The sequence below is a fragment of the Ovis canadensis genome, chromosome 17, assembly GCF_042477335.2.
Source record: "Ovis canadensis isolate MfBH-ARS-UI-01 breed Bighorn chromosome 17, ARS-UI_OviCan_v2, whole genome shotgun sequence".
Classification (NCBI taxonomy): domain Eukaryota; kingdom Metazoa; phylum Chordata; class Mammalia; order Artiodactyla; family Bovidae; genus Ovis; species Ovis canadensis.
In genome coordinates, this window is record NC_091261.1 from 79,550,730 (window position 1) to 79,672,625 (window position 121,896).

Here is a 121,896-nt window from a genome sequence, read left to right on the forward strand (position 1 = left end):
AAAATGGACTCAGCGTGGTTTCTTTTAAGTGACCTGGAAAAAAAAAAAAAACAAAAAAACGTGTTGTGTCTGGAAACATAGCGTGACTCTCCCCTTCAAAGCTTTTCATGTGTGTCCACTTCGTATTGTTCCGTTTCCCCAGGGGCGGGGCGGGGGGAGTGAGTCTGGGTGCACAGAGGTATGTGGGCTAGTCAACAGGAAACCCGAAACCCCTGATGCGGCAGTGGCCTCTAATCACAGCCCGGCCCGGGCCGCTTTCTCTTTCTTTGACAGGTGTTGCAAAAATAATAATAAATGCTCGAACCATTTGCCCGGTAAACAGAGCTGTTATTAAAAACTGGCATCACATACCAAGACACTGAGGAGCAGTCTCGGAAGCCAAGACAGTAGTGGTCACGGCTATGACATGGGGACAGCGTTTGGCCGAGTCACACGCCATCCCGTCGGCAGCCAGAAGTCGACAGCACAGCAGTGGGGCCGACCTAACCCCAGAACCTCTCGGGAGCACCAGGAAGCTGGCCTGAAAAGGCCGTTTCTCTTCCCCCCCGCCTTGTTAATTGAATTTCTAGCTCTAATTACAGCAGAAAGAGAAAACAATATTCTAAAGGGAAAGTCAAACAATGACCCGCTTCTGAAAAAGACGAGTCACGGAGCTGTTCGAAACACAGCGGCACCCACCCTCACGCTTTCCTTGGGCTGTTTTGCCCACCTACAGATGAGGCCGCCGAGAGCGGGGGGGGGGCCCCGGGCCAGGCTTTTCAGAGGGCCCTCACTGGGAATTACTCTCGCATGCACATACATTTCCCCAGTAAGCACATTCTGGAGTTTGCACACGACGGAGTTAAACGCTTCAGAGCTTCCTGTCCAATGTTCTAACTTGAGTTGTGCAACCAGAAAATCAGGTAAGCATCTCGACTGCTAGGTCAGACTTGGCTTTTTCTGGAAATTAGATCTCACGAACTTGAGCCCCTAAACCCACCGCCCTGCCTTCCCTTTAAAAGACATTTCACCCATAGTCATTTGTCCTAGGTCCGCTTGGAGTTGTCTGAAATGCAAGCTGCAATACCAAGCAGCCAAAGCGAGAAAATTAAATTTTTCTTTGACCCCAAAACTCAGGTCAAATCTGTTTCCTCTTCCTTTCCATTGCGAGTGTTTTGAAAACTAGTTCTGCTTCTTTCGGTCTGAGCCTTCTCATCCCAGGGGAATGACAAGGCACTGGGACAGGAAAGTAACCAACTCTCCTAACCATCAGCCTGGTAGGGATGGAGGGTTCCCACTTCTCCCAGATTCCATAGAGCCTCCTTCAGGGAGGGGCTGATCTGCGAGAAGTGAGAGGTGAGGACCAGACTAATGACTCGTCCCCTGGAGAGGACCTGAGTAGATTAAATAACCAAACCACAACTCAGGACCACACAGAACTCACCGTCTCATAGGATGTGCAGAGTACCTCTAACATCCATTGTTTCTTTGAAGTTCTTTCCGCAACCATCTCTTGGTGGGGAACGACTGTCGCCTGCAGCCTGGAGAGGTTGTGTTGGCTGGCCTGGATCATAGCATTCACCTAGGACCTGGGTGTGGGGGCTGCGGGGCCCGCACTGGCCTTGCTCCCCCCACCCTCTGTGTGCTTCGTCCGCACCTTGTCCAGCTCAATGCAGCGCCTTCCCTACAGTTGAAGGCTGTCTTCTTAAAAATATAGAATTATTCATATTTAATAAACATAAACCCGACTGTGCTGGGTCTTAGTTGCAGCATGCAGACTCTTAGCTGCAGCAGCGTGGGAGCTAGTTCACTGACCAGGGATCGAACCCGGGCCCCCTGTGCTGGGAGTGCAGAGTGTCAGCCGCTGGACCACCAGGGAAGCCCCGAAGGCTGTCTTTCAGTAAGGCACACTGATTAATTAAATGATTCTGCTGAACAGTCAACATCTGATCTTGGTGGCTGTCTACCCCATCCTGAAGGCTCCTCTGCTAGGATCCTGCAGGCAACACCACACCAGGCCCCCGTCCTGGACAACCACTTGGGCCATCAACTTGGGCCTTTTCTCCCATGATTAAACCCACTCGCTCTGAGCCTCATCTCCCCAAGTCCCATGTAGGGGGCAATTTGTGCTAAGAGACTATAATATCCTAATACAGGATATTACCGGATATCCTAATACAGGATAATATCCTAGTACAGGAGGTTGGGGCTGACATACATACAGTACCACGTGTTAAACACGTAGTTGGCGGTAAGTTCCCATAGAGCACAGGGACGTCAGCTTGGTGCTCTGTGATGACCTAGAGGGGTGGGATGGTCCAAGAGGGAGGGGACATATGTATACGCATAGCTGATTCATTTTGTTGTACAGCAGAAACTAACACAACATTGCAAAGCAACTATATCCCAATTAAAAAAAAAAAAATTCTGATTCCCCGAACCCTTGTTGGCTGTGTGTGCTTGGACAAGCAACTCAGCGGGCAACCCCCTCCTCCCGAATGTCACCAGCAAAATGGAGATACTAGTTCTTTACAACTGAGGATCGAGTGAAGTCACAAGTCAACGGAATCCCTTCTCTTCCCCTCAACCTGTCTTTCCCTCCTAAAGCGAATCTCGGAGCACTGCCCTCTCTCACTCAGATCACTGCAGCGTCCTCTGACCCGTCTCTGCTTCCAGACAAGGGCCTACCACACATCCTCCACCCTGGCTGAGGCAATCCTGCCAGAGAATAAGTGTGAACAGATTTACTTTTCCGAAAACCCCCAGCGGCACCCCAGGGCCCCAGAGTCAAGTCCGGGCTCCCAGCTCAGCCCACGCACCCGCAGCCTCGGCCCGTGTTCGCCTCCCCAGCGTCTTGTGCTCAGAGCCCAGCGGGGACCACACGCTCCTCTGCCTCCAAGGCCCTGAGCAGGCTGTTGGCCTACGACATTCTCCCTGTGGCCTCTCTCATTCCTACCCCTTTTTTGGCATCATTTTCTCTAGGAAGTCTCCCTGAGTGGACTCTGATACTTCCCCTGCTGTCCTGTCTGTCTCCTGATCCTGGCATCCAGAACACATTGTCACTGCCTGGCTGCTCACCCTTTGCTTGCTCGTAGCTGTCTTGTGGGTCCCCAGCCCTTCTCCTGACCCAGAACAAGCAAGAGAGCAGTGAATATTCATCCTGGAAACTTTCCTGAAGCATGTGATTTCTTTTAAAAGTATTCTACTCTTTCTTGAAAATATTCGCATTTCAAAATGCCCATCCTTTCCTTTGCATCTCAGAACACCCTCAGCCTTCAATGCCTTATGCCACATAAAAGAGTAACTTGGGAATATTAATTCTAGCCAGTGAATATAGTACTTTTTATTCTAAAGGGAGAGAGGGGCCTCATATAATAACAATATAGTAAGGTAAATTAGGGTTAATACTTCTATGGCGTGAGCTTCATAAAAGTGGTGCAGTGGTAAAGAATCCGCCTGCCGACGCAGGAGATGCAGGGTCAGGAAGATCCCCTGGAGGAGGAAATGGCAGCCCTCTCCAGTATTCTTGCCTGGAAAATGCCATGGACAGAAAAGCCTGGCGGACTACAGTCCATGGGGTCTCAAAGAGTCAGATACAACTGAGTGACTGAGTACGCGCTTCTACGGTGTATTCATACAGATATCTCAATTTATTCTTTAAAAAATTCTGTGGATTGGGTTCATCTGTTACAGGATATTTCAGTTATAATTCTGCAACTGCAAGTGGCAGGAACCATCCTCAGTTTGCTTAAGCAAAAAAGAAAAAAAAAAAAGGGAAAAAAGGAGGAGAATTTGTTTTATTTGTGCAGGGGTGGAACCCCAGGCTTACAGACAGAGCTTGGGAAGGAATTCTCAGGCTCCACTCCCAGAGACCAGATGCAAGGAGTCTGAGATCTTCCCAGGAAGCCCAGCCAGTTCTGATACAGGAGCTCCTCCAACACCCTTTCGCAGGAGCCACTGGGCCCAAGTCACTAGCTGCAGAGCCAGAACAGAGACCCAGGTTCCCTGATGTCCAAGTCACGGCTTTCCCCACCACACTCCACTGCCTCTTCAACTCTCCATTTGTTAAAAATAACAAACTTCACTACTTAAAAAAAAAAACAGAATCAAATGACAATGAAGGGCTAAACAGTATATGGTCTATACATACAGTGGAGTATCATTCAGCCTTAAGAAGGAAAGAAATTCTGACATGCACTACGACAGAGGTAAACCCTAAGGACGCCATGCTAAGTGAAATAAGTTGATCACAGAAGGACGCACGCTGTATGATTCCACTCATACGAGGTACTTAGGGCTGTAAAAACCACGGAGGCAGAAAGTAGATGGTCATTGTCAGGGGCTGTGAGAGAGAGGATGGAAGTCATTGTTCACTGGGCATGGTTTCAGGTGGAGAAGAAGAGAAAGTTCTGGAGATGGGAGCTGGTGTTGGCCACATGACAGTTGTGAACTTACTGCCACAGAACTGTATACTCAAAAATGATCAAGAGAGTAAATTTTAGGTTCTGTGTAATTTTACCACAACTGAAAAAACAAAAAAGAATCAAAATTTTCTCTGCCCTGCAAGCAGATTTCACTTTTGAGTCAGCCCAAAACTTCATTTGCGTTTCTCTGTAAGACGTTACCTTTTGTGGATGGGAGACATACTGACAGGTCAGCTGGCTTCTGGGCCAACAGGAGGGAAGGCCAGACTCACAGAAGGCTATTCATTTAGAAGGAAGCAACACTGAGGATCCACACAGCTTCCGGAATTTGTGTTCTATCTCAGAAAGCCTTACCAGTTCAGTAATTCCAGTTAATCTACCAAGACAATGAAACTGCATTTCATTCTGTATGGCATACAACAGCGCACCCCTACTCTGGTATCAGTATTTCAATAAAGTTTTGATTAAGGGCAAAAAAAAAAAATCAGCTGGCTTCTGGACGTAGGTTCTGGATGTGAAGTCCACCCAACTGCTTTAACTGTGCCTTCAGCAACCCCCAGAACGGTCCTCTCTCATGCTGCTGACTCTGACTGCTGCCATGAAGCTCTGCGTTGGCACCAGCTCTCACCTCAGCCTGACACCTGCTCAGGGGGCAACAAGGGTCCTGGGGTCCTGGAGGCTCACAAGGATCTTGCGAAACAAGGGAGGGAAAAGTGGGGGCTGGAAAGAAACTCCAGAAATGGTCACAGCGGTCTTGAGCTCACATGAAGCGATAGCCAGGGAAAGCATCAAGTTGGGAAACTCTATGTGGGTCCTTTCATTGAGAACTGCAGTAGCTTTGTAGTGTCCTAGGAATACGGATGAAGGTGGTGAAGGCAGGAGTGAAGATCCCTGAAAATGGGCTTCCTCCTGATCTCGGAACGTCCAATCACAGAGAACTTATAAGAAAGGCCCGGGTCTCCTTGATGGCTCAGCGGTAAAGGAATCCACCCGGCACTGCACGAGACCCGGGTTTGATCCCTGGTCGGGGAAGATCCCGCATGCAGTGAACAACTAAGCTGTGAGTCACAACTAATGAGCCTGTACGCCTGGGGCCCGGGAGCCGCAACTCCTGAGCCCACGTGCCCCAGAGCCCACGCTCTGCAGCAAGAGAAGTCACCGCGATGAAAAGCCCATGCAGTGTTGAAGACCCAACACAGCTAAAATAAAGAAATAAAAATGTTTAAGGGAGGTGGTGGGCAAAGCCTGAAATCCACATAAGTCCTTGTTGATAGCTGGGAGCCCAAATTCCATTCTTAGTGGGAAAAAGGGATGTAAATTGCCTTGAGCAAGAAGAGAGTGAGGAAGGAGGGGGAAAGGAAGAGGGGAGAGGTCAGGGCTGACCCAGGGGTGAGTTTTCTCTCTCTGCCTGGAGTTCACATGGTGGTCGTAACCATCGGGCAATTTCCCAAATATCTGGGGAAGTTACTCATGAAGGAGAAGCCACCTCCAGACAGCCAGTTGGGAAATGTGGAGAGTCAGCCGCCTGGGTGGTTTTCATACTAATCCCAGATTTGTTAAGGTCAGAAAGCAAGCAGCAGAAAGGGTTTGATAATCAGAGCCGTCAGTGTTTCGATAGAAAGGAAAATTTCTCTCTGGTCTGAGGGAGTTGGCCGTCTCAAAGGGCTGGGACGAGGGAGGGCTCCTTTAGTGACTGGAGGGGCAGAATCGCTCCCTTCTAAGCTCCCTCCCCTGAAGGGTACAAGGCATTCCATTGCAGTTGAGAGGGAGTGGACTCGAAGATCTGAAACAGCAAACTCCCCCTCACCCCAACCTAGTCCCCAAGTATGGTGTGACCCGACATCAGCACCTTCACCAGATTCTTTTTTAAAATATCTACTTTTATCTATTTGACTGCATGGGGTCTTAGCTGCACCATGCAAACTCTTAGTTGAGGCATGTGGGCTCTAGTTCCCTGACCAGGGATCGAACCTGGGCCCCTGTGTTGGGAACTCATAGTCTTAGCCACTGGACCACCAGGGAGGCTCCCCTCTACCAGATTCTGATGCTGCTGCTGTTTGGGGGGGGGGGCAGGGGCAGTTTAAACAGGAGGATTTCATTTTATAACATTGACTTTTTATTCCAAAGTTATATGGAAATTCAATTGTTTTAGATCTATAAAGGTAGTTCAAGAAACCCGACTGGAAATCTTTTTGTAAATCTGTTTCTGAAAGGCGGAAAGTATTTTGCATGTGGCTCTGATTTTTGATTCATCTCCTTTGCCTGTGCAACATTCGGGATGTTTTAAGTGTTGTATTTGGACCATCTGTGTCATGACCTAATCTTGATTTCCCAGACTGTTACATCAACCAGGTTGGTTTCCCTTAGTTGATGATCCAGTAAGTCTATAGCTTCCTTGGGATTTTACAAGATACTGCATTTTTATTCTTAAAAAAAAGTTTTTTTCACACACTGGAAGACCACACCACCTGGCTCTAGAGCACAGCTTAGGCTGAAGTTCCAATAAAGGGCTAATCAGTAGGCATAAACGGAAGCTGGCTTTCAGTGGTCAACTCAAGCCATATACCTTGTTGGGAGAGGGCTTGGTGTGAGGCCAGGCTGAGCATCATGAGAGGAAGATCCGAAAGTCTGCCCAGGTGGCAGCAACAAGCCCCAAGGAGGAATGTGGTTAACGAATTCCACGAGGACCCAGAGCACAGAGAGACCTGGAATGCGGAGGGGCCCCCTTCCAGCTGGATCTGGAAAGGAGGTCAAGGTTTAGCTACTCAGAGCCGGACAGGAAAAACCTTTCCTACAGAGGTGTGAGGATAGTGGTGTTACATTTGAGGACAGACAATGGACACATGTGGCAGGGTTTCCAGGAAGGTTAGATCCTGGAAACGATACAAAAGAAATTAAGAATTAAAGGTTTGCAAACACTTATGAGAGAACAGTAATTGTTAGGAATCACTAAGCATGGATTCACTAAGAACTAGTCATTTCCTGTTTTTTCTAGGATCACCAGACTGGTAAACTAGAGGGTGTTGTCAAGGAGATTCTTGCCATTGGCTGGAAGTCTCTGTCGTCCTGGGCAGGAGTGGAACAGGAGGCCCTGAGTTCTAATGTGTATCTCATTTCAGCAGGGCACTTGACACAGCCAGGCTGAGTGAGATGCTTATCAAGAGTGGGGTTTGCATGAGAAAACATTCATTCCCAAAGGCAGCTGGTGCCGACTGACGGCTGGATGGAGCACAGGCTGCAGTATGGACAGGGGCTTCACATTTGACCCCTTTTCTCCGTCTCCATCAGTGTCTTCCAACAGCAATAAGGAAACACACACAGGCTGATCCATCAGGAAAAATAAATGTATTCACTGATATATCAAAGAAAGGTTTTTGGGGACTAGAGCAACGTCTAAAACAAGCAGCAGAAATACAATAGGTATTCAGCATAAAATGCTGGATCTGTGGCCCAAAAGTCAACTTCTTAAGAAGCAGATGGAGAAATATGTCTTAGGAAGAGTTGCTGCAAGAAGAGACATGGGGCTTTTAGTTCACGGCAAGTGAAACCAGTGTGATGTGCTTGGAAGACTATATTCAGGAAGCATCCAGTGTCTATATGGGGCTACCTTGATGGCACGGCTAGAAAAGAATCTGTTTGCAATGCAGGACACACATGAGATGAGGGTTCGATCCCTGGGTCGGGCAGAGACCCTGGAGGAGGAAATGGGCAACGCATTCAATATTCTTGCCTGAAAAATCCCATGGACAGAGGAGCCTGGTGGGCTACAGTCCAAAGCGTTGCAAAGAGTCAGACACCACTGAACGACTAAGCACGCAGTGTCTAGATAATCTCTGATTCAGCAAATCCTTATTTAGCCATGTAGTTTGTGTGTCAGGCACTGACTGAGTTGGGCAGTAAGCACACCAGAGGACCATTCAGGTGGGGTACCTACCCACACATGGTCTATAGTTTTCTAGGGCAAAGCAGCAAACGCACAGATTTGCTGAAACTTGTGACGGGGCCTAGGAGGACATAAACAAAGGCTGGAAAGAGTGTGATGAGGGATGTACTTTTCCTGGGGTGGCCAGGCCAGGCCTCTATGGGAAAGCGGCATTCAAGCCAAGGCCATATGAAGGGGAAGGGGAGACAGGGAGATGGAATATTCCAGGCAGGACAAGGGGTGCATTGGCCGTGACCTGGAAGGAGCTTGCTGTCTCTCCAGAACTGAAAGCCCCGTGAGGCTTGTCCATATTCGTGGCTGCCAACGTCCTTTCTCCCGTTCCTCCCTGGGGATGGTACCACCTTTCCCAGCCTCCCCTGCAGCTGAGTACCTTGGGCTGAGTTCTCAGCAGTGAGATGCTAAGAGGTGGTCTGTGTTGGGAGCTGGGGTCCTTACGAGGTGGACACACCTCCTCACTCTCTGGGTTTCCTCCTGGTTGCATCTGGGACCCGGCAGCCAGGCAGCCTGACCCCATAGAACAGCGGCGCTCCAGCTGGAAGGGGCCTGGGTTCCTGAATGACTGCAGAGGACCGGGTCACTTGCCAATACCTGGATCGCTCACCTCACCCAGGTACTCGAGACAGAGAAAAAACATCCTATATTCTCTAAGTCACTGAGTTGCTGTCGCATCTCTTACCTGACCTGTTACAGAAACACAGGAGGCGTACCCACGGGTGCACGTTTAGAACACTGCATTTGGTTCAAAGCCTCACTGTTTTTTCTTAAGGGACATTGACCATCTGAAGCACGTAAAGCACAACAACATTTAGGAATCCAAAAAGCAAGTCAACGAACATCTGTTTAAGACACCACAGTTTAGACTGGAAAAGGGGTTTCTCGGGGGTGGCACGTCTTCAAGCACTGCGAAAGAGGAATGAAGCTGAAATGGAGTGACCGCTGCAGGGGCGATGGGCGGTTCGGATTTACTCCACGAGGCAGGTTCTGAATCAACAGAGGAGAGACGTTCCTAATGATCAGGGATGATTCGGAAAAGGCCAGATGGCTCCAGGATCCGAGGTTTCTCCCTGCTGCTGTGTCCCAGCAGGGACTGGCTGCCCACCTGTGAGGAGGTGTTTGCAGGACTGATTCTGGCATCACTGGATTTCACAGCCCACACACTGGTCATTTGATGCTTGCTTGCACTAGCATCGAAGTAGCCATTTAAGGATAGCCGAGAGTAAAGAATTCAGATTTTCATGACTTTATTCTTGAGATAATCCAAAAAATATTTGGGGACCAGCATTTTTTTTTAACTTATCTTCGGAGATGAATGATCTATTTAGCCCAAGGAACTCAAAGTACTTTACACCCTTGTCTCATTCAGGCTTGTCACATATCTGAGCTGCTGTGTCAGGGGCAAGACCATCAAACCCCCTCTCTCAGATAAGGAGAAGGACTCACAAAGAGGGCCAGTTAGCTGTCCAAGGTCACGGTGAGTCACGGGCACGGTGCTAGGGCAGGCTCCTCACCCGAGGTCTCCCACGCTGCCATGAGCCCACGCAAAGGGGACCCTCAGCTAAGAAAGTCTCCCATGGACAGGAGGAACCAACCTAAACCAACAGTCTTTCCAGAGTTGGAAATGACCGGAGACATTTCAAGTTCAATCAATTTCATTTCACAGGTGAGGAAACTGAGGCTTACATGAGGTCACCTGGACTAAGGCAGAGCTAGGACTTAAATCCAGTGCCCAGGATCACATCCTGCCTACTCACAAATGGCCCGGGAACAGCCCCCTACACAATTACCTGGAGTCAACTGGGTCATCACCATTAGCTCTGCTGTCTGGAAATCTAAAGGCTTGTATTGGCTTTGGCCACCAAAGAGAGGAAGCAGTCTGCAGTGCTCGAGGACTCAGCGGAGGGGGGCGGGGAGCATCATTTGTGCCTTGTATTACAAAGTCCAAAGGCAAAACATATGTTTCCCATTTGTCCTGGGATGGGAAAGAAAAACTTTTCCTTTCGCTTAATCTTGGTTTAAACAAACAGAGAGACTGCCCTTTTTGTAAACTCACCCAACGTCAAATATTGTTCACTCGCCCAGCATCGGCTTACTAAGCCACTACACAGCGCCTTTGCCTCATGTAATCCCCTTATGAGAAGGCACTTCAGCTCAAAGAGGGGGCAAGTAAGACAAGACACATTTCCTCTGATGAAATGAACAAGAGTCAGCTGATGGGAGTCAGGTTTCCAAATCTAGAACCTCTGGTTTCAGCCAGAGATCCGAGGCAATCCGGCTTCAGTTGTGACTCAGGGTTTGGGTAGTGAAAGCAATCACGTCAAGTGATGTAAGAAAAATCCCCCCCATTCCCCCATCCCCCTGGCATCCTCCTCCCCCAGGGAGCTGGCGGGGCGGGGCGGGGGCGGGGGGGGGGGGGGTTCAGTCTGGGAGCCTCCGGGACAGCTGCAGCCCAGGCACTGGGTCCCATCCCCACTGCAGTGGCAGAGGAAGTACTCAGTTACAATTACTTTCCTGTTGGCCTATGAGCTCGGATAATTGCTTTGCGATGTGTGTGTGTGTGTGTGTGTGTGTGTGTGTGTGTGAGAGAGAGAGAGAGAGAGAGAGAGCGCGCCTCATAAAGTAAACCAAGAAACAGAAGGGCCAGGTCTGGCCTGAAGAGAAGTGTCAGGAGAGGGAGGGAGGCTGGTGATGCAAGCCTGCCTTTGAAGTCACTTTGTTTGTGAAAAGTCTGCTGTGCGCCTCTCTTAAGGAAACTCCACTGGAATGAGGTTCCTGTGCATGTGGGGTTTAGGGCTATTGTTTTTGGCTCCGATGTTCACCTCAAGCCCTAGCTAGGACATGTATAAACCTCATAACAACAGCCTGACATGAAATTGCTCACCCTCGCATTGCATCAGGGGACTTTTACTCAGGCGGAGTTTGAATGGCTCATTGTTTAATGGGACAGGAAGTTTACTCTTGATGCAAATGAAGAATCTCTTTTTTTTTTTCTCCTTACCTCCTTGGAAGATTTTCACAGAGGCCTGTCCTGTCATCCCTTGCTCTTTCCATGGGAGCAGCTGTACCCAATTTCCTTCTCAGAGTCGGGTTTTCTTAGGACCGGAGGGCCAGTGTGAGGCAGGCTTCTCCGTCCGTGAAGGGAACACTGGGCGATGGGCCAAGGGCCCCCAGGAACACAGAAGGGTGGGTCTTCTGAAAAGGGCTGGATGTTTCTCTTTTCAGTTTCTTTCATCCTGATCTCAACCTCGGTTGGTTTCTTCTACATACAGAGAGGGAAGCCCCATCCCCAAACCTTTTCAGGTTTTTGGTTTTTTTTTTTTTTTCTCTTAAGCTTAAGCACCTGGTGACCAGCTCACACTGGGGTCATGGGGCTAGGACTCTGGCATCCACAAGAAGATGCCTCATTCAGAACCATGACCCTCACCTTCCACTGGAGCAAATCCTTAAGATAGAAACTTCTAGAAAAAGCCTTTGGGGGTTCCCCATCTGTGCATACTCTCTAGGCAAATTCTCCAAAAGGCATTAGAGGATCCCTTTTAACCTTCTGCTGATGCCCCCTGACCAAGAGACCGGCCAAGAGAGACCCCCAAAGAAAGAAAGGGTTCACTACTTTCAGTCAAAGGAAACCAGATCAGGATGGGTGAATGACAGGAACGCTGACCCAAAGCCCTAATTTACTCGGTTCCGTATTTTCAGAATCTTTTTTTGAAAGATACATCCTATACATCCAAAAAGAAATCATTCATGGGAAGGAAGGAGGAAAGAAAGGAGAGAGGAGGAAAAAAAAAGAAAGAACTCGCAGGCTACATATGCGACAGAAGCTACGGGTATGCCCCAGGGAATAGCCTAAGGTTGCAATTTCACTGCAATTGTCTTCAGCCCCAAATTCATCAGTGCGTTCCCCAAAGTCACAATGCTACCTGACAACACATATGCTAGATTTTGTTTGCTTAAGATGACAGGGTTTTTCCATGTCTATATGCATGTATGCGGGTGTGTTGTCACTGTACCACATCAAGTGCAATTAAGCAAGAAGGAACCACCTCACTCCTGGCCAAGCTCTGTTCTCTTGCTGGCTCTCCCCTTGGTGTCCCCTGCAGATCCTGATTTAATCAGGCAGTGCTGTGACCTGGAAGCAGATTTGTTTTTTAAGTTCCCCAGGTCACTGCCAGGTGCATCCAGGGTGACCATCCACTGCCCGCGGCCAGCCCCCACGCGGCCTCCCTGCACGGGCCCATAGTCAGCCACACGCCTTGCACAACTTCCGTCTTACTCAGGCACTGGCACTTCTCTCTGTGGTCCTCACCCTGGCTTCACCCCATCTGGGATCTGGCATCTCCTGCGACCATCAACCAAGGCAAAAAAAAAAAAGTTCTGGAAATGCCCGCAAGCATAATTTCACATTTGAAGTTACTCCTTCGCACTCAATAAAAACGACTGTGTTTGTAACACAGCTGGTCATTCTCACATGAGGAGGTGGGAGACACCAAGCCATGTTCGGTGGCACTTAACAGCCTGGCTGCACCCTTCCTTGGCAAGTGCGTGCCCCAGCGTCCTCAGGGGGCAGTGAGAATCCATCCCGTGTAAGGCACACATCACGATCTGTCGCCAACCTTCTGGGCTCAGGGCCTGGCACATCAAAGAGGCTCAGCAAACTTCTGATGAAACAGAGGCGACTGAGTCTGCAGATTCTGGGTGCTTCCCCAACCTAATTTAGGTCTGGAAACTCAAACAACTGGGTTGAGAAAAAGATGTCCTGGTGATTACAAAACCCCATCTCTGAGAGCACAGCAATGGGCAGAACCAGCCAGGGAAATGCAGCGATGATCAGCAGATATGCAGAGATTCCACCCTCCCTGCTCTCTCCCCCTTTCCAGCTCTTTTGGGGGGTGGGGTGGGAGGAAGAGCGTCTCCTGTCTTCACAAGGCCTTCTTCCCCATGAGCGCATCTGCACATCTCCAGAGCTTTTTGTAAGGATGCCAGTCACTGAATCTGGGGCCCACCCTACCCTAATATGGGTTTCCCTGGTGGCTCAGATGGTAAAGAATCCATCTGCAACACAGGAGACCCGGGTTCGATCCCTGGGTCTGGAAGATCACCTGGAGAAGGAAAAGGCAGCCCACTCCAGTATTCTTGCCAGGGAAATCCCACGGACAGTGGCGCGTGGTAAGCTACAGTCCATGGCGTCACAAACGGTTGGACCAACTGCGTGACTAACACTACTCCAACGTGGCCATCTTGACTGGATGACATCTGCAAAACCCCCTACAAAGTCACAGTTACAGGTGCCAGGGGTTAGGACTTTAACCTCCTACGACATCCAGTATGCTGGTCTCTGATCAGGCTACACCTAGAATTCTGGGTCCAGCTCATGAGGCATTTTTAAGATGTCCAGTGGAAAAACTGCTTACATTTGTGTGATATGAGGAGCAGTTATGGGATCTATATTCAGTTTAGATCCAGGAAGCATTAAGAGTAGTATGTGTCTAGAAAACCATAATTTGAAAAGATACAGGCACCCCAGTGTTCACTGCAGCATCATTTCCAATAGCCAGGACACGAAAGCAACCTAAATGTCCACTGACAGAGGAATGGATACAGAATATGTGGTATATAATGGAATATTACACAGTCGTAAAAAGAACGATCAAATGCCATTAGCAGCAACATGGATGGACCTAGAAATTGTCATACTGAGTGAAGTCAAAGACAAATATCATATGATGTTGCTTATATGTGCAATTTTTTAAAACAGTAGAAATGAACTTATCTAAAGAACAGAGATAGAATTACAGATGTAGAAAATTTATGGTTGCCAAAGGGTAACAGGTGGCGGGGGGATAAATTGGGACATTACTACTATATATATAGTAGGTAACTTGTAAGAACCTACTGTATAACACAGGGAACTCTACCCAATACTCTCTAATGGCCTATATGAGAAAAGAATGTTAAAAAGAGTGTATGTATGTATAACTGATTCATTTTGCTGTGCACCGGAAACTAACACTATAAATCAACTGTACTCCAACAAAACTTTTAAAAAGAAAGAAAAATAAAAGAGGAGTAAATGTTTGTGATCAAACCAGTCAATCCTAAAAGAAATCAACCTTGACTATTCACTGGAAGGATCAAAGCTGAAGCTCCAATACTCTGATGACTTCATGCAAAGAGCTGACTCATTGGAAAAGACCCCGATGCTGGGAAAGATTGAAGGCAAAAGAAGAGAGCCACAGAGGATGAGATGGTTGGATGGCATCACTGACTCAACGGACTTTAGTTCGAGCAAACTCCAGGAGATAGTGGAGGACAGAGGAGCCTGGTGTGCTGCAGTCCATGGGGTTGCAAAGAGCGGAACTTAGCAACTCAACAGTATGCTTGCCTTCGTTTAGTTATGGCTTTTGTGGTACACCTAATCTGCATTGATTGAGGGAAACACATTTTGGCTCAATAGAATTTTCTCAAATATCCCAATGATCTTTGGATGAAGGCCATCTACCACGGGCTGTCTACCCAGCGGTGAGTTACCGCAGCCTTCATTCATCGGATAAACTTGTACCAAGGCCCATTATGCAGCCACGCAGCAGGCTCCTGGCCAGACGTCTGGGGCAGCGACAGGTCTTGCTCTCAGTAGTCTTACCGACTAGCGACTCCAAAATGGTCCAGGCCACCTGGGTGGGCAGATGCTTAGGGCGTTACCCAGGAGGTTCTCTGCGGAGAGGGTGTGGACCACCGCATCCCCTCAGAGCTAAGGCACTGCACCCTTTATGATCCCTGAGAGGCGAAATAGGAAATTGGAGGTTTGGAGCCGGAGTGCGGGGGCAGAATGATCGAAGAAAATATTTTAAAGGGTTTCAATGAGCCCAGAGCGGTTTTCACTGGTGGAACACGTGCAGAGAAGCGGGTTGCCTCGCACCATCACGCAGAAGAGGGTTTTTATCTCACAAGCCGGAGGCTCCCTCTCTCCACCCACCCTTAGGAGCAGACACTCAACAAACAGCCCAAATCCACCAGGGCTGCTAGAGCTCAGCAATGGAGAAACGGAACCCCTCTCCCAACTCTCAGCAGACAAAACATCCCAGGCCCTGGGTGCTTCCCTCTGCCGGGACTCCCAGCCCCGAGGAGCAGAGCGAGAAGCTCTAAATCAAGTGTTTTTCAGCAGAACCAGGACCCTGAGGTGGAAGGGAGAGGCCTGCACTTTCTACGGCTGCTCCTCCATAATGAGCCTAAACAAAGCCGGTGCCAGGGAAGTTAATCTGCGCTGAGATAGGCGAGCCACGCCCGAGGTGGAGCGGGAGCCCGGGCCCGGGCACGGCAAGCCCAGGAAGCTGGGCCCGCAGAGTCCAGCCGCTGGCAAAGGTAAACCTTCCTCTGCGATGCCCAGGGTGGGCGGGCCCAGCCCTCCAGGAAGAGAAACCCCCTTTGCCTGCATGCTGCCCTTTGACCACGTGAGAAGATAAATACATTTTTTTAAAAAAAGAAAAGAAAAAAAAGATCTGTCCTCGGTGCTGGGAAGCGCCTGGTACAAAACACCAAGGAGGTCTCGCAAAACAAGGAAACCATCTGGTCGCCATTACAGCGCTCCGCCCCGCGCTGCCCATCCGCGGCCAGCTCCCCACGCACGCGCAGACGTCCTCACGTGCGTGCGCAGCCGCACTCGGGAGCACACGTCCTCACACGTGTATGCACACGTACACACGGGCGCACACCAGCCTGCCAGCGTTCACCTTGTTTCACCCTGCCGCACACACTGCCACACATATTCTCACACATACAGACACAAGCCTTCACACAGATATGCATATACGTCCACACGGGTGTACACACCCACCCTCACACAGGACACACACGTGCACCGCCATATAGAAACGTGTGCACGCACATCTTCGAATACAAGGCAAAGTGGCCTTACCATGCACAGCGTTCTCACACACCTGCATCCACAAACATCCACTGTGCACACACACACAGACCCTCAGTCTTCATGCATGTCTGCCCACTTGTACTGCAAACACACCCTCACACATAAATGCACCTTTACACAGAAACACACACGTGGGTACACGTTTTCATACCATAACATGTCCTCACATGCAGCAAAGGTTCACACCCATATGCGCTTCCCCAGACACACACACACACACACCCTAATATAAACACACATCCTCTATTGTACAGTACAGGGAACTCTGCTCAGTGTCACTGGGCAGCCTGGATGGGAGGGGAGTCGGGGAGAACGGACACATGTGTATGTATGGCCGAGTCCCTCTGCAGTGCACCTGAAACCATCACAATGCAGTTCATCAATTATGCGTCATGCTCAGTCACTCAGTCGTGTGTGACTTTGTGACCCCCATGGACTGGAGCCCACCGGGCTCCTCTGTCCATGGGATTTCCCAGGCAAGAATACTGGAGTGGGTTGCCATGCCCTTCTCCAGGGGATCTTTCCTATCCAAGGATCATACCCATGTCTCCTGCATTGGCAGGTGGATTCTTTACCACCAAGCAACCTGGGAAGCCTGTAATCCGCTATTCTCCAATACAGAATAAAAAGTTTAAGAAGAAAAAAAAAAAGAAGTAACTAATAAAGTGTGAAACAAGTTAACAAAAACAAAACACACCTTCACACCTGGACACACACTCACCCTCATGTGCACGCACCTGTCCTTTGCTGCTGCTTCCCCGGCCTCCAGCGCATTCAGGGGAGGACCAATGAAATGCTAGTAACGAAAGCCGGTCATGTTGTTGCTGGTAAAAGGGGCATTTTATGAGGTATCTGGCTATCCTCCCCGGGAGGGCCCTCCCTTTGTGAAGTCTGGCCAGTTGGAGGAAAGAGATGCTGCAGGAAAGGAGATCCAAAGGAGCGGGACCTGAAAGAGCTCCACAGCTGCTGCCTGAAACATCTGGAAGTACGGGAACGGGCATGAGGAAGACAGCCCGGCGCCAAGCCACCTCCTGGCAGGGGCGCCAAGAGCCGCCCTGGGAGCTGGAGCTCCTCTCTGAAGCCGCCCGGTGCAGGGGCTGAAACACCGAAACGTGCTCTGAATTCTCTTCCCACCAGCCAACACTGCCTGGCCTGTGTCTTGGTCTCTAAGGCGAGAGGCTCGCGGGGACAATGACCAAGCCCATACTTCTGGGGAAAACATTGAAATAGCGTGAGTGCCAGGCACCCCACTGTGCTCTGCACTCACATCATCTGGTGGTTATTAGCATACCCATTTTACAGGTAGGATAACTGCTCAGAGAGGGTGTCCGCCTTGCCAAAGATCACAGAGCTGGAGAGGGGACAGAGTGAGGATTCAAACCCTGAGCCACTTGTCGCCTAACCTCCGTGCACTCCTGCCAAACAGGCACAAGTGTTCATCTGGCCGGCTCTCTGCCGCCCACGGGGGCCAGGAAACCCCAGGACTGAGCCGCCGGAAATGGATGACCTCAGCTAGCCTCCTGTTTCACAGACAATGGGGAAAGTGGAAAGGGCCAGGGACTGGCCCAAGGTCTCGTCCTGCGTCCCATCCTCATTCCCGGACTTCACTCGCCCCGGCAGCCCCCGGAAGGAGCTGGGGAAAAAACCTTCAGAGACATCCCTGGGGAAGACAGCTGGAAGGCAGGGCGCGCCAGCGCTGTAATGGTGTGGTGATGAGGTGGTGACGATGGGACTGCTTCCCCCTTTTGAGAAATGCTCTGGCGTCAGACAAGTCCTGGGGGGCGGAGGTAAGAGGAATTTGGCAGGATCTGGTTAGAAGGCATCTGGAGGCCGTGAGTACCAGAAAAACCTCTGCGGGGCCAGTGTGGGCTCATTCCTGAGCATGTGCACAGCCCTCTGCTCCTGGAGGCTCTGCAGGGACAGGGGAGAGTCAGAGAGTGGTGGCTCTACCCACGATCCCACGCCAAGCAGGGACATTCTCCCCACCTGTCTTGCAGCCTTTGTCCTGGAGGGCCAAGCGGGGCCCCAACTGCACACTTGCCTGCCCGCCTGGGAACAATCTCCCGTCATTGCCTCGAAGGGGTGGGGCGGGGGTGGTCCTAGCGCAAGTCACTATTGTTAGGCAATTCTGTGCCGCGACTGTGGCCGGCATATTACCCACATTCTTGCTTCATCCTCACCACCGCGCGGTGGAGGTGGAACCAGTACTGCCCTCCCACCACCACCCCATTCCCACTCCAGGGCCCTGAGACCCAGAGAGGGTTCATGAGGCCTCCCAAAGTGATAACGATGGAGCCAGAACTCAAATCCTGAGGTGGCTGAGGTCCCGGCCAGAGTTCCTGGCCACGACGTCGCGCTGCACCTGTTTCACTATTTCCTGGCGCCTCGAGGGACACCTGAGCATCCCTTAAGCCAAAAAAGAGCTTGAATCCGGGCCATCGCCCCTCCCCACCCCAGCCCCACTTTCCCTTCTGAAGGGAGGGGGCCTGGTGAGAGGCAGACCCCAGGAGATTCCACCCGTCGCCCCGCGTTGGCCTCGCTCACCCACGGATGAGTCAGCTGGAATTTTTGGACACCGCGGGCTCACAGCCGCGGTACCAGGAGCTGTCAGGGGGCTGGAATGCAAGGAACGCGGCTCCCTGGGCTGCCGCGTGCCCCCCGCCCCGCCCCGCCCCGCCCCGCCCCCAGGTTGGGAAGGTGAATGACACAGTGTTTGTCAAGGGCTTGGGATGACAGGTGCACGCGAACATGAGGACAAAGACCGATTCTTTTCTGCGGCGCTGCAGCCACAGTTTCACGTCCCTCCCACGCACGTCCGCGTTCCAGGCCCGGATGCTCCGCGCCCCGGGCTCCGGCGAAGGGCAAGAACCCACTGATTAGGAAGCAAAAAGGAAAACGAAAAAAGAAAACACGTCCCGGCTTCTCGAAGGACTGAATGTTCGACCTCTGCCTAAGTCTGCCTCGGCCCTGCAACGCCACCAAATACAGGACTTGGAGTTTGTCGCCTGCCTGCTCACGGGCCTCGGCGCGCCTTAAGGTGGTGGAGAAGGCGGCCGCAGCCCTTCCCTCTCCAGCCTGCTTTCTAGAGGCAGGTTGAGAGAAGAAACGTGTGAGCTTGTAATTACAGAATGGAATCAGGTGAGGAAGGAGGCAGACCAGGTGCAGGATGGAAAGGGGCAGGCGGCTCCTTTAAAATGAAATCTAACCCTTCAGGGCTGCGTGGGGCTGGCTAAATTTGTCACGTGTGTCTGAGGCCTTAACTCCTCCCAGCCACCCAGAGCCCTTGTGGCCTGCCTGTCACTTTGCCGGGTGGATCCTGGCTCACCTTCTGAACTCTCTGCCTGCCTGGTGAGCCCCTTGGGAGCCAGGAAGCCTGGTCATATCTCACACTCTGGAGACTCATGGGACTTCCGTCTAACACATGTGGCCCAGATCCCTTTGATTTCGAGGCCAGGCACTGGGGAGACACATAAAGAATACTTCTCGAGCGGATGGGCGTCCCCACACTCCAGCTGACTGTAGGAAGGACAGGAGGGAGAGGGGCTGTGCGCAAAGGAATCGTGTTCAAGAAACTCTCCGTGCCGGAAGTCAGCCCCGGAACCCCACTGGACTCAGAAAGGCCACATCACACACACAGGCTGGTTAAGAGAGACGAAGGGTTGAGGACAAAAACCTAACTGATCAGCCTCTCCTCCAGAAGTTCGGGCCCACAGATGTTGCCTCGATTACCTATCGCAAGGAAGAAATGCCAGAATTCACCCAGGCCCTTGCTGACGCAGGGCACTGGAGAGAGAGAAACCGCTGGGCTGATTATCTTGGCTTTATCCTCCACATCTGTTTCAGCTCAGCATCTCTGCTTCTCGTCTTTAAAGAGATGGCTGCAAGGCTAGAGAATCTCAGAGCTGGAAAGGGCCTGAGAGACCTCACATCTCACCTCCTTCTTTTGGAGATAAGAGCCGTGTCACTTGAGAGGCCGTGACTCACTCAAGGCCACACGGCGTGGAGGGTGGGGGCTGGGGAGCTGGGATTGCAGCTCTCCCTTCCCAGGCCAGAGCTTTTCCCGGTTCTCCAAGCTGTCTCTCGGATCCCGCCAAGTCGTTCCCACGCTGGCCTGGTTTAGGCCTCATTAGTAAGAAAAGCTGGCTATGGTCCTTTCTCATTCCCCTCTCACTGCCTCTCGAAAAAGGAAGGAGATGCTCTTCCGGAAAAGAGCCAGTATGGTTTTGCTTGTCATCTGATGTCTGGGAGTGCCCATGCCAGGCTCCACTCCAGGGGTGCAGCCCCTTGCCCTCACATGGTGTCATGAAAGAATTCACCCTCCTGCCAACCTTGAGCATAGGAGGCCGTTTCTCAGCTGGGAATCAAGCCACCTTGAGGGCCAAGACATCAGAGAGACTGTGCTCGGCTCTTACCAGCTGTGTGCTCCTTGGCCAAGGCCTCTCCTTGAAAGGCAGGTGCTCCCCAAGGAGTCCCAACCCCATTTCCTGGCCAATCACCTCCACCCAAGCCAAGTCGAGAGTCTCTCTGGAAGGTGTTCCATATCCATTCTGGAAGGGAGGATTAGTCCCACCTCCAGTCCTTTTTTTATTTCCGGCCACACTTCCAGTAGTCATGTACGGATATGAAAGTTGGACTGTAAAGAAAGCTGAGTGCCGAAGAATTGATGCTTTTGAACTGTGGTGCTGGAGAAGACTCTTGAGAGTCCCTTGGACTGCAAGGCGATCCAACCAGTCCACCCTAGAGGAAATCAGTCCTGAATATTCATTGGAAGGACTGATGCTAAAGCTAAAACTCCAGTACTTTGGCTGCTTGATGTGAAGAACTGACTCCTTGGGAAAGACCCTGATGCTGGGAAAAATTGAAGGTGGGAGGAGAAGGGGACGACAGAGGGTGAGATGGTTGGATGGCATCACCCACTCAAAGGACATGAGTTTGAGTAAGCTCCGGGAGTTGGTGATGGGCAGGAAGGCCTGGCGTGCTGCAGTCCTTGGGGTCCCAAAGAGTCAGACACGGCTGAGCGACTGGACTAACTGACGCTGCATGGCTTATGGGGTCTTAGTTCCCCTGTGTGCGTGCTGAGTCGCTCCAGTTGGTTGACTCTGCGACCCTATGGACCATTGCCCGCCAGGCTTCTCCATCCATGGGATTCTCCATCCATGGGATTCTCCAGGCAACAATACTGGAGTGAGTTGCTATGCCCTCCTGCAGGGACTTTTCCCACTCAGGGATGGAACTCCCATCTGTTGCGTCTCCTGCATTGGCAGGTGGATTCTTTACCACTCACCTGGGAAGCCCCTTAGTTCCCCTACCAGGGGTCAAACCCAGGCCCTTGGCAGTGAAAGCACTAACCACCGGAACACCAGGGAACTCCCCTCCCTATTTTTTTTTTAACAGATGTGGCAATCCAGGTTCAGAGAGGTTAAGTTACCTGCCCATGGTCACCCAGCTAGTGAGGGGCAGAGTCAGAATTTGAACTCTGGTTCAAGCCCATCTCTTTCTGTGGCACCCCTCCACATGCCCCAGAGGAGCTCGAGGCATCTCAAGACACCCTTCCGGTGCTCAGAAGTAGTCCCCCCTGGCTTGCCTGAAACCCCCCCACTGGAGTCATCTGCTGCTGACCCCAGCCTTTTAAGCAGGAAAGGCCAGGGATGGACAGGGAGAGGTTATACAGAGGTTTGATAGTGGTCGGATCAACCTGGGCCCCAGGGCTGAGGGCTTGCGGGACAGGGGAAGTGGCCCGGGGGAGAAAAGGCTGACTGGGGGGCCAGGGCCCAGAGGCTGGCAGGACAGGGCATGAGGGAGCACCGGTGGGGATGAGGGAGGCTCCCTCCAAATCCCACAGGGCCGGCTCTGGGGCAGGGACTGGCTTTCGGGTGGAAGGGCCCAGCGTGACTGGGAGGCATTAGTCAGCGGTGGAGGTTTATGAAAGGAGGAATTGTCCAGAGCCTCCTTACTCACCAAGCCAGCTGGGCTGTCCCCAGAGACCGGGAGCAGCGCCGGTATCAGAAGGGGACCGGGAACTCCGAGCTGCTCACTGCCCAGGTTGAATGGCCCCAGACATCAGGGGGCACGCGTGGGGGCCCTGCCCGGCCTCACAGCTTGTGAGTCACAGCCCTTGGCTGGCAGGCTGAGTATCTTCATTGTCCTCTCGGCCAGGGGACAGTGGGGCCTGACTCCCTCCTCCTAGGAGAAAGGACACCCAGGGCTGATTCACCAGTTTATCACCCTGCTGCCCCCTCAGTCCGAGGCCCCCAGCTATTCACCTACCATCCCTTCTTCAGTCTTTCGTACAGTCATTCTTTTTCTTATTGTTGTTTTGGGTCAATCTTCATTTTTCCAATTTGCAAAAGTAATCTATTGACTGTTACTCAGCCTTAAAAGGGAATGAAGTACTGACCTATGCTACAGCACGGATGAACCTCGAGGACACTATGCTAAGTGAATAAGCTGGCTGCAAAGGATAAATTCTCTATGAGCCCATGCATGTGAGGCTCCTAGAATGGTCAAAATCTTCAGGACAGAAGTTAGAGTAGAGGCTGACAGGGTCAAGGGGAAAAGGCACCCGACTTTGTGCTTTAAAGGTGCAGAGTTTGAGTTAGGCAAGGTGGAAAGCGTTCTGGAGATGGACGGTGTTGATGGTTGCAAAACAGAACTGATGTACTGAAATCATGTGTGTTCATTTTTAAGTGAACATACACTTTAAAATGTCTAAAACCATAAAAGTTTATATTTTGTATATTTTATCACAAAAGCAAAAATAATCTATTGTTCAAAAGATACAGAGAAGTAGAAAAAGTAGAGACTTCCCTGTTGGCTAAGCTCCCAATGCAGGGGGCCTGGGTTCAATCCCTCGTCAGGGAACTAGATCCCACGTGCTGCAACCAGGAGTCTGCCTGTTGCAGCAAAGACTGAAGGTCCTGAGTGCCGAGACTAAGACCTGGCTCAGCCAAATAAGCACGTGAATTAAATTTTTTTTTAATGTTTTTAAAGTAAAAGGTAAATGTCCTCACCCCTGCCTCTGGAATATTTCAGACTTACTTCTGTTCCTGTACAATCATAGATGTGACTTTAACAAAAAGTCAGTGCGCAATGGGAAGGGTGCCTGCCACACTCCTGGTCTCTCTCCCTTTGAAGGACACACGCGTCTCACTAACCCCAGGTGCCAGCCCAGGGCCAGGTGGCAAGGTAGATAACCACTGTCTGGCAAGAGCTCAGCAGTGTCTCCTGTGGGACTTAAACCCTCACATGCGTGAACTCACTTCATCCTTCCGCCATTGTGGTGAGGAAGGGGTCGTTCACGCCCTCCTCAAAGCCCCTGTTCATAAATGAAGACTCAGAGGCTTTCAGAGTTGAGGGATGTGCCCAGATCGCATCGCTAGAAGGAGGCAGAGCAGGAGGTACTTCCCCCATGAGCCATTAGGTTGTACTGCAGACAGAGATGGGCCACGAGCAGAGTGATCATTTATAGCAGGGGTCCTCAGCCTCCAGGATGAACTGGGGTGGGGCTGAGGTCATAACAGAAATAAAGTGCGCGGTAAACGTAAGGTACCTGAATCACCCCGAAACCTTCCTTCTCCCCACCCCGAGTACAAATTGTCTCCCACGAAACCGGTCCCTGGTGCCAAAAAGGCTGGGGCCGGCGGGTTTACAGCACATTTGCTCACTTCATAGTAATCCCTTAATTTCTGGCTTCCCTGGGGTAGGGCTCCTGTGGTCTCACTAGCTAATTGGCCCTCCTCAAGCCCTGGAACACAGTAGGTGTTCAACAAATATTTGCAGAGAGACTAGTTCTCATTCGCCTCTCTGTCTGATCATCCCCCATAGCCCTGTGAAGTAGATAATTAGGAAATCTGATGGCTGCCGCTCTTACTCATCGGGCTAGCAGGCGAGATGGTCACACGGCCGGGCTGGGCCGCTAAGGTGCAGCCCCGGCCCTCTGGCTACCTTCCAATTCGGCTGTCAAGGCCTGGGCCCCTGATGTTACGGAACAAGGATAATTAACTGGGAGCAGGAACCCTCTGAGTCATAACCAGCAATAATAATAATAATTGCAGTCATACGCATTGTAATCTTTAACTCGTGTAAACCTGTATCAATAGCACTATTGATGAGGCACTATGTTATCTCAGGGCTTCAGTTAGGCCTGGAAGTTCAATGGTAAGTGCCTCAACATCACACACAGCTCAGAGGCGGCAGAACTGGGATTCAGGCTCCATCCGGCTCCAGGGCCCAGAGGCCACACACCACTAAACACTTGAGGACCGATTAGCATCGTCAGCTGGGCCCATGGCACAGCCATGCTGATCTTTGGAGAGAGAGAGGGCCGAATCCCACCCTCATTCATTCTGTTGGTCAGCAAGCCTGTGCTGAGCCACACCCGTGAGCTCGACCAAGTGTCTGTCCCCAGGACTTGACCTGACTGGGATGGAGGCTCGCCCCACCTCAGCAGACAGAGCCTTTGGCCTGGTGAGAGAGGCCGATGTCATAATTACACGGCTAGTTGTTTCATTAGAGCAAAGATGAGTACCACTCGAAGGGTTTGGGTTCTGCCAGCCTCCTAGGGCACAGGCCTGGCCTGGGGACTGGGAACAGCTGCCCTGGGGGAGCTGACATCTGCTGAAATTGGAAGGGTGGGTCGGGATCAGGCGAGCGGAGTGGGAGAGCTTTCCAAGCAGAGAGGGCAGTGGCGTGGCTCTGACTGGAACGAGACCGTTGTGGCTGGAGCTGGTGAGAGGATGGGAAAGTGGGGGGTTGGGGTTTTGGGAGTGTGGGGGCCAGCACCTGAGTCCTCCCCTAGCGACTCGGGCTCCTGCAATCAGCTCACTGGCGCTGTCATCCTTAGAGAGCAAGTGTGAAAGGGAACATTAAAGATTCCCATTCCTCAGGTCTTCCCTGGCAGTGCAGTTAAGACTCTGCACGTCCACTGAGGGGGGCGCAGGATCGATGCCTGGTCAGGGAACTAAGATCTCACCAAAAAAAAAAAAAATAAGTTGCCATTCCTCCCCAGTTGGTGGGGCTGGATGCGTCCTCCCGTAAGCATTGACTCCACTCCCCACCACAGGTCCGCACAGCTGTTTGCACTGGACACTATGCCCTTGGTCCTGTTCGACCCTCGTGAGCACGTGGAGAAAGCAAAGGTGAGCAGGGGTCATTTCCCCATGCCACCCCCACACAGATAGGAAGAAGGGCCGTGCCTCTGGGTGGGCGAGGCAGGGGAAGCCCCGGGGGGATGAAATCTGAGCTACACTTGGACCAAAGCTTGGCCCTTGGGAAGGGAGAGCAGGTTGAGGACTTCGGGATACCTCAGATGGTTAGGTGGGTGTCCCCCGGGGGCTGGACTGACAGAGCTGAGGCTGATGCGTTAGTGAGGGGATGGTGAGCGGGTGTGCAGGGGGATTGGGCCTAAGGACCACTGCCTGGACGATCACGGTCAACATAGCCACGACAGACACACGCCACATCCTTCAGTGAGCCCAGTGGAGCAGATCCTTGTGACGATAGCGTTTGTTTGGAATTATACACACAAATGATGTACAATGTGGGAAAGAGCGGACGCAAACACACACCACGGGGAAAGTGTCCAAATCATTTGCAGCACACACCCCCCACCCCCACCCACCCGGATAGCCCTGATCAGCCCAGCAGAGCACATCCTCCGAGCCTGCTGTTTGTAGGCCGAGTGCTGGGAGGGGGAAGCCTGGGGAGGTGACCGGCCTGGGGCCAGACTCCAGGATGGCTTTGGGAAGAGGGTGAGGTTCAGATGGGCCCTGTAGGAGGGGCAGGGTCTGGAAAGACCAGAGGGCTTCCAGGCCAGGGGACAGCACTGCTGAAGCACCGGGCTGGGTAAAGCGCGTGAATAAACGGCACCTTCTCGCGTGCTGGCCTCTGCTCTCACGAGAAGCACGTGTGATCTCACTGGATCTTCTCACACCCTGTGGGGAGGAGACAAGAGAAGCCCCATTTTTAGGGCAAGCAAATGGAGATGTGGCCGTGGTCCTGACCCGGGGCTGGCTTGGTCTTGAGCCCAAGGAGCCAGGAAGGGGGTTGGGGGTTTGCTGCGGGAAGAGATCCCCCTGAGCTCCACGCCTGGGACCCTGGGGTGCTGGCTCTCCTCACAGGGAAGGCAAGGGAGCTTAAGCACCCGGGGCAGTCGAGGCCAGCAAAGGCAGGGGCGGTAGGCGCCCTTGGGTTGTCCGGTCCCATGCTGTGGCGGCTTTATCAGGGCGCTGCAGGCCCTGATTATCACCCTGCCCATCTATAGTCCGGCTTCCCGAGCAGGGCCTGCGACCCTGGAGGTGATAAGGCAGCCCTGATCACGGGGCTCTAACCGTCGAAGCCGCTGCAGAACCGAAGGCCGGCTGGAAGGGAAGCCCTTCCAGGGTCTTCTGACCGCCTACCCAAGCGACCTCCCCTGACCTTTCCGCAGGGACCGGGGCAGAACCCAAGGAGGAAAACTGTAGTAAGAAGGATCCTCCAAACCCCTGCTGAGTGTGCCTTTTGGTTCAGAAAGCGCCTCTACATCCCATTCTCAGCACGAAACAGAAGGGTAGGGCCTGGGAGCCGGGCTGGGTTGATCCAGGCCTCAGTTCACCCCTTTGCTGGCCTGTGACTGCCAGACCTCACCTCTCTGAGCCTCAGTTTCCTCCTCTGCCCAGTGAAAGCAGCAATGCCATTTCTCCCTTCCCGCGGCTCATGGCTGCGTGTCCAGTCAGCCTGTGGCTGCCTCGCTCCTGGCCCTGCTGCCTCCTTCCCCCCTGCCAGGGTGCTGCCTTTGCACCACACCAGACACCCAGCCTTTGCCAGGCGGGGAGCTGACTCAGACCTCGGTCCAGCAACGTGCTGCCGGGGTGGACGGGCCCAGACAGCCAGGGGATTCTTGTCCCGACTCCCCTCCGGCAGCCAGGCAGCGTTTGGCAGGCCCGGCTGGGGCCTGGGTGAGAAAGAGGGAGGCAGGGAGAGGAGCCCCCGATGGGAAGGCTCGGATTTAGCCAGCGCAGGCTTTTGTGTTCTGAAATGCCAGGCCAGGGCAGTGAGCTCTGCCAATGAGGAGACTGGCCTCCAACAATAATGTTTTTCCCTGGGTTTCCAGAAAGCATCAGCTGCTTTCTAATTCAAACCATCAGGAGGAGGTTCACATGTGCTGAGTCTCAAAAGCCCGGAGAAAGAACACGGCTCCCCCTTGCCAGACAAGAGCTGGCCTGGATGGGACGGGGGAGTCGGGGTAGGGTGGGCATGGCCAAGGGGTTCCTGGATGCGAGACTGAGCACCTCCCTGGGCCCCGTGTGTCCAGCTCAGACCAGCAGCTGGGATCTCCCCAGGGCTAGCTTGTCACTGGCCACTCTACCCACGTCCACAGGGCTCACTCCCCCTTGTGCCAGAAACTGCCCCGCATTGGAGTGGTCACTGTAGCTGTTTTCTGTGGTTCACACTGACCGAGCACATGTCCACCAGCATTTGTGCCCCCTGCTTTCCAGCCTCAGTCTCTGGGGCACCTGATATTATTCCATTCTACGGACTAGAAAGATGTTAGTCTCAGCCAGGTGAAGTTCCCCAGCAGAAGTGAAGAGCCGGGCTTCCAGCCCTGGGTCTGCCTCCAGCGCTCCCCTGCCAGGCCTTGCTGCTCGGCACATAAAAGATGTAAGACTCACCACTTCACAACTACTAGGTTGGCAAGAATCAGAAAGTCAGATAATAACAAGTGACGGCCAAGATGTGGAGAAATCCACCACTGCACGCTGCTGGTGCGAATGGAAAATGGTTCAGCCGCTTTGGATCACAGTCTGGCGGTTCCTCAAACGACTAAACATAGAGTTACCATATGACCCAGCAATGCCACTCCTGGGTATCTACCCAGGAGAAACCAAAACACATGTCCACACAAAGACTCTTATGGGAAGACTCATAGCAGCGTTATTCATAAAAGCCAAAATGTGGAAACGAGCCAAAGGGATAAACACACTGTGGTCTGTCCGTACAATGGAATATTATTCAGCCACACAAAGGATGAAGTGCTGATACACATTACAACATGGATGAGCCTTGAAAACATGGTGCTGAGTGAAAGGGTCCAGTCATAAGTCCACATGTTGCCTGATTCCATTCGTATGAAATATCTACACTAGGGAAATCCACAGAGACACACAGGTTAGTGTTTGCTCAGTGTCAGGGATTGGGGGATCGGGGGACCATGCGGGGTGGGTGAGACAGCCAAAAGGTCCAGGCTCTATTTTTTGGGGGGGGAGGTGGTAGGTGATGATCAAAATGTCTTAAAATGGACTGTTATGGTGGTTGCCCAGCTCTGTGAATACACTAAAAATCATTTCAACGGGGTAATTGCATGGTGTGTAAATTCCATCTCAGTAAAAATGTTTAAGAAAGAAAGGATTTAAGGTGTAGCCTTTAAGGAGCTCACAGATGAGAGAGGAAAGCAATGAGAGAAACGCCGGCAATTCCACTCATGACCCTAGAAAGCACAGGTCATTCCATCTGAGACCCTGAGGACACAGTGCTATGGGGAGAAATGAGGAAGGTCTCTCAGCCCAGGGGGCTGGAGCACACAGGGAGGCAATCCAGGGACGCTTCCTGGAGTAGGCGACACTGGACTGCCTCTTGAAGAATGAGTCGGACAAGAAAGTGATGGGGTGGGAAACGAAGTCCCAGGTGAGGGGGGCAGAAGCATACCCAGAAAGTGTCCCGCGGGGCGGCAGTGGGGGGCGAGCTGAGACAGGGTGTGGGCCTAGCACGGAGGGAAAGGCAGGGGACTCCCACCCGCCCCCTACTCGTCCAGCGTTGCCGCAGACAAGTCCTTGTCTGTCCCTGGGCCTGGATTCCAACAGACACGCTCCTCTTTCTGAAGCTGTGAGTGGGTCTCAGAGCCGGAGATGGAAGAGGGCAGACTGATGGGGAGTCAGAGGGAGAGGAGGTGGCCGAATATCAGGGCCTGGAACAGGGGGCCCGCGGTTCCCAGCCTGATGGGTGGCTGCCCGCAGGCCCCAGCCCCTGCCCCGCCCTGACCTCCCCAGGAAACCCGAGAAACAGGGGGCCTGAGGGGAACTCGAAACAGAAACGCAGGTGTCTCTCCCTGGGCAGATTCCAAGAAAGAAAAGTGGCTGGTGAGGGAGAGAACCTGTGAGCTTTGAAGTGAGGAAGGAAGCCGGCCTGGAGAGGAAGCGGAAGAGGAGGGGGCGTGTGAAGGAGGGGCAGGTGCCCTGGGCACGGATGCCCTCCACCCTGGGCTCGGATGCCCTCCACCCTGTGCGGGTGAACCCGGCTCCGGGCAGCTTCAGAGGGGAAGCGAGCGGTGGGAGGGAGTGCTTCCCAGAGCTGGCGCCCGCAGCCTGGCGACTTCCACGCTGCCCTCGGCCGCTGGCTCTGCCCCTCCTGGTGCTGAACTCGGGTGAGGCCAGATACCAGGGCTGCGTTTTTTAATTGAGATAGAGCTGATGTGCGAGATTGTACAAGTTTCCGGTGTACAACACAGCGATTCACAACGTTTAAAGGTTACACTGCATTTGTAGTCATTAAACTATGGGCTATACTCCTCGTGTTGAACAATACAGCCTCATAGCTTGATTTATTTTTCAATCTCTTTATTTATCTGGTTGTGCCGGGTCTCAGTTGCGGCCTTCAGGAGGAGAGCTGAAGCATGTGGGCTCTAGCTCCTCAACCAGGCATGGAACCCAGGCCCCCTGCACAGGGACCTCGGAGTCTTAGCCACTGGGCCGCCAGGGAAGTCCCCACTGTAGCTTCTGTTCTATATGGCAGTTTGTATTTCTTTATCTCCTACACCTATCTTGCCCTTCCTCCCTTTTGTCTCTCCACTGGTAACCACTACCTTATTCTCTGTGAGCCTGTTTCGTTTCGCTATATTTGCTAGTTTATTTTTTAGGGTCCACATAGAAGTGATATCATAGAGTATGTATCCTCATCTGACTCATTTCGCTTAGTGCAACACCCTCTAAGCCCACCCATGTTTTTGCAAACGGCAAGTTTTCATTGTTTATGGCTGATTATTGAATAGTATCCCACCGTAGGGCTCTACTGCTTCTTCTGTGTCCATTTATCTGCTGATGGACACTTAGGTTCCTGCCAGGTCTTAGCTGCGGTCTCTGCCCCCTCAGTTTACTGCTCTGTGAAATGGGATGATGACGGCGGCTCTTCCTCTGCTATCAGGGAATAGGGAGACCGTCACATATGTGAAAATACCCGGCCCACAGTGGTAACCTCTTATCCTGTTCTGTGCAGAGTCTTCTCCTTTCTAAATCTTCCCACCTACTGTCGCCATTGAGCATCGGGGCACTAAGCGAAAAAAGGCCAGGCTGTCTTCCTACCCATTTGACAGGAGACAAGACTGAGGCTCAGAGAAGCCACATGACCAAGAGCATCAAGTAGCAGCAGGAGAGCCCAGGGACATAGGGCTCCTCGGGTCTGACCTCACCACCAGCGGGCCCCGCTCTCTGCCAGCCCCTCTGGCTCCCGAGTTGGGGTGCTGAGATCCTTCCGCTTTTCATAGAGATAGGAGACCACCCCACAGCCCAGGTCAAGCCTCGTGATCATGCGGAGGGGCCTGAAACAGGGAAGATTCACAAACATTTGAAGGCGTCTCAAGCTGATGCTCACTTCCCAGGTGGCTCAGTGGTGAAGAATGCATCTGTCAAGCAGGACACCCGCGCTCGATCCCTTGGGAAGATCCCCTGGAGAAGGGAATGGCTACCCACTCCAGTATTCTTGCCTGGGAAATCCCATGGACAGAGGGGCCTGGCGGGGTAGAGTCCATGGGGTCACAAAAGAATCAGACACAACTGAGCGACTGATTCAGCAGCAGCAAGCCGATGCCTGGTTTGGGCTAGCTCTGAGGTGGGAGCTAGAAAAATGCTTGCAGGTTAAAGGAACGTGAGAAGGGATTTCAAATCATGGTGAAAAGGAACTCTGCAAATACACTGAGCTTACGGACAGGAACAGGCTCCCTGGCAGTAATGAGCTCCCCGCCCCTGGGGGTGCTCAAGTGCAGGCCTGACAGTCAGTTGGTGGAGCTGGTTCAGAGAGCAGGGACTTTTGAGGGAGGTGGGCTTAAAGCCGGGCTTCTCAACCTTGGCGCGGTTGACATTTCTTTGAGGTGAGGGCTGTCCTTGGCACGTGTACAGCGTTCAGCAAAGTCTCTGCGCTTCATCCCTAATGCCAGCAGCATCGCCCTCCCCAAGTTTTGTGACAATCCAAAATGTCTCCAGACATTGCCAAATGTCCTCTGGGGCAAAATCATGCCCCATTGCCCCCCCTTCCTGGTTGAGACACGTTGGCTTAATTATTTTTACTTTTTTTTTTTTTTTTTGGCCACACCACGAAGCATGTGGGACCTTATTTCCCCTGCCAGGGACTGAACTCATACCCCTGCAGTAGAAGGGTAGAGTCTTAACCACGGGACCACCAGGCATGTTCTCTGAGAAGTACTGGCTTAGATGACCTTTAAGATCTCCCGAGAGCCCATGATTCCGTCATTCTGGACAAGGAGCCGCAAGAGTCACTCATTTTCAGGCCCCCCTGCGGCTGCATTGTGAGCGTCTTACACGCCTCGCCGTATTGTAAGCAGCCGTGGTCATCCTGTTTTCTTACGTCATCCTCCCCCGCTCCTCTGCCTGGCTGACTCCCGTTCCTCCCAGATTCAACGTCACTCTTCCTGGAGTCCCCCCCGTCCCCTCATCTCATCTATGTCCCTCTTCAGTGTTTCAGTCCAGCTCCCCACTGCTCCCCTAAATAGCATCCGAGCGCCTCCACCTCTGTCTTCCCTCTGGACAGGGGGCTCCTGGAGGGTCACTGAGTCTTGCTCACCTCTGAGACCCCACATGGCATGGGCTCCACACACTCACACACACACCCCTAGGGAGAGAGGCTGAGTGTTAACTCGGTGCCTCACTCCGCCGCTCCCGCCAGTGGTCAGTGGGGCTCCTGGGACCACCCTGTGCTGCTCTCGGGAGCCCCGAACTCCCACTCAGGACACTAGCAGGCCCTTTCCTTCAAAGCTGGAGGGAGGTCCGTCTGGGACACCCAGGGAAGCCAAGCTAAGTCTCATCCGAGGGTGGGCAGGGCAGGGCAGGTTACCACTGTGGGCCAGGTATTTTCACGTATGTGATGGTCTTCCTATTCCCTGGTAGCAGAGGGGGAGCCGCCCTCATTCCCGATTAGGTGGGCATCGGGGTGCAGGATGGTGGGAAGCCCATTGCCCTTCATGGGCTCAGGCCAGGCCTGGGGGTCCAGTGATCAGACTGCAGGTGGCCAGGTGGCCTCAGCAAAGGTGCTTAGGGCCCCAGAGGTGTCCTTTGTCAAGTGAGGAAGATTTGAACTGTGTTGGTGGTTTCTGACCTTTTACGGGTGGTTTCATTTTGTTTTTAGCAAAAGAAGCTCCCCCTCCCTAAGGAAAAAATCTCACATAATGGCCCGATAGATAAGACCCTGAGCTCTGCCTTCTCAGTGCGCCCAGTTCCCTCCTCCCCCCGAAACAGCCCTGGGTCACTTCCCTGCCCCACCAGGGCTTCTGGGGGCCCAGTTTGAAACCCACCAGGGTTTCTCTGAGGTCCTTCTAGCTCCCATGGTCTGTTATAGAACAACTGGCCCCACCAAATGGTGAAATGCAACCAAATGTGCCAGGGACGGGGGTGGGGGGGAACGTGGATGTGATGGCCCCTCGGGGTGTCTTGGGGCCCAGAGGATGGCCTGGGACCGGCGCTATCCTCCAACATGCTGAGATGGAAAATTCCGGTCATCCGAGTACGGTGTTTACTTCTGCGGGTCTCGGGATAAACAGGAATGCACAGTACCCAGCAAGATAAACGTATGGAACTCATTACCCCAGAGAGGGTGACAGGCCGAGGACGTGAGCACACCCAGGCCGGCCCCGCCGTCTCTGGATGACAGACACCCAGGGCTGGCCCAGCCAGGGCAGCAGCCACGGTCCCCAGACAACAGCTGTCAGGGGGCCAGGAGGCCGCAGCTCCCTGCGAGAGGCTGCGCTAGCACTTTCTCAGCCCTTTGAGGTTTGCTGCACTCTCCCCACCCCCCATCTTTTTAACTGATTAAGAAACCAAGGTTCAGGGAAGTAGCATCGCTTGCAAGCGGCTGAAGCCAGAGTTCTCACCTCCTTGCCTGGAGGAGGTCGAGGGCCTCCTCCAAGCGCCCCGGAGCAAACCCGGCTCAGTCTTCTAACCTGGACGCTGTGGGGTGTTTGACAGGAAGGCGTTTGGCTTCCCATGAGCCCAAGGGATTGCTCAGGCGTGGGGACTGAGTGAGGTGCTAATGACAGAGAAATGAACAGACGTGGCCCCTGCCTCATCAGAAGGAGGAGGGGCTGAGGCTTTACTGTGCCAGGCAGGAGGGGCTGGGGGTGCGCGTTCGGAGAAGGTTTCATGAAGACAGGGGTGTTTGAGCTCATCGACACGCTGAGTAGTCAAGCGGCGGATGGAGACGGTCGGGACAGTATGCCTCCACCCGGCCGCCAAGGAACTCCCATAAGGCGAGTGTTTCTTAGCACAAGCCAGATACTGTTCAATCTCGTACATCTGTAGAAGAGGGGAGAAGCACGGAGAGGTCCAGGAACTTGCCCAAAGCCACACAGCCAGTCTGTGGTCCTACACTCCCCTGCCGGGGACGCCACGTGTCTCCTGTTACACATTTGTGAGTGCCGGCCTTGGAACAGTCCTGTGTGCAGCTCTGATAATGCCAGGATAGAAGGGGGCCTCAGAGTCACACATGAGTGTTGGGGAGGGCTTCCCTGGTGGCTCAGTGGGAAAGAATCCCCAATGCAGGAGACACGGGTTCGATTCCTGATCCGGGAAAACCCCACGTTTTGCAGCGTAGCGAAGCCCTGCGCCACACCTACTGAAGCCCACGCGCTGTAGAGGCCGTGCTCCGCAACCGAAGAGCAGCCCCCGTCCACAGCTGGAGAACAGCCCACGCACAGCACCGCCAAAGATAAATAAGTAAATAAAAATTGGAAAATAGAATGTTGGGGAGACACCAGCTTGGGGGTACAGGAGAAATGCTCACAGGAGAAGAGGCCCAAGTAGGAGTCCCAGTCAGGGGGAATGACGTCATAGACAAATAAAAGAACTCGAAGGATACTCCAGGCATGGAGCACAGAATGCTGCACGCACAGAGACAGGGAAGCAGGGATAAGCACGGTGGGTTCTGGAAGCACAGGCGATTTGGTCTTGCTGGAGCATGAAGCAGGTGATGGGGACTGAGGCTTGGGGTGGGCTGAGGCCATGGACTTGATCCTGAGGGTACCGGGGAGCCACCAAGGGCTTTAAGCAGAAGGTGCGTGGGCCAGTTTGTGTTTCGGAAAGGTTACTGGGGCCCCAGCCTTGATTCAGGGCCCCGGGGCCAGGCCTAGTGCGTCTGGGGGCATCTCTACAGGGACCCTTTGCAAGGGCGCCATGTGCCTGCCCCGGAGGTCAGCTCCGGTCCCTGGCTTAGCAGGAGGGAGACCAAACTGAGATTTGGGGCCGAAGGACCTGTGCCTGGTTGGCTCCCCTCTGTCTCTCTTTCTGTTCAGGAAGCCCAGGTCGTGCGGGATGTTTGGGAAAGTGGAAGAGAAGAGGCTGCAGACAGAATTCATGTGGGGTAGGCGGGCGGAAGCCTCCAGGAAAGATGCCTTACAGGACGCTCAAGGAAGTGGGCAGCTCAGTGCTCCCCAGACTGTGTCCATGGAATACGGTTCTAGAAGATCTATGGAATGGTGCACACTCCCCTCCCACCCGACCTAAAGGCTCTGACGAGTCCTGCGACAGTCGTCTTTTCCATTTTGTTTAATACAGTGTTTCCCAAACAGTGTTTGATGTGACGTCCTTTCATTCTCTGAACATCAGTGCGCTTCCCCTGAGGGTGAAGAGCAGGAGATTTCGCCCGTCCTCCTCCTCCCCGGGGCCACGCTGGTCCCTTGCAGGGACACCCGCCACATCTCTGAGCCTCCACTGCCTCCTCACCGTCTCCTTTTGAGCAGCTGTCTTCTGTGTCATGGGCTTTCCGGGTGGCGCTAGTGGTAAAGAAGGCGCCCGCCAATGCAGGAGACGAGAGATACGTGGGCTCCATCCCTGAGTCGGGAAGATCCCTGGAGAAGGGCATGGCAGCTCACTCCAGTGTTCTTGCCTGGAGAATCCCATGGACAGAGGAGCCTGGCGGGCTACAGTCCATGGGGTCGCACAGAATCAGACACGACTAAAGGGACTCAGCACACGTGCACGCTTCTCTATCACGGTGTATGGTATATCGTCTGCACTACATGGCCTCCTTTTAAAAGGGATCTTGTTTGTATTTATTTTTTTTTTCAGTATTTGTTTGTTTATTTGCTGCAGTGGGGCTTAGTTGCGGGATGTAGGCTCCAACTCCTCAACCGGGGATCGAACCCGGGCCCCCTGCGTTGGGAGCTCGGAGTCCCAGCCCCTGGACCACCAGGGGAGTCCCTAAAAAGGATCCTGTGTTTTCAACCCCCCCACCCCACCCCACCCCCGGGGTTCTAGTACCCGGCACAGAGCCAGGCATTGAATAAATACATGAATGAGAGTCTCAAATGAGACCTGACTCTTCAATCGGGCTATTAGGAAATTAAGCAAATGAATGCCTATGAGATGAGTTTTATATTAGTAAGCTTTATAGCCCTGCTCACCTGTAACGAACTAGTTTTTCATACACACTGTAATCCAAGGGTCTTACCCCCGACAGACTTGCCATGTGTCTGAAATTCCACCATTAGTCACTCATTTGCCTTAGGGCGCCACAGACCCCAATTAAACTGCAAATGTGTGACTTAGAGGTGTCTCCTCTGAGCTGCCAGCACCCCTTGGCACAGCATTGGGCCATCATCATTAGTAACTCGTGCATCAGATCGATCCAGCAGAAAACCAATCCAAGTGAAAGAATTCAGAACTGAGAGGCTCCTCAATGGAGAAGGGAATAAAGCCATGTTGCCAGAGAGTCCAGGGGCGCAGGGAGCACGGGTGGGGCTCATGGCAGGTCTGATGGCTGTCACACACCCTCGTCAACTACTGCTCCCCTCCAGACAGGGAGGGGCGGGGTGCCTGACCTCCTAGGCTAGGGTGTCCAGGCCAGGCCTTTGGAGGGGGACAAGCCAAGGCTGGGAGGAGCCTCTGGCCCACTCTGCCTGGGGCTGCGGGTCAGCCCAGGGGGTCTGAGCTACACTCTGCAGGAAGCCCCAGTGAAGCCCTGCTGGTCCCCTGGCCTGGCCACAGGGCTGAGCCCAGCTTGGCCAGCTACAGGCTCGGGACAGGACACTCCTGGGAATGGGCTCAGGAAACCAGGAAGAGGGTAGCTGCTGGCAACGATCAGAATTCAGGCCTTCCTCCATTCCCCCAGTCCCCGCTTCACCCCACTCCCTTGAGGGAGCAGCCCTGCTGGCCAGCAGCTTCTCTCCAGACCAGAGGAGAATGTGACAGGTCCCCCTCTTAGGGTTCTGATGCAAAGGGGCTTAAGAAAACGTTGCCTCTTGGCCAGAGTCGATCCCTTCCTGCCCTCAGTGGCCCCCAGGAGGCAGCAGGTGGGGAAATCGGGGGCTCCTCCCCCATCATGGTCTCCGCTCACGCATCTCTTCCCATCCCCAGGGCTGCCGCAGCTTCCTCGTCCTCACCGCTCCTGCTGACACCAGCTTGAGAACACGTGGGTCTGATCATCCTCTCTTACCCCCGGAAGAGCAGGGACGCGGGTCCAGCGGCATCTGTACACGTGGGCGGTTCATGTTTAATGACCATCCGTAGAGCAAATGAAGGAAGTAAGAACTGGGCCCAGTGGGGCTGCCCTGGCAGTCCAGTGGTCAGGACTCCGAGCTTCCAAGGCAAGGGGGCAGGGGTTCGCCCACTGGTTGGGAAACCAACATCCCGCAAGCCGTGAGGCTTGGGCCTGGGCCCAGAGCAGGGAAGGGCCTTTGCCAAGGTCACTTGAAAGTCAGCAGAGGGCTAGGTACAGAACCCTGACCTCTGTTCCCTGAGGCCAAGGCGCTTTCTGGTTTCTTGCAGGCTGTGGCCACAGGGTAAATGTAAGGGCCCACCTTCCTCTGCATGCACCTTCTCACACTGCCCAGAAAGGGGAGCAGCTCCTTCACGGGCTCTAGACACATTCCCACTGCCCTAAAGCAATCATTCCCCAACTTAGGCCAGGGTTCAGCATGCTTTTCCATTAAAGGGTCAGATACTATTTTAGGCTTTGCAGACCATTCAGGTCTCCGACTCTTGTTATAGCACAAAAAGCAGCCCGAGACGATGTGTCAATGAACAGGCAAAGCTGTGTCTCAATAAAGCTTTATTTGCAAAAGCAGGCAGCGGGCCAGAGTTAGCAAATAAAAATACAGGACATCCGGTTAAGTTTGAATTTCAGTGTGCTGGATATTATCTGCAACCCCAAGCTGCTGGGTTGCAGCGTGCCGGCCCTGGCAGAGATTCTGGGTCGGCATGAACCTCGTAAGTGACAAAGGGCGCCATCAAGAAGTGCCTGCCACGAGGCAGCAATGGGCTGGGAGGCGCTTTCTGTGTACCATCTCCTTTCATCTTCCCAGCAGCCCTCTGAGACAGGATGTGGGGTCCCCACTTTACGTACGAGGAAATGGGACTCAGAAGAAAAGTAATGAGCCCAGGTTCCCATGGCTGGCGAGGAAGAGAGCCAGGATCCGATCTCACGGCAGTCTGGCTGAAAGCCTGCGCTCCCTAAGCCAATCTCTCTGATGCAAAAACCAAGGCTCAGAGAGGAAAGGGGGCAGGTCTGGGGCACACAGAACCAGGACGAAGGCCTCCCGGTCCCCCATCCTCGCAGCTGCCCAGCACTTCTGTGTGTGAACTAACCTTGTTGTTGCCCTCTCGGATCACTTCCTACGTGTTTGCCTCCCTGCATGTGCTCACACAACACAAGGCCTGAAGCCATGGTCAGTTTTGGGGGCTGCATCTTGTCCAGGAGCAGATTAGATGCCGAGAGATGAGGGGTTTGTTTGATGGAGTCATTTTAGACTGGTCTGAGCCTCTGCGCGTTTGACACTGGGGCCCACGAGTCCTGCAAGGGGGGCCATCCTGTGGTTTATAGGATGTTTAGCCACAAGCCTGGCCTCTACTCTCTCGATGCCAGTAAGGGGCACACCCACCCAGCTCTGTGTGACAACCAGCAATGTCTCCAGGTGTTGCCGAACGTTCTGGGGCCATGGGGAGGGGAGGGTTGGGATGAAATCATCCCGGCTGGGAACTACTGATCTTGACTAACTCTGAGATACACATGTGTGTGTAAGTCGCTTCAGTAATTGCATCAGACTCTGTGATCCCATGGACTGTAGTCTGCCAGGCTCCTCTGTCCATGGGATTCTCCAGGCAAGAATACTGGAGTACGTTGCCATTTCCTTCCCCTGAGGATCTTTCTGGCCCAGGGATCGAACCCACGTCTCTTGTATCTCTTGCGTCAGCAGATGGATTCTTTACCACTAGCGCCACCTGGGAAGCTCCAACTCTGAGATTTGAACCTCCTCGAAAGTCTCCTGAGGTTCCCTGTGCTCACCCATCCTCCAGAGGTCCACGAACCCCCCAGGCCTTTGGCAGAAATATTCTGGCTATCCTAACCAGTGTGATGGGGAAACCTTAAAAATCGGGAGAAAGACTTTATCTTGGCCAAGCTGTGGGCACAGAATCAGCCCAACCAATGCAGGCCAGGTTCTGGAGGCAGCAAATGATGCCTGGAGCTGGAGACTCTGAGCCCTATCTGTGCCCCGAGCACCCTAAGCTTGTTCAAAGGCCCACTCTGGGCCTGTCCGCATGGACCCACTCAGACGCTGAAAGGTGGTCTGGAAAGGGGTCTGTCCCGTGTTTCCACTCAACCCACCCAGGTCCATGCCTCCAACAGGTGTTTGGGGGCCGCTCCTGCGGGCCCCTTGGAGGGCAGGGAGTGGAGGGAGTTGGGGGCCCAAGGCTGCCTAGGGAGGAGGCCTGGATGGGGGACTCCAGGATGGGGGGTGTGGGAACCCTGCCACGTGGGTGGTGCTTCTCTGCCTCGGGCTGGTCTGGTGGAGAGAATGACCTCACCTGCTTGGAAGAGGCCTCGCTGGTTGCTTGGATCTGGGGTCGGGGAGGGGTCCTCAGGGCGAGACGGAGAGGAGCTGGGGGGCTGAGAACGCCTCCCCCACCCCTGGCAGTGGCCCAGCATGGCTGCCTGTGGTCTGGCCCTGGAGCAGGGACAGACCTCCGCCAGGGCTGGCACCCACTCAGCGGCCTCTTCCAGGGAAAGTGAGAGGGGCTGACGTGGGGGCTGACCTCATGCCCAGCCCCCACCCTCCTCCAGTGCTTCCCTGGGGGTTCACTGCTGCTAGGAAGCGAGACCTCCCCAGGGGAGGGGGGTCCTTGGGGGAGGGGCGGTGACTAGAGGATGCAGCAGGCTGAACTGAGTGGGGGCTCCTGGGGTCCCTAGCCCAGGCCAGGGTTAGGAGGGGGAAGATGAAAAGGCCCCCTTTGCACCCCAGTACCACTTCTGCAGCCTCCAGGACAGCCGAGGTTTCCCTCAGGAGGGTCGCCGTGGCGGGGGGCTTTCAGAAGGTCTGGAAATCAATCCAGAACAGACAGTCCTTGTGGTCAGGATAGGAGGAGGCAGCTAGGACTCAGATAATCAGCTGCTACCTGACTGGCCCACCCTGTGTGCCGAGCATTATGGCCTCCGTTCCTCGCAAAGGCTGTCGGAGAGTCACGAGACAGAGGAAAGTGAGGCCCAGAGGATGGCAGAAACTTGCCCGAGGTCCCCCAGCTGGAAAGGGCTGAGCCAGGATTCAAACCCAAGGTGTCAGAGTCCTGGCCCCGTGCTGGGCGCTGCAGGTCAGCCCTTCTCAGACTCCAGTGAGTGGGATCCTCAGAGACCTGCACGGAATGCCGCTTCCAGCGGATTTATCCGTGGTGGGGCCACGACTCTGTGTGGTGGTCGTTCACTCGGCTCCGCGGGGTCTTACTTGCGGCACGCAGCATCCCTAGTTTCGACGTGTGGGATCTAGTTCCCTGACCAGGGATCGATCCTGGGCCGCCTGCATTGGGAGTGCGGAGTCTCAGCCACTGGGCCGCCAGGGAAGTTCCAAGATTCTGTATTTCTTAGCTCCCAAGAGCTGTGGACATGGCTGGCCTCGCTTTACATAGTGTAACATGGTTAAGTGCCCAGCACGGGCCTATTATTTTTATTATCCATGTAAAGTGCCTACTGCGTGCTCTGTGCATAGTAGGTGCACAACCAACAGTAGGTATCATTATCCTTGTGAAACATGATCATATAAAGGAAGAGTCTGGTGAATTCTGGAGCCCTGTGTGAATATACAGTTGGAGCTAAAATGGACTTAGGACCATCAAACTGAAGGAGTCAAGGAAGACTTCATGGAAGAGGTGCCATTTGAGCTGGGCCTTGGAGGACCAGAATTTCCCACGTAGCAAAGGAGGAAGGGCGTTCTCGACAAAGGCAAGAGCCAGAGCAAAGGTGTCCTGTGATGATCAGACGGGACCTTTAACAGACCACCACGCCACGCAGCCAGAGGGAGGGAGGCGGCCGCGTCGGGGAGGTCAGCGGAGAGGGCTAAGTCGGGCAGGGCCGGCAGCGTGATTTGCAAAATGAAAACGCAGGGCTCCTTCGAGGGGGTAGGCGGGTGTGTGAGTGTGCTGGGGTGGCTGTAACATTCCCACAAACTGGGTGGCTTGGACAGTTTCCTCTCTCACAGTTCTGGAGGCTGAAAGTCCTAAATCAAGGGTTGGCAAGCCTGAGCTCCCTCTCGAGGCTCCAGCGGAGGATCCGCCCCGCCTCCTCCAGCTTCTGGTGGCCCCAGGCATTCCTTGGCGTGTGGCTGCATCTGCCTTCGCCTGGGTCTCCTCTCCTGTCCTCTGTGTGTCTCTTATAAGATCGCTTGTCCTTGCGCTGCGGGCTCACTTGAAAAGTCCCGAGATGAGCTCACCTCGAGATATCCCTAACTCAGTGACATCCACGAAGATTCTTTTCCCAAATACGGACACGACTGCCCAGGTTCCAGGGATTCCGACGTGGATGTGTGTTCCCGGGGGTGCAGGGGGGCACCGGTAAACCCCTGCCGTGGGTGATGTCCCCTCTCCAAGGCAGGTGGAGATGGAGGGCTGCCCGCATCTGCTCTTGGCCAGTGAATCACTCCTCTTTGAAGAGCTGTCCTCCTGGGGAGCTGGAGTATTCCAGCTGGCCTGGTGGGGCTGGAGAGGTGGGGCCCTGGTGAGCAGTGGGGCCAGGAGAAAACCTGCTGACAGGTAGGGGCCCCTCCGGGCTTTGATTCATTGACCGTCTGGGCAGGAGCTGGACGGAGCCTCTTGGAATTGCAAGAATGCCTCACACATATTTTCCTCCCAGCCAGCGGTTTTGTTCTCAGCCAGCGGAGAGGGCCTGTCTGCTCAGCCTCTCATTCCCTCTCCCGTCTGCGGCTCCCCCCGCATGCCGCCCACCGCTCCCGCCGGGGACATCCTCTCCTCGCCGCCGTCACTGAGGCTGGAGTGGGCAGGGCCTGACCGCGTCCTCATAATTGAAATATTTGGCCCCTGAAGCCCGGCCAGGGCAGGGCGGTGCTTCCCCCAAGTCAAAGTGACAGATTCAAGCTGGGCTCTGCTCGGGCGGAGGGTGCAGGGGAAGTGTCCTGGATGCTGAGTCCAGGGGCCTTGGGAGGAAGTGGGGAGAGAGGCTGGAGGCCCACGGACCCCCCAAACGCCCGTCTTCATCACAGCGTCTCCGTCCCGCCCCGTCTCCTCATGCACACCAGGCATCACTCTGGCCTCACAGAATCCTCCAGGAGGAAGGAACTCATCTGAGGTCCCTTAGATGATGTAGGCATGTGATACAATAAAATGTTTTCGGGAATTCTGGGGATGGGGGAACTTCTGAGGCACACTCGGCACTCTTGGGACCCAGCAGTTCACTCCTGGGTTCAGGTCAGGGCCGTGGTCTGTAACTGTGTTGTCCGGAACTCTCACTGAACCCCATCACTGGATTAGTAGTAGATACTGAGCCTTTGCTTTTGCAAAGACCAATGCAGAAACAGCCCCCAGGAATTCACTCGCTGCAGGTGGGACCCATCACATCACCCACTACACCTGTGGGGCTCCAGGGAGGAAGCCCCTTCAGAACACAGTCCCGGGATAGGCTGTTTCCCGTGAGGCTCAAAAAACCTCCTCCTTTGTAACGATGAGAATTGCATAACAGATCACGTTTCCCTTTTTCCTTCCGCTGCCAGGAATCTCAGAGCCAACTCTGAGACTCGGCCATGGCCATTATGCAGCCCCTCGTGATGGGAAACATGTATTTTCTTTGTCTCTGCAGACTTCGTTTTCTCTCTCTGTCTACTCCGACGTTGATCCTCTTTGTCAGTATTTTTATGACGTGCCTTCTGGTGTAAGATGCTTTCTGTGCTCTTTAGGACAAAGAGGACTATAAATAAGGAAATAAATATTAACTGTTTTCATTATGACATTAATTTTATGGCTGAAAATGTGGTTGCTTAGCATGATAACATGGGCCCCTTACCGCCTAGTCTGAATTTAGGGCAGAGGTGACTGGGGAAAGCCTTTTTCTTTTTTTATTGTGGTAAAAGTCACAGAATATGAAACATACTATATTAACCATATTTAACCGTACAATTCCGTGGCCCTGAGTCCATTCACATTGTCGTGCAACCATCACCGTCATCCATCTGGCCTGGGAAAGTCTTCCACCCATAACCCTCGATCTCCTTGGGCATATAGCCTTGGCCTGTAGAGTCTTCACCAGGTGAGTGGACAGATGATGATCATAAGGATGAGCAAATATAAAAAGCCTCTCTCAACAAGCTGTCTTCTCTGTCCCTTTGCCTCCTGGGGCCTCAGTTTCCCCATCTGTAAAATGGACTTGTTATCTAGTCCCATCCTCAGAATGGTTGGGAGGATCTCCTGACGGGTAAGAAAATGCACTGTAAGCTGTGAAGTGCAGGGCCATCACAGAGCTTGTGGGACTGCGCCTCCAGCAGCCTCTCGGGATGAGAGGAGAGGGTCTCTCCTGTTGACCTCCTGAGAGCCAGGATGGGAGAAAGCTCAGCTGGGCACCCAGGCTGCCCTGGCTCCTATCTGGGCAGGTCTCCTCCAGGCCTGTGGCTCAGGGTAGCATCAGAGGACCGATCCCACGAAAGTTTGTCTGCCCTGCTCCCCCCACTTCCTCAACCTGGTCCCCAGCCTGGGACTCAGCGTTATCACTCACTCCTGCCCTCCCTGGGGCGAGGACCACCCTCTCCCCAGCAGAGATGGCCCCAGGGTCTGAGCTGGGTTCTCTTTTCTCCATCTCCTCCCACGGCTTCATCAGATTCATCGCAGTGCCTCTAGCTCCCTGCCCATGGGTGCCTTTCAGCGGCCTGCAAAGTCGATCGAGAGATGACATCGGCCGCTGTCCCGCTTGCGGTTTCACAGATAGGAGAGCTGAGCTCACGCGGGAGGTCACAGGACCGCACGCACGGCAGCAGCACCACGAGGACCCGGGCCTCAGGGCACGGCCTTCCCAGCAGAGCGGGGGCGGAGGAGGGTGCTTTCTTTCTCCCCTCCATCAGCTGTTCCATCTTTCACGGGAGGGTCACTGATGACCAGTTAACCGTCTTTGGTTCCTCTGGTCAGGATGGGGCACGGCAGGGCAGAGAACAGAAAACCTGCCCTCTGCTGGGGTGAGAACTCCCCTCAGAGGCGAGGACAGACCCTGGGGCTGGGCCCAGCCAGCCCCCAAGACGGCGCCGAGGGCCGGATGCCCCTGCACCTCCCTCCTGTCTGGGCTCTGGCGTTCACTGCGTTTCTCTCTAGTAAAGGTTTCTTTCCAAAAGCTTCAACCTTGTCTCCTGCAAGAGAAGGAGAGCTGGGGGATGCGGAGGGCTGTGGCCTGGGGAGGGGATTCAGCCAATCCCCTCGCCCCTACCAGAACTTTTAAGAGGAAAACCCACAAATGGCCCGGGTTTGGGGGCTCTCAGAGGGCCCCGTCCTCTCCCTTCTGGGCAGACCCCTCCCTGTGGCCCTGGGAGGCTCACACTTGGCATCTTGGTGTCCTGGCGGGCTCAGGAGGAGGGAGAGGTGGAGGAGGGGAGGACAGCCCTTCCTGACCTTTAAGGTGCACTCGATCACCTGGGCTCTTCTTCAAGGGCAGATTTCAGTTCGGCAAGAATCTGCACCCTCCCTACCCAGATGTGCCAAATTGAAACCTGCCCTTTAACAAGGAGCGGAGATCAGGCCTTCGGGATCCCCGCCAGGCGAGGCCAGTGTGGCTGCGAGTCCGGGCCCTTCACTGCACGGAGCAGAGCAGTGCTGGGCAGTGCGGGCGTCTCCACCTTGCTCAGGGGCTTCTCTGTGCCGTTTCCATCAGTGAGCACGCGCGCGCGCACACACACACGCACGCACACACTCAGTCACTGTCCCACTGGCCTGGGAGCACACACAGACACACGCACACACACACTCAGTCACTGTCCCACTAGCCTGGGAGCTTCCAGAGGCATGAACTCTGTACTATGCACCTTTGGAAACCTACCCGTGACCTGCCGTTGACAAACATCCCTAGAAAGCTGCCCACATCCCTAAAGGAATCTCAGCTGGGGGGGCCCTGGACCCAAACCCCAGAGCAAAGGACCAAGAGACACCTGGAGACTTCTCTGGAGCCCCTAAATCTGTAGCCATCCGGTTCCAGACTCTCTTGTTCCCCAAGGAAGGGGTCCCAGGTGGCTGGGAAGAAGGTTACAGGGAAAGGGAGTCCCCAGGTGTGAGGCAGAAACAGGGGTGCCAGTGGGAGAGCCGGACAAGGCCTCCTGGCAACACCCACTTTGTCCTGACTGTGCCCACGATCTGCCTACCCTGCCCCCACCCATGCGGACACCCCGGCTCAGTGGAAGCACCCCCTCTTCCCACCGGCCAGTCCAGCCCCGTCTCCCCACAAGAATACAATCCAGAAAGCTTGCCAAGAGCAGATTCTTTATTAATTTCTCTTTTTTTTCTTTAAAAAAAAAGTATTCCTTCAGTATAAAAAATAAATATTTTAAATATGGACATTGAATAAATAAAAATAATCTGTCAGTATGAAACATTCCCACAGGGTACATTCATCAAAGAGGAATTTGTCCCCCAAGGCCAAGTCCTTTCCAGCAGAAAGGAGGGAGGGAAGCGGGGAAGGACACGCAGAGCTCGCTGTGTGGATGGGAGCGATGCCCAGGTATGGGGTCGGGGGGCGGGGATGTGGGGAGGTGGGGGGGATCCAGAAGTAAAAGGCATCTGTACCATCTGAAGGGAAGCTAATTTCTCGCTTGATTCTGGCCTCCAGCCCCACGCGCAATGTCTATTGTGAAGAGCCCCAGGGCAGAGCTGGACTTCTATCTGGGGGCACATCCCCAGGGAGGGGACAAGAAGAGGGGGACAAAGACAAGGAGGAGGAGGGACAAATAAATAGTGGTGCTTTCTCATTTTAAATTTCTTTTTTAAATAAATAAGGTCCCCAATACCATTCTTTCAGTCAACTGCAAAAAAAACAAAAATGACAGTCCCACCTGCTGCCCTCTCCTCTGCGGGCTGGGGTCGTGACCCAGGATACAGGTGCAGGGCAAAACCAGCAGATGAAATAAAGGAGGAAGTGGACAGCTTCCTGCCCTGCCAAGCTTTTCCCATACAAAGGCTCCAAAATTCAGAGATGCTGTGCAAAGTGGGTGCCCATCTGCCAGATGGGGTCTGCAAAGAGCACTGAGGCTGGGGGGGGGGGGGGTGAGAGGCAGAGCCGGGGCCGGGCCTGGGGAGGGGTGGGAGTGGGGTGAATTGCTGGTCCCTGGAGCCTCGGAGGCTGCCCAGCGCCGGGAGTCTGTGTCCAGGGGTGATGAGATGACGGGAGGCCAGGTGGCCCCAAGCCTTTCGAACAACATTCACAGGAGGAGCAGAGTGATGGGGGGGACAACAGGCTGAGATCCTGGACAAGGCTGGAGGTGACCCTCATTAAAACAGTGTTGGAAAACACGTGGTCTGCTCTGCCACCCGCCGCAAAAGTCTTGCCAGTGGGACGGGCAACTCCCACCTCCAACCCCAACCCCGGGTCTTGGGTCCTGCCTGCTGCCTGCCCACCTTGCCATCCCGAGGGGCACTGGGCACAGGTAAAGTGCTTAGAGGTGACAGAGAGGTGCAAAGTGAGTGCGAAAGTACCATAATCACGCCGGCTGAACGGCAAGGCTTGCCGCCCCACTCAGGGTTTGAGAAGAAGCCAGAACCCTGATCTTAGCAGCTGCCCCAGCTCCCAGACCGGAGGGCGTTGCTCAGCGCGCCTGGCCCCAGCACAAAGGAACAGGATCGGGTTCCCTGCCTGGGAACCCAGACATGGGTGAGGGTGTGGGGGGAGGTGGGGCAGGAGGGACCACAGCTTCCTGGTCTGCGTCCCGGGGCCTCCTCATCCTCCTCCCCGGAGCAGGGGCCTCCTCCCCGGGGCCGCCCCGGCTTCCCGAGAGGCAGCCAGGCCCCCTCGCCCTCTGCGGGTGTTCCGGCCACCAGAGAAGGCGCCTCTCACTGGGTGCTGGTCAGGATGGTTCCGGGGCCGCTCGACTGCTGGTCTAGAGGTGGCCAGGGCAAAAGAAACAGCGGCAGCTTGCCTTGCCCAGGCCTTTGTCTCCACCGTGAAGGTTGCCTCCAGCAGCACAGTCCCAGGGGCACCGAGAACGCAGTGTTAACTGAGCCCCTTGGAGCCAAGGAACATGACGGCCCCCAGAGCCGGTCACAGTTGCAGTGGGGGTTGCCGTCGGGTCCCCTGCCCGCCGCCCACCCAGACTGACCAGTGCTCTCAGCTCCTAACCCTTCTCTGAGCTTCACCCGTAAGGCTCACCCTACCTTGTAACATCTTTGACTTCCAGACCAGGTCCTACGAAGGCCTGGCCCCCAGCTCCCATAGGAGGAGCCGTCATAGTATTTCCGTTGGAGAAAGGGGAGCAGGGAAAGGGGGGTGAACTTTTGCCATCTGAAGCACCAATAAGTTAATATAAATAGGGCATCAAAATAAATAGACAATCATGCTGAGTCAGGCACATGGCGCTCTCGGCTCTCAGGCTTCCTGAGACCCTGACCCCAACTGCCACCATCCCCCTGCCCCAGGGACCAGTGACGGATGGCCTCTGGTGCCCCTGGCATACCTCTATGTGACCTCATGGGGCCTCAGTGGGCCTCAGATGGGAGCTGCCACTCTGACCTACTCTATCCGCACACCCTCGCCCACAAGACTCTGGATCCCCTCAGAACCTCCTCACCTGACTTTCCAACCTGCCTGCCCCCACACACCCCACCTCCAGGTCCAGGCCCTAAACCCCACAGCCAGCAAGGATGGCAGGACAGACTTTGGGCTCAAGGAAGGGGAGCCCGTCAAGCCTTTCCAGGGCCTCTCTTCCTTCCCCGGCCTGCATGTGGCCTCTCTCTGCCTTCCCAAGAGCCTGGAGGGCCAAGTGGCCTCCTTCTGGAACCTTCCACCTGAGAGCTGTAGGCCTGAACTCCCCAGTCTCACCCAAGTAAGGCAGCATCTCAAACCACAGCTCCCGTTCCAACTCGCCATACCTGTAGGAGCCAAGGGTCCTTCCGGATCCCAGCCCCTCTGGGCTGCCTGAGCTCCAACCAGACCGTTTAAGGTCAGCCAAGGCACTGATGGTGGTCATTCTGCTTGTGTGGGGGGGGTGCGGGTTAGTGCCCCCAACCCCTGCTGTCTTGTCCCCTGCAGGGTCGCCAAAGACAACTTGTGCAGTTTGCTCACAAAGACCCTGGCCGAGGGGACAAGTCGGGGGCCAAAACCCAGCCCGTGCCTGGCTGCAGTCTCCCAGAAGAAGGGGCACCTTCCTTTCTAGTTGGCACCACATGTAGACTCTGCCTCTGGGAATTCTAGCTCTGCTCGGCATCGTGGCGGCCTACCCTGGAGGGGAGTGGACCGGCCAGGAACCCCCCCTGGGGTCTGCCAGGGGCCCCCACTCAGGTCTGGCGGTGCTCTGGGCCACGGCCACAGTTGGAGAGTCCCCTACTATCTAAGGCCTCCCGTCTAGAAGGCCTGAGCCAGCACGGCAATGACCTGCTTGTACTTCCCCAGGAGCTGACAGCCCAGCTTCTTCTTCTGGAAGATGTCCTTGCCCGAGGTGTCAGGGCCGTAGGTCACATCCACATGGCTCACGTGGTACTTGCTGCACAAGCGGCAGAGCACGTTGCTGAGCAGGCCCCGCAGGACATCAGCCGTGGCGTTCAGCTTGCTGTGCAGGCCATGGGCGTAGGGGTTGAGGACCTTCTGGTCCCGGGTGATGTTGCCCAGGGAGGCACCCAGGTACGCGATGATGCGATACAGCTCCACCAGCCGGGCCTTCTCCGTGCCATTGGCGTGGAAGGGCGGGAAGTCGGTCACGTTGGGGCTGCACAGCTTGTCCAGGTTGTTGGGGAAGGGCTCCCCCTGGGCCGTGTACTGAGGAGCAGAGGGGCAGAGGGGCGGTGAAGTGGGAGGCAGGGACGGCTGCTCCAGCCCTGCTGCCCAGCCTGTGGTCAGCCCTTGGGCTTCAGTGTCGCCCCCCCCCCATACACACACACACACACACACACACACACACAGGCTTGAGAACCCAATCACTTGCCCTGCAGGCATCTCGGGACTGTCCCAAGAGCCAGAAGTAGCAGTGGGCGTGAATGCACTTGGTAAAGCATCCAGCCTCTATCCCAAGCAAGGAGGCACCCTCATCAGGACCACAAGGGAGAGGAGGGAAACACCCGGTCTCACCTCCAGCCGTGTGCACCACATACACTTGCCCTTTCACCCACCGCGCTCACCCTCTTCCTGGGCGGCTCCACACCCCGTTACCCACAGCCCACCGTCTCTTTCAACAGCACCTCCCAGTCCCTTCCACCGCCTCCCTCTCTGTCTCTCATCTGCCTCCCTCCACCAGGTGGACCAATCCCAACGCTACAAGTGCCAGCCCTGCCTGCCGCCTCTTCTCCAGGCGCCTCTGGCCCCCCATCTACCTCGGCACCCGGGGAAAGAGGCCGGGCCTCGGCCGAGGGATGGGGAGAAGGCTGGGGGGGATCTGGGTGTGGTGGGACAAAACCCCACACCCTTCCCTCCTCTGACCAGCCGCACCAGCCAAGGTCCCTGCTTGCAGACCCCAGCCCCTCCCTGCCTTGTTCCTCGGCACCCTGAGGGGGAGACTTACATAGAGGATAAAGAGGCTGTTGGCACTGCTGTTGAGTTGTCCCAGCTGGTTTCTGATCTGGTTCATGAGGTTGCTGGGACAGGGATGGCGGGTGGCGCAGGTGGCATTGACTGGGGTGATGGGAAGGGGGCTCCCGGCCCCGTGTTTCCAGTGCAGAACCAGCAGCAGGGGCACGACTCCTGCGGACAAGAGGTGGAGAGCCATGAGCAGGGAGCGGGGGGAGGCGGGCAGTGGTGGGCAAGCCAGCTTGGGGGAGAGGCTGCAACTCTGGTCCTGCGGAGATCTTCCCCTCTCAGGCTCCAGCTCTCTCTTCTCCAGACCTGGTGTTTCTGATTTTGGTGATGTCCCTGCATTTACCTCCCCAGATCGCTAAATCTCCCTATTTATCACTCCCTGCTGTCTCCTGAGGGGACAGGACATGTGCTGTTCCTATCAGCTGGGAACCGGGTTCAGAGTGATACCAACTATCCAGGCCTCTGCCAGGAGGGGACAACGCCCCAGGTCTCAAGGAAAAGATCAGTCCTTATCTCCCCAGGAAGGTCCAGATTCCTGTGTTACTTCATGCTCTTGTCTCCCAGTGCAGGCTCCCACCAGGCCCACAGGGAGCGGGAGTTTCTGCTGACCCTCATCTCCCAAACTTGTCTCGGTGATGTGGGCTCACTGGGCCCTTTTCCCCCGATCCTGTCACCTTTCCCCAGCTTCTCTGTGGTCCTCCTCCAGATACGGCCAGTCTCCTATCTGGGACCCTGGACTCCACCCCAGGGCTGCAACTCTGCCTCCTCCTCCAGTGCCAAGGCATCCTTCAGAGCCTCCCTTCCCGGCTGCCCGCTGCTCCTGGCCTCCACGCTCCACCCCCCACCCCCACCCCCACACTCTTGTTCACTGGTCCCTGTCCCAGGTTGCGGGTTAGGACAAGGAGAATCCTGGGCTTCCACAGACACCCCCAGAGCCTTCGGGAGGGAGAGGGAATGGTGCAACCAGGAAAGAAAAAAAGGGAAAAGGGCGCAGGCAGCCAGGTGGGCGGGGGAGGGAGGGAAGTGGAAGGTGAGAGGGAGAGGGGAGAGCTGTCCAGGCCTGTCCAGGAGCGCCCCTCCCCGCCAAGAAGGGCAGGGGGCCCCTGCTTGCCACCCACCCCCCTCTGTGTTCCTGATGATCCTGCGGCAAGGGCTGGGGTCGGGGGACCTGTGAGAGTTGGAGAAGCCAGGAGACTGGAGGAAGGGGAGGCGCTCTGGAGCCCGTTCCTCGGCTGGGACAGTGCAGCCTCGACTTCACTTCTGGGTCCCCTGTGCCTCCTAGCATCTCCAGGCAGGGCTCAGGCCCCAGGATGGCTGGCAGGGGGGCGAGGGTGCCCCACACCCCGGCCTCACCTAGCGCAGACCACAGCTTTCCGGGCTCTAGCAGATGGAGGCGGCACCTGCTCCCGTGCCGGGCCGGAGTTTGCGAGCTGCTCGGGCGGCCGGCGCCCCTCCCAGGGAGCAGCCGGGGACGCGGTTGGAAAAGAAAGCGGAAAGAAAGAAAAAGAAAAGAGGGAGGGTGAATCCCGAAGAAAGCTGAGCGGGAAGAGCAGCGGCGGGGAGGAAGAGGAGGAAGGCAGCGGCGCCCCCTGCCTGGCCCGCCAACCTGCGGGGCCCCGGGCGGGCTGGGCGCGCGGTGCGGGGACCATGTGCCCGCGCTCGCCCCCGGTGGCCGCCGCTACTCGGCGCCTCCGGCGGCCCCGGGCTCCCGGCTGCGCGGGCGCCCCAAGTGTCCGTGTGTCTGCGGCGGGTGGGTGTCCCGCTCGCGTTCGCCAGGGGCCCCAAGTTTGCCGCGGCGCCCGCGGCCGGGGCTCCCGGCGGAAGCCAGCCCGGGGCGGGGGGCGGGTGGATTTACCTGCCGCCAAGACCTTCATTATGGGCTGCACTCCAGAGGGCCTTGAAGGAGACCTTAGATGCCGGCAGTTTTCAGAGGTTCATGCTCAAATGGGGAATTTGCCTGATTTATATACTGGAGCCTGTGTTGTAAGACAGAGAGAGAAACAGCTATATTTAGCAGGGATCCCCGGTCCAGGAAGTTGTTTGAGGTGCATCATAGGAAATTATGAATGGAAGAAAGTGAGAGTGAAGGGGGGGCAGTGAGGGGGGAGGGTGGGGAGAGCAGACTTTTTCCCTCTTCTAAGAATTTGATTGATAAAATTATAATGAACTCTTCAACAAAACACCCTGCGGTTTTCCTGAGCGGCTTGCCCTGGGACTTGTTTGAAGATGGGGAGGGGAGGGAGGGTCCCCGAGTCATCAGGGTCCCCCCTCCCCTGGGGAAGTGGGCTCCCCAGACAACCCTGACTCACCTGGGTTTGGGGAGGTGGCTTGAAGCTAGGCAAGGAGATGGGAGCTGACACCTGCAGCCCCCTGGTCAAGGGGTTTGGAGGGGGGCAGTGGGGAGGAGGCAGGCTGGGGCTTGGCTGAGAAGGAGGTTCCAGGAAGAGGGGCTGGGGCCCTGGCGTGGACTTTAGACGGCAATAAAGCGAAACTGAACGTGGGCCCTGGAAGCCACCGCGAGGATGGCCTCCTCCATCCTGCCTGCTGCCACCGGGCAAAGCGGGGCTCCCAAGGGGACAGGTTGCCCAGGGTCCCACACAGTCAAGCCTCCTGAGCGCCATCAGCAAGCAGGCGCTGCTGACCACCGGTGGGGCCCAGGAGGGGCTGGCAAGATGAAAGCTGAGGGGCTACTGTGACTGCCTTCTCTGGGGAGACCCTGGGAGGAGCTTCAGGGAAAGTGTGGTGTGTCTGGAGTTTGCCTAACCTCTCGGCTCCCTTCCGGGGAGGGTGGTCCTGCATTTCCATGTTGAAAGGACATTTGAGGCAGAGACTTAGCCAACTGAACCCGGGCTTGCTCCTCGGGATGCAGAGAGATGGTAGGGGAGAACAGAAGCAGCTTGGAGGGCCCTTGGGGCTCAGAGCAGGGTGATGGCCCCTAAAGGCGCTTCCGGAGCCTCTTAGGTAGAGTCACAGATTCTTGTGTCTTTGGTGGCTGGTAGGTTCCGAAATGAATGAGGGGCAGGAAGGGATGGTGAGGACTAGGGAGAAAGAGCATGGCAACCCCTCCCCATTAAAAAGCATTCAAAGCAGAAAAAACAGAGGTCGGGGAGTGCCAGCCAGGCACACATCTGGGGCCACACTGTCCCAAAAATTGCCAGGGGCGCCCCCGTCCCAGGAGATTCTCCTGCCCCTGGGATCCACCACAGCCCTCCCACCTGACCCTGAGCAGTGAGTGGGGCGGGAGAGTTGGTTCTCCAAGGCCGGGGAGGCCTGCAGCCTTTCCTTGGCTCCCAGTTCCCTCAACCAACCCCCTCAACCCCCAGCCCTGTGCCCCCAGCTCCCGCCTCTTGCCACATCCCGGACCTGCCCAGCCACGCGTTCCTTCCTCCCGCTTCGTGCCAGGACGAGCCCTCCTGTGGCTGCCATGCCCCCTCCCCCCACACACGCCCTGCCCTCTCCAGACTGCTTCCTCCCGCTCCCTCTCCCAGCAGGGCCTGGACGTGGGGCTGATAAAACTGCCCGTCCCAGCGGGCACTTCCCAGCGGGGGGAGGAGGCTGGCGGGGCCCACACTGACCTTCCTTCCCCTCCCTGTCCGCTCTGCACCTTGTGTCTCCCCTGGGGGCCGCAGGAGGCCCCGCCTGGCACTTAACCCCACTCCGACACCTGCTTTGGGGTGCGTCTACACCCCAGGACATCCCAGGTCACCTCCCTCTCATCACCGCCCCACCCCGAGTCTCTCCTGCACAGGGGCCTAACCACTCAGGATCACATGCACCCCCCCCCCCCCCGTCTCCCAGACCCCTGACGTCTGACTCTGCCTGACTCTTTGGATGGGGACCCCCAAATGCATTTGAGGCCCCCATCTCTGGATCTTCTAGTTCCCCAAGTCTCTCACTAGGTGCCCTGAGTCTCCTTCCTGCCCCGCTGCCTTCTGGGCCCTGTCCCTCCAACCTCCTTCCCAGCGGGCTCTGGCTACCCAGACCTCCCCCTCTCAGCCCTCTAAAACACCCCCCACCGAACGCCATGTCATCTCAGCCCCACCCTACAGGAAACAGGAAGTGGGGCCGAGTCTGCAAGACACTTCACCACCACCCCCACGCCCTGACGGGCCCCCTCCCTCTGCCTCAGTTTCCCCTCTTACGGTACCTGACTTGGTCCGTGCTCCCCAAGTGTTCCGGGCCCCTCGGCACCCCCGGCCCAGCCTCCCTCTCCCGTCCATGTCCGGCCACCACCTGCGCCGGGCCTCTCGGGACGAAGGCCGAGCAGGGTCTCGGAGCCGCCTGCAACGTGGCCGCGGTCCCTGGGAATCGGCAGCCCAGGCCGCGCTCCAGGCAGCTTGGTCTCCTGGAGTTTGTTTTCTTCCCTCCCTCTCTGCGCTGCTGTGTGTGTGTGTCTCCCCCCCACCCCAGCTCCCTCACGGAAGGCAGCCTCCCTTCTTGGCCGCCTGCTCCCAGGGTCGTGACCCCAGGCCCCACCCTGGAGTGGCAGCCCCAGCCCGGCCCCTTCCAGCTGTGACTTCATCCCCAGCCTGTCCTGCTCCTGCACCACTGGGCCTGCTGGGGATCTGACCGGCCTTGGGTGAGGGGGACACTCGAGCCCACACGGCTGGGGCTGGGGGATGCTCCTCTGGGCGGCCGCGCCATCCACCTGCTCATCTCCTTTCTCCGGGAACCAAGTCCAGGGCTGGCCTGGGGCCTCCCAGGGCCCCTCAGAGCAATTTCTCTCCCACTCGCTTTAGCCACCAGCCCCTTCCTTTTCTGTTAATTCTCACTCACCAGCCACAAGCCTTAGAATGTCAGATGTCTTATTTTTCCGACAGGGAAACTGAGGCTCAGAGAGGTGAAGGCACTCGCCCGGAGCTGCACAGAGAACCGGGCCTGGGCCCCCAGCCTCTGGCCCGAAAGAGGGCCGCATGGATGTCGGCAGCCCCTCACACTGAAAGGGGAGTGAGGACTGGTGGACTGCACTTGGGCCGCTTCTTCCAGGAAGCCTCCCCTGGCCTCTCACAGCCCAGACCGGCTGAATCTGCCTCATCCTGCCCGTTCTCCTTTCAAATGGGAACAAGACTCATTCCTCGCTGTTTGAGTGCTTGGATAGGGTCTGATCCTCCATTTGGACTCCTGAAGGCACCTGGCTCGGGGTTACATCAGAGTAGATGCTAAGTATTTTTTAAAAGCATTTTAGTTTCCAAAAGCTATCTGTGCCAAGTCTCTTGTGCCGAAAAGACGTGAAGTCTGTGGGTTGGCAGCGTGGACTTCAGCCTCAGTCACATTCGGGTTAGAGGTTTGGCTCTGCCAGTGTTGAGTTTAGAGACTTTGAGGAAGTGACCACCTCCTGGCCTCAGTTTATTCATCTGTAAAATGGGTACAATGGCATCTATGCTGTGGGTTTGCTCTGTAGGCTCAGGCTCACTGCAGGTCTGGCCACCCATAAGCCCCTTTACTTGTCAGCATCATTCCTCCTTATTGCCTCCCTGTTCTTGTCCCCATTTTACAGATGAGGAAACTCAGGCATGCTCCAGGGCTAAAGGGGGAATGCGGGACAGGAGAGGAGCCTGTTGATTCTCTCCTGATGGATAACAGAAGCAAAACAAACTTGAGCCTCCAGCTTCCGGGATGCCTGAAGAAGATCAGATGGGTTGTTGGGCGGGGGGTGGCATGGCGGTGGGCTCTCTCTCCCTATAGCCCATCCTGGCCCCTGACCACCCCCATCCCAGGCCTGAGTTGAAGAAACAGCAGCTGACCCGGCCTCACCGCCCCCAGGAGCTGATTCACCCCCCGGCCCCATCCGAGAAGGAAGGAGACATAGCTCAGCTCAGAGGGGCTTGAATCACCAGCCGCCCCCTGCAGAGCCCTGGGGAGGGGGGAGTTGCGGGGGCGGGGGACAGCACCCTGCCTGTCTGTCTCTTTCCTGGGCCCCGGGGCATTCAGGGGAGAGGGCAGCGTGGCAGTGGCCATTGGCAGGGGGTGGCAGGGAGGTACCCTTGCAGCCAGGCATCCTGTGTGGGCAGCCAGCAGCAGTTACTCACCAGGTAAGCAGCTCGCTGGGCACCGGGGAATTCCCCGAGACTAGTGACCCAGAAACTGAGTCCTCTGGGCCACCTCCACCCCCCAGGCCAGCCCCCCTCCTCCCTTCCCATATCTCTTCCCTGTCCCCAGCTCAGATCTCAGTTCTCTGAAACCCAGCAGCTGCTGTCAGCATCAGCGCACGCCCCGCTCCTCGCCCTGATGCTCCCACCTGGAAAACGAGCACAGTGCAGTCAGATGGGCCCAGGCGAGGAAGCTGGGGGTCAGAGGGAGTGACCTGGGACCAGGGCTGGCGAGGGCAGCCAGAGGGGACAGGAGAAGTCCAGGGATTCCTGGCACAGCACTGGCAGTTGGGTTTCCTGTCCCCAAAGGCAAAAGCACCTCGTTATTTGGCACTTGAGAAAGGAGGACGTATTAGTAACTACACCTGCGGGGCCGCCCGCCTCCACCATCCACAGACTCTCACGTAAGCTCTCAGGTACTTGCCCGTGGCTTCTGGCTCAGTTTTACAAGTCACCTTGGGCCCTCTGGGGCCCCGGGTGGTTCTGGTACCCATGGTAAGGGTGTGGCTTAGAGCCACTGTATTTGAACCCTGCCCACACTGCAGGTCACTGTGTGACCTGGGGCGACTGGATTTCTCTGAGTCTCCGTTCCCCCACTGGGAGTGGGAATGCTGTAATACTGGGCTCATGGGTCGGTCATGGGGATGTTAAGTGGGAAACACACGGCGCCTGCCACGTGGCAGCTTTTCTCACCAGAGTTCTGCAATGGACACAGGAGGGGCTCAAACCCCAGCCTGAGTCAGGGGCTTGGATTGTGCCTGGGTCCGGGGATCAGTGTACCACCTGTGGTCTGAGAGTTAAGCCAAGGAGGGCTCATGGGACCTCTCAGTACACAGAGCGTGGCATGGATCCTTGGGGGAACAGGCAACCTCCCAGAGCCTCCACGGGGGGACAGGAATACTTCCCGCCTTGGGGATAAGCGGTACTTCCCTTCCAGCTGTCTTTGGGGCACTTGAGGTCCAACACCAGGGCCTCTAGTCTGCTCTTCTCACCCTCATCCCATCAAGTCTTGGTCAGGGGCCAGCCACGTACCCTCGGGAGCTGAGCAGGAGCTAGAAACCACCCCGGTCTCCTGCCAACTGCCCCCAGCATCACCCTGACATTTCCTGACCGGTTCTGCGTCAGGAATCACCCCCCTGGAGGTGAATCAGAGTGACTGCATTTTTTTTTTCTTCAATTCTGATAGAAATTGCAAGGGAAGCAGCAGCCCACAGAGCTCTGATCATCAGCGGGGTCAGAGCCTTGCCTCCGGGGTCCATGCCAAGTTGCACGGGGCCTAACTGTGCTTGGGGCCCTGTCCTCCTTGTGTCCATCTGGAGAATGGGTGTCTCTCCTCCCAGATTGTTCTTGCATCAGCCCTTCATGGATGTGGTATGCTAGCCTCTGCAAGCACTTTGGCCTCCCCCAGGTTCTCCCTGAGTTTCAAACTAGCTTGAGACCGTCACAGGCAGAGAGAAAGAGCAGTATTTCCCCACTGTAGATCTCTGCCTCTTAGTAGATGACGGATTCAATCTACAGAGTTGGCGCCAGCACTTTCAGAAGAAAATGGAATAGCGAAGTCACTGGGCATCGCCCAGAGCAAGGGCAAGCGCTGCTCTGTGAAACTTTTCTCCCCGTTGCCTGTGTGTGTCATAGCGTGCATCACCTCTGGCTGCAAGGTGCAAAGTGTTTCTAACTGTGGGTCGCAGTCAAAAACGTTTGCAAGCCGCTGGTACCGATGATGAAAGCCAGGCCCTGAAGGGCTGAGGAGTGACTTGCCCATGGTCACTAGGCAGCTAGCAGCATGGGGCCCCGGACTTACTCCTCCACAGCCGTCCCTTGTGGACCAGGAGTGGCAGGAGGTGCCGCAGGTAGGGTGGGGTTGGGCGGGTGTTCAAGGTGGGGGTGTGGGTGGAGGCCTGGCATCACCGGTGCCGGTGCAGGGACAAAGGCCCTCTCGTCTCACCATCCGCTCCCTTCCGAAGCCTCAGACCCCCGGGCTCCCTGCCCCGCCCCGCCCAGGTGGGGCCCCGGAACAGTCACAGGCCCCTCCTCGTCATCCTCTGCTTCAGGCTGCGGGAGGGGCACGCAGCCGGTCTGAATCCAGGGCAGCCCTCAGGGGCTACCGTCAGCCCTCAAACAGTAAGGAATCTGCCTGCCACGCAGGAGACCAGGGTTTGAACCCTGGCTCGCGAGGATCCCCTGGAGAAGGAAGTGGCGACCCACTCCAGTACTCTTGCCTGGAGAATGCCATGGGCAGAGGAGCCTGGCAGGTTACGGACGATGGGGTCACAAAGAGTGGATAGTGTGGCCCCCAGCCCCAGAGGCCCAGCCTGTGTCTGGGAGTGCCCGCCGGGCTCCGCGTGGGTCTGTGTCTCCCGGCCTGGGTGGGCATTTGCAGGCACGTGGGTGTGTGTGTGCCTGGTGAGGCCCCTTGTGCGTCTGCACCTCTGCCTCGGGCTGCGTCTGGCCCTGTGTGTGTGAGGGGGGCCGGGAGGGAGCTGGGGTGGGCCCACCACCCACCCCTGGCTGAGCCCCCATGTGATTCCGCTCGTGTGTGTGTCGCCGTGTGCCCGGAGCCTGTATGAGTCTGTGCGGGTCTGTGCGTGGCAGGGGTCTCTGGACACGAGTGGGGCGGCTCTGGACACGAGTGGGGCGTGCGTGCGCACACCCCCGAGCGCGTCTCCAGCGCCCCTGCTCCGCACCCGCCAGCCCCCGCCCCTGGGAACCGTGCGGCGGCCTCGCGTCACGTCACGGGGCCACCAGCAGCTGTTTCCTCCCCACCCCGCCCCAGCGCCGCCCCCTGCCCCGGCCACCCTGACTCTTGGCTCAGGGACAAAGCTGAGGTCAGAGCTGAGCTGACAGCTTCCTTCTCCCACTGGATTTTCCAAAAGAGAGAGAGAGACCACAGCTCAGCTCCTATTAAATAATCGCGGGGCCGACGTTGGGGGGCAGGGTGGGGTCGGGGGTGGGGGCCTGAGGATATTTCGCTCAGTGATTTCCTGAACTCGCAGGCCATAAACAGGACAGGAAGCCGTTCCGCAGACCCACTGGGCCTGAAACGGCCGCCCTGAGGTGGAGCCCCGCCTCCCTCCCCCAGCCGAGCTCCAGCTCGCTGGGCCACCCTGACCCGACCCCAGAGATGATGTCAGGGAAGCAGCCGGGCCCTCTCCCTGAACCGTCCCTGGGCGCCTGTGGGGACTGAGGAAGCGTCCAGAGGATGGTGGGTGGGAGGTGATGTGAGACTCGGGCCGGGTGATAAGATGGAAAGAGCAGAGAAGCCCAGTCCCAGCGGGCGGGGAGGACGGAGGGGACGAGGCCCAGCTGGGCCCGAACTGCTCTCCTGGAGAGAGAAGAGGAGATGCGCTCCCTGAAGTCAGGGGAGGGCAGACGGGACCAGGTAGGGGAGGGCCAGCCAGCCGGCACCGTCTCCCACCCCGCCCCGCACACTTGGGCTACTCTAGCTCTGCTTCCTCCGCTTTCTGGGGCCCATGGCTGGCCCAGCGCAGACCCCACAAGCCTTCATGAGCATCCGTCCCACTGCCTCCCCCAAGCAAGCAAAGCGCCCACAAAACTCTCTGGTTATCTACAGCCCGGACCCCTATTCCCACGGGAGACCTTTGAACCCTGATTTTACATACATGGAAACTGAGGCTCAGAGAGGGATTTGCCTGAGGTCACCCAGGGTGTGATGGAGATAGCTCTCCACCCCAAGTCCCCTACAACCTCCCTCAAACTGGAGCAGGAGGCCAGCTGTGGTCCAGGGCTCACGGGCAGCAAGGGGCCAGGGGGTCCCTAGGATGAGTCTCAGCCCCACCCCCACCCCGGGGAGCCCTTCCTTCTGTCTGAACCGCCGCTCAGCTGCTTATCAGCTGCAGGACTCCATGATACAATCCTGCTCTGATCTCCTGCCCAACCAGGCCTCCTCCACCCCCGCCCCGCCCCAGACCCTGTTTCCGCTTCCTCCCTTTCTGGGTGGGACCGAGTCTGCCCCCGATCACAGTGAACTGTCTACAGAGCCAGAATCCTACAAGCCCCTCCCTCAGTGGCTGTGGTCTCCCCAGAGCCCACTCTGGCCAGCAGGGTGACAGCAGGGGACCCTCAGAAGGAAGATGGTGGCCTGTAGATCCCCACCCTTAGGGTCCCCTCCAAGAGCCCACCTGCCTCCTAAAGCGCCATTAGCCTGGGGAGCTTAAGGACCATCCTGGCTTCCTCTTCCTCTGCGCCCTCACTTGTAAAGGGAAAAGGTTGGAGCGATGAGGCTGCAGGGGTGTGAGGTTGGTGGTCTCTGTGATCAGCCAGGCTGAAGTGCAGTCCTAGCTCGGCCACTCATGACCTCAGGCAGGTGACCTCAGGCAGGTGACCTCATTGCTCAGACCCCAGTTCCAAGAGCAAAAGGACAAAGTAGGACAAAGTGAAGTCGCTCAGTCATGTCTGACTCTTTGCGACCCCATGGACTGCAGCCCACCCTCCTCTGTCCATTGGATTGTCCCAGCGTAAATCAGGACAACTGTCAACCTGTGAGGTTAGCAATTGCCCTCTGGAAAACCCGAGCAGGCACCAAAGACAGGCCTGAGTGACTGACATTTTTATTATCTGAGCTGTTAAAGGTGCTTCCCAGGTGGCGCTAGTGAAGAACCCACTGCCAATTCAGGCGACAGAAGGGTTGCATCTCAGGGTTGGGAAGATCCCCTGCAGGCGGGTATGGCAATCCACTCCAGTATTCTTGCCTGGAGAATCCCATGGACAGAGGAGTCTGGCAGGCTACAGTCTCCATGGGGTCACGAAGAGTTAAACACAACTAAAATGACTTAGCATGCGTGAGTTAAGATGTCACAGGTGGGACCCAGAGAGGGGAAGTGACTTTTTCAAGGCCACACAGCAAGTTAGTGACACATCCCCAACAGCCAGGTGAGCTGCTTGCTTCCCCAGGGTCCCAGACAAGGAGTCCAGAAGCCTGGGTTTCAGTCCTGATTAGCTGTGAGGGTTCCAGAAAGGTTTTAGGAGTCTCGGTTTCCCCATTTGTAAAACCGGCCTATGAAGAAGGCCATCGGTCTCAAAGGAGCTGGAAAGGCTCTCTGAGGCGTGGACTACAAGGTGGGGTGGTGGAGGGTAGAGAAATCCTCGCAGGAGTCCTGCAAAGCTGGGCCCAGCGCGGGTGAGGGCCAAGTCCCCAGCTCACCGCCCCGAGGTCTCCAGCACTCAGTCGCAGAGCTCAGCTCCAAGCCGCGGGCTGCAGCGCCCCCCACTGACCAGCGGGCAGCAGGCACAGTGGCCGAGGCACCATCAGTCCCAGGTCCGCCTGACTGGGTCAGTACCTCCCCGAGGGCTGGGCAGGGCGGGATTTGGGGATTGAGGAAGTGGGCAGAGATGCGGGGGGCTGGGAACGGAGGGTAGGCCGAAGAGGCCGTCAGCCCTGGGGCGGGAGGTGGCAGGCAGGGGGCTCCTGGAGGGGCGCGCGCCCTGCTGAGCACCTGGGATGGCGGGGGGGGGGGGGGGGGGGGGGGGGGGGGGGGGGGGGGCGCGGGGGGCCGCAGGCCACAAGGGGGCGCCAAAGACCACATTCAGCTTGGGGAGGGGGCTTGGAGAGGGGGCTTCTGTGCCTCCCTGCAGCTGGAGCTCTGCGGATGAGGGTGGCGGGGAGGGGAGGTGAGAGACTGCTGCCCCTTCCCACCCACCTCAGGCCCAGGACTACCTACCTAGCCCGCACCCAGGACCGGCCGGGAACAGTGTCTCCGCCCCCCCAGCTGCCACCCCTGCAAACCTCTTCCCAGTCCTGGGGAACCGCTGATGTTAAAATTGGGGTCCAGCCCCTTGTCCAGTTATTTATGCCAAGGGGCCCTCCCCACCTGGTGCCAAGCTCTGTGCAGACTACTTTTCTCCTTCCACCCCTATGTGGCCCCAGGATCTGCGGCCCCCACACCACAGTTAAGCCCATCTTACAGAGTGAGCAAAGCACACAGAGGTCGAGTCCTCTGTGGGTCAAGGTCAAAAGCACAGGGGCCATGACCTTGACAGACCACACACTCCACAGCCTCCCGTCAGAAACTTCACTGTAGCAAAGATTCTCTCTCTTCTCCCCAAAGCAGAGGCAGGCAGGGGGCCACCACGTGACCCACTGCAGCCCCTTCTGGGAAGGACAGGGACACTCTGCCAGCCAGGTCTCCATCCCAAGGGAAGCTAGGCCATCATGGGCTCAGACCCCTTCACTGTTCTGGGGAAAAGGGAACTTGAGGGCCCTTTGGGAATCCTGGAATCCACAGCCCCACACCAGAGGGGTGACCCCTTCGGAATGACACAAAGCCAGGGTCCCGGCCTCCCCATCCAGTGCTCTCTCCTCTGCCCGTTAACCCCACCATGATCTTTAACCCCCCAGGTGTCCGCATGAATGACACTTTCACATCTGATCCAAACTACCTCCCTGGGCTGAGAGAGCTTTGCAGGCACGTCTTACCATGCCCATTATGCAGATGGGGAGACTAAGGCCTGGAGAGCCGGGTGGGCCACCAGGTACCCCCGACACAAGGGGATGGGTGAAGCCTACTTGTGCTGTGGATAAATTGGGGGGAGCCTACCGTGGTGCAGGGTGCGCTGGACCCTTGGCTGTCTGGCGGGGTGCTGGCTGGGTCTTCAGTGGGGCACCATCGACGTGCGGCCCGGCCCTCTGCTGCTTCCCTCGCCCGCTGAACCTTCTCTGGAGATGTCTCCTCACTCCGCCCCCGACTTGACTTCCCGTCCAGGGCCGGGTGGCCCGGAGGCTCCCCCCACTTCCACCCCCCCCACTCCCCCCCCACCAGCTGAAGGGCTGGGGGCCACGGGGCCGGGCGGCCCAGGTTCCTGGCCAGACTGCCCCTGACACAGGTGGGCCAGGCTCTTCAGGCCCGCTGAGGAGAGAAGAGCAGCCAGGGCTGGGGAGGGGGCGACCCTGTGCCCGGGCGGCCCCTGCCCTGTGCTGCGTGGCGAGGCTGCCGGGGCCTGACTCACAGCTGACTGGGCCGCGCCCAGCCTGCCAGGGTGATCCGGGCCGGCATAAGGCGATGACTGGGCAGCCCTCCGCATGACCAGCCGGGGTCGGCCTTAGGTGTTTTGACTCAGACCTGCCACGGGCCGTGTGCACCGGGGCCACGTCCCCTTGTCCCCATCGCTGGAGGAGTCACAGGGCTGCAGCCAGCCCCCAGCCCTGGACACGGTGCCCCTCGAGCCACCTCTCCCTGCCCCGGCACCCACCTCGGCGCCCCAGCCTGCCTGGCCCGTCTTCCTCCACGGGCAAGGGGCCCCACCTGCCCAACCCCACCCCCTCCAGAGACCTTCGCCCCTCCCCGAGCCGGCGGAGCCCAGCCCCAGGAAGCCGGCAGCTGCGCCCGCGAGCCCGGCGCCTCCCCACTCTGACCGTGGACTGTGACCCTTTCCTCGGCGTGGAAAAGGCGTTCTGTGGGCACTCCGGGTCCCAGGCCTGGCGTGGGTAGGGGGGAGAGGCCGGCGGGGAGCGGGGGGCCACGGGGACAGAGAGAGGAGGAGAGCTGCGAAGAAAGAAAAGCAGCGAGGAAAAGGGAAGAAGAGGGAGAGAAAAGAAAGGAGACTTGCCCGGGCACCTGCTTGATGGTAGCCTCGCAGGCCCCGTGTTCCACTGCCGGGGAAAATGTCTGCCCGGTCGGGAGGCCGCCTGGAAACTGAGTCTACCGAGCTGCCGGGGAGGCCGAGGCTCAGCCAGAGGGTGCACAGACCCCAGGGCGGGGGCATGAGGCCGCTTTGCCGGCCCTCCGCGTCCTCTCCCATCCCGAGAGAGAGAGACAGCACGGCCGGGCGAAGATGGCAGGCGGCGAGGGCGTGCAGGCGTGAGGCCCAGCTCTGCCCCGAGCCCGCCCGCCGGGAGTCTCTTCTGGAGACAGACTAAGTGCCGGGCCCCCCTCCCTGCCGTTTCCCAGGGAACTTTCCATCCGTGTGTGTGTGTGTGTGTGTGTGTGTGTGACGTGCAGAGTTGACTGAGGGGCTGTGACCGTCACCCTGAAAAGCTTGAGACAGGAAAGAACACCCGGCTCCCAGTCGATTCCAGCAGCAGAGCTGCCAGAGGCTTCCTCTCTCTACCTGACCCTGGGCCAGCGGGCCTGTGGACGGCAGCCCATCACACAAGCCTCCACCGCGGGGAGCTTGCGCTGTGTGCGGGCCCATGGGGCACTGGGAGTCCACCCACGCTGCGGTGCAAAAGCTTTCCTGGGGCCGCCGCGCCGAACCCCAACCTCACACAGCTGTGGCCACAGGGAGCGGGGAGGGGAGCTGAGAGGGCTTCTGATTCCAGGAACAGACGACAGAAATGACCCTCAGACGGAGGCTGCAGGCTGCGGGAGGTGCGAGGTACGCTGGGCTGCTGGAGCACGTGGCACGTGGGGAGTGGGAAGGTGCAGGCCTGGGGCTGAACACGGCCTTGAGGCATCCACAGGGCACCCGACCGACGTTCTAGCAGCCGGGTCTGTGGCTCTGGGACCGAGCTGGAGATGGTGGCACCTGCAGCTTGGGGCCTCCTCGGGAGACAGCGTCATGGAGGTGACATGTCCTCACTGACGGACCCCTGAGGTCCCCACCCCAGCATCTGGGGGCTCCCTGATCTGCTTCCTGCCTGGTAGGTGCTGCTCCGCTTCAAAGGCAACCCCAGACGCCTTTCCAGGGGCCTAACCACAGAGTGGAGGTGGCTGGCAGGGGGGCCAGGCAGGGCAGAGAGCCACCACCCTGGGCTTGCCAGCTCGCTTGCCAGCTCTTCCTCGCCCAGAACCTCATCGGCCCACTCCGCAGGCAGCTGCAGAGCCGGATCCCTTTCCGCTCAGGGAGACTGCAGGTGCCCGGCTCTCCGGATCTGCCCACCTCCCACCCACAGCTTCTCAGCAGCCTGGTCCGAGAAAAGACCACCCCCACCAGCACCACACGCTGGAGCAGGGTCGCAAAGAGCGAGGCCGGCCGTCTGCCGTCAAGGGCACCTGGGGAGCACCAGACCAGGCTGGGCTCCCTGCACGGCTCCTCACTGCTGCGTGCTTGGGCTGAGCAGAGAAGACAGAGGTGGTCTCTGTCCTCGGAGGCTCCAGGCTAGCAGGGGAGGCGGACAGGCAGTGCAAATGTCACACGAGCTGAGGCCCCCGCTGCCCTGTTTTGAGACACTTTTGAGAAAAGTTACCACGTTGCCGGACCCAGCCAAGGATGAGCTAACCAGAAGGAGCATAGCAGTGCAGTCACAAGAGCACCGGCAGGGGCCTTGTGGGGGTAGGTCCCCTGGGATCCAAAAGTGGCTGGTATGGCAGGAAGCCCAACAGCCAGAGGGAGCCCCAGTGGGGCCAGTGGGCAGGGGACGGGGGCAGGCAACGGAGAGCCTTTACTAGGTACTTTGTAAACAGCCTGGAATACAGAGGGTGTGCCCTGGCTGGGCGTAAGAGACCTGGAGTTCTAGGCCCAGCCCTGCACTGCCTTGCTCTGTGACCTTGAGCAAGAGGCTGTCCCCCTCTGGGCCCTTTTGATAAATCAGCAATACCCTCACTCACTACACCCTGATTCTTGAATGCTCAGAGCATTCTTTGCCCCGGCCCTTCCCGCCACCTAGAGGCTCCACCCCTCCTCCTGTGCGTCATTCAGGCTGCAGAGTAGAAGTCACCTCTTCCAGGCGCCCCGCTGACCACTCGCGTCTCCAGACTCTCACTCTTGTTTCATCGCCGCTTTGTTCTTGCCGAGCTCAAGCTCGCACAGCAGCCTCAGGTGCCCCTGTCGTTCTTTTGCTTGTCCGTCGTCTGTCTGCCCCCCTCTTCTGGGAGCTCTGTGCCCCGGGGAACTCGTGAACTTGTCAGCAGAGTTACAGAGGTTGAAAGGTGGCGGGAGGACGCTCCCACCCTGACATCCGATGGACCGGAGTTTGAAACGTGCTCACCCCCGGGAAATTGGCTCTGAGGACCTGGGCAGGTCACTCAAACTCTCTGAGCCTCAGCCTTATCATCAAAGTGGATCATATCTATCCCAGCATGTTCCACACACAGTTATCATCACCCCATGTTAAGTCTTGTTCCCACCAGAAATGGGGGTGGCCAAGGACTGATCTAGGTCCAGTTCACCTGATTCTGTGAGCCCTTCCTTTGTAGCTGCCACTTCGCATGTCACTGATCTATAGATGACCTTCCGGGGGTGAGGCCCTGAGCATCAGGGGGCAGCCAGGTGGAATCCCTACCCGACCTGGGGCCCTTCAGGAAGCAGTTTCAAACACCTACCAGGTTGTAGGCCATATCTGAGACAAGATCTATTACTGTCTTGCCTGTTTCACACAACACACCGGGGGCTTCCCTGGTGGCTCAGATGATAAAGAGACTGCCTGCAATGCAGAAGACCTGGATTCTATCCCTGGATCCGGAAGATCCTCTGGAGAAGGAAATGGCTACCCACTCCAGTATTCCTGCTTGGGAAATCCGATGGACAGAGGAGCCTGGCGGGCTACAGTCCATGGGGTCGCAAGAGCTGGACGTGACTTAGTTAGTGACTTCCCTGATAGCTCAGTTGGTGAAGAATCCGCCTGCAATGCAGGAGACCCTGGGTTGATTCCTGGGTCGGGAAGATCCGCTGGAGAAGGGATAAGCTACCCACTCCGGTACTGGGCTTCCCTTATGGCTCAGTTGGTAAAGAATCTGCCTGCAATGTGGGAGACCTGGGTTTAAACCCTGGGTTGGGAAGATCCCCTGGAGAAGAAAAGGCTACCCACTCCAGTATTCTGGCCTGGAGAACTCCATGGACCGTATAGTCCAGGGGGGTTGCAAAGAGTCGGACACGACCGAGTGACTTTCACTTCACTTCGCTGTTTCACACAACACCCACAGCACACATACCCCCAGCCACTCACCCACGAAGACCGAGAGCACCCCACATCCTCCATCTTTCCCCGTCCCCTCTGGTTCCCAAACCTCTGGTCCCCAGCTTCTCAAGGGAGACCCACTCAGAGAAAATGGGCACCTTCTCTGAGATGCCCCCACAGTCAGAGCCCGCAGCTGATGGGGGTGTGCGGCTTCCCTTCCCGGATAGAGCAAGGACCCCCAGTCCAGCCCTCCAGTGGTGGATGCTTGTGGCCTTGCCACCTAGGGACCATCTCCAAGAGGCTTCCCCAACCCCCCCCGACCCAAAATGCAACAGAGACACACAGGGGCTTTAGAAACCACACAAATTTTAAATATATGTTTGCACAATATTAACATTAAATACACATCATAAATAAGCCTTATAAATAGAAAACAGATTTTTAAAAAACTGATTTTAAAAAAATCTATAAATTAGTCCTGTCCCTCCAAGGAATTGGCCCAGAAGCTTCTGGGACCGCCCCCTCCAGGAGGGCGATGATTTCAGCACGAAAAAAATACCATGATGCACCACCAGGGGGCGCAGCGGCAGCCGAGACCCAAGACCAGGCGCTCCCAGGCAGTAGGTCTCCAGAGAGCAGAGCCAGTGCCCAGGGGCCGTCTGCACCGTATGTCCCTATGTATGGAGAGAATCTGATATCCACCCTGTGTCACAGAGTCCCAGCAACTGACAACAGAGAGGGCTGCACGTGGTCCCCAAGCCCTTCGAATCACAAAGAGAAAACTGCGGTCCTGAGAAGCAAGGTGGTCTTGATGAGGTCACACAGCGAGTTAGAGGCCAACCTCGGACCGACCCCCCAACACCATCAGTGCTCCTTCCAGTGCCCTCTGCTCCATCACAGCTGCCTAAAATGAGGCCTCCTAGGCACCCAGGGATCTGGCCCCAGGCGCGATGAGGCATAGTCGGCCAACTCAGGCCCTGACCCCCACCGCCTTGGAGCCGGGCCACTGGGGTAAGGAGGAAGTACGGGGGCAAGAGCTATGCAGTCATGAGGGGACAGTCCGGCCAGTCTCCGGGGAGCAGAGCGGGGGTGGGGGGGCAGCCAGTCTGGCCATGAGTCAGCCTATGTCATCCGACCCCTGAATCAATGGAAAGTTGGCCCGGTATGGACCTGGCCCGGCCACCCCCCGAGAGCCAAGGAACCCAGGGCTGGCAGCGCTTCACAGCCTGACCGCTCCCCTGCAGCCCAGCCTTGGGGAAGCTAGACGGGGCTGCCCGGCTCACACCCCTTAAAGTGCACTTCAGAGAGGTGGGGAGCAGAAAGGAGATGGGTGGCGGTGGCCTGCCATCCTGCATGCCACCTGCTGACCTTTCACCTGGCAGGGGCGCCCCAAAGGCTACCGGGGCAGCTGGCCCCTGGGCGAGAGTCTCCTGACCTCCAGGAAGGGCCGTGTCCTGCGGGCCCCCCTCTGCAGGGCCCTGTGGGGGCTGTGTCTGCGGCTGCGGCCCCGTCTTTCCCCCCAGCTCCGGAGGACCTGCCCGGCTGCACGCATGAAGCGGTGGTAGCCTCGCAGGAACCTGCAGTTCCTGAGCTTGCGCTGGAAGGTGCTGGAGGGCGGCATGGGCGGCAGCAGTGGCGGCAACGTGGGCCCTGGGCCCGGCTGGGTGGGCTCAGCGGCCTCTGGGTCCAAGGAGCCGCGCAGCAGCTGGGCCATGCAGTGGATGTTGTTCCCGAACCCACGGACATTCATCTCCGTCTGTTGCTGGGCTGCTTCTGGGAGGTCCTGCTGCAGGGCACTCAGCATTCGAAGGACGAGGCCCAGCGTGACGTTGAGGGTCCGCAGGAAGTCCTGCCTGCTGAGCCTCCACAGGGCGTCCTCGCTGGGGAAGTCCCCCGGGTGCTCCCTGCAGTGTTCCTGCAGTTTGGGACTCTCCAGGCCTTGGAAGCGGATCTGGGGAGAGCGAAAAGGACAGTCCAGAGGTGAGCCCTGGAGCCCTGACCGCACACGCACACACACCTGCTCAGCCTTGAGCTGCTGGACTGTGTGCACCCTTCCCGATCCAACCCTCCCATTGTACAGAACAAGAAACTGAGGCCCCAGAAGGGAGAGGACTCCCAGGTCACTGCAGGCGGGGCTGACCACACAGGGGGTGATGGTGGCGTGAGGGGTGTCGTTGTGGACTGTTCACTGCGACGACCCGGTGCCTAGAACAAGGACCGTGGTAGGTGTGCAATGAGCATGTTGGGCAAACACGAATAAGGTACTGGAGTCAGGGTTCACCCTCCAGGCCCACCCACTGGTTCCTTGGCATCTCAGGGTTAGACCCGGGACAGTCACTGTGGCCCTGGAATAATGTGGAGCCTCGGTTTCCCCACCAGCCCCAGGCTGAGCGGGTCCTCTCTGGGGACCGCTCCAGCCCCAGCTCCACCGAAAGTTCTCTGAGACTCAGGTGCCCCCCAGGGGGGCCGGGCACTCACATAGGGATCCACGAGTGTGCTGGTGTCCTGCATGAGGTCCGCCTGGCGCTGGAGCTGCAGGAGAAGCTCGTGGTACTTGCCCGAGCACTTGCCCGTGGCCACTGTGCACAGGAACAGAAGTCTGAGGACCAGACCTGGGACAGAGGGAAGACGAGGAACCGGCTTCAGTCTCTGCCGGTGGGCGCCCTGCAGAGGGGAGGGTGCTCACGCGGGTCTCAGAGGGCACAGCCCATCCCTCATCCACGTGGAGCCCGGCGCTGGACACTGTGCGTGCACAGGGATACCTACCGCGGCCACCACCACCGCCCAGAGAGCCGCTGCCCTGCACCTGAAACAGTGGCTGCGAGCCTTTTGAGAAGGCTCAATAGGCAAGCATTTTGAGAAGAGGTCGTGGGGCCCAGCCGGAGTCTAGGCTGCCAACCTCGGGAGCTGACCTGCGGGGGCCCAGATGGGGCCCATGAGACCTCTGGGCTAAGGATCTGCCATTACTGCAGTCCTCAATACCCCCAACCCCACAGGGGGCCTCCAGAGGGGTTTGCAGCCCCGGCCCTGAGCTCCATCTGCAGAACCAGGAGGGGCTGCCTTTCCACCTGGAGAGGATGCATGAGATCAGCTCATCCACGCCCCTGTCTGACCCACAGGAGAACCAAGGCGCCAAAGGAGAAGGGCTTGTTCAGGTCACCCAAGGCCACCCCTGCCCCCATCTCTCGGGCCTCCCTCCTCCGGAAACAGCCACTTCTTTCAGGCGACACCCCCCCCCCGCCGCCCCCCGCAAGAGATGCAGTGAACCAGAGCGCCCCCCGGTGGGCGGGCACCGTCACGGCTCCCCCACACACCGCCTCCCCCCACCCACCCACCCGGCACCGCCAGCCACGTGGTCGGAAGGGCCTGTGGTGCAATGGCCCGGAAGGCAGTGACACCACCTTCCCTTCCTAGGAACCGTGGCCCCTTGGGGAAGACGCCGCAGCCGGGGCCCAGGGGGCTGGGTGCCCGGGAAATGCAGCCACAGGGCACTCCCTGCCGCCCCCCCAGGTACCTGCTGCTGGGCTCCGCAGGCGGGGGCTGGGGTTAGCCCCAAGCACGTGGGGCCAGGGAGCCTGTGTGGGTGTGTGTCTGGGTCTGTGCAAGGCCCAAGGGAACAGCCGCCAAACACAGCCGGCCGTTGTGACCCATCGGCCACAGGGGCCCCGGGCTGCGTGCAGGGCTTCCCAGATGGCTGAGACCAAGGGCACCAGATGACGTCACGTGGCTCTGTGTGCCTGTCACCCTGTGGGTGTGGCTATGGGTGCTGTATGATTGTGTGGGCTCCCGGGCCCCCAGACCCGGCTGAGAGTGCCCATCCATCCCAGGGCCTGCGAATCCGGGCCAAAAAAAGGAGGCACCCCACTGCCCTTCCAGACATCACACTGCGATCCCACTCAGTGTCCCCGGCCTCCTCCTCGGCCCCAGCACATCTCCTGCCTCCCTCCTGCTTCCCTGGCGTCTCCTGCAGTGGTGATCTCCTTCCCTCACTCCCTTGCTCCCAGAGTCCGCGAGTCTGCATCACCTCCACCTGGAAGCCCTCCGGGAATACCCTTCTCCTCCTGTGAAGATGCTGTGTTCTCAGTGGATCCCTCTCTTTGCCTGCCCCCCTGGCTCTCTCCCCTTCTCAGCATCCTTCTGCCCAGTTCCCAGAGGGCAAAGGGTGGCCCTGCTCCCCGCCAGTGCCCGTGAGCCCGGCAGGCAGTTGCCAGCGGGGAGGAAGGAAGTACTCACTGGGCAGTGTTCTCTGCATACGCTGTGCCCGCATGCTGGGTGACCGAGCTCCGGCCTGCGCCCGCTGGGGGTGACACCTCCCTGCCTGGAGCCCTGAGGGCTGGCAGCCACTTTATGCCCGTCGGGGTGATTGGCCAACACCTCGTGAGGTGGGTGGGGAGGGGGTGGGGGAGGGGAGGCCTTCTGGGAACATGACCCTAAAAAAAACCAAAGTTTCTGCCGGCGGCCAATGGGCGCCCAGTGCGGTGGCATGCCCGCGCCTCCTCCTGTTTTCTTCGAATTCATTCTTCGAGGTCAGCCCCCCACGCCCAAGGATGATGCAAACCACAGCCTCAGCCTTCCTGGGGTGAGCGGGGAAGCGAGGGTGTCCGTGCCTGCTGCAGGGGGGCTGCGTCCGAGATGGATGGGAGGGTTTGCCAGCCGGGCCCCTGGAGGGCCCATAGCCGGGTCCCTGCCCGGGAGCCGTCGGCCTTCAGGCCACTGTGGTTTGGGGGTGAGGGGAGCGAGACATCTTCCTTCTCGGGTGCCCTTCCCGCCCTCCCGCGGGGCTGTTGGGACATCTGTGAGCGGAAACCACGGGGCTCCGGGCACAGAGCCAGACCCAGGCTGGCAGCCCCGAGATTGTGATTCTGGCCCCAAGACCTGCATCCCTCAGTGGGGCTCCCCGCCATCTCCTCTCCCCCATGAGGCACCCCTCATTTAACCAGTGTTCCCCATCCCAGGCCCCTCGAACCAGGCGCCTGGGGCAAGAGAATAGGGAGATCGGGGCTCAAGCCCACTGACATGCTGTGTGACCCAAGGCAAGTCACTTCGCGTCTCTGGGCCATGGAGGCCCTCACCACCTGTGAAATGAGGATTTGAAAAGTGTCTCGCAGCGACCTCACCGGGCTGCTGCCGTCAGGGACATAAAAGGCAAATGCCCTTGGAAGGAAAAAGGAGCAATGAAGCAGTCTGATTCCAAGTACTGGCTGTCAGGGAGGCGGGGTGGGGGCGGAGGAGATGGGGAAGCTGTGAGCTCAGAGGGGAAGCTGGAGGGGGAGCCGCTGGTGACTGGTGGGGGCCAGGTTTCACTTTCTCTGAAAGATAGTGATCTCGAGTAGGTTCTCTGCTTCTCAAAGAAACGAGAGGAGGGGCCCCGGAGACAGCGCCTCCTGAGGCAACCTGCTGCTTCCCCACAGGATGGACGGTGACCTCGTGAGAGCGCAGTCAGAGGCGCGCTGGCCCGCACGCCATGCCTGGCCACCTCAGCACCTCCAGCAGACGGGCTGGGGGTCCTTGGCCTGCACCCTGAGGATTGCCGTGGGGAGGGGGGGTGTCAAAGGCTGAGGAGTGGGGATGGGGTCCCTGAGGGGGGCGTGGGGCCAGGGAGGCCTGAGCTTCTTGGGCCCCGTGGAGCCCGGAACAGGAACGCCAAGGTGGCCAGAAGGAGGAAGGCTGGGCACCCACCCCAGCACCCATCAATACCCCCAAGGCCATTCCCAGCAGCCCGCCCCTTGCAGACACGCCCGTCTCGCTCATTTATGCAGTCAGCAAACATCTTTTCCAAGTGCTGAGGAACTAGCAATGGGCAACACCAGGGGCACCCCACCACCCTAAGCCCCAGAGGCTTCTCCTCACCCCCTGCCTACTCCCTGGTCCCCATCACACCCTCGCCACCCCCAAGGCCCAGTTCTGGAGTCTCCTCCTGGGAACGTCACTTCTGCTCGATTCCCCGTCCTGGTGCCCACTTCCAGGAGACGGCTTCCTGGGCCCAGGCGAGGCCCAGATCCTCGTTCATTTCACATCTCTGATCTCATCTCGCTGCAGCCGGGGAGGGACACCGGCCAGGCAGGCGTGCCTCAGCTCCCTTTTTAAAATAGTCATTTGCTTTTTTATATATATATTTTTAAAAATGTACTTATTTGGCCGTGTTGGGTTTTAGTTGCAGAACGCGGAATCTTTTGTTGCGGTGAGTGGGTTTCGAGTGTGGTGCCTGGGCTTAGTTGCCCTGTGGCTTGTGGGATCTTAGTTCCCCAACCAGGGATCAAACCCGCATCCCCTGCATTGGAAGGGGGATTCTTAACCACTGGACCACCAGGAAAGTTCCCTGGCTCCGGGTAATGAGAGAAAAACCGAACCTTGGAGAAGCTCAGGGCTGGGCTCCAGGTGGGAGAGTTATGTCTGGCCAGAGAGCCTCATGCCCCTCTCACAGGCTTCTTGCTAAGCAGCCTCCACGCTCAGGGGACAGCCCAGTGTTTTCACCCCTTGGTCCAGAAGCAATAGGGTCTCCTTGGTTTGAAGAGACCTCCAAGACCCAGAGATGTTGAGATCGCCCCCCCTGCGGTGTGCCTTTTATAAAAACATTTAGGAGGAGGGTGCCTTCACATCTGAAAGAGCTGGCTCTGAGCACGGAGCTTTAAACTTATATATGAGTTTGCTGGAGCTGCCGTAACCAGATACCACAGACAGAAATGATCCAAAGGTGTTTTCTCACAGTCCTGGAGCTGAAAGTCTGAGCCCAAGGCGCTGGCTTCATCCTGAGGCCGCCCTCCTCGGCTTGCAGACGGCTGGCTTCTCACCATCTCCTCCCACGGCTGCCCTGCCGTGTCTGTCTGTGCCCAGATCTCTTCTCCTTTTTTGAAAACTTATTTGGGGCCGTGCTGGGTCTTCACTGCTGCACAGGCTTTTCTCGAGCTGCGATGCACGGGCTTCCCTCACTGCGGTGGCTTCCCTGGTTGCAGAGGACCTGGGCTTGCGGGCTTCCGTAGCTGTGGCTCGCGGGCTTTTGAGCACAGGCTCAGTAGCTGTGGTGCATGGGCTTCGCTGCTCCCCAGCACGTGGGGTCCTCCCGGACCAGGGACCAAACTCACGTCCCCTGCACTGGCAGGTGGCTTCGTTACCACTGAGCCACACCAGGGAGGCCCCGATCTCCTCTTCTTCTACGGACACCTGTCACATTGCAGTGGGGCCCACCCAACGGCCCCACTTTACCCCGATTACCCCTTTCCAGGCCCTGGCTCTGTGCACACTCACATTCTGAGGTGCTGGGGGTCGTGACCTCAGTGCACGCACTGGGGGCTGCAGGGAGCGGGGACACTGGGGAGAAGCCGGGAGCTGGGCGGGAGGAGGCCGAGGTGAGGCGGCCCCACAGCCCATCCAAGCGAAGTGTAAGGGGAAGATGCGTCAGCGTTTCTGGTGAGGTCAGCGCCTGGTGACGTCCCTCCTGCCAGCAGGAAAGGCTTGCGACATGGCCCCCGCCGGTATAAATAGGCTCCACGACCACAGGGGCCGGGCTGTCCCCGCTTCCCGGACCACGTCAGCCAGGTCCGCGTGATCCGGAGGGGAAGAGAGGGCCCGCTTGGTTCCTCAGAACTGCTGTTTCCTCGCCGTTCTGATTCACCCTCCAGCTGGGGAGATCCCCCCCCCACCTTTAAACACAAGGATAGGATTTGGTGTGACCTAAGGGGCAGGTCAACAGTGGACACAGGAGGCCCCTGGGTGCAGAGGCCTGCAGGCTATAGGTGAAGACCAACCCAAGTTCCGGTCTCCATCTGCTTGTGGGCCCAGAATTCTTGGCCCAGTCACACCCCCCTTTTCTGAACCTCAGTTTCCCCTCTTATAACCGCAGTGCCACAGTTTAACAATAGAGAAGACAAACCACCCCATTTTTTAAATTAAAAAACAATTTTTTTTGATGTGGGCCGTTTTTAAGTTTTGTTTGGTTTTTTTTTTGGCTGCGAGGCATGTGGGGTCTTTGCTGCCCGACCAGGGGTTGAACCCACACCCTCTGCATTGGAAGGAGGAGTCTTAACCACTGGACCATCAGGGAAGTGCCTACAACCCAATTTTTAAACGGGCAAGGGATTTAAAAAGACTTTTCTCCAGACCGGACACAAATGGCCAATAAGTATGTGAAAAGAAGTCAGTATCATTAGCCATCAGGAAAATGCACGTCCAACTACACCGAGATGCCACTTCACCGCCAGTAGGGCATCTGCAATCAAAGACAGACAATAACAAGTGTCGGAGAGGACGTGGAGACGTCGGAGTACTTGTGCATTGCTGGTGGGAATCAAAGAGGGTACATTCAGCCACTTTAGGAAAAAGAATGTTTCTTCCTCAAATGGTGAACGTAGAAATCTCAGACAACCAGCAGTGCCACTCCTGGGTATGTACTCAAGAGAACTGAAATCAAATAATCACACAAAAGCTTGTACACAGATATTCACAGAAGCATTCATTCACAATAGCCCAAATATAGAAGCAACCCAATAGTCCATCAACAGAAAATGGATTTTAAAATGTGGTCTGTCCATACGATAGAATATCATCCAGCCAGAAAGAGAGATGAAAAGTACTGATGAATGCTACAATGTGGATGGACCTCAAAATCATTATGCTCCGTGAAAGTCAGTCAGAAAAGGCCACGTATGATCCATTTATGTGAAATGTCCAGAATAGGTGAATCCATAGCGACAGAGAGTGGATTGGTGGTTGCCAGGGGCTGGGGGATCTGGGGACAGACAAGAAGTGATAGCTTATGGATAGGGTTTCTTGGGTGGGGGGGGGGATGAAAATATTTTTTTAACTATCAAACAGATTATTTCACCCTCTTATAAATATACTTAAACCACTGGATTATGCTTTCTATTTACTTTTTATTTGTTTATTATTTTTGGCTGGGCTAGCTCTTCACTGCTGCATGCAGGCTTTTCTCTGGCTGTGGCCAGCAGGGGCTACTCTCCATTTGCGGAGAACAGGTTTCTCACTGTGGTGGCCTCTCTTGTTGCAGGGCACGGGCTCTAAGGCACGTGGGCTCCAGCAGTTGGATATAAGTCCATGACTTATATTCACTTTAAATGCAGTTGATGGGGACTTCCCTAGTGGCACAGTGGATAGGAATCTGCCTGCCCACAAGGGGAATGCAGGCTCAATCCCTGGCTCGGGGAGCATTCCACATGCCTCGCAGCAACTAAGCCCGTGTGCCACAGCTGCGGAAGCCCTTGCGCCGAGAGCCTGCGCTCCGCAACAAGAGACGCCGCTGCGGTGAGAGGCCCATGCGCTGCAACGCAGAGCGCAGTTCCCGGCTCACAGGGACGGAAGACGGCCCGCACAGAGCAATGAAGACCCACAACAGCCAAAGACAGACAGACAAAGCAAACTGCAATGCACTCAGTGACGTGTGAATTGCATCTCGATTGTGGAGCCGCAGGGCCCAGGGCTGCCTACTGACTACAAGGCCGGTGCCGTAATCCGTGGACGGGGCACGCCAATGCCCAGCCCACAGCGAGCGGCCAGTGAGCACTTATCCACCAGCCACTGGGGCAGACGACGGCACACAGCTGTTTATGTCACAGGGTGACTCTGAGGGCGGTTGGGAAACTCACGTTACATAAACGCCGGGTGAGCAAGGATCTTCCAGGGCCCCTGTGAGGTCAGCGAGGTCACCCTTGGCCTGGGGGTCATCTGACTCAAGACCTGCCAGGGTTCTCCTGGGATCTGGCGTGTCTGTGGGGATAGGACTGCATGCCCTCCCCTGCACCCTGTGGCTCCCCTAAATTGGGTGACTGACCCCCGCTTCCAGGAGCCTGAACACCTATTCAGGGAAGTGCAGAGACAGAGAAGAGGGACTTACTTCTCTGCAGCAACCTCACGTTAGCCGTCAGCCGTCAGCCGTCAGCCGTCAGCCGTCAGCTCTAAGACCAGGCCCTGCCATGGGGAACACCACCCCCAGGCCAAGGCGAAGGCTACTAGGGGCTGCTTCATCTACTCTGAGGTGCGACGAACGGGAGCCGAGCGTGCAGATGACCCCCACCCCCAGACCACCCTCTTTGAGCCCAGGGTCTCTTCTGTGAGGTGCTGGGACAGGAGAGATGACCACAGAGGGTCTACAACCCTATAAAGTGCTATGGGGTCCCGTGGAGGATCCAAACACTGAGACATCGCCGTAAATAAAAGCAATCCTAAACATCCAGCCTCCTGCTAATGCAAGAGACATAGGAGACTTGGGTTCAATCCCTGGGTCAGGAAGATCCCCTGGAGGAGGGCATAGCAACCCACTCCAGTATTTTTGCCTGGGAAATCCCATGGACAGAGGAGTCTGGCAGGCTACAGCCCATGACCTGGCAAACATTCAGCAGGATCAAGGAGTCCAGCAAACGGAATTCTGGCTTTTCTCATGATGACAACACATGAGGCCTATTTTGAAACATCACATTCTTGCCAAAAAGGTTTTGGTGCCCCAGGCACGTGCTGTGTGCCCAATGGTGAAATCCGGCTCATTTCTGCAGCTCTTCTGGGGACCAGGACCAGGACTCCCTCCTGGGTCAGCTCCCTGCATCCTCAAAACCCCCTAATGAGGCAGAACCCATGGTCCCTGCCCTGCAGGTGGGGAAAATGAGGCCTGAGAGGTGGGAGCTTGTGGAAAGGCGCACAGTGGGGAGGAGGCAAAGATGCCACATAAACAAACACCAGCGGTTCCTAGGGCGGGGAGCTGGGAGGTCCGCTCTCACGGGATTGGCTGCCTGGGGAGGTTGGGGGCGGAGGTGGGTATTTCCGTGGGTCTGCACAGACATCGCTGAAATTGTGAATTCCACAGTGAAACCTGTAAAATTCCAGGTTTCATTGGCAGAAAGGCAGAAAAGAAATGCTACAAATTCCAGGTCGAGAGAATTGCAAGGGCAAACAGGACCTCATGGAACAGTTTACAGTATGAAGGGTGTGGCTGAAAGTTGAATGGGAAGGTTGGGGCGTGGGGGAACTACCCTGGAGATCTAGAGGTTAAAAATCCCTCTCGCAGTGATGCCTGCAATGCTGGGGACCCAGGTTCGATCCCTGGTCATTGAGGAACTAAGATCCCACCTGCAGCAGGCAGCTAAGCCCGCAATGAAGATCTTGTGTGCTGCAACCAAGACCCAACACAGCCAAATAAATAAAATTTTTTAAAAAAGGGGGGGACACCAAGCCACCCTCCGGAGGGGCCTGTACAACACAGCCTGGTCTGATCCTCTTGCTCAAAACACTCCCTGGCTTCCTGTTGCCTCTTGGATAAGGCCAAAGTCATCACCACAGCCCCCAGTCCCTGCCCACTTCCCCAGCCTCACCCAACACCTCTTCAGCCTGCCCGCCACTCTCCCTCACCTTCGAGAGGAGCCAAGCTCTTACCCCAGGGCCTTGGCACCTGCTGTACCCACTACTGAACTGCCATCGGACACTGAGTTTCAGTTCTTCAAGTGGCCTTCCTCTACCCCAGGCTGGTTTCCACACCCCCGCCCCCGCCCAGAGTACCACAAACCCCTCTCTGTAGCACTCTTCAGAACCATAAACTTTTACAACTGTGGGGTTGTGTCCCCAGCCAGACTGTAAATTCCGAGAGGGTGTGAAATGGTGCTGGTGGTTCCCCATCGCCGGTCTCCAGCGCATAGCAGAGGCCTTGGAATGTAGCAGCAGAAGTGAAAGCATTGCTTGCTCTGTCGCGTCCGACTCTGCAGTGCCATGGACTGCAGCCCGCCAGGCTCCTCTGTCCATGGGATTCTCCAGGCAAGAGTACTGGAGGGGTTGCCATTTCCTTCTCCACGGGATCTTCCCAACCCAGGGATCGAACCCAAGTCTCCTGCATTGGCAGGTGGATTCTTCACCATCTAAGCCCCAGGGAAGCCTTGGAATGCAGTAGGTGCTCAATAAATCCTTGATGAATGGATGGATGCATGACCATGCAGATGCAGCTATGGGGCCCAGGCGTGTCCCCAGCCGCCATGCAGAGCCCGCTGCAGCCGGGCCTCTACGAGTGCAGGCCCGCTTCACCGCTGGGTGGGACCAGGCCTCTTGGAGCCTTTCCAGCGCCCTCTTTTCGAGGAACGTCAGAATCACATCACTCCTGGTACACAAAGGCACGTGATCCCTCCTTTTCAGGAAGCCTCGATGGTTAAAGTGAAGGAGGAAACAGACAGAAGAGGCTCCATCCTGAAAGCAGGACTCCATCTTGGGCCGAACTGCGGACTTTGAGCTATACGCCCAGTATCTATGGAAATGACATACCCACTGGAAAACCAGGCCCCCAGGATGGAAGAACCCCAGGGCTCATACCTAGACTCTCCATTGCCTAAAAGAATACCCTAATTATCTGTGTAACCAAATAGAATCATAAATTCTATTATGCTTATTGGGGTATGACCACAGGCCTATTGATAATTGTCCACTGTTAACTACCTAGGCTTAAGGCATATGAATCATGGGTTAACTTTGATCGTATCTCTCTTTTCCCTTGTCCAGACTAGTTTCAAGGAATTTGGGGAGGTGGGTTTGGGCACGTACACTTAGGGTATTATAAGGTTTTCACAAAAACTGGTTGGGGTCCTTGGCTAAGAGAAGACTCTGCCTTGGGCCTGCTGGTGTAATAATCTGCACTCCGGTATCTGCACTGTCCTTCTGAGTAAGTTTGTTTCCCGGAACACGTGTCTACAACAAAAGATGCTGACTTTTTCTTTTATGATGATTTTTCAAAAGCGAATTCAACGTCTATTCTTTCAGCCTCTGCAGATTTCAACACTTCCCTGCAAAAACAAACTGAAAAGGAAAAAGCCAAGGCATTTCTCCCACTTCCTTTCAAGATTGCATTTCAGGACAAATTCTACGTAAGCGTTATAGAAAGGCGCCAGCCTTCATTGGAGGGGACAAGCCTACCGTCCCTCATTCAAGGTAATAAAGAACCTGCTGCATGTGTGGGGCACCAGGCCAGGTGCAAGGGATAAATCGCCAAGAAAGACAAGGCTTACTCACAGGTGAGTGAAATTACCGTGAAGCCTTGAGGGACCTGGAAGACTCATTTGCCAGGCTGCCTGTTTCTTGCCGTAGGAGTGAACGCTGACCCAGCCTGATCTTCGTGGTACCCCAGGGTCTAGCAATGAGCCTGCATCCTGTCTGCCCCTGCCCCCCATCGGAGTCCTTCCTGGGACCGATGGTGAGACCCAGGAGACACGCCTCCCTGGTATGGCTGGAGTTTCTGAACTGGGATGTCACAGGTGAGAGTGGGGTCCTGCCACGTGGGTGAGAACGTGGCTGGTGCAGCCAGAGAGGCTGAGGGATTTTCCTGAGCCCCTGGTCCCCGCACAAAGTCCAGTTCCAGCCACACAGGACGTGCCAAGAGGCCAGTTGTGCTGGCTGAGCTGGTTTCCCAGGCACCTCCGGGGAGTCCTCAGTTCTCAGGGTGGAGGGCATGGAGGGAGGAAGTGGGATGGCTGAGCCTGCTCGGGGTGCCAGCTGCAGCCCAAACTCAACAGCTTTGCTTGACAACTGGAAGGAGACGGGGGAACAGGCCAGGGGCCCAGTGTCTACAAAGTGGTAAAGACTCGAGGCAGGATTCGCTTTGCAGAGATGCAGACTACAGGCCCTGGAGGAAACGCCCTGGGGTGGGCACTGGGAAGACTTGCTCTCTTCCGCCTCCTGTTCTTGGGGACGTGCTAAGGACACTCTGAGCGTTCATTTTGATATGGAAACAGAAACACCCTCCAGGTCCGAGGGGAGAAAATAGTTGCTCTGTCCAAGGGCCGACTGGTTGGTGGCCGTTCAGCTGGGTGACAGAGTGTGTCCATTTGGGACCATCCACAGCCAAGCACGTGAGGAGGAGGATAGCAGTCACTAAACACAACTGCTGTGCACCCCATGGACAAGAAGGCAGGGCTTAAACAGGCCAAAGGCGGGGGCAGCCCGAATGCCCATCAACGAGCAGAGGACGAAGAAAGTGCTTATGTCATCCACACTGCTGGGGATGAAACAGGTAACTGGTGGGAGCCTGCTGTGTAGTACAGGGGGCCCCACTCCGTGCTCTGCGGTGACCTAAGCGGGGAAAAGTGTTAGTCACTCAGTCGTGTCTCTCTGCGACCCCATGGACTGTAGCCGGCCAGGCTCCTCTGTCCATGGGATTCTCCAGTCAAGGATACTGGAGTGGGTTGCATTTGCTTCTCCAGGGGATCTTCCCGACCCAGAGGTCGAACCTGGGTTCATCCTGCGTTGCAGGCAGACTCTTTACCGTTTGAGCCACTGGGGAAGCCCAGCCTTAATGAGAAGGAAATCCAGAAAAGAGGAGATGTAGGTATAAACACAGCTGATTCACTTTGCTGTAAAGCAGAAACTAACTCAACATTGTAAAGAAACTATACTCCGGTAAAATCTTTAAAAAGTGGTTATGTCCGAAAAACATGATTCTGTCCAAAAACATGATTCTGTCCATGCATTGGAATATTATTCAGCCACTGAAAAGAATGGAGTGCTGACCCACGCGTTCACCTGGATGTGCCTCAAAAGCAGCACGCTGAGTGAAAAGGCTAGACGTCAGAAGTCACATATGAGATGATTGCATTCGTAGGAAATGTCCAGAATAGGGAAATCCATAAAGACACACCACCAGTGATTGCCAGGGGCTGCGGGAGGAGAATGGGAAGTGACAGCTGAGGGGTATGGGATTTCCTCTTGGGGTGATGAAAGTGTTCTGGAATTAGATGAGGTGACGGTTGCTCAACACTGGGAATGCGCTGAATTCCCCGGAGGCAGCTCTTCACTTTTAAATGGTCAACTTGACATTGTGTGAATTTCGCCTCAATTAGAAAAAAATAAAATAAATTAAGGCAGAGTTAAGAAACACCACTCCAGGAAAACAAAGAGTCTGGGAGGCAGGAAGTGGGCTCCAAAGAGGCAGGAGAGAGTCAGGGGGTCTCCACAGCCCCTCCTGTGCCGGTGCCTGGGCAGCGCCTGCATATTGGGCTCGCTTGTCTACCTAGGAAAGGAGCATGTGGGGCCTTCTGTGGCGATCCAGTGGTTAACACTCCATGCTTCCAGGGCAGGGGGCGCCGGTTTGATCCGCGATTGGGGAACTAAGGTTCCACATGTCACACAGTCAAAAACATAAGAGAAAGAAAGAAAAGGCGCATCTAAATGTACAAGGCCAGGGTGTGCCCGGAGGAGACCCGGGCAGGGAGACCAGCAGCAGGTCCGGGGCAGCCACGCTGCCGAGGACAACCCTGGGCTGACTTGCGGCAGTGGGGCTGGGGCCCTGTAGAGAGCTCAGGCTGAGGGCCGCACACACTAGGGTCCAGAAAGCACAGCCAGGCTCCCTTGGGGCTGCAGGCAGAAGAGGAGGGAAGGAGACGTGGCCAGAAGGGGACGAGGGGGTCGGAGAGGCTGAGGGTGGAGGCGGGAGGTGGCCAGGCAGAGGGCGGGGGTGGGAAGGGCAGCACAGCCCACCGCTCCCTGGGGGGACTGCAGAGGGCTGGGCTTTCTGCCTCAGGGAGAGGTGAGGGGCCCAGGGGGATGTGAGTCCATGGAAGGAAGGTGGACACAAGGGCACACAGGGGCAGACGGTGGACATGAAAGCAAAACATGCAGACGTGTGCACGCACACACGGACGCAGGAAAATGGGCCCAGCCACAGGTAAAAACAGAAACACGTGCCGCAAACGCTCACCCACGCACACAGCGGAGCAGATGCACACGCCAGCCACGCATACACAGGACATGTGCCGAGAGAGCCAGAAACACGGCTGAGGGTTACAAGTGGCTGGGTGCACGTACAGCCATAGACACCCAGACGTCCGACGCGGGCGCGCAAGTACACAGACACACGGACACTCAGAAGCACGTGCAGACAGACACACGTACACACTCTCTGGCCAAAACAGACTTGCTCGCTTGTTTTGCACAAACAAGGCCTGCACACCACAAGTGCACACACCACCACCACCCCCCCCACGCCGTGCAGCACCATGACCGATCCCCTCCCCTTGGGGAAGGGAGCTCTGGGCATCCCCCTTTGAGACACCCCTGGATTCAGGAACCCCAGCACCAGGGCCCGCCTGGGAAAGGGAGACACAAACCGCAGCCGTTGCCCAACACCCAGCCCGAGGTCAGGGAGGAGCCAGGGCCGGGCCGCGCGTGCCTGCCCACGCACTGGCGGCAGACGCCCAGCCAGCCACGCAGACAGCTGGGATTGCGACGGAGCTTGCAAAATCACCCGGGTCCCTCAGGGGTCAGCCACAGTGTCCCTGCCCCCCCCCCGCCCCTCATCCCACCCCAGGGACCTCCCCAGTCCCCATGGGCACTATTGACCTTCTTGTTAAATTCTGGTTCTGCCATGCCCAGCTGTGAGACCTTGGCTAAGTCGCTTCACCGCTCTGCGCTTCCTTTCCCGGTAAAGGGGGCCGATGGGAGCGCGTGGTGAATGTGTGAATTAACGCAGCATGCCACGCCCCTCCCCCACGCGCAGCTGGGACCACGGCCTCCCTGGGCGCCCGGCGGGCCTGCTGCAGACTGGGCTATTCCTCCTGCCTCCTGCTTGGACCCGTCCCACCCAGTGGGACCAGTAGACCATGCTGGGGGAGTAGGTTTGTCCTCCCCTCTGTGTAGGAAAAGAAACCCTCTTTGCAGCAATTTTGCAAGCACCGGACCTCACGGCCCAGCCTGGCCGAGGTGCAGGTAAGTCACCTTAAACCTTGAATTTCTGTTCAAACGCTTGGAGGAGGGCTGACGAGGTCACTTCTGTACGACCACGAAGACCAGAAAGCGTGGAAATGCACCTCGGGTTCTTCCCCTCTGAGGTGTGCTCAACCCCTGTCCCCACCACCCAGAGCCCCCGCCCAGGCTCACACCCCCCTCCCCCCCAGCAGAGGAGAGACTCGGGGCTGAGGGGCCCGGCCTCCACCCCTGGGCACAGGCTGATCTTTGAAGACAAGCGTCGGGCCCTGAGGTCTGGGGCCTCAACCTTGCTCTCAGGAGTGGCCACCCCGAGGCTCCGGGTGTGCCAGTGAGGGCCCCCGGCCTCAGTTATGAATGACCCAAGCCCAGACCTGGGCTGACCAAACTGACTTCCTTCGCCCTGGAACTCTCTGGGGCCTGGGAGGCTAAGAAGGTCAGTCCATGAGCCACCACCCTGCCGCCCACCGGCCTGAGACACCGGCCTGGACCCCTCCGTCTGACGGCACCAATAGCGTCAGCTCTTCGAGAGGGCCAGAGTCACAGCCCCGTCTCCTAGCTGCAGGCGCTGCCCAAGCCCTGTGGGTCTCAGTCTCTCCATCTGTAACCTGCCGAGAGCCAGCCCACTGACCCCCAAGGACTCTTAATGCCCCGAGAGCTAACGACCCCCTCCACACACACACGGGTGTGCAGAAGATGCAGGCTGGCGTGCTGGCCTCGAGGCCTGGGCCTGAGTCAGGCTGGCCCAGTGGGGTGCCTGTGGCTCCTGCCTAGGCCAGTCCTGAGGGCAGGCCCCAGAACTAACCGATGCTGTGTTAAAATCCAGTTTGGAGGACCAGGAGAAGCCCGACCCACTTGGAAAGCTGGGGTGACAGGAACACCCAAATAAGGCAGTGACTCACAAACAGAGAGATAGAAAGACCCCCCAGAGCTGGACAGGCGGCCAGGAGCCCTCCAGATGCAGGTCAGGCAGCCCCGGGAATTCTGGTTCTAAAGCCCCCATCTCAGCCCAGGACATCCCTTCGGCCAAGGCCCAGGGTGGGCCCTCCAGGGAGAGAAGCAAGACTCCCCCCATCCCAAAAACAATCCACAGACAAATGCCCCCTCCCCAGGGCCCAAGGGGTATTGGATCCTGAGGGGGCTACCTCCCGGGTCTCCAGGCATTGGGGAAACTGAGGCCAGGGGGAGGAGGGAAGGGGCTGGCCTGGGCCCCCGACCGCCACTCACCGGGCTGGGCCGTGCTCCCTGCTCCTCTGATCTGCAGCCCCCAGGTTCCCAGGGGCAGGGCGGGCGTGCTGCCAGGGGCCTGGCCCCGCTCTGGCTTTTCTGGGGAGCCACCACGACCTCTGAGTACCCCGAAGTCACACCCTTCTTCCCTTTCTGTGCGCGGGCGGGTCTGGGCTGAGAGCACCCGATAACCTCCCCCGCGCATCTGTAGGGCCTCACCAGGTCACAGCAGAATCCCAGCCTACGGAACGGGGAGGTGGCCCCACAGAGACAGGAAACCCAGGCCCAGGTTTGTGGAGCCTCTGGCCACAGAGGCTCTGGGGGGCCTCTGGTCCCCTGTCCGGTCCGCGTGGCCGAGCCAAGGCCAAGCCCAGTGTGGACTCTCAGCTGCCCATTCTGGCCGGCCCATCCCAGCACTGCTCCGGGAAAGCCCTGGGGGCAAGAACTGAGTGATCACTCCCACCGGGGATGGCCAGGACTCAGGCGTGGTCCAAGAGAAAGCCGATGGCAGGCTGGCCACAGCCAAGGTGGCGGGGGTTGGGGGGGGGTGGCTGCAGGACCCCCACCAGGGACAGGAGGGTCTGGGAGCCTCTGCTCTGCTTGGAACCTCCTGGGTTGTTCAGACCCAGAAAGGAATGGAGAGAGAGGCTGAACCTCAGAGCCGGGCAGCCCTGGAAGGGAATCACATGGCCCTGGCTTGGGTCACTCCCCCCGCTGGCGCTCCAGTCACTTTGTCCTGAGAATGGGGCCGCTGGCTCTTGAGGTGAGCACACAGAGGGAGGCTGAAGCGAGCCCGGCCCAGAGCCAGTTGCACAGGATGGGGCGGGAGAGGAGTATAGTCCAGGACCTCCGGCGGCAGCCCCGTGGCTGAGGCTCAGACAACCCCAAGGACCACAGCCTGGTCTGCTCAGTATAAGCTCTTTATTAACAAGTTGATTTAAAAAGGAGAGAGAGAGGTGTAAAAATACTTTTCTTGGAGACCCCAGGAAGGGAAGGCACGGTCAGAACTCCTTTGCTGGGTCAGGCAACCCAGCCGGGGGCAGCGCGGAAAAGGGGGAGGCTCAGGCCTCAGGCAGGGAATGTGCAAACCCCGAGGCCCCGCAGGGAGGGTTGAGGGCTTCCTGGAGGAAGCCCCGAGCACCACGTCCCCTGCGTTGGGCAGACACGCAGCACCCACATTGAGAGCCAGCGTCTGCTTGCAGCTTACATACACAGAGAGGAAGGGGGGCGCCCCCTGGTGGGAACATCCCAAAGCTGGAGCACACAGCTTTGAGAAGTCTCTGGAAGCCAGAGGGCAAGGGGAGATCCCGGGGGCTGCTGTGGCCTGCCCCGGGAGCCTCAGGAGCCCAGGCCGTCCTGCCGGCGCTGGAGAACCTCGATGACGCTGCCGATGCCATCCTCGGGCACCTGCGGGCCGGCGGGCACAGGGAGGCGTCAGGGCTGCCCTGTCCCCTCCCCCTCCCCCCAGGGCCCCTCCCCCTTCCCACAGGGCCCCCTCCCCAGTCAGGGGGCTCACCAAGGCATGGTCAAAGTTGAAGGTGCTGATGTAGTAGGCGGAGATGTCGGCCGCAGCCAGGGGGCCCGCAATCTGGGCCACGATCCCACACTCGTCTGAGGGTCGAGGAGGGGCCGTGTGGGTCACCCCAGTCCACCCCCACCCCCCCCAGGCCCCAGCCCTTCCACAACCCGTGACACAAGGCGAAGCCCCTCACCAAAGCCCAGGGGCTGTCCGCCGATGCGCACCATCCTCCACAGCTCGCCCGAGGAGCTGGTCAGCAGCAGGTCACTGGGGAACCTGAGGCAGCAGGAGGGCGGTGGGCGGGGGTACCACGGTCTACCCTTGCCCCCACTGTGAGCCCGGGAGGTCAGCCTGCTGACCTCAGCGTCGGACGCTCTAGCTGCCCCCTCCCTGGGGCTGGCCGAGGGCCTGTGCGCCACCTGGGGTCAGGGGTCACTTACTTTTTCTGCGTCTCAGCATCCATGACGATGGAGATGTAGCCCTCGATGAGGGAGAAGGCAAAGAAGGTGATGGAGCTGGATCCCGGACTGCCAGAGGCTGCCTCCCTAGGGGGACTGGGGAGGATGGGAGGCTCAGGTGCTCTGCCCACTCCCAGTCAGGCTTCACGCCTGCAAAGGGGCTGGCACAAGGGGCCCTGGGCAGACCCTCCTGGCCCCCTGCCCTCCCCCCTCGTCTCAGAGCCCTGACCTGCTGGTGTGGCTGGGGACGGGAGAGGATGATGAACCCTGAATGTGACAAAGAGGATTTTACCCCAAGTCCAAAGGGCCTGACCAGGGCACAGCTCATGTGGCTCTGCCCACACCAGGGTGGGAAGGGGGCCCCAGCTGTGGCTTTGGGGCCTGCCTGGACCTCAGTGCAGGGCACAGGGGTGTCACAGGCAGCCAGGAACCCCAGCCATGGAACAGGACACAGAACTGCAGAACCCAGGGGTGGGCAGAAGGTGATGGGAAGGAGCCCGGGAACAAGGTGTGTGGACCGATGCCAACGAGGGCCCACCTATGCGAATAGAAGAGGACGTCGATGAGGGTGGTGGCGATGGCTGGCAGAGTCTCGGGGTCCAGCGTGAGGACGCAGAATCGGTTTTGTGGGCTCTGGATGGGGTGCACGGTGGGGCTGAGCCCTCCTGGGGAGGGACCAGATGGTGGCCGAGGTGAAAGGCCGACTGTGGGCAGGGGCGCCCCCTGGTGGCCAGCCAGAGAGAGCCGGCCTGGGCTGGGAGTAGGGTCAGGCAGGACCTGCAGGAAGCTGCCTGGGTTCTCCCGACCCCCTCTTGTGAGGAGGGGCATCCGTGTCAGCTGGTCTTCCCAAACCCACAGCCCCAACTGCACAGGGGAAGGGCCCCGGGTGGGAAGAGGAGCCCCCGCCAAGGCCCGGGTGTCAGAGAGCGGCCCTCACCATGCTGGGCACGGGGAAAGCCATTGCTGGAATCGTCCCTGGCAACAGGCACAGGCTCTCCGCCCACCTCTCGGTAAATGTCGAATTCCCGGGCCAGCGTGTGGATCACCACGGACAGGTCCTGCTCCCGCACCTGGGCCAGGAGAGGCACAACGCATGCGTCCCCAAGCACCCATGGGGCCCACCCTGCCCCGCACCCCTCCTCCCCCCGGCCCCAACCCAGCACCTGCGGGAGACTCACCAGGATGAAGTCTGTCTGGTAGGTGGACAGCATCAGCACGGACACGTGGTGCTCGGCCAGCGGTGCGATCACTGACCGGGCGATCTTGGTGACCCCGGCGGCCTGTACGGCCGCACCGCTGGGAGACGACACGTTCAGCACCAGCCACGTGGCCTCGGCCACTTGCAGGAACTCGGACGGGGGCAGCTCTGTGGAGCAAGGGGCACAGGCCCGGTCAGAGCCTGCAGGGCAGACCCTGCCCCGCTTCCCTGTCTGAGCCTTACGGGCAGCTCTACCAAGGTCGGGTCAGGTCTGGAGACTGGAGCTGTCTTCCTCCCCCAAGTTCTGCTCCTGAGACCTGCATGTCTGCAAGGACTGAGAGGTGCTTCTGGTGTTGGCCTGTCAGGGATTGAAACTTCCCAGTTAGGATCGGAGCTCCGAATTCAGACAAAGCTGGGTTCCAATCCCAGCCTCACCATCTACTTTCTGTTGACCTGGGCCAAATGATTTAACTTCTCTGAGCCTCAGTTTCCTCTTCTGTAAAATGGGATAACGGTATGGACCTCAAGACAAGTGTTCCATGGGAGAACAGAAGCCTTATACCACGTGGCACCACCAGGGGGAGTCAGCAGACCAAGTTGGCTAGGGGATGCCCTTTACTCCGAGCAAATCCGAACTTTCCTGCTGCACAAATAGGGAAACTAAGGCCTGAAATGGCAACCCACTCCAGTATTCTTGCCTGGAGAATCCTATGGACGGAGAAGCTTGGTGAGCTACAGTCCATGGGATCGCAGAGTCGGACACGACTGAGCGACTCACTCACTCAAAGGCCTGAACCAGCGCGATGCCTGCCGATGAAGCCCCAGTGATCTGGCCTGAGACTCCAGGCCTGTCAGCATGGGCCAGGCTGGCAGGGGCAGGGAGATAGGTGTCAGCTTCAGGGATCAGGGACGGACCAGGCTGGCGTCCAGTCCGGAGCAAGGGCCACGGCCAGGGTGGCTGCTAATTGCCCAAGCACAGCTAGGAGGCCCGCCAGGACCCTGCCCTGGGCTGGCTGCCTGCTCCTCTGCATTCCTTCCCCAACCCTCTCAGACTCCTGGAGCCGCCAGACCAGTTGGGGAGGGGGTGACACACACAAGAGAAGAGAGGAGTCAGTGGGGGGAATAACGGCAGGGGTGGGGCGGGCTGGTGAAACAGCCACAGGAACCCAATTCTTGCCCCAGAACTGTAACTGAGGCCCCGCTGGCCGGCCAGGGGCTGCTAACCGCCCTTCACACACAGCCCCGTTTATAAAGCCCTCGAGGGACTCTATTAGATCAGAGCCGTAACTATTCCATTTTACCTAAGAGGAAACAGCTCAGAGAGGGGAAGTGACTTGCTTAAGGGCACACAGCCAGTGAGAAGTGGGAATGGATTAGAAGCCAGATCCATCCGCCTCCGGCCCCCTAGCTCTTGTGACCATGGATCCTAGCTTTCGGTGAGAACCTCGCAAAGGGACGAGCGCAGTCTCCTCCCTTAGGCCTCCTCCCCAGCCCAGCCCCCACCTTTGAAGCCCTCCTCGTCCACCATGAGCGTGTAATCCTCGGGGGTCTCCGTCAGGCTGAAGAACTTGCACCTGGTTGGGGGCGGGGGGCATCCTCAGCCTGGGTGGGGCGGAGGGGGCGGGTAGACCCCGGCCGGGCGCCTCCCTGCCCCCTCAAGCCTGTTTTCTCCCCAGGACAGTGGGGTGTGTGCCCCGTTTCCAAAACTGTGAACTGCTTTCCGCCTCCCCAACCTCCACGCCGGGACACGAGTAGAGGCTCGCCCGCGGCTACAAACCCAGGCCGTCGAACCTTGAGCCCTCTAGACCAGCCCCTCTGACCCGACGGGAGGCAAGTGGAAAAAGTTCCACTCAGCCGCCAGGAAAGAATGACCCCACCTGACACCACTAGGGTTAAGCACTGACCACCCCAGGCTGTTTGCGCCTTAACCGGCCCTGGGAGGGGGCCTCCCGGGGCCGGATAGGCGGCGGTCCCGGGGAGGTTAGGCCCAGGCCGGATGGCGGCCGGGGCGGGGGAGGGAGGAGGGCAGGGAGGGCTCTCCCCGCCGGCTCCCGCCGGCCCCGACGGCCCTAATCTCCCGACCGCGTCCCAGAGCGAGTGCAGCCCACCCCCGTCTGTGCCGCGAACCCGGGCGCGCACCGGCTTCGGCGGGGCAGGAAGAGCAGCTTGATGAGCGGGTGGGTGTAGAGCCAGAGGCCGGGGCGGGCGAGGCTCAGCACCCGAACCCGGTGCTCTAGGATGTGCAGCTCCATCGCGGCCCGCGCGGACCCGACCCCGCAGCCCACAGGACCCAGGCGGCGCCGGGGGCGGGTCGCTGGGGCGGTGCCGGGGGGCTTAAAGGGGCCGCTGCGCGGCCCAGCGCACACCACCAGCGACTCCAGCTCCCCGAAGGCCACGCCGTGCGGGCCTGGCGGCCAATCCAGGGTGGCCACGCCTCCTTCTAGCGCCGGAGCCTCACTCTGCCCCGTCCGGCCCGCCCTACCCGCCCCTGCGGCTCCGCCCCACCGGTTTGGGCTCGGGAATCACCCGCTGACACCACCCGCGTCGAGTCCTGCGCCGGGGGCGGGGGGGAGCCTGCCGTGCCTCGCCCCCTTTCAGGGCTCCGCGCTTTCCGTAGGACGCCCGCTGCGCTGGGGTCCCGAGCCGGCGGAGACTGGGAGTCGTATCTGTCCTTGCTGAGCCTTGGAGGCGCGCCTGGGACAGAACGCAGCCCCCAAACTCCTGGAACGTGCGAGGGGCGGGGTCCGCTGCCGCAGGGTTCTCGGCCGAGAGCGTCCTGGTGCCTTGCCCCTCCTTCCTCTTGTGGCTCAGAGCTGGCAGGGCCACCAGAGCTGGCAGGGGTGGCAGGGACAAAAGTCCCCCAGCGAGGGCTGCCCGGGACTAGTATTGACACATACCCTCCCTGCTTCGTGAGCCCCATGAGTGGACTGATAAGGTGAAGCTTGACCTGGACTCAGTGGCCTCGACATCTCTCACCCAGCTTCCAGAGCGGAAGGGAGGGCCCCAGCCATTCTCTGAGCAGCATGTGGTGGGGAGGGGGCTGAAGGCCACCAGGCTGAACACTTGTTTGGGCCAGAAATGCCCAAAGCCCAACCTTTGGGGGAACAGGGCCATGCATCTGGGGCTCAGTGGATCCTCAGGTTCTCTGCCGAGACAAGGCTGCAGTCGTGAGCAGGACTGACGTGGCCTGGGCACACCTGAACTTGCCTCATGCCCAAGGAGGCCCCCAGCACTGGCAGTCGCCCCAGATCTGAGGCTGGTGAGTGCCAACCTGGGCTCGTTTCCACATCAGGGCTGGGCTCCGCTCAGGCATCCTCAGGCCTGCGAAGACCCCAGCGCGCACAGGCACGAGCACACGGAGGCTGGCCCTGCAGCAGGACAGAACGTGCTCCAGGGGCCCTTGCCTGGTCCGAGCATCCTCAAGTCCCACTGCCAAGGCTCTGAATCAAACAAGTTAGAGCAGGACTCGGGTCTGATGGACCCAACAGGTCCGAGCAGGCCTTCTGCCCGCTCGGCAGCCTTTACAGTAGGCAGATGGAGGAGGGGGCGGCACCTGCCCTCCCAGACTCTCTGGCTCAGTGGGTCCCCATGGAACACCGCAGCCACTGCATCCTGGCTAGTCCCTTGGAAGGCTGGGGGAGGGGAGTGTCCTCTGAGGCCGAGCCCTCATCTCAGGGGCAAGTGGCACAGGAAGCCACAGGGAGAGCAGCAGGTAAGAAGTAGGCGGTTTGCCCTGAAAAGTTCCTGTGACCCTTGACCTCCTTAGCCTCAGTATCCCTGGTTCTACCAGAACAGGGCGTCCCAGGCCAAGGCCGCAGCCCTGTGATGCCTAAATGCTCCCAGGGTGGCTCTGCTCCTCCCTCCCTCTCCCCCCGCACCCCCAACCCAGCCCGGCCCAGCCTGGTGGCCTGCCAGGAACAGCCACTATTGTTTGACTGGAAAAGCTGCTTCCTCAGCAGAAGGGGGGCCTCTCCCAGGGACACCCTGTTCTCACCCTTGCTGGTCACCACACTGCCTGCCTGGGTCCTCAGTGCGGAGTCAGGTCACCCTAGTTGGGAGTGGTAGCGAGGGGCTCTGGGTCCCAATCTGCATCAATTTCACCTCTCCCACTCAGTTCCTCTGCTTCCTCCTCTGTAAAATGGGGATAGGGATGAAGCCCACCCAGTCGTCAGTCAGCCAGCCCAGCCTGGCATGTGCTCACCTCGGTAAGCGGCCAGCGGGCGCCTCGTATCACACATTCAGACTTCGCCCTGCACCCCTCTAACTTGGATGGAGGCCTAGGCTAAGCATGGGAGGGCAGTTCTTCACAACCACCCGCCCTTGGCACCAGCACCCGGCCCAGAACAAGTCCCTTACTGGGGTCCAAAGTGGCATCCAGGCCAACCCCTGGAGGAGCACTCCGGAAGGACTTATGGAGCCCCTCCCCTCTGTGAAGGGCAGGGATCAAGGCCTGGGGAGCAGGCCCTGCTCTGCCTTAGCCCTGGTAACCCTCACCCTTGGCAGGCGGTGGCCATGGGCCAGGGGGGATGAAGTAGGGGAAACGGGCCGGGATGAGGGCCTCTGTAGGGTATGAAGAGATGCTGAGCCCTAGGGGTGGCACCCCCTTCCCAGTCCCAAGCTACACACCAGCTCTCTACACAAGCCTGTTTATTTCTGTACAAAATCATGTTTCTATTTTACACAAAGAACCCCCACCCCTGCCCACCACATCTGCGCCCCAGCCCTGGGGAGCATCCCCCCAGGAGGGGCTGGGTGAGGCCCCACCCATAGGCCCGCACTTCCACCTGCCCTAGCTGGGCCGGCCCGAGCTCCACTCTGGAGAAAATAAATAAGGAGACTCAGGCAGAATCTGTGCTGGGCCAGCCAGACCCTCTGCCATGCGGGGCCAGGCAGCGGGCCCTCGGAGGGTGGGCAGGCCCTCGGAGGGTGGGCGGGCCCTAGAGTGTCAGTCAGTCGGTGAACCGTGTGGTGTGTGGAGACCCCAGCCCAGGGGCCTGAGCTGCCAGGGTTACAAGTAGGTGTCCTCACTCTCCTGGGACGTCAGGCTCTCCCGGGAGCGGTGGTGGGCTGAGTCCTGGGGGGCTGGGTCCTGCGCCGGCGCATCCTGTGGGGGAGATGCGTCTCCCGCAGCGGCCTCCGCCTTGGCTTGACTCCGGGTGGGGGGCCAGCCCTGCTGCCCACTCTCTCTCACCGGCTCCCGTGGCTCCTTCTGGACCTGCTTGGATGCCTTGGACTTGCCTTTGGAGCCAGAAAGGGGGGCGTCCGGGGGCAGGCGGATGGATGGTGAGGGCTGCAGGCTGGGTCGCGGGCCTGGCTCTGCCTCCAGGATGGCCTTGGCGCCGTGCAGCCTGGGCGGGGACGGGCACTGCAGCTCCCCCCGCGTCTCCTGCCAGCGCCGCAGCTGGATGAGGTGCTCACGCTCAATCTGGCGCTCCGTCACTGGCAGCTCCACCACCTGTGGGGCAGCAAAGGTGGGGGGCATCAGGAAGAGCTGTCCCCTTCCACCCCCCATCCCGGGCCATGCGGGCTGACCACAGGACGGTGGTCACAGGCCCCAGAGTGACTGCCAGGTGAGCCAGGCCCTCGAGGCCCACCGCCTCGGAGGAGAAAGCCACGAGTCCTCCTGTCTACCTGTGTATCACCTCACTACAGCCCCCAGAGACAAAGATCCACAAGAGAGAAAGACGGGAAAATAAAGCCAAGACTGTGATGGGTGGGGGCCGCACCTACTCGCATTCCTCTTGGTGGATCTGGGCCTCTCTGTGCCCCTCTCCTTGTTCAGACAAAAGGACGAAGTCTCTCCGCACCGTCCAGGGCTGCTGAGCACAAGGCCGCAGGCCCCCACCAGGGCCCTCAGTCTCCCCCTCCCTCCGGGGGTGAGGGGCAGGGGTGGCCGTACCTCCTGGACCAGGAAGGCCTCCTGCATGACCTTGGGGCTGAGGCTCCGCAGCCGCTCCATGGTCTCGTACTGGCCTTGGCAGCCTCGGACCTTCTCGGGGGAGCCCAGCGCCTGCTTCAGCAGCACCAAGCCCACCCGGAAGATGATCTTGACTCCTGCGGGGGGAAGGCAGTGAGTGCAGGCAGTGGGGGCTGCTCTGGGGAGTTTCTCTGCAAACAGAGGCCCCCCGTGAACTGGACTGGTGGCAGGGGTGCTGCCCCAAGCCCAGCCCAGTACCTTCACAGAAGAACATGTCCCAGACACGCAGCACGGAGCTCCAGGGCAAGGTGCGCGAGAAGGCGCACATGAACCACTCGGTCATGTAGAGCAGCGGGTCGATCTTCTGCTGGCTGAGGTGCTTGTGGGCCACGGGAGACACCTTCTGCAGCAGCGAGAAAAGGATCTCCCCGTCCAGCTGGATGGCCTCCTGGTGGGGACAGGGAAGCCACCGGGCCGTGACTGAGGGCCCGTGGCAGCCGCCCCTGGGCTCCTCAGGCGGCTCACACCATAGGGTGCCAAGCTCCTGCTAGGTGCCAGGTGCAATGATAAGCACACCAGACACAGCTAGTCCCCCTCTCTGAGCGTGCCGTGCAGAGAGGCAGACAGACACGAACCACAGAAGCATCATGGGCTGAGGGCGTAGAGGGAGGGAGGGGGCTGTGCCCCCTAAGGGCACAGCAGGAACAAGACCCTGGGGGTCGTGTGCCAGAGGTCCCGCCTGTCAGGTCAGGGAACGCTCATGGGTCATGGGCTGAAAGCTGAGGGGAAAGAAGAGTTATCAGAGGAAGGAAGGGGCGGAGGATTAAGCCTACTGGAAGGCCAAGGCAGAGGAGCACGGTGCCTGGAGGAACAGCCACAGTGAGGCAGAGGAGCATGGTGCCTGGAGGAACAGCCACAGTGAGGCAGAGGTGGAGGGAGGGTGGAAGTGGGAGGCCAGGACGGACTTCCACGGGCGCAGGACGGCTGCGTTAAGGTCTGGAGAGGCCACAAAGGTGTCAGGTCTGGGCCGGGTCTCAGGCCAGGGCCAGGCTGGCAAGCACTCACCAGCTTCTCACTGTAGTAGCCGGGCAGGTACTTCTCACAGATCTGCACCAGGCACCAGAAGGCTTGCTGTGGGGAGGAGAGGCGTGAGGCCTGGCTGCTGGGTGCTCCCCGGCCGCCCGCCCGCCCGCCCGCAGCCTGGGGGTACCTCAGCCGGCATGTGCATGAGCAGCACGGCGGCGATGGGCGCCTGGGCCTGACAGTAGCCCTCCTCGGGTCGGTAAAGCGTGTAGGCTTTCAGCACCCGGAACAGGTCCTGCTGGCTGCGGAGAGGCGAGTGGGGAAGGGCTGACGGGTGGACTCGGCCACCCACAGGCCTCACCTGTGCCCCAGTGGGCCAGACCTGACTCAGAGGCTGCACTTCCCTGCAGACTGGGGTCACCAGGGGTCAGTCCCCCACTGCAGCCCCTGTACCCTCCTTTGACAGGTGAGGGCAGAGGCTCAAAAAGAAAGCAGGGAGCAGGGCTGGGGCAGGGCGTGTGGCCCCTCGGCTAGGCCAGCCCCATCCCAGGTCTGTCTCGGTCCTGGCCTGGCCGCCACGTCTCTCCTCTCCTGCATACCTTGTACCCACCCAGCTTTCTCCAGCCTTATTTCTCCCCACTCAATCTTATGCATCTTCCTGTTTCCAGAGGAAGGCCAGGCCAGGCGAGCCTAGCTCTCTGGGAAGTACAGGATGAAGTGCCCCAGACCTAAGAGGACCCATCAGACTCAAACCAAAGAGGGAACTAACAGTGCAGTCAGGACCCTCCAGCTTCTGGGACCCCCAGCATCCTGCCAGATCCATTCTACCTCCTCTCTCTGAGGGAAAGGGGCAGCCCACAAGGCCCAGCCTGCTCACCCGTGGCCCCCCCGGGACACAAACATCTCGTGGAAAGGGAACTGCCGGTGCAGGTCACGCTCAATCACATCCAGCCACTTGGGGTCCCCAGGGGACATGTCCAGCTCCTGGAAGCAAGGTCAAGAGCATCTCTTAGGAGTTAGGATGGCTGGGAGGATATCACTGTCCCAGGTTGTGGAGGAAGCCCCATCACCAGGGACAATGTCCACCTGATCCCATCCTGACTGGGCCTCCCCGAGGACAAGTCAGGAAGCTTGGGCGGGGCAGAGATGAGCGGAGCAGAGTCCTGGAAACCCTGAGGGGCTACCTAGGCTCCAGGAGGAAGACCCACGTGGGTAAGAGTGCCTGACATAGCTGTGGCTTGAGATAACCTCCAGGCACTTCATTCAGGACTCAAACATCTTGTTACCCCCTGAAGATGGAAGGCAACTTGGAAGCAACAACTCCCACCTGGGAGGACCACCCTGAGCACCACTTGAGATGGCACATGTGGGCCTTGCCGACTGTTCTCCTCAGCCCCCCAAAGACAGGTCCTATTGTTACACTGTTCACAGGTGAGGAACTGAGGGTCAAAGAAAAGCCACTTGCCTGATGCCTTGTGGCTAGAAAAATGATGCAGCTGGGTCTGGAAGCCAGGCTGACTCGGAGCTGTCACCCCAACTCCTGTGCTACCCGCCTCCCTGTGCAAGTGGAGCCACCTATTCCTACTCAGGAAGCGTGTGTGCGCGTGTGCGTGTGTGCGCGTGTGCGCGCGCGTTCTGCTGCACTGAGCAGTGACAGGACATCTGTCACACCATTGGCCCCAGAGCCGTCTCTGGCTGCTGGGGTTTCAGCAAAGTTTTTCTCTTTCCTTTGAACTTCCGTGAACATTTTTGCATGACTTCCATTTATGAAAACAAAGCTACTACACAAAAAAAGATCCTTTCTCAATTACTTGAAATGTCCTTTCTTATTTGCTTGTTGGTTACAGGGGTATGTATCATTTGTCCAAATTCTCTGAACTGTGTGCTTAAGATCTGTGCACTTTACTTTATGTAAGTTCATAACCTCAGCTTTCAAAAAAGAAAGAGACAACTCAGCGGAAAGGATGCCTGGAGGGCTGAGCAGGGAAGCAGACAGAGCCCTTGTTGTCTGCGTGTTGGGCAGCGCAAGGAGGGCCCCAGGAGGAAGGCTGGGGCCACAGCAAACACATCAGTGGGCATAGGCCCAGGCCCCTGCCCGACAGGTGACTTCATCCAAGTCCCTTTCCCTCTGTGCCTCCTCAGTGGGGGTATCCCAGGATTGAAATAAGGACCCTGGGGTGTCAGGTAACTTGATACAAGAAGGTGAACACTGAGACAAAAAGCTGATGCACTGTTGGAGGCTGGAGGCTGGAGGGAGGGCCCAGGGCTGGACAGTAGGCCCTGGGGCGGGTGCACAGCCACAGACGTGCGCACACAAGCTGTGCACGTGCAGCCCCCCAGGAGGGCTGCAAGTGCCCTAGGCACCTGCAGGTCAGGGTGCTGTCCTGACCCGAGACACTTTCTTGAGTACAGTGCAGGCCTGCTTCTGTCAGGAAGGAAAGGAGGGCCACAAGTTCTCCTGAAGGCCCCACTGAGGCACGGACCTGGGAACCCAAGGTTCCTAGAGCACGCTCATGGGGTTCCTCAGCAGCCCACGGCACTCAGCCACACAGAGTCACCACCCCTCAGAAAGGGAAAGGTGCAGCTGAGGGCCTGCAGGGAGAAAGGGGGCCGACAGTCCAAGGCAGGTAGGGGCCGCTGGGGGCGACGCAGTTATCACAGCCCCCACAGAGTCTGCAGGTGCTGGCGTCATCATGAAGGGAAACTGGAGAAGAAAACCAGGGAAGAAAAAGACTGGAAGGTCCTGTCCTGCCTGAGGAAGAAGAGGCCACGCAGAGGAGGAGGAGCTGCTGGGGTGTGGAGCCTGTGCTGACGGCGGAGGCTGGGGTCAGCGCAGGCCTGCAGGGGCAGGATTGCTGCACCCTTGTGGCGCCCCTGCCTCTGGCCTCTTGCCCCAGCAGCCGGAGGCAGCTTCTCTCCCCGTCCACTTCCTCCACCCCACAGGCAGGCAGTGTCCTGCTGTGCTCACAAACCACTCTTCTGGGCCCCAGGACCACTTCGGGGCCCCGCCACTAAGCTTCAAAACATCATGAAGGGCTTTCTGGGCCAGTCTACTCCTCCCACAAGCAACCTTCAGACCCCACAGAGGCGGCCAGCCCCTCTCGGGACGCACCACTCCCCAGACACACACAGCACAGAGAGCTCTGCACTCCGCTGCTCATCAGAGGCACTCACGTCTGCTAACTGTGCAACCAGGAGGCTGACCGGGCCCCCAAGTTCCCTTGGCTCGCAGGCTATGCTCTGGCGGCTGAAGGTAACCTAGGGCCTTGGTGGCGCTCCCACCCCACCCCTGAGCCTCCCACTCTGCCAGAAGGCAGCCCCCTGACATGGAAGTGATGTAGCCACAGGGAGGAAGACTCTGGAGCCAAGAGGCTGCCTGAGTGGGCATGATGTCGGTGCTCTGTGGGACAGCCCGATCCCTGATTCAGGCCTGCCCTCAGCCAGACACTCCAACAACCCCTGTCCCCTGGGCCACCCTCCCCACCTCCGGTCTACAGCAGCAGCTCCAGGAACAGGTTTGGCGGGAGAGGGCTGTTCACTGAAGCATGAATTTTGTCAACAGGGAGCTGCTGACTGACAGCTCTCTCACTGCCTATCATCAGTCCCAAGAGCCTGGGAGGTGCCCTGAGGCCTGGGGCCAAGTCTGGCAGGTGAGCTGGGGCAACCTTGGGAAAGCCAACTGACTCCCCGAGTTCCCTAGAGGAGTAGGCTAGAGGAGCAGCCCGGGCCAGGGGGAACCCAAGAAGCCTCATGAATGGAGGGGTGTTCTTCACCTTGGCAATCTGGGGTGGGGAGCAGTGGGAAGGGAAGGCATGGCTGTCAGAGGGTATCCCGTCTGACCCCTGACTGGCTTCTGAACTCTAAGGACACTGGTTTGGCTCTGCCACCCCCGGAACAGACAAGCCCATAAGCAACATGGGTGAATCCTGTCTAGCTGGCTTGGATGAGGCAAGAGAAAGTAGAGAATGGGAAGTCAAAAGGTGTTAGGGTCCTGGGACCCTGCTGGGCAGCCCCCGAAGACCCAGAGCTCAAGCCCCAGGTAGTCAGGGAAGGGCTCTGAGTGTCCCTCCCAATAACCAAGAGCTGAGAGGTAGCCCACCAAGTCCAAGAGAGCAAATCTGGGGGGCTGCCAATCTGTCTACCCCACTGAGGCCTGCTCAGGGCTGGCGCCTCAGATGAGCAGAGGCCCCAGAGTCACAGACTGACCAGGCCTGGCAGTCGGCTCTGGAGGGGAGAGGTCCCCTGAGCACAGAGATCACCGCCCCCCAGAAGATGTCCAGAGACGAGGAAGGGAGGGCAGGGGAAAGAAGGGCAACTCACGTCGAACTTTCCAGGGTTCTGCTGCAGCTTCACCTTGCCTCCTGACAGGTACTGCCAAGCGCGGCCCCGCAGAGAAGGTGGGATGCCTTTCTGGCACCGCAGCCGGATCTGGAAGTCAAAGGGAGGCCATACCTGTGCATCCAGCCAGGCTGTCCGCTGCCCCCTCCCCAGCCCCCAGAGGCTAGTGCTCATCAGGCCTCCAGGGAGCACGGGGGCAAGAGCCGAACGGGGGGAAAGCGGACTCCACTCTGTTGCTCCAACACCGCACCGGGTCTGCTGCCAGCAGGTGAGGGCAGCGGCCCCGGTTCCTTGGCCTAGTGACACACAGGGGTTCTTCAAGTCCACACAGGATTATGAATCTCCATCTCCATTTTCTGAATCCAAATGGAACCAGACAAGTTAGAGGAGCCCCTGGGATGTCACCAGGAAGGGATCTGCACGATGTGGAACATGGCTCAGCCACAGGGAAAGCAGCTCACAAGATGACTCGGAATGTGTCCAGAGACGTGTCCTGGGTGCTTTCATGGGAGTGTTTAAGCAGCTGTGTGGCAAGATACATCCAGCCTAGAGAGGAAAGATCTCAGCAGAATTCAGGAAGAAGATAGGAGCTGATCAGAATGGCTCCCCCTTTGTTTGGTCAAGAATCCCCTCTCTTCTGTTCTCCCTGACCCTGAGCTCTCACGATTTCCAGACCAGGGTGGAGGCAACTGGTCTGGGTGTGAGTCCTGATCCCAGGCTACACTGGCGCCGGCCTTCCCCATCACGGGCTGGGAGCGGGGAGGGAGGAAGTGTCTGGGGAGCTCACGACCCAGAGCTAGTGCTCAATGCATACGCTTGTTCTCTTCAACAGAAAAAAGGCTTCCACGGCCAAACCCGGCTTGAGAAAGCATCACGCTTCACAGATGGAGAAACTGAGGCGCAGAGTTGGGACAATATTAAGGTCATTCCATCAGGGATCACGCCAACTTCCAGCCACACCACACAGGCTGGAGGACCGAGCCCTGGGTGCTCAATTCTCAGGCCTCTCCAAGTCACGTGAGGAGATGAGCTTCCTCTGGACTTGAGGGCAGAATGAGGCTCGAAGGCAGGTGCCCTGATCATCCTTGACCTCAAGGCCAAGGGTCAAGGAGACTGAGGGCAGAGGCACCATTCCTCTGGAAAGAGGACAGAGGACTCTCCAGTGACACTGCCCTCGGCCCCTGCACCGAGCAGCCTGGCCTGGGGTGGAGATGAGAGCACAGGGCAGTGGGAAGTGGGCGGTGCCTGGATGATGAGTTTGAATCCAGCGCTGACCTCAGCCCATCACCTCTCATCAACTGTAAGATCAAAATAGTAACAACTACAATTCTATCAGTAGTGGTGCAGGGGCACATGCCTAGCATGGCACCTGACACGGTCGATGTTAATAAATGATGGCTTCCTCTCTGCCCCTCCAATCCCGGGAGGACACCTGAACTCAGAGGCCCTGGGCTCACTCCTAAGTCCCCTTATCTGGAAACCCCCTGAAAGAGTCCCCTGGGAGGCTCTCCGAGGAGGGAGCACAGGAGGCCCGGGCTTCCTAATGACCAGCATAAACAAGAGAAAACTTTCCAAGGGTCAGAGGGAGTCAAGAACCAGGAAGGAGACAGACAGGCAGGCTGAGGGCAGTGGGGGAAGAGCAGAGTGGCTGGTCAGAGGAGCCAAGTTGCGCTTCTGGGACTGCCTGCAAAGTGGGGAGAGGAAGGGAGCAGAAGGGACTGGCCTGCCTCCATGGACACTTTCCCGCTGCTGTGGGACCGGGGTCTCCTGAAGGAAGCCACGTGGTCTGGGCGGGCTTTGGCGAAGGGGTACACATGACCTGGAACCACAGGCCCTTCAGGCTCCCCAGGGCCAAGCTCAGCTGAGCTGGCCCCCACATATCATTGCAGCCCCATCACCCTTGGTCTGCTCAGGACCGAGAAGAGTCCAGGAATACCTTCAGTCCACTAAGCTCTCAGAGCAGCCCAGCCTCACCCAGGCCCAAGGTTGGGAGGCGGGGATGGAGAGCTGGGAATACAACCAGCTTCCTTGGTGGCTCAGTGGTAAAGAATCTGCTTGCAATACAGGAGATTTGGGTTCGATCCCTAGGTCAGGAAGATCTCCTGGAGGAGGAAATGGCAACCACTCCAGTATTCTTGCCTGGGAAATCCCATGGACAGAGGAGCCTGGCGGGCTACAGTCCATGGGGTCACAAAGAGTCAGACACGACTGAGAGACTAACCTTCCCCCTCTGGCCTCTGGCATCCTCCTCAGCTCGGGGTGCTGGAGATGATAACCTCTTAGGGAGAGGCAGAGGTGGGGATGAGCAAGGGTAAAGCCAGAGAGAGTGCTCAGCAAACAGAAAGCACAGGAATTGCCATTATCTGAGGTAAGGCCTTGGGAAAGGAGAGTTCTGATGACAACTGAGAGAAGCCAAACCTAGCCTGCTCAGCTCAAGGAGGGCAGGGCAACCTTTAAGCAGAGCCTGACAGAGGAAGACAGCATTCCAACCAGCACCGTCTCTCTGCAGGGCCTGGCCGGGTCCTGGGGACTCAGGATCAGTGCAGGGGGTGGGGGTCTGGATCCACTTCTGGGTGCAGGTGTGGCCTTCCTGTGCCACCACCTCCCGACCCAGCTGGCATGGCAAGGCAGTGAGAGCTCGGGGGCCATAGTGGCAGGAGACAAGCCATGCACTAGGGTCCCTGGGGAGGGTGGAGTGCAGTCTCCTCTGGTGGCCCTGGCTGGGCGGGTAGCCCTGGTTTCTAACCGCAGTGCCAGGGAAGCAAAGGGGAAGAGGAAGTGATGCTGGCTGCTCTGCAGAGAGGAGCTCCCCATGGCTCCCCTCTGGAATCCCCATCTGCGAGGAGGCCGGGGGGGGTGGGGGGGTGGTGGTGGAGAATGCTATCTCCCTGCCAGCCACGAGTCACCTCCGCAGACAGTGAGAGGAGCTGAAGCTCAGGGTAAAGGCCCAAGGGCTGAGGAAGCAGGAAAACAGACCCCAGAGTCAGGCAGGAAGCAGCTGGGCAACAACTGCCTTAAAAAAGTATTTTTTTAAGTGAAATTTTTCTAATAAGCCAAAACTGAAAGCCCCAAAGTTCACATAGAACAGTAAGAAAGAGCCCCGGTCTGGGTGCACCTCTCCTCCCATGGGCACAGGGCTTTACAGGAGGAGGCTTGCAACAGGACGCTCATTCCCACTTGAGCAGGGAAACTGAGGCTGGGGGAGTGAAGGGATCGCCCGAAGTCACTCTGCTAGCCATGGGCATGGAGAGCTGGGGCTGTGTGGCCGAACCTAAGCCCAAATGTGACCTTTGGCCCTGGGTTTCTGCTAAGCCCTGCAGTGGCTGTGCCAGCCTGGGCCAGACCAGCATGTCAGCTGACAATGCAGGCCAGGGGGTCACTGTGCGCTGGGGACTTGTGCAGAGAGACCCCAGCTGTGGGACTGCAGACAGGCCTCCGCTCAGCCAGGGAGTAAGCAGACCCTGCCAAGGTGAGCAAGGGTATCAGCACATGTGCGGTGGACAAGGATGCGCCTACAGTGTGGCAGAGCTGGCACCTAAATACAGCCCACCAGAAAAGGACCACTGGCATGTTCATTTTTATGAGACCATTAAACTGTGAAGTCACTTTTCCTTCTTTTTGCTTTGGCTAGGGGACAAGAGGGAACTCATCAAATTAATCTAGAGGGTAAAGAAGGCCCCTTATTGTGGTGGCAAAGCGTGCAGGCACTAAAGTTAGACTCCTGGGTTCAAACTTTGACTCTGCCGTCAGTCATAAGTGGGGATACCACCACCACCAACCTCACTGGGGTGCTGTAAGGATGACCCAGCTAAGTGCCCAGCACACCGTGTCAACATACATTAGCCACTATTAGCATATCAAGTCCTCCCCTAGGTGGTAGGCAGTAGTAGAGACTTGCCCCAGGAGGGCTGGAGGAAAGGTGCCTGAAGGGCCTTCAGCTGAGAGCGGCTTTGAAGTGTGACTCAGGAAAGAATTCTGCGCCAGTCTGAAGTCATCTGGAAGGACCAGCTTCTGTCCGTATTTCCTAGCCGGTGGGGGGACACTGGGCGGCTGGAGGCCCTCCTGCTCCTTCGAGTGATGCAGCCCCTGCCTCTTCAGCCCGTGTAACCCCCACTGCGACGTCCAGCCCCAGGCCTACGGCCAGGTCCCTCACCTTTTTGTGCTTCTTGGCCATCCACTTGTCCCAGTTGTTGAGCATGTCCAGCCACTTGGACTCCCTCTGCCTCAGCACCTCCAGGGGGACTTCCTCCAGCCTGTGGAGCAGAGGGCAGGGCCTGTCAGAGGTGCCGAGAGAAGCAGAGGCCCTGGCTGAGGCCCCAGGTGCCAGCCTGGTCAGTCCCCGCCCCTCCCCCGCCCCTCCCCCCGCCCCTCCCCCCGCCTCCCTGCGGGGCTAACTCAGGAACCCGCTAACACAGACGGGAGGGAACACAGCGCCCTCCCTAGAAGGCACAGGCTGGAGAGACAGTAGGTTCAAGCGCTCACTCCCCCATGTGTCAAGGGACCAGGGGCCCCAGTGCCTGCACCTGTGCACCAAAGCACAGCATTCCCACCCTGGCTCTGTGCTGACAAACAAGCCTCTTCAGAGAACCAGCATGCACGGTACAGAGCTGGACGGAAAGCTAGTCAGACAAGTCCAGGGATGCCGCGCTCACCTCGGCATTCTAACAAGACTAGTTACTCATGGTTTCTCCAGTTACGCCCTGGCCCTGGCCCCCTCTCAGCCTTTGCTCATGCCAGTCCCTTTGTGGGGACTGGAACACGCTCCAAGTTGTCTCTGCCTATCCAAATTCAAAATACACTTCAAAGCCCCATCAGACACCACTCGAATTTGCTCACCCACTCACAGAACCGCTGTCACAGCTGTGTAGGTGGAGCTCTAGGGCCAGGGCCTCCGGGTAAACTGTGGGGAACAGTCGTGTGACTAGAACAAGTCCCAGCCCTCACGGCACTGACATTCTACAGGCTCTGAATGCCCACAAGAGCTGGTGGGGAAACACCTCAGCTTGGAGACCTACCCTGGGCAGCACCGAAGCAGCTGCGGCAGGCTGGGCAAGACCCCTGGCTTAGAGGGTGATTTGAGTGAGTGAGCTCTTTCCAAGGAGGGAGTCCCTGGAAGTTCCTGAGTTCACATAACCATGGGGCAAAGAGAAGACGACTAGCATTTTATTTTATTTTTAGTTTTGAAGACTAGCGTTTAAAGGCTGTGTACTCTACGTGTGCTTCCTGTATTCAGCCTACAGAGCAACACTGGTAAGAATGAGAACAACGTGCATGTGTCCTTCTCTGCACACACATACACACTCTCAGAATTATTTTTAAAGCCGTAGACTATGGATCTTTTAAATTTCTTTCTTGTGCGTCTCCCCCTTCTTTTCCAATTAAAAAATACTGGCATTATTGCGAGGTAAGATACCCAGGAAGAGTATACTGCTTAGAGTCAAACAGCAAATCAGTGGAAAAACCTAGACTCAAATCCAAGTCAGATCGTAGCCAAGGGCCTGCACTCAGCACTGCCTGACCTCCCAGAACGCAGCACAGGGTGGAGGCTCTCAGGAACAGGACACAGCGGGGCCAGGGTTTGGCCCAGGCCTTGAGTCTCTGATTCTCTTTCTACAGGAAGGAAATGCTCTGCTAGAGCTTTTACTGGTTGGACGAGCAGTGGGAGGGGCCCTGGCAGAGCAGAGCTCCTAGACACAAAAGGGCAGGCCCTCTTCGGTTTTTTATCTGGAGAACTGCACAGGCCTGAGAGCAGCACTGGTGCTGATCAGGCGAGGAGAGACGACAGCCCTTCCACACAGGCCACCCGCCCACCCTCTCACCACCTGGAGGCAGAACCGGGGCACAAGGACAGGCTCCTTCCTATCCCTCCCCTCAGGAGAAAAGCAGAGACCACACTTTAGATCATGTAATCTACAAAGAAATGTACGCACATCTCCAGGCAGCCCCCAGCCCAGGGAGCCCAAATCAAAGGCCCAGCATCACAGGCCAGGTCACCTCCCATCAGACAGCACTCACTCACACATGTCAGGGGATGAGCCTTCTAGTTATCTAAACTAAAGGAGGTAGCCACAGGGAGTCAACAGGAAGTTCTGGCAGCTGTGAATGTGGCTATCTGATCCAATTGCCCCACTGAGCAGAAGAGAAAATGGAGGCTCATAAGAGGGCAAGGCTTTTGCCTGAGATTACCAGTTTCCAGAGAATTCCCATATGATTAAATACATACCCATCTGACACCCTGACCCTCTAGTCTGTCTCTGTTGATAAGATCTGATAGCAGGGTCTCACAGATACCCAGTCTCCCAACTACAAATACACAGGGGAACAGGTTCAAGCTCAGTGTTCTTTTAAATGATGCCAGATAACACCTTTTGCAGTTTCAAAGACCCAGCATCAAACCTCAAACCGGAATTTCAAACGGGTACAAAACAAACTACCGTATTTCCTGGATTCTAAGGCACTACTGATTTTACACTACACCATTGATTTGGTAAGATCGTCTCAGAAACAAACAAAAAATCCACTACCACTTTAAATGTACATGTTCACTGAAAGATCTATTTTTATTTTCAAAACCTTAAATTGAGAAATTTTGGAAGAAAGACGGTCATTTGAGTGGCCTCTCCTCCAACAGCAAAGGAGTCCAACACCTGCTGGACCCGGCACTCAGCACTTCACCTTCTAACTACAGTGAACTTCTCTCCATATACAGAATGTGCTTCTGAATGGCTACACACTACCCATTTTCTTAAAAATCAGAAGGTTCACATCCAGTCTGGTGGGTCAGGATCTCAGAAGGCATCTGATCAGACTGCTGTCTGATACAGAAATTCCTTCTGCCCTCTTGCCCTCTCTGAGCCTGTTTGCTATACAACTGGATGGCCTGCCTTGTGAACTGACCCTCAAAAGATGCCCAGAAAGGAGTCGTGATGTGGACTGGGGTCTGGGCATCTCTGCAGATGACATGATGGTGTGGAGGCCCTGAGGTGGCTCCCTCCTAATAATAGGGGGAGAGTGTGAGCCAGTTTCCAGTGACAGGGAGACCGACCAAATGGCCAACTTAAGGGACCAAACAGCCCATAGGGATGCTTCCGGCCTGAGAGTGTCACTCACCCTTGCAGAAAACTCCTCCGTCCTTAAGGTGGCCTGAAGGAGTCTCCGCAACCAGAAGAGTCTAATGAGGACAGTCTCTAGTGGAACTCCTCAGGGCTGGGCCTTCATCATCTCCAGGTGAAGTCACCCTCATTGCTGAAGCCATACTGTTAAGCTTTCTGGTACCTTCTGTCTACCGTAACACCCCCTTCTAAGGCTGCACAATTCTCAGCCAGATCAGCCTCATACTAGACAAATGCAATTCTCCCTCATCACTCACCTACCCCTACCTGGAATGCCTTTTCTTCTCCCCTCTCCAAGTCACAGCAACACTTTTGTGGCCCAACATAATAAAAATGACAACTTCAACAATAACAGCAGCAACAGTAGTTACCATTTTTACATCATTTACTACTTACCAACATCTTTCAAAATATTTATATATTACTTAAAATACTAATATATATATACACACACACATATATATACATGTGTTATTTTCATGTATCTTTCATAATAACCCAACCATAACACTCTCTCCATCTTCCTAAAGTAGAACCCAAGTCTTAGTCAAGTTAAGTGCCTTGCTCAAGGCCATGTTGTTGTCGTTTAGTCTCAGTCGTGTCTGACTCTTTCGTGACCCCATGACTGTAGCCTGCCAAGCTCCTCTGTCCATGGGATTTCCCAGGCAAGAATAATGGAGTGGGTTGCCATTTCCTTCTTCAGGGGCTCTTCCTGACCCAGGGATTGAACCACGTCTTCTGCTTGGCAGGCAGGTTCTTTACCTCTGAGCCACCAGGGAAGCCCCCAAGGCCATGCAAACCCAGGCTTGCCTCACTCCACAGTGCATGCTCTGAACCCCAAAGTCAAGCCCTTAGCCTCCACACAGCTGCTGTGCCTGCCCAGATCTCATTAGCTGTCTTCCAACCTGAAGACCTTCATCTTGACTACTTACAACACCATTTCTCCAAGTTTTTAAACTGAAACTCACAGTATGAAATACATTTTGTACTGAGACTATACACACACACACATAACCAAAATACATTTTATGAAACAATTTACTCCTACATGTACTAAAGCACCTGATATTTTCAGTTCAATTTTTGTATTATTCTATCCTACTTCCTACTTCTTTTTTATTTTTATGCTGGTCACAATCCCCTAAAATCGATTCCAGCACTAAATCACCAATGAATCAAGATGTGATGTGAAATGAGCAGCTCATTACAACTTGGTCATGTTGCTCAGCCCTGTCCCTCCCTAACCGGACTGGGTCTTGAGCTATGTAACTCCCGTTGTGTACCTGACGGATACCAACAGATGCCTGTCTGGTTTTCTCCATGACATCATTCCTTTCATCTATTGCCTTCAGGGCTACAAGCCACTGCTGCCTACAGCAACTGTATTTGTGCCCCTTGTAGCCCAGTGAGAGCCTCAGAGATTAATTACTATTTCCATTGGACCCATGAGAAACCTGACCCAATCAGAGAGATCGTATGACTTGGGCAAAGTCACAAAGCTATTAAGTGGCAAACCAGAGCTCCCCTTTGCCCCAGTGACTCCTGTGCTGCTCCTCCCTCCCCTGGGAAGACTGGGAGGAAATCAGGCCGCTCTCCAGATGCCACTGTGGGGCTCTATCTCTGGCCCTCAACCCCCTGGAGACAGTCTAAGCCTTCCTCCAGTGCTCTGACTGTCCCAGTGAGTGGCCTGCCCAATCCCAGCAAAGCTCAGCAAGGCCAATATGCTGGACGGGCAAAGCTCACAAGCACACCCTTGACCACCCCCTCCTGGGGAAGGAGGCACAGAGACAGAAACATGCAGCCAGAGGGTGACTGAGCCCAGATTCTGTTGGGCTCTCAGCTAAGCTAAGCTTAGCCATGCTGTGCTGTGGCCCAAGGCAGCAGTGACAGCCCGCTGACACCAGCCTCCCAACCTTCTCCCCAAACCCAGAAGCTGAAGACTTCCAAGAGACGAGATGGACAAGACCAGCTCCCAAGGCTACCTGAGGCCCAGGCTCTCTCCGCCTTGTCCCTCCAGCCATGCACTTTCCACCCAAGAGCGCCATCAGCCCCTCTGGCTGGCAGACTCAGCCAGGTGTGGCGCCTGTGCCCATGACCCCTTTATCCAAAGGTGTCAGATAAAACCTGGTCCCAAGGAACCAATGTAACCCCCCTCCGCTAAGCCTCCCTCTCCAAACCAACCCAAAGAAAAAGAAACAGCCCAAGCATAAAGCCCAAGGACGAGACCTCGGGATGAATTCTCATCTCAACCGTTAGGAAAGCCATGTGGAGTGTGGGAGACAGTAAAAAGAGTGGGGACCTTGAAGCTAACCAACCGAGGGTCCATTCCAGCTCCTCTACCTGGGAGACAGACCTTGAAGTCTCAACTTCATCTTCAAGTGGGACCACACACATAAGGTCTAAATGAAGAATACATGTGTATAAGGACACAGCCTGGTGGGTGGCCAGCTAATGGTAGCTCTAAGGTGACCAGTATTTGCAGCTTGCCTAACACTTTCCCATCCCTCTTCTCATCTGACTGGTCTACACACACACACACACACACAGCAGGGCAGGACTATCCCCATTTTACCCACGAAGCAATGGAGACCCCAAGAGATTAAGCCGTTTACTCAATGATACACAGACTGTAACTCTTGGCTTCCGACCCAGCTCTGCCACTCTGTGAGCTTCCAGATCTCCACCTGTAACATGGGGGCAAGGCCCCCCTTCGGAGGGCAGCAGTAGAGACCACATGAGACAGGAAGAGCTGGCACACTTCCAGCACCCATTCTGCACCACTTCTGCCAAGCACTACACAGGCGCACAGTTCCCCAAGGAAGCAGCTTTTATCATCTCTACTTAACAGACACGAAAACTGAAGTTTAGCACAGCTGAGTAATCTGTCCAAGGTTACACAGCCTGGAAGTAGAGATGCCAACTGAGCACTAAGCCATCCAATGAGTATAAGGTGATCCCCATGTAGCAGGGCCTCAGCACCTATCACATTCCCTTCCTCTTCCCTCACCCCCCAGGAGACACCACTGCTCCCTGTGCCGAGACGGCAAGAGTGAGCAAGATGCAAGTGTGGAAAACTGGGAAGTGGATGCGCAATCACAGATCCAGGGACAAGGGTGGGGGAACTCCCCTCTCCCACCCAGAGCTGGAAGGAGTGAGGCTAAACAAAAAGGCTGACCTACTTTGCACGCTGAGTAACAACCTCTGGAGTTCATTAATCCAAGTGGTGGTAATGACTAAAAGTATAAATAGCCTTTATGCCAGCTCCATAATCACCCCTGATAGGAAACGAGAAGGCAGGAGAGGGTGGGCTGGTGATCTACAGATGGCCAACAGTCAGGGCTGGGAGGCCTGTGAGGTTCTGGAGTGAGTCCCCAGACAGCTAGGGAGGCCTAGGAACTGAAGGGCACGCGGTCTGCCCGAGGTCGCGCTAGGAGTCAGTGTGGGGACTGCAGGGTGGTCTGCAGCAGCCTGGTGCTCCCTCCTGCGGCCTGGCAGCCCCCGCTTGGAGGCAGGGCAGTGCGAGAGCTCCCTGTCTAGGCGAAAAAGAGTCCTGCTTGCTTCACTCTTCCCCAACACCCGCGCAAGCTAGGTCTGGGCCTGCCTCCCTTTCCCACAGGGAATTCCCTGGCTTTGCTCCTTCCAGCCCTGGGTCAGTGCACAATGGTAAACAGGTTCTCTCCACCCTTCTCTGGCCTCGGTGCCCTGGGCCTCTGCCCAACTCTCCACTCGGCATAGCCCCACCCCCCTTGTTGTCAGGGGCAAGAAATGGTTCCTTTAAGCACCAGCCTTGCTGGCTCTAAAAAGCAAGGAATCCCCCTCCCCCGACTCCCACTCAGCTAGGGAAAGGCACAGATCAGAGCAAAACCCCCCAGGGCAGCTCTCTCTGACCAATGCGGAGAGGTATGGAGACTATTCGGTATTCCCTGGTGGCTCAGCAGTAAAGAATCCACCTGCCAGGGCAGGAGATGTGGGTTTCACCCCAGGTCAGGAAGCTCTCCTGGAGAACTGGCACCCCACTCCAGTACTCTTGCCTGGGAAATCCCATGGACAGAGAAGCCTGGCGGGCTACAGTCCATGGGCTCGCAAAGAGTCAGACACAACTGAGCAACTAAACAACAACAAAAATGGAGACTATCCTCAACTGGAGACATCCCTTCTCCAAGCCCCCACCCCTATCGGGCAGAGTATTACTTGAAACCCCCACTGGCAACTGGGTCCTCGCGTCACAATCTCTGTGGGCACCATGACTCATGCACAGCCCCCCTCACCCATCCTTACAAAACTGCTAAATTTGATCGATAGATCTTATCAATTTAGTTTTGACTCTCTGTTTATCTCTGCCAAGATTCCTGCAAGTCTCCCTACTGCCCACCTTGTTCAACAGAACTTCAGGCCGTGGCTCCCAGGCCTTCCTAGTCCCTCTGCACACCCCCCAGCCCTATTTCTAGACAGCCCTCTCTCTAAGCCGCCCACCCTCACCCCTACCCCGACTCCAATTCAGTCCCACTTGTTTCCCGAGGCCTCATTCAGAACAGCCTCTCATCTCTACAAAGTCCTTCCTGCCACTGAAGGAATAGAACACAATCAGCACCGCATTACATTCCACACACATCTCTCCAGAGCCTGTGCTCCAGGCCCTGAATCTACAAAGCTGAATAAAACGCAGGTCCTGCCCTTGAGGAGGTCAATCTGGCAGGGGAGACAGATGGGGGAGTAAATAACAAGCCATACAGAGGTGCTATCACAGAAGCGAGGAGGGTGGAAGACACTACGAGACTGCAAGAAGGCCCCAGGTGGGGGTGCAGGTGTTCAGAGAAAACCTTGAAGGGAGCTGACTTGCTGGGATGATCCTTCAAGGGTGACAGGAAGCAGCCAGGCTGAGAAAGGGGAAACAGCACAACAGGCAGAAGACCCAGGATGAGAAAGCACACATTAATGGAAAAGAGCCTGGTGTGCTTGGAGAATGTGAGCAGTCCAGTGGAGCGAGTCTGGCTTCTCCACCCAACTGTCCCGTACCGCTTGCTGAGGCAGCATTCCACGAGGTGTGCTCTTGGGGGCAGGGACTCTGCCAGCCACTCTCCCCAGTGTGTCCTGACTCTAGAACAGAGCCTGGGGGCCTGTGTTAGTCGCTCAGTCTGTCCGGCTCTTTGTGACCGCAAGGACTGCAGCCCACCAGGCTCCTCTGTCCAGGGGATTCTCCAGGCAAGAGTACTGGAGTGGGTTGCCATTCCCTTCTCCAGGCCTGGGTGGTGCCTAGCTGGTGCTCAATAAACATATGTTGACAGGTTCAGTGGCTCTGTGACCTCGGGCGCTCTAAGTTTCAGCTTTCTCCCCAGTGAGATGGGAATACTATCCGCTGCCTTGAAATCAGAGGGGAAAAGCACGAGCACAGAGAGCGCTTGATGAAGGGCACTCCCTCCCCGGCCTGAGTCCACCGATGGATCTTCCTTGAAGCCCAGCACAGGGCTGAGCCCAGATGTGTTTGATGATGGCCTTTTACAACGTTATAATTCTATATTCAATTAACATAATTGAATGTCTGTTAGAACCCTTACCAGGCACTTGCTATGGACCAGACATGGTGCTCAGCACTTAGATTATTTCATTGAATCCTGACAACAAGCATATGAAATAGGTCCTCTAATTATCACCTCCACCCCACCCTTGGGCAGATGTAGAAACTCAGGTTTTTCAGCAAGCCAGTAACTATGCACCGTCCAAGGGGAGCAGAGGACAGCTCTGGGAAGTGTACCCAGGCCCTTCTGCTCTGTCACTCAGCTCTGGCACTGACTGCTCTCTACTCGGCTGGGTGGGTGCAAGCCCTCTTCCCAGGGAGCTTGGAACTCCCTGAACTCAGAGCCATATGCTGTGTGATGCTTGGCAAGTCACTTCACCACTCTGGGATCTGGGATCTACCGCTGTAAAATGGAGATGATGATGATAATAGCTACATCTCACGGAGTTAAACACGGTGGTCTTGGTGAAAGCCTGGTCCACCATGCAGGCACTCCTGCGAAGTGGCATGATCAAGTGACTGTGCTAGGGGGACAGAGAGGGTCACTGAGGGGCAGGACAGGGAGCCCAGGGTGAAAGTCCACAGGGAGCACAGGAGGGTGGTGGCATTATGAAGCACCCTCCGACTCCTTCCCCAAGTGACTATCTCCACCCAAGAGGGCAGAGGCCCCAGGCAGCCCTACGACTGCATGTTTTGAATTGAATCTTTCAGGAGACCCACCTCTGTTCTCACTTCCGCTTTATCTTCATGCCAAAGAGAAGACAAGGCCCTCGCATCAGGGGCCTCAGAGTCAGGGTCACCTGCAGCCCTGTTCCAGATGACTCAATGAGGAACTGACTGGGGGATTCCCAACCTGCCCTGGCAGGTCAGAAAGCTCCAGACCACAAGCTGAGTGGAACTGGCTCCCGTCTTACCCCCAGGGTCCAAGGGTATGTAGGCAGAGCACAAGGAGGAATGTGGATCTTCAAACCCAGGCTGCCTTGTTCTCTCACCATTAGGCCAAAGGCCTGAAGTAAACCTTAGAGGATAATTCACACTAGAATTATAAGAGCCACCATGTACCATGGAACCCTTACTTGGTGGTAGACACTGCTGGGCACTTGACCAACATCATCTCCTTAGTACTCATAACCATAGCTCGCATGGGGCCAGTTCCCACTCCCAACGCCACCATCTGGCTCATTTGCAGACTCAGAGAGGTCACATGGCTAGAAAATGACGGAGCCAGGGCTTGAAGCCAGTCTGCTGGTGTCCTGAACCCAGGATCTCCCAAATTTAGGTTCTCCTTTTTTGAAATCAAGACAGAGAGGGAATCATCCTCCAAATGTGGCTGCCTAGGAAGGACCGCTTCTGGACACACAGAATCCAGGGCCCAGAGGGCAGAGAGGAGGAACAAGAGTTCTCCATTCTATGTTCCTGGGCTCCCTTAGCATCCAGCTGCTCCTGCCTCATCTTGCGTGAGGTGCTATGTGTGGAGGACCTGGGATAGGAAGTGTGCCATCCCTTATAACAACTCAACAACAAAAACAGGACTTCCCTGGTGGTCCAGTGGCTGGAACTCCGTGCTCCCAATGCAGGGGGCCCAGGCCTGATCCCTACTCAGGGAACTAGATCCCACACGCCATAATTAAGACTCAACACAGTCAAATAAATTTTTTTTTTTAAAGAAAGAAAGAAAAAAGCCAACAAAAACAACTTGAGAAACCCACTAGGAGAAGTATAGACATTTGGAGCTGGACTGAAAGTCCTAAGTCTGGGACAGGAAGAGGGAGGAGCAGCCACACAGAGGCGACCAGCTTTGGTAAGATGGAAAAAATTGGAAAGGCAGAACCCTGGCTTCCAGGCACAGTTTCCTTGCTTGTTCAGCTTAGGTTTCCCTGTCTGTAAACAGGGCAAAATAACACTTACCCTCCTGAGATCCCACTGCTCCTATTAGGATCACTGCAAGGCAATGAGAAAGAAAGCACTGTGCAGACCAAAGAGCCAGACAGACCAAAGCATTCTTTGATTTGACTGCACTCCCGAAGACATGAGGGCCACTGGTCTGACAAAGAGAGGTTCTCTCATAAGAGAAACAGAGCATGCTGCAAGCTTTGGCCTCTGTGGGCTGTGCCCTGACGACCCCTTGCACTTATGAGGTACCTGACAGAAGGAAAGAGAAAGTGAAGTCGCTCAGTCCTGTCCAATTCTTTGCAACCCCATGTACTATAGCCCAGTAGGCTCCTCCGTCCATGGGATTTTCCAGGCAAGAGTACTGGAGTGGGTTGCCATTTCCTTCTCCAGGGGATCTTCCCAACCCAGGGGGAAAAAACTTCTCAAAGCCCTTTTCGTATACTCCAAGGGCAGTCTCAGTATGTTAGAAGCAGAAGAGCTCTTCAACTTCATTCATTAAGGCTGCCTTAGTTTATATGTAAGGGAAACTGAGGCTTAGAAAGATTAAGCAAATTTCTCAAGGTCACAGGGTTAGTTAGGGGCCCAGTGAAGCCTAGGACCTGGGTTTCCTGATCCCTGGTCAGCAGTGTTGCTTACACATGCTCCTAATCCAGTTATCTTATTTGATCCTCATCATCAGACCACACGGGTACCTCCTGGCCTGCTGTGCTCCAGGTCCTGGGAAGACAGAACCAAGTCTGCACCCCCAGAGCCTAGTACACAGCTTCACACGCAGCATGTGCTAGGTGAAAGCAAGGAGCATCAGCCCTACGGCCGATGAGAGGACATGCTTACTCACAGACCACCAGGGTCGGTGGCGGAGCCAGCCCTGGCACCTTAGTCCCTGGGTCCAGAAGCCTTTCCCGTACTAGCATAAATCCACATGTCCCGCTAGAATCATCTCTGAGAAGTGCATGGTGGTGCCCGTAAGGCCTGAGGGGTTCATGTTCTCATAGGCACTGGACTTGCTTCCACTTCCCAGCTGAGGCACCAGCTCCAGGAACATAATGAAGACTGGAAGTGAGAGGAAGTCAGCCCTCCACTGCCAGGCTGCCTCCTCTATTGTTGTTTAGTTGCCAAGTTGTGTCGAACTCTTTATGTCCCCATGGACTACAGCCTACCAGGCTCCTCTGTCCATGGGATTTCCCAGGCAAGAATACTGCAGTGGGTTGTCATTTCCTTCTCCTGAGGATCTTTCCGACACAGGGATCGAACTAGCATCTCCTGCACTGGCAGGCGGATTCTATACCACTGAACCTGGCGAGAAACCCCCGATGAGCTTATGCTGTCCCTGAAAGCCTTATAAACATCCCCCCCCCACCCCGCCCCCAGCTACACACTGCCCTAAGGGAGGTTTTCCATGCCCTCAGGGCTTCCTCCTCTCTGCACAGAGAGGTGGCTAGCTCTTCTGATAGCCTTCCTTGCCATGCAATACGTCTACCAGGAGAGACCACAAAGCTCAGCTCCACTCACCCACCCCCTCCCAACCAGGCCAGCTAATCCGCTCTTACTGGAGAGATACAAAGAACCCCTTGATGGGCCCTGAGCGTGCCAGCCATGCCAGGCACCTCAGGGAGCCCAGGGCTGTGACAAAGCAGTCAGCAGCAGCCCACTGTCTGCTTCAAAGGAAGGTTGCAGATGGCCTTCCTTCCCTGTGGTCAGAGGCCCTGGGATGGCGAGGGCCACTTCAGCTTGGCCAAAGCCTTCGCCAAGTCCCTACAGGTCCACACAGCTGATCAGGTACCATGCCCTACTTGCTGACCTCCATCCTCTCAGCTCCAGAACCTTCCAGACCTCTCTGCAGCCCTTCTGGGCTGTCCCAAACTCCAACTGCTTTCACTGCCTGTGATCCAGCTCCTCTTCATACCATCTTCCATGCCCGCACCAGACTGACCTTAATGAGACACAGGAGGCCTCAGTCTGACACTCAAGGCCAGTCACCTCTGCCCAATCCACTTCCCTACCCTCCCCATGCTTCACGTCATCCTCCCACCTCCCATTCTTCCTGTCACCTCTTGGCATACATTTCTCAAACAGCTGGCTCTTCTTCACACACTTGCCCTTCCATACCACGGATTGCCCTTCCTTGCTCCTTCCAAAGCCTGAATCAAATGCCACTTCTTCTTTCTGAGCTCCTATGGGTGGAGCTGGCTGCTTCTTCCTATATATTCCCATATTAACCACAGGCTTCCTGTCTTGGGTGTGGGGCCTCAGGGATGGTGAGCACTTGGCACCCTACCTGCTACACCTTAGCAAGGCTTAGTCACTGGATTCAGTGTCAAGAAACAGGTTCTAGTCCCAGTTCTTCCATTTACCCGCTAGCAAACCTTGAGCGCTTTCTTCTCAGAACTTCAGTGTACTCATCTACAAAATGGGATAACCACGCTTATCAGAGGAAAGTGAGGGTTCATCATGGGTTAGTGTTCACTCCTGCTCACAGGGGATGGATCTCACTGATGCTCATCATCACATCCGGAGATGGAAAGTAGAAAATGAAAAGACAGGACCACCAGGTTCTCCAATCTCTCTGAGGAGGCAGAACATTCACTGAGCAGCTACAGTGTTGTCAAGCTCAGTGTTGTCAGTGTTGCAAGCATCAGTTCTTTTAACCCCCAGAGCAATCCTGCAAAATCAGTGTTATCATAACCATTTCACAGTGAAAAACTGAGGCTCAGAAGAGTGAAGCAATATGTCCAAGGTCACACAGCCAACTGGGCCCAAAGGCTTAGGTGTGAGGGAGAACAGAGCACCTTCTTTCCCTTCCCTCAGTGTAAACAGACTGGGAGGCTGGTCCAGAGCCAGGCCTCACTGGCCCCCCGAAGGTCCTGTTTCAAACCTAGATGCTGGGAATACAAAACATCAAGCAGGTCCCACTGTTCTATCTCTTTCCCACAGCTTAGAGTTTCCTAGCAGGCGGCACACAGGCACCTTCCCAGGGCAGCAGCTGGTGATCTGGCCCCTCCTTTGCCAAGTCAAGTCTTGTCTGAGGCCCCAGAACACCCACAGGGCTACCAAACTGGATTTTCCTTTGAAGCTGGAGGAAGAGGAGGAGGAGAGAGAATGAAGGACGTGTGGGCCCGAGTCATAGACCAGGGCCCCACATGTGCAATAGTCTCTTTCCAGATGGGCCACCCAGGGACCATGCCGCGCCCAGCTCTAGGCTCTCCTGGGAACTGTAACAGCTCAAGAAAAGAGGATGTCCTAAACTTACAAACTGGAGAAGGCGGTGGGAAAGCAGGGAGGCAGAAACTGGCCTGTTAGGAGGGCCCTGGCCCAACAATAACTGGCAGAGACCAAACTATAGGGATGTCAACTGAGCCAGTTATATGATTTCCAAAGTCACAGTTGACTAGGAATAGTGGAGGGCCCAGGGGACAGGGGAACTGCTGTTCCAGATGTTTCTCCCTGGGCCCAGTTCAGATCCATCTCTCCCCTAACAGGAAGCCAACACCCACGGGATCCCAGACAGCACAGCTCCTCACCTCGTCCGGCCTGCGGCACTGTGCACAGTGAAGCTGAGTGGGAAACTCCAGCTTCGAGAGGCCAGTCTTGGCAATCACATACGAAAGGGAGGGGAGGGCAGGGGCCCACCCCTCTCAGGCCAGAGACCTGGTATCCACTGGTATCCTTCTTTCCTTTCTTGAACAACTCCAAAAGGGAGCCCCTCCCCACAAACAGGTCTGCTCCTCCTGTCCCCAGAGTCCTCTGGCCACCTGTCCCTGCTGAAGATCCTTCTTCCTTCTCCTCTGGTCCATCCTGGGCTTCAACAAGCAGCTCAGCTGCCAGCCACGCTGACGGAGCCAATGCTATCAGCACTCGGTCTGCGCCCACACCACCCCAGGGCCCGTCACTGGCTGGCTGCTTTCTTGCCTCTCCCCGTCACTGGCTACTGCTCCACGGCAGGCAGGGACCATCTCAGGCCCCACGAAGGTTCCCTGCAGAGTAGACTCAAAAGACAGACAAGGGGAAGTAAAGAGGGCCTAGGACTGGGAATCAGGAGTTCTGGGTTTACTTCCGGGCTTTGCTCCCAACTGACTGAACAGGTGAGGTTAATCATTTCCTTTAGGCCTCAGTTTACCTATCCACAGGATGATGGCCATCTCTAAGGTGGCTTTCAGCTTCCTGACTTGAAATGTGTGTCAGAAAATGTTAACTGATCATTTACTTCTCTGCAGGCCTGAGAACAAAGTGAATAAGCCTGGTCCCAGGGAACTGCCTGGTGGTCTAGTGGTTAGGGCTCCATGCTTTCACTGCCAAACTGCCAAGGGTCTGTGTTCAATCCCTGGTCAATCCCAACTCAAGATCCCACAAGCTGCAGCCAAATAAAAAAGATCTGGTCCTAGTTCTGAAGCTCATCAGTTTAATGAAGTGTAACAAAGTGGCAATGACAACACAGTCTTATCCTTGCTGGACCATCTCTGTGGACCTCTCACACTGCTGAGGGAGTCAAAAGTACTGAGCTAAGCCAGGGAAGGTAAGGGCACACAGGTACCTGTTAGGGACCTTCTGTTCTACCTATCCAGGACTTGGTTTACTGCTGGGGCCACCAGGCCATATCAGTGGGTGGGAAAGGCAATGGAAACTGTCCTGACTTGGGAGTTAGAACCTCTGGTTTCAAGACCTGGTTCTGCCACTGGTATACTGTGTAAGCTTAAGCAAGTTCTTCTCTTTTTGTGATTTCAGTTTCCTCGTCGTTTAAGAAGTTAGGGTTACACTGGTCAAATTCTTAAGATCCCTTCTATGGAGGGATATAGGTCTATGATTTTATGATCTACTCACAACAGGCACCAAGCAGTCACCTGAGGAGGTAGCTTCTGATCTACTTTCCTCCCCTACCCCCACTAGCCCCTGGCAATTGCCAAAACTGTCTTAAGACAACCTTTGGCCCAAGATGGCTGAAACAGACCTTTAATCTGGAGCCAGAGTACTGGCCATCTCCACTGCAACCATCAGGGCTAATGTTTCACTTCTCTGGGCTAGCACATGGACTCTTAGCCCTCAACCACAAGACTGGGTTCAGGGCGGTCACTCTGAAACTTCCCATAACTTCCTCTCTTATGGCCTTGGGGAGGGACTTACTTTTGGCTATTTTTTTTGAACCATAATATTGACTCTACAGGGAACATCCAAGTTTTCAGACACCAGAGATTTTAGGGTGGCCAACAGGGTCAAGAAAGTGAGGCAGGGAGAGAGGAAGAGACCTGGAATCCCACCTCAGCCCCAGCCCCATAGACACCAAAGATGCAGAGGGCGTCTGCAAAGCCCGGGTTTGCGGTTGGAGGGTGGGAAAGACAGATGTCTGGCTGTTTGGTTGGGGACTATAGCCAAAGGGAGGTACTCCCACTGGGGCCGCTCTCTGTTCACAAATACCAGAGGTATGCCCTCATTTTCTCCTCAATTTTCAGACCCTTAGAAGGCAAAGAAAGGAAACTAACATTTTCCTAGGCCACTGCTTGCACCAGGCACTGTGCTAGGCACTTCTGAACGCTTAATCTCTATGGCATCTTGGGAATAGGTGTCACTGTTGCCCTTTACAGTGAGTAAGCAGGCTCAGAGATTCAAGCTCTTGCCCAAGGCCACACAGCCAGCAAGTGTGATTTCTTCCTAAATCTGGCCTTTTCCCACTATTTCACACTGCTTTGTACCCTGAGATCTAGTTAACTTCCTGATAAGCATGTAGTAAGAATTTTAAGTAGGAATTTTTATCTCCCAGAATTCACCAGCAAATCTGAACTCTTCCTTCCAAGCACCCACAAATACAACTGGTAACTCCTTTCCCACTTTTCTAGAACTCATCCCTCCCAGGACCCTAATATCTGGTGTTTGCTCTTCAATTCAAAAATATACCCTAAGTCCTCTTTGGGTTCTCACAAGCTACTCCCTGGGGAACTGTGACAAAGCTTCAAGTCAGAGTGAAGGATCAGAATAAGGGGTGTTCTCTGAGTTCTGGACTGGACTAGGCTTGGCTTGCTCTGAGCAAGTGGGAAGAGGCTGGAGGAGAGAGATCCAGTGGGTTAAAAAGAACTCTCCTTAGGGGAGGGGCCTGCATTTCTCTCCAGCTTTCCAAATGAGAAGGAGGCCTGGTGAATATGAGGCTTTGGGACTGTGGAAAATCCCAGAAGTGAACTTTATGGGGTTGCTTGTGTAGGGTGGGGATCTTTCAGATGGTCAAGGCTCTTCCATAAGTCATAAGAGAGGCTGAAAAGCCTTAGATGATCATAGCTGGTCAGAGAAGGGGAGGAAGGACCCTCTGGAATAGGGTCATGGCTGAGTCCTGTAGGCTCTCCCAGGTGATTGTGTGGTGCTCTCTATTGAAGGGGAGGTACATCTCAAGGGAGGCTTGTCAGTTCCGGGCAGAACACTGGTCTCAAGTGACAGGACAGCTGGGATGTGAGTGGGCTCTGGAGTCCATCTTTCCTAAAGGGATCACCAACCCATACATATGATCCCTGTGAGGACTGGACTCAGGGAGTACTCTGAGGGCAGAATGTGGCTGCTCAGCTCACCCCGCTTAGAGGGAAGGTGCTGCTCCACTGCCTCACATTGCTCTGCCTGCAAGCCGGGGGCCCCTGGGTGTGGGAGATCTAGGTGTGCTATGAGCGGGGACCCTGCTGTCTCCTTGCCTGCACTCTAGTCTGCGTTTGAAGAGAAAGCCTCGACAGTCTGTCCTGGAGGTGAGGTACCGTCCCACTGTAGGTACTGGGACGGGGCAGTGCCTGCCCACCTGTTGCTGGTGACAGGGAGAAACCTGCCTCTGAGGGGGAGGGGGGCACTCTCTGTCCCTTCCATGAGGGGAAGTGACTCTCTATCCCAAGGTGGGAGGAAGGTGACCAGTGTCAGTCTATCTAGAGGTCCCTGTGCCTTGAGAGGAGGGTCAGTCTGTGCCCGAGCGCGGTGGGGGCAGGGCAGCCCGTCCCTCTGAAGTCGGCCTAAGGTGTCCCCCTGATGTGGCGGTGGCGGCTGCTGAGACAAGGACGTCAGTGGGTCTTGTAGGGGGCGGGATACGGAGGATACCGCGCTGTTGGGGGAGGGGAGCCACCTGTGAGCCCGTCAGGAGCTGGCCGAGCCAACCAGCCCTAAGGCGAGGGTGGCAGCGCTGGGGTTGGGAAAGGTATCAGTCGACCCGTGTGCCCCGGTGAGGAGAGCACTCTAGGCCCTTCCTAGGGGCGGGTCAGTCCGCCGGGGGTGGGGGTGCGGGGAAGGCGCGGGTGGGGCAAAGGAGATAAGGGATTGTTGTTCCTGGTTGGAGGGAGACGTGTCTGTCCTTCCTGAGAGCGGCTCTGTCAGCGTCGAGGCGCCGCCGCGGGTCCTGCCCCGGCCCCGGGTCCCCTGGCTCCGAGCCCCAGCGATACTCACGCGCCCTCGGCGCCCTGCGAGCCCACGATGAAGCCGAACTTGTCGATGCGGCGCTCGGCGAAGCCGTTGGTCTCTGAGTCGGAGCCCAGAGAGCTGAGCTCGTCGGCGGCTGCGGCGTCGGGGCCCGGGGCCAAGCTCTCCCGGGTCCCCGACAGGCTCCCCTCAGCTGCGGGCGCGCGCGGCCCGTTCTCTTCGAGGCTCTTCGCCATCCTGGCCGCGCCCGCCGCCTCAGCTTCAGCGGCCACCTCAGCCGCCTCAGCCGCCCGACCTCCGCCGACGCCGCCGACGCCCCGCCCACGCGCCGCGCCCATTGGTCGCCGCAAAGCCGGGGGCGGGGCCCTAGGACTTCCCCGGCGCTTCCTCCCTGCAACGCCCAATGGGTACCGCGGACCCCAGGGCCCGCCCACCTCCCCCAGGCTGGCGCCAACAGGCCCGACGTGAGGGGGCGGGGCAGCCGTCACCCGAAGCCCTCCCCCCGAGCTGCCAATCACCGAGAGCTCACCTGAAAGAGCTTTAGGGCTTTTCCGGATTAGCCTATGCTTGGCGAATACCTGCAGCCCCGCGCAGGCAGAGACCGAGGGCGCCCTCTGGGAATACTCGCCCTCTCCTCGCGAGACCTTAAGGACGTGGGCGAGGATTGTTTTCCCATTCATTTATGAGTAGCTCTGAGGAGACATGGGGTGGGTTCGGGGACTCGCCCAGGGACAAGGCAGCTTGAAGAGGTAGGCTGAGATAGAAATTCAGCAGCCCTTTCCTTCCCCTGCTCACTGCTTCTGGGGCCTATTCAGTTCAGTTCAGTCGCTCAGTCGTGTCCGACTCTTTGCGACCCCAGGAATCGCATCATGGCAGGCCTCCCTGTTCATCACCAACTCCCTGAATTCACTCAGGCTCACGTCCATCGAGTCAGTGATGCCATCCAGCCATCTCATCCTCTGAAGACCTAATTAATAAGAATGACTTCCTGGTGGCTCAGACGGTAAAGCGTCTGCCTACAATGCTGGAGACCCGGGTTTGATCCCTGGGTCGGGAAGATCTCCGGGAGAAGGAAATGGCAACCCACTCCAGTATTCTTGCCTGGAAAATTCCATGGACAGAGAAACCTGGTAGGCTACAGTCCATGGGGTCGCAAAGAGTCGAACACGACTGAGCGACGTCAATGTCAATGTCACTTAATAAGAATGACCAACGACTGTTGAGCCACTCACTGCCCTGAACGAGTTCTACCTACTTTCTCTTATTTTTCCAAGAACCTTATTGAGATACCATAAA

The 121,896-nt window shown here is 56.9% G+C and overlaps 4 protein-coding genes and 1 non-coding gene across 12 annotated transcripts; all 5 read right to left on the bottom strand.

The window, feature by feature from the left end:
* Positions 1 to 6,353: 6,353 nt before the first annotated feature.
* TRNAG-CCC (transfer RNA glycine (anticodon CCC)) lies at positions 6,354 to 6,425 on the bottom strand. Its single transcript has one exon. It is a non-coding gene; the product is annotated as a tRNA-Gly (tRNA).
* A 38,803-nt stretch (positions 6,426 to 45,228) lies between these two features.
* On the bottom strand, positions 45,229 to 53,853 carry LIF (LIF interleukin 6 family cytokine). Of its 2 annotated transcripts, XM_069557035.1 has the most exons (4): positions 53,625 to 53,853; positions 51,333 to 51,453; positions 49,464 to 49,642; positions 45,229 to 48,724 (listed from the first exon to the last, which is right to left on the bottom strand). In XM_069557035.1, exons 2-4 carry the CDS (start codon positions 51,349 to 51,351, stop codon positions 48,314 to 48,316), a joined length of 609 nt encoding a protein of 202 aa, XP_069413136.1. In that variant the 5' UTR covers positions 51,352 to 51,453; positions 53,625 to 53,853; the 3' UTR covers positions 45,229 to 48,313. The 2 variants fall into 2 exon arrangements, with proteins under 2 accessions (XP_069413136.1, XP_069413135.1); XM_069557034.1 differs by lacking the exon at positions 51,333 to 51,453 and having other exon boundaries at positions 53,625 to 53,808.
* A 12,853-nt stretch (positions 53,854 to 66,706) lies between these two features.
* OSM (oncostatin M) lies at positions 66,707 to 84,347 on the bottom strand. Of its 2 annotated transcripts, XM_069558623.1 has the most exons (4): positions 84,260 to 84,347; positions 77,865 to 81,162; positions 68,837 to 68,970; positions 66,707 to 68,309 (listed from the first exon to the last, which is right to left on the bottom strand). In XM_069558623.1, the coding sequence occupies exons 2-4, from the start codon at positions 77,890 to 77,892 to the stop codon at positions 67,755 to 67,757; spliced, it is 717 nt and encodes a 238-aa protein (XP_069414724.1). In that variant the 5' UTR covers positions 77,893 to 81,162; positions 84,260 to 84,347; the 3' UTR covers positions 66,707 to 67,754. The 2 variants fall into 2 exon arrangements, with proteins under 2 accessions (XP_069414724.1, XP_069414723.1); XM_069558622.1 differs by lacking the exons at positions 77,865 to 81,162; positions 84,260 to 84,347 and adding an exon at positions 70,592 to 70,742.
* Positions 84,348 to 85,163: 816 nt separating this feature from the next.
* Positions 85,164 to 90,124, bottom strand: CASTOR1 (cytosolic arginine sensor for mTORC1 subunit 1). 6 transcript variants are annotated; one of them, XM_069557561.1, is made up of 10 exons: positions 89,574 to 89,843; positions 88,938 to 89,008; positions 87,690 to 87,792; positions 87,415 to 87,602; positions 87,174 to 87,306; positions 86,775 to 86,901; positions 86,219 to 86,332; positions 86,003 to 86,054; positions 85,776 to 85,870; positions 85,164 to 85,666 (listed from the first exon to the last, which is right to left on the bottom strand). In XM_069557561.1, the coding sequence occupies exons 4-10, from the start codon at positions 87,445 to 87,447 to the stop codon at positions 85,321 to 85,323; spliced, it is 900 nt and encodes a 299-aa protein (XP_069413662.1). In that variant the 5' UTR covers positions 87,448 to 87,602; positions 87,690 to 87,792; positions 88,938 to 89,008; positions 89,574 to 89,843; the 3' UTR covers positions 85,164 to 85,320. The 6 variants fall into 6 exon arrangements, with proteins under 6 accessions (XP_069413662.1, XP_069413661.1, XP_069413664.1 ...); XM_069557560.1 differs by lacking the exon at positions 87,690 to 87,792 and having other exon boundaries at positions 85,972 to 86,054; positions 89,574 to 90,124; XM_069557563.1 differs by lacking the exon at positions 87,690 to 87,792 and having other exon boundaries at positions 89,574 to 89,871.
* Positions 90,125 to 92,064: 1,940 nt separating this feature from the next.
* Positions 92,065 to 121,216, bottom strand: TBC1D10A (TBC1 domain family member 10A). Its single transcript, XM_069557258.1, has 9 exons — positions 120,628 to 121,216; positions 102,866 to 102,965; positions 98,695 to 98,802; positions 95,252 to 95,358; positions 94,562 to 94,676; positions 94,417 to 94,482; positions 93,610 to 93,799; positions 93,334 to 93,488; positions 92,065 to 92,889 (listed from the first exon to the last, which is right to left on the bottom strand). The coding sequence occupies exons 1-9, from the start codon at positions 120,936 to 120,938 to the stop codon at positions 92,443 to 92,445; spliced, it is 1,599 nt and encodes a 532-aa protein (XP_069413359.1). The 5' UTR covers positions 120,939 to 121,216; the 3' UTR covers positions 92,065 to 92,442.
* Positions 121,217 to 121,896: the final 680 nt, after the last annotated feature.

Coding starts and splice junctions, on each gene's coding strand:
- LIF (XM_069557034.1), bottom strand. CDS start 53,697: ATGGACGGGAGAGGGAGGCTGGGCCGGGGGTGCCGAGGGGCCCGGAAC. Junction 49,643..53,624: donor GGGAGCACGGACCAAGTCAG/GTACCGTAAGAG, acceptor TCTTGTCCGCAG/GAGTCGTGCCCCTGCTGCTG. Junction 48,725..49,463: donor ACAGCCTCTTTATCCTCTAT/GTAAGTCTCCCC, acceptor TCTGCTCCTCAG/TACACGGCCCAGGGGGAGCC.
- OSM (XM_069558622.1), bottom strand. CDS start 70,625: ATGCGGGCACAGCGTATGCAGAGAACACTGCCCA. Junction 68,971..70,591: donor TATGCAGAGAACACTGCCCA/GTGAGTACTTCC, acceptor CCTCTGTCCCAG/GTCTGGTCCTCAGACTTCTG. Junction 68,310..68,836: donor GCACACTCGTGGATCCCTAT/GTGAGTGCCCGG, acceptor CGCTCTCCCCAG/ATCCGCTTCCAAGGCCTGGA.
- CASTOR1 (XM_069557563.1), bottom strand. CDS start 89,686: ATGGAGCTGCACATCCTAGAGCACCGGGTTCGGGTGCTGAGCCTCGCC. Junction 86,902..87,173: donor CTTTCCCCGTGCCCAGCATG/GTGAGGGCCGCT, acceptor GTCCCTCCCCAG/GAGGGCTCAGCCCCACCGTG. Junction 85,667..85,775: donor TCAACTTTGACCATGCCTTG/GTGAGCCCCCTG, acceptor GCCGGCCCGCAG/GTGCCCGAGGATGGCATCGG.
- TBC1D10A (XM_069557258.1), bottom strand. CDS start 120,938: ATGGGCGCGGCGCGTGGGCGGGGCGTCGGCGGCGTCGGCGGAGGTCGG. Junction 98,803..102,865: donor TGGCCAAGAAGCACAAAAAG/GTGAGGGACCTG, acceptor TTTGACTTCCAG/ATCCGGCTGCGGTGCCAGAA. Junction 94,483..94,561: donor TCATGCACATGCCGGCTGAG/GTACCCCCAGGC, acceptor TCCTCCCCACAG/CAAGCCTTCTGGTGCCTGGT.